The sequence below is a fragment of the Diadema antillarum genome, unplaced genomic scaffold (genome assembly GCF_040938485.1).
Source record: "Diadema antillarum isolate AM-2024a unplaced genomic scaffold, OU_Dant_1.0 seq00000407_RagTag, whole genome shotgun sequence".
In the NCBI taxonomy this organism is placed as follows: domain Eukaryota; kingdom Metazoa; phylum Echinodermata; class Echinoidea; order Diadematoida; family Diadematidae; genus Diadema; species Diadema antillarum.
Window position 1 is genome coordinate 1,200,306 of NW_027271395.1, and position 144,179 is coordinate 1,344,484.

At 38.4% G+C, this 144,179-nt stretch overlaps 4 protein-coding genes across 4 annotated transcripts in view; 3 read left to right on the forward strand and 1 right to left on the reverse strand.

The window, feature by feature from the left end:
* The first annotated feature begins 17,855 nt into the window (after nucleotides 1–17,855).
* LOC139732267 (polyamine-transporting ATPase 13A3-like) lies at nucleotides 17,856–66,408 on the forward strand. Its single transcript, XM_071643139.1, has 26 exons — nucleotides 17,856–17,912; nucleotides 24,541–24,711; nucleotides 34,246–34,298; nucleotides 36,944–37,075; nucleotides 42,475–42,555; nucleotides 43,543–43,612; nucleotides 44,740–44,874; nucleotides 46,131–46,197; nucleotides 47,125–47,256; nucleotides 47,841–48,005; nucleotides 48,867–48,977; nucleotides 49,977–50,023; nucleotides 51,148–51,336; nucleotides 51,803–51,864; nucleotides 52,589–52,733; nucleotides 56,461–56,577; nucleotides 57,086–57,239; nucleotides 57,877–57,997; nucleotides 59,063–59,187; nucleotides 60,106–60,281; nucleotides 61,299–61,409; nucleotides 62,220–62,452; nucleotides 62,911–63,231; nucleotides 64,550–64,698; nucleotides 65,262–65,350; nucleotides 66,211–66,408. Exons 1-26 carry the CDS (start codon nucleotides 17,856–17,858, stop codon nucleotides 66,406–66,408), a joined length of 3,411 nt encoding a protein of 1,136 aa, XP_071499240.1.
* Nucleotides 66,409–75,977: 9,569 nt separating this feature from the next.
* Nucleotides 75,978–85,455, reverse strand: LOC139732239 (large ribosomal subunit protein eL22). Its single transcript, XM_071643115.1, has 4 exons — nucleotides 85,427–85,455; nucleotides 82,908–83,030; nucleotides 77,223–77,344; nucleotides 75,978–76,377 (listed from the first exon to the last, which is right to left on the reverse strand). Exons 1-4 carry the CDS (start codon nucleotides 85,433–85,435, stop codon nucleotides 76,233–76,235), a joined length of 399 nt encoding a protein of 132 aa, XP_071499216.1. The 5' UTR covers nucleotides 85,436–85,455; the 3' UTR covers nucleotides 75,978–76,232.
* A 377-nt stretch (nucleotides 85,456–85,832) lies between these two features.
* LOC139732268 (uncharacterized) lies at nucleotides 85,833–113,464 on the forward strand. The gene is made up of 13 exons (XM_071643141.1): nucleotides 85,833–85,893; nucleotides 91,225–91,384; nucleotides 93,547–93,653; nucleotides 94,963–95,084; nucleotides 96,444–96,517; nucleotides 97,523–97,611; nucleotides 98,584–98,722; nucleotides 99,308–99,545; nucleotides 104,192–104,196; nucleotides 104,410–104,537; nucleotides 107,515–107,631; nucleotides 109,033–109,110; nucleotides 113,363–113,464. Exons 2-13 carry the CDS (start codon nucleotides 91,291–91,293, stop codon nucleotides 113,447–113,449), a joined length of 1,278 nt encoding a protein of 425 aa, XP_071499242.1. The 5' UTR covers nucleotides 85,833–85,893; nucleotides 91,225–91,290; the 3' UTR covers nucleotides 113,450–113,464.
* Nucleotides 113,465–125,265: 11,801 nt separating this feature from the next.
* The window catches only part of LOC139732269 (agrin-like), a 113,189-nt gene continuing 94,275 nt past the window's right edge, over nucleotides 125,266–144,179 (forward strand). The window contains exon 1 of the mRNA XM_071643142.1: nucleotides 125,266–125,725. Within this exon, the coding sequence (XP_071499243.1) occupies nucleotides 125,266–125,725 (460 nt within the window). The remainder of the gene's footprint in view (nucleotides 125,726–144,179) is intronic.

Genomic DNA, 144,179 nt, shown 5'->3' on the forward strand with positions numbered 1-144,179 from the left:
AAAAACTAGATCATGATATTCAATATAATGATGGTACGTTTGTTTGGCATAACTATAATGCCGACATTTGAGAAAGTCCCCTATTATACACCATATATACTAGAGTCCCCTTTTTCATCACAAGTCATCATTACACGCTCATACACAAGCGCACACTCACATTCAGCTCCCTTGAATCTGGCAAAGAGAGACTATTCTCATTCAATGCTCAAAACCGAAATTATGCTGTCTGAAATTTATGGACATAACGGTAGGCATTTAGAAAAAAAAAGGCAGTAAACCAAGGAGATATTCAAGGCTCGCCTATACAGCTAGTACCTCTTTTGTTAAACCATGATAAAGAGGAGGTCGAATAATTGGCAAAATAATGATAATAATTGTCTATTGCCCCCCCCCCTCCCCGTCAGAAGCTTCTTACTGCTCAGTATCATGAGACGTCAAAGCAATTAGGCCATATTATGCACGCCTGTCTGATATGGATTTTACATTAATCCGCAGCCTAGATGTCCCACACACGAATCTCTACTCCGTTCTGTAATGGATAAAACCGGAATATACGTTTAGATGAAAATACATAACTTGGTTGGCCTATACATGTCATACACACATACTATTACATAATGGCAATGCAGACACAGAACACTACTACTGTGAGTCTTGGGGAGGCTAAACTAGGACAATCTGTTAAAAAGTGGTGAAATTTCAGAGTTTATTATATCGCTGGACGGGAAGCAGGAGTAAACAGATCATGACGTCATAATAGGTATACGATGAAATCATAAACACATACACAAATACAGATGATCATGTCCACATATCACATCCGTTTTTCTATAGCATATTATTATAATGAAAGAGCACTTCTCTTATACAATGTACTTTCCTAAGAAGGCAGAGGGAGAATAGCAATATGAGAAATGAGTTGAGAAATTTGTGCTTTTCATGATAAAATTGATGAGCTGCAACTCAGAATCTTTGACAAAGGGCATGCTATGTTTGCATGTTTGGCAAGTCAGCAGCGTCGCTTCGCTTATTCCAGTAGTTCATAGGCCTATATTTATACACGCAATAATTGAAAGATTTGCACGATGACAAAACGTGGGTACATCGCAGACACTATAAACGTCGACTTCTCAATGTCACACTATTGTATAGCTCTGTGAGTGCAACGGTGCCCAACTTATAGGTGGCAATAAAGTATATAAATATAACACTTGTTTCTCCGTTGAGTGTCAGCATTGCATACTCTGAATTATCTAGTTTACTCAGATTGGAGCTGCCTGCAACACTCGATGGATTAAACTTTGTGCATCTGACAGAGAGATCTTTCACGATGGCATACCCAAAGTACATAGCTGCAGCTGACAGCCATCTGTGTGCACAATGATACTAAAGTCAGTGTTTTGATGATCACTATAATGTTCACCGTCAACATCACGGGGATCATGCACGGATCGTCGCGGAACTCCGTTTACTATATACAGCAAAGGGTGGAGCGCATGCTGCAGAATGTTCAGTTTTCTCTGGTATAATACTGCAAGTGTCACTCGAAATGATTTATTTCTAAGGTAGGACTTGAACCACATTCAAACATTTTCGGTAATTTCAAAGTCTGCAAATACACAGTGCGTTGACTGTAACGTCAGTGTGCGTGAAGAGTTTAATCACAAAATGGGTTAGGCGCCATTTAAAAAAGATCAAACAGGTCTATCATCGGATAAAGCAAATTAAAACATTTCCAATAATACCTCAATTCTTGCGGGACAAGGAATATTGTTGAAGTTGTGTTTAAAAATGTCTCACGTTTCTTCATACACTAGTTTATACTGTTTTCTATTTTTAAGCAGGTTTAATCGCAAATATCTCAAAGTGACAGGGTCAACTGGTTTTACGATGAAACTCTTCATTATCATGATTGACCATGTGGAAGACAGAATTTAGATCTTTTTACTGCGTAGAACAATGGCTGCGCGCTCTCTTTTATGAAGATTACTGGTGCAAGTCGACCATGCAGGCTCATCATGCAGAAGTACTATAATGCCGATATGATTCATATATAGTGCTATGGGGCGGGCAGACTATTCCTCGTGCAAACTGAATGCATTAAGACATAATGCATAGTGACTGTATATACTCTTTATTCACTTTATCATTTTTTTTGCGTAAATTTGAACTGACGGGTGTAATTTTTTTCAACTATCAAAAAACTATAAGGGCAACCAATTGAGGGGGCTTTTGAAACATCGAAATATACACGCCATAACGGGAAGAGCATCTAAGTCAAGAATAGATTGTGCTTCCTCTTTTTATATGCAATCTTATAGCAACTCATTTAAATATATGTTGTTTTCAGGTCAAATTCACAATAATGTAAAATCTGCAAAGGGAAGAGAAGACACACTCTTATGTATACCGTTACACTGAAGACCATTTAAGACAGTCGTATAGCTATGTGATTTTATGTAAATATTTTGAACAAAAAAAGTGCAACATGGTGACTGGTTGACGTCGGTACTATGCAAACTACATAGTAGCTTTTTGGAAGTTAATACCTAACTTATTGTTGCATACTATATAGTATCGCTTCTCCGTACAGAAGTTGGATTGATCACTTCATGGTAACGACGTGCATGCATCATTGGATTGTCGTTTGATAAAGAAAGGTGAGAAATTAATGTTTAGAAAAATCTTTGTGTGTATACATTATGCTGGGAAATTTGAGTTATTTCTTATGGACTGAAATTATTTTATCATGCGCTCGATTATTACAGCACAGTGAGCCTGTACACACTGGTTTTATTGTTTATTTCAATGCACTGAACTAAAAGAAAGGAAAAACCATCACAACATCTCGACAGAACGCAAAATTCGAGTACAGATGTTCATGGGTTGATAATAAACATATAATTATAGATAATTCCAGAGAAAGAATTAGCACTCATCGCACACATCATTCTCACTACCAGTATTTTGCCATGTAACGTTGATAAATTGGGTTGGGTATAGTATTCCTCGCAGGCAATCAGTCGGAATAGCGTGTCACTTGAATTTGATCCATTACAGAGATTGTGGCCGGTTGGGGTAGAGTTTCTCCTTTGATGAAAAAAGCTGGTATTCTTTACCCCACTACCTATATTTACACACAGGTAAGTATTGTTCTTCAAAGGACATGCATTTACATAGTTCTGGAACGAAATAGTTTAACGAAAGCTATATGGTGAGTATTCCGCCTATCTCGTACAGTTGTCGCTATTTCCGTGTGCACTGGGAACATCGATATAATAACACATGAAATGCAAATACATACATCACGCATACCAATAATATTTCTTTATGCAATGTTAATACTGTATACTATATAGTAGTGATATTTTTGTCTCTTGAATATATATATATATATATATATATATATATATATATATATATTATAATCTACATAACATACTTACATACATTATGTACATAGTGTATTTTCAAATTTACAGGATGTTTGCAGTATAAAACCAAGAGATGGGGATTCAGATTTTAAATTTTTGAGAGATAATATATATACCGCTTATGATAATTACATATAAAACTTGATGTGAAATACTACTGCATGTTACACTCGGAAAATAATTATTTGTGGTTCATTCTCCTATAAATTCATCTGGTGCCAAGGGTGCTGTTCGTTATTCCGAAGGTTCGTTATTCCGAAGGTTTGTTGATCCGAAACACACAAATTCTCTATAAAAGCTAGACTTACGGTTCGTTAATCCGAAAATGAAAAGGGTTCGTTAAGCCGAACATTTGTGGCGTTATTCCGAAGGTTCGTTATTCCGAAGGTTCAATTCGAAAATAGAATAGGGTTCGATATTCCGAAAGCTTATCCGAAAATGAAATCACAGGGTTCGTTATTTCGAAGGTTCTTTAGTCCGAAAATGATAGGGTCCGTTAACGAACCTTCGAAATAACGAGCTTTGTTTCATTTTCGGATTAATGAACCTTCGGAATAACGAACCTTATCACATTTTCGGATTAACGAACCTTCGGAATAACGAACCTTCGGAATAACGAACCTTCGGATTAAAGAACCTTCGGATTAAAGAACCTTCGGAGTAACAAACCTTCGGCATAACGAACTGTAACCGGTGCCAAAGTTTGCGTATGCTCCCAGCGTAAAATTGAAATTGAAGTTGTTGTTGTTGTTGTTGTTGTTGTTGTTGGTGTTGTTGTTGTTGCTGTTGCTGTTGTTGTTGTTGCTATTATCATGAAAGCATATCATATCGAATGATTGAAAAATTAAAAGAACTTGCGAAAAGTGTATGTATGTGAAAGTGTGTGAATAGGGCCAGGGAGGTGCACCTCCCTCATAGGGCCTAGCTATTAGTATAATCATAGAAAACAGGGTACATAAATCATGGAAATAATGATGCACAATCACAATACTACATGTTGAACAGTATGTATAGACCTATCATTGTCAAACGATTATTTTGACACAATGATAGTGGTTTTTAATTACTTCTAGTTCAAGAGGGCTATTGTATAATCACACTGGAGCAACACAATGACTGACTCCTGTATTTCCCTCCCCAGAAAGTGATCTGAATCCCTTTTCATCTATAGATCAAGGATCGAGGTGATACCTCCTTGCATAGACCATGGACCTATTCGTAGGTCCATTCACGTAGACTAACAGCAATCGTAATGTAGCATGGCACTGCGTGCGTATCTTTTGAGGAGATCGTCGCTTAAAAAATAATGTGTGAGCGTATTCCACAATTTATATTCCAACGTTGTAACCTGCTGTCGCGAGGATTATACCTTGAAATCCGACCCAAATCCTATTCATTCTCCTTTCAGTATTCTTTATCACTAACGAAGTCTACATGGGTATAAGCGCTGCTGCGAGGATCGCCTTGAAATCCGCCCCAATCCTATTCATTCTCCTTTCAGTAGGCCTATTCTTTATTATGCACCCCCGTGACCGGTGTGGCGCTATCAAGAGTATCATTACAATAGCTCGCAGAGATGAAAGAGTTGTATACACTAATCAAGGGTCCAGTTACCCGCTCTCTGTTGGTTTATATACCACCTATACCATACTGGCCAATTCTCGCCACTTATGACAGGTGATCATCATGGCCCAACAGTCTGTGGGGGCTTCCAGATCGGAATCGCACCCTTCTCGGGCCTTGATCGCTGGGGATGATGGGGATGAAATCGGAGGAACTTCCGCAAAAACACCTGACCACACGACACCTCTCAAGAACGGCAAGAATTACCAAACATTCGAGAATAAGAAGGGAAACTTACGTCATGGGTAAGTATTGTACTTAATAATTGGTCTTGGTATTGATATTGATACTGGTATTGGTATTGGTATTGGTATTGGTATTGGTATTGGTATTGGTGTTGGTATTGGTATTGGTTAATTGGTATTGGTATTGGTATTGGTATTGATATTGATACTGGTATTGGTTTTGGTAATGGTATTGGTATTGATACTGGTATTGGTTTTGGTATTGGTATTGGTATTCAGGGGCTAATCCACGAAATCCGTAAAGGTGAGGCGCAGCCTTTACAAAATTAAATGGGAGCGCACGCCCCTCCCCCATTTTTTCTTCTACTTCTTTTGTTTTAAGAAAAAATAAAGAGCGTGCGCCCCCCCCCCCCCGATCCACCACTGGTATCGGTATTTCTAGTTGTATTTGTATTGATAATATATTGGTATTGAAATTGATATGGTAATGGAATTGGAATTTGGAAATGATGTTGGTTTTGGTATTGGCATTGGTATTAGCATTATTTGGCTTAGCGTGCAGATATTTAATGGGAGCAATGTTGCAGGAGCAGGGAACCATAATGACATTGGTAATTTGTGTCAACGTTCCTAAGTTTTAGGTATATCAATGTACTACCGATTGGCATTGATATCTGCACCACCATCAATGTTGATATTGATATTGTTGTTGAATGCCAAAACGTTTTTTTTTTTAATTGTTCAGTTCTGTCTTTAAAAAAAAAAAAAACAACTTCAGAGAGTTTTAGCAAACTGTAGGTAATGGGGTTTTCTCTCCTTCATATTGTGCTACTGCCGATGGGCGCAAAGCGGTGAAATGCACTTTGTCAAGTGCTTCCATGCCACAGTCTATGCCTAGTACTTCCAGTCTATGCCTACTACAGTAATCCTCCCGTTACTTTCATTTCTCGCATTGCATGAGTATACAGTAAGGATGAATAATTTCATGAATTTGAATAATTACGCAGTTTACCCGCTGCATGCTATCCAGATAAGGATTAGAACCAACACTTGCTGTCGGGCGAGAGCTCGGTGGTCTAGTGGAGATGACACCTGTCCAGAGATCGGGAGGTCGTAGGTTCGAATCCTGCTCGAGTATGTATGCCCATGATTTTTTTATCATGGCTACTACTAAAACACTGATCAATTTAGTGCTTATTTACGTCAATGTAGGGCAATTTGTCAATCAGTAACATCTCGACGAAAGAATTTCATGAATTTGAGTTTACGAGAGGATGTTTATCTATTAGGATAGGCAAACATTATAGATGATGACTGTGTGCTTGTTTTGGTGTCAAAAGCGTCAAAAGTTTTTTGTTACTCTTATCAATTGAAATACAGCAATGATAAAACACATATATCGACACGTAGGACCTAATATCTTTGGTAAGATATGTTCTCATCTCGCAGGTGTTATGTTCTGTTGCCTATAAACATGCATGATTGAGCGTGTTCTTGATAAATACAGTGTACCGGTACATAATATGTACACAATTTGAGATTCCGACACCGCTCCGAAATACATCCACACGCAGGATCTGATGTAAATACAGTAGAACTTGTAAAGTGGTGTGTGTTCAAGTCGCGTGCAACGTGCGTATACATAGCATGAAATACACTGCATACAATGCACTGGGTGGACAGTCTGAAAAATGTAAACGCGGGGATTATGCCCCCGTATCTCCTGGGCGCGGGCATCAAGTGTATGGCGTTGACTAGCGCGACTCCCGCTCCTGCCTTACAAGATTGCTGAAGAGTTGAATTTATAATATTCCTACTATGGCGATGGGGATCCGGTTGAGCTCCGGGTGAGTTAGCATTAAAATTTGCTCACACTCCTGGTACAAGTTTATTGCTCGATCATCTACTGAAAAGTACTACCGTACTCCATGGGTTCAACCTTTTGTTTACCAAGGTATGTGTGTGGCTGCTTGTACCACGCGAGTGTGCCTAGGCTCGTGCACATGCGATATTGGGTCAAGGTACACACATGTGTAGTGTAGTAGTCGAGTCGTGTTTGTCGAAGGCATGATAGGTATGTATGAATGGAGGCGGTTGTTTTCCACGTGTTGGTGTTTGCTGGAAGTCCAAGACCACAGCCCATCTGTTTAGCTCTCATACAGTAGTTTTGTCAATATGTTTGTTGCTCAAATGAAGAAATGTTCTAGAAGATAGAGGAATCTTCATGGACTTGAATTCAATGCCAAAATTTATAAGATTTTGTTTATCAAATACAAATAGACTCAATCAACAAAGCAAGCATGATATTTGGTTGCATATTTTGCACACATAACAATTAACATACCATTTGATTTTGAGTTCATACGTAACATCTGTCTGTGTACACATGCATAGGATACTCCGTTCATGGACTGGAGATTCTGAATACGTGCAAATGAAGTTTAGCCAGGCTAAGACAGGGTTTTGTTACCAAATCCAGCGACCAACATGCACCTATCCAGGATTTCCTCACACCGGTTCACATAAGAGGGCACTATTCGAAAGTACCGAATAGTATAGCAAAGTGGGAATCGAGCTTGTTCGATTTTCTTGCAGCGTATACCGTCTCTCGTTTATGAAATAATGACAATTTTGGTCTGGATTTGCCCTTTAGCAAAAATAGGCATGCATGTACTAGAATGACATTCTGATGCAGTTTAGAAATTGTTAATAAGATTTGCTGGGATGTAGGAGGAAGAAATCCTCAATGCATGGGATGGTGAGTTGACGGTGCGGGTGATGGTGTATTCGGTGCCCGCATAGCGAATAGCGAATACCGAACAGCGAATACCGAATACCGAATACCGAATACTTCTATGTGAACGCAGCCTAAAGATAGGGACGAGTATTGTTTTGGTTCAGACCTAATGTCAGGTTCGTAACATTTTTTGGTGAGATAATGAGACACCTCTTATGAAATATGAAAGAGCATGTAATTCCAAGAAGGATTTAACATTTATTTGATGAAAATTGGTCTTGAAATGGCTGAGATATATCCAAAAAAGTGATCCTATTTAATAAATTACTTCTGACAAGCCACGAGTTTTGTTTTATTAGTATGTCTTTGTTTTACCTTGTTTTTGGATATCTCAGTCATTTCAAAACCGATTTTCATCAAATAAAGCTTTGATTCCCTTAAGAATGTTATGCTCTTTATCATTTCATACAGAATCATCGAGTGGTTTCTAAATATCTTGCAAAACGTTACAGGCTGAATCCTCACCTCAACCAGTACTATACAGTCCCTTTAACCCCGGGGCGCTCCTTTACACATTTATACTGTGGGAGCACATTTGGGCTAGTCGCAGTTACCTCGCCATGAACAACACCTGCCCTGTCACTATCAGCTCTGCTGCAGATTCTTTAGCAATGGACAAGGTTAAGTGTAAATCTCAAAAGAGAGAGTAGAATTTTACAAGCGGAGTAGACCGAAGGTATCTGTCTCTTCACGGTAGGTTCTTAAATGTTGGGACATGTATGGTCAGCCTGAACGGGGGCTGACCATATGTGACCCTGCACCTAAAAACAAACAAAAAGTCGCCAGACATGAATTTTTAGTTAAGACCATATTCTAAAAGAGCAGACTTTAAGCTTTAAAATGATGTATAACTCAAATCAAATGGACTCTCCTTACCTATCTAAATATTGGAAAGAAAGCACAAACTCGGGAAAAGTGTGAACAGAGAAAAGAGGCTCTGAAGTACAGTGTCTATTCAAGCGCTTAATCTTCACCAAACCATGCTGGCTGTGAGATGAATGGGACAAAAAACAGGAAGTAAACCACCAGAGTAACAACAATGAAGGGATTACCAGATTAAACTGAAATTAAGCATGTCTCATTAACACATTCTGTCCATAATTAATGCCAACTTTCAAAGCAGTAGCACTATCCTTTCAAAAGTTATTAGAGTTGAAAGTGAAGAGTGTGGACAAGGTTTTTCAGAAATGAAAAAGGGATTCTAAAGACACACATAATCACACTATTCTACCAAAAATGTTCGAGATAAACTGCTAAAAAAACACACTTTTCTGCCCGTTTTATGATACCAAATTTTAGCATAATGTAAAAGAAGACCCGCTCTTTCAGAAAATATGAAAAAGTCAAGTTCGGCTAGATTGACCCATTCCACTTATTTTCAGTCCTCACGCAAAATCAGTGTGTGCGACTTTATGTTCGTTTTGAGGTGCACAGTCACATATATGTCCCATCGTCAGATAAGAAGCCCACTGTGAAGAAATAGATACCATCGGTCTACAAGAGGTACCAGAGCAGTGAAATTTGAACAGAAATAGAATTGTACCTTGTGGTAAGTTGTGCGTAGGCCTATCACAGATAAAAAGTTGATAGGGAAATTATGAGATTCTGAATTTTCACTAATTTTTGTTGTACAGGTTTTGAACAGTTGATATGAGTATACAATGCAGGGGCAGTGGAACAGTTGTTTGTTTGTTTGATTGTTGTTGTTGTTTTTAAGGGTAGGGGTCTGTGGGCTAGGGAAAAGATGCCCTCATCCTCCTTAGAATTGAACAAAAGACAATGAATTGGAAATTGGAAAGTTTCCTGTGTTGTCCCAAAACAATCATTTCACTTGAATGCATTCATACGCAAAGTACATTTGTAGGCAGTGGTCATGGATATATGAGCCTCCCGTTTGGTTGCAAACATACATTATATATTTTATAGATTTATTTTAAAGACGTAAATTTTTAAAAAGAAATCATATCCTTCCTATCAAGTGGTAGTAGAGCTGGGCCCTGTTTTATGAAGAGTTATGATTGATTTCCATAGTTGATTTCTATGGTATGTCGATGGCGTCCTGTGTGGTAAGGGAATTTATAATCGATTATGTCTTTTGATAAAACAGGGCCCTGTAATATTATTTGTTTGTGAGTCTTTGTGAGACCTCACATGACTCAGAGACCTCAACCCCCTCTAAATTTTGCTGTCACATTTGCTCCTTCAAGCAAGAGATTGCCTCCTGCATTGTACTCAGTCTTACAAATTCAACTTGGATGTGATTTTTTCCCCTTTCTTTTTACTTCTGAGTGTTTCAAGTGACCATTGTAATATAAAAGGTGACTTGTACCTTGTGCTGATTTTGGATTGGGTGTGTTTATACCAGCAGTTTTCATCATACTTTTTAAATAGTGTTCTTCTCACATGTGAACAGCCAGTGATGGGGACAATGTGAGACTCCCTGCTGGCCGAGTCTGAAGCAGGCACAGGCTCAAATATAAGCAAGTACCGGTATGATGGCCAATCCTGTAGTACAGGGGAAACAGGTTTTTCATTGCAAAATCATAAGTGATCTGTATCACAAAACCAACAAAAAGTCACGAGGCATGGATTTTCTAATTATTATCTTTTCGGTGGATTCTGAAAGAGCAGACTCCAAGCTTTAAAATAATGTATTTAACTCAAGTCAAATGGACTCTCCTAACATAAACATATTTGAAAGAGAGCACACACTGTGGAAAAGTGTGAACTGAATATAGAGGCTCCGAAATACAGTATAGAGTCTATTCAAGGGCTAAGCCATGCTAGCTGGGCAATGTATGGCACAAAAAATAAGATGTACAAACTGTAAACCACAATATCAACAACAGTGAAGAGATCATCAGATTAAAGGGGCCCTGAAATCCAAATGCATTTTGATTTGTGTTGATTTATGATACCCTCAACATCATTTTTGTGGTGAAACGAATATCTAGAAACATTCCATATATTTTTGACAATTTTTTTGTCCTTCTAGTTTTCTTCAGATTACTTGGGAACGCCCACAAAAAATCCTTCCAAACCAGTATTGTTGAGATGACCTCATCTGTCAATCATTGCTAAAGTACTGAAATGTTTAACAAAAGACATTGGAATGCACCTTCCTTTCGACTCGGCATACATGTAACTTGCATGTTTCTGTGATATCAATGTGACTAACAAAAGACATGGCGAGGGAACATGCAAGTTATGCTGAGTCAAAAGGAAGGTGCGTTCCAATGTCTTTTGTTAAACATTTCAGTACTTTAGCAATGATTGACAGATGAGGTCATCTCAACAATACTGGTTTGGAAGGATTTTTTGTGGGCGTTCCCAAGTAGTCTGAAGAAAAATAGAAGAAAAAAATCATTCAAAATATATGGAATGTTTCTAGATATTCGTTTCACCACAAAAATGATGTTGAGGGTATCATAAATCAACACAAATCAACATGCATTTGGATTTCAGGGCCCCTTTAAGCTAAAATTTAGAAAGCTGTATCAACACATTCTATCCATGTCTTACACCAACTTTTAAAGCAGTAGCATCATCCATTCAAAAGTTATTGTAGTTGAAAGTGAAGAGTGTGTCAAGAAATTTAAAAAATGCAAAGGGGCCTCTAAGACATCCAATCACACTATTCTTTTTAAAAAAAAGCTTTCTAGAAAGAAAAAAAATGCTGAAATACAATTTCCCATTGTTTCTATGATCCCCAACTTGAGAATAAAGTAGATTATAAAATGGGTTCAAGAATGTAGCCAATAGGAAGCGCTGAAATGAGTCACGTGGGCGTTGTTTACTTTAGTACCATTGCACTGCCGTGCGCACTCAATCAGTTGTTACAAGTGCGTCGCGCGCTACTATACGCGCTGTCAATCCTGTAAACAACTTCTAATTCGGGCTGCCGGCCGGCCTTTCTTGTGTGCATAACATACACTGTATGTGGCGTACGTATACAGTACTCTTATACGTACAGTACTTATATGTGCGGGATTTCCGAGTGCGACGTGCTTGACTCTCTCGAGCGAGTGCTACATGTAGCTGACTGGTATTGACCCACAAAGGTACGTGAAAAATGCTGTTAGTTTTCGACCCATTTTATAAAACAAACGATGCACAGAATTATTTCGTGGCGTTAGTGGAGATACAGCTCACTCTCGGGTATTTACAATGTAGTGCAACATGCACTCGGCTTCGCCTCGTGCATGTTTCACAATTGTAAATACCCTCAAATACGCTACATCTCCACTAACGCACTCTATCCTGTGCATCATTTGTATAATAGCTCTATCAGAAAATATGTAAAACTCAAGATTGACCCATTTCACCTTTTTTGAGTCCTCGCATAAAATCAAGTCGCGTGACTTTGTTGGTTTTCTGATGCATGGTCACACAAAGACACACAAATCAAAAGGATTATCATTTGTGTACATACATGTACTAGTATCAGTTTTAGGGTCCTACATACTGCTACTTCTGCTATTACAAGCCCATGACTGAGACATCATGGATTGAGTGCACACATTGCCTGGCCATATATCTCTCTCCATCATTAGTGTTTGCACGTCAGCTATTCATGCCCAATGTCTCGTGCAATGCAGGCAATAAGTTAAGAGGTCTTATTACTCAATACATGGACAGGGTGGTCTTAAGGAAATTGCCAGCACATCAGATATGATTTGTTTCTTGGCATGGGCAGTACATCTGTGTGGGGAGTTTCTTCTTCAGTCTGCATAGGTTGCAACACATCACTTTCTCATAAAAGAAGTCTTTATTATACACTTAAATTTAATTTCCTCTTCTTCTTTTTTCTGATTGGACATAATGTAATTTTACAGTGGAGTATCTTGTTTGTTTGTACAGTTTTGAAGAAAAAAAATGATACCCTGTCAAGGTTTTAAGGTGTTAAAGATTAAGTTCATTTGTGTAGACTTATGTTTACACTCACATATTGTAAGATAATTATATATGTCTGGCTACTTTTAACATTGCAACTTTTCTAGGGTGTGCCCATTATGCGTTCATGTCAATTTTTTATTGAGCTGCTGTTTTTCCTTTTATTTTAGACATTTCAAGCAACTTTCTCTTTCCTTCTCTGCCTGTAAAATCATTGAACAATCAGTCCACATATCTTAGAACATGTAGTCCTGTTTGTTAATGCTGTATTTTGTATTAAAACCGATGAGACTTTACTCTAAAAACAATATTTAAAGGTACTGTTTACCTTTGGGAGCAGTGATTTAACAAATTTTCGAGATTTCACATTTGATGCGTTGATGTGTAGGTTAGGTGTATCACAAAACCTCCTACAATATAACAAATTTGCAACAAAGCCTAAAATGTAAGGAGATATATCACTATTTTTCTCAATAAACCATAATCGTAGACAATTTAGTCTCGAAACATTTTTATTCTTTATAAACATTGTTCACATTTTGTATATTCAACTAAGAAAACTTAACATTAATTATATTGATGTGATTCATATTTTTACATGGGTTATTTCTATCCCTAACTCACATTTTAGAACTATATTGAAGCACTGAAGCTGTGTTTTGTTTCATTTGCAAATGATAAATTGTGCCTTTAAGAGTTGCACAAGTTTACGATTAGATTATTCTTCATTGAGAGGCATGGATCAAATACCTTGGTAAAGGAATTGGAAACAACCAGACAGCAGTGGCAGAGAGCCATCATGATGGTACGCACAATGGCGAGGGCTCCCTCTACAGGCACACTGGGCAACATTCATACCCAAGCTGCCTGTGGCAAGACAGGTGCAAGAGGATTGTTTGTGTTGGGGCAAAATGTTGAATGAAGTCTAGGTTATAAACTTTGGCTAGTCAAGCTGCAATACCCTTTTTTTTTCTTTTTTTTTTGTACAGAAACTGGAAAAAGTGCTTTCCTCATAAAGCTATAATGTATATTCATCAAACTTTTTGTTGACATAAATAAATTGTGTTCATGAAAAATCAAACAGAGCTGAAGTGTATGCCACACCCGTACTTCTCTTTGAGAATCATGGTAATGAACTGTCCAGATGGGATGAGTGCTGGTCTATCACAATGACAGGCCAGAGAAGTTTATTTCAGTTTGTCTTACTCTGCAAGCCGCTCTTGAGATAGACAGTGATGTCAATGGTTATAAAACAAAAACCTATTAGACCACATTAAAACAAAAAATGCATGATTATGTACTTAATTACAATGAAACAGTTGCCAAAAAAGAAAAAATAACCAATTGACTTGTAGTTAGAAGTGTGAAACTCATATTGACGGCATAAGATATGATCAGTGCTGCACTGTAGGATGCGAATCAATGAAAATCCACCAGTCTCTGACTGATGTGATGTGTTACTTTCTACAATAGCAATTGAACAATAATAAAATAGAATAAAAAATAAACCACAAGGAAGACAAGAGAACAGCCTCTTCACACAGTGAATCACGCCCTTCTTGTCTGTGTGATGTTTGGACATGGCACTAGATAGAAAGTTTGTTGAGGAAACATATGCCATGGATGGAAAGGAGAACATTACAGTATACAAGATTCAAAGGGAGGATGAAGGGTAGATGAAAACATCAAGACATGGAGACAGACAAACAAACAGACAGAATTTAAATGTCACTTGACTATACGTGATGTGGGGGAAACTGGACTGTAGTAATCAGACAGTGCCAGATGAAGGAAAAGTGAAACGCAAATATGTAAATTGTTGTCAGGGTTGATTGGGGGGGGGGGGGGGGGGGGGGGAGCAGAGACATTAATACTAGATTTGTGTAGATTGTGTCCAAGGGTTGCCAGTATCTACCTCCTGTATGTCCCACTGTGTAAGCCAGCCCCGCCCCCTTATACCATATTCGGCTAATTCAGCAGAGTACTGAGTCAAAGTAGCTTGGTAGTGTAGGTTTCCAGTCTTACAGTAATATCCATGTATAATGATTGGTAGAGCATCCAACAAAGTGTTAATGATTTTTGTAGTCTTTAAGTCAGAGTAGACTTCTTTTTTTTGTGGTATTCCATTACATTACAAGTAACTTCCATCCAAATGTACTATAGAACAGGAAAAAAAATATGGTATACCGTATACCATATTTTTTTTCCTGTTCTATAGTACATTTGGATGGAAGTTACTTGTAATGTAATGGAAAAGACATGTCAACTCTACTTGCAATAAAACATCAACTGTGGAAGAGCACTCAGAAAAAATAAAACAAGGTCAGACTTAAATCAACTCTACTTGCAAGACTGAACTCAAGAAGGGAGCTACATAACATTCGTCCATTTAAATGTAAAACTTATACGCTGGACAGTAGGAATTCCTTTTCTCTAAAGAGCAGGGCAACAATAGATTTCTTCCTGGGAAAGGCATGAGGATTGTGTTATACTGTTGTGTCTGCCAGTTGTCTCGCCCCCCTCCCCACCTCTCTGTTGACCCCCCCTTTTTTTTTCCCCCGGAGACCTCATCCTGTTCTTGTTCCAAGAGTACACCCCTCAAAATCTGAAAAGAGGGAATGGTAAAGGACCTTGGACATTGTTATCCAGAGTTTACCGTCCCTTTTGTGTGTTGGGGGGGGGGGGGGGGGAGGGCAGAGCTCCTCTCTTGCAGGTCAGTTTCTGGCAGTACTGTGTTATCGATTAAACAGGACACGACCTTGCCTCTTCCAGAGAATCGCAGATTTCATCAGAGTGCTACCATGTCCTGATTACAAACTGTGGTAATCAAGAGGTACAGTCTGACACTTTAGCTGCTGGCTTCAAGTTGTCGAGAGCGAGCCCCGTTTCTCTCTGAGCTCTTGCTACCCTCGAATTGTGCGTCTGATTGATTTGGCACTTCCGTAGTTCATTCTTATCGTCGAGTGAGTGAGACACAAGAGGGAAAACATTCAGTACTGCAGGAACCGAGCGCCAGTGAAGAGACGTGGATGTTTCTCCTCTTTCGCGTCATCTCTAGGCTCGTTGTCTGGAGAGTTGATTAGACGGAAACTTCTGTGATAGGACATCAATGTAAGTTGGTTATTATGGCCGTGTCAGCGATTGGGAAATCTACGTGTAATCCATCTTAGAACTGCTGGTTTGTCTGTGACTTCTGTTGGAAGACCATTTCAAGGAATATTGAAAAGAATATATATATTTGACTTCAATGTATAGTTATATATATTTAGTTAGGGGACTTGCACCCCAACTTATATATTCCTGGCACCACTTGATCATGATTATAATCAGCTAAAGCTGTGTGCATGGTCTATAAACTTTTAGTATTAGGAAATAAATAACCAGTGTCAGTATCGGTGCTTAAAGCTTTGTATGGTCCAGACTGAATGATCTGGAAAATATTTTACTGTGAATTTCTCGTCTTTGGAGATGGTACCAGTCACATTTGTAAGTCTCATGTGTGCAGATTTATCCAAAGACAATTTCCAAATGCTAATTGTGAAATAGATACAAGAGCAGCAAATGCAATTTAACATGATCATTTGATATCTATACTCTATAGTGTACCATATTAAAAGCCTTTTTCTTTTTGAGTTTCTTGAGTTGTTTTCTTTAATGCTCAAGACATATTCAGTGTCAGGATTTATACATCAATGCAATATCCAGTTCTACTTTAAAGGACAAGTCCACCTTCATATACATAAGGATTGAGAGAATGCAGTAATATTACTAGAACACATCAGTGAAAGTTTGAGGAAATTGGACAATCCATTCAAAAGTTATGAATATTTTAAGTGTCTGCGCAGTCACTGCTGGAAGAGAAGACTACTACAGTGTATGATGTCGCATGCGTACAACTATATAAGGAAAATAAAAAGAGAATTTCACAAAACGTTACTTTTTGAATAAAGAGCACATTTCTTCGACTTGCTACTGACGTATGTTAAGGGTAATATTATTCCCCCTGCCTTCTGAAAGAGAGAAGTCAAGTGTTCTTTTGTTATGCGAGAAAAATGGAAATATGTTGAATTTTCTTTATTCTTTCTTTATATCGTTGTACTCATGTGACATCACAAGCTATAGTAGTCTTTTCATTCAGCCGTGACTGAGCAGAAACTTACAAAATTCATAACTTTTGAACGGATCGTCCAATTTTGCTCAAACTCTCACTGATATGTTCTCCTGACATTGCTGTATTCACTCAACCCACATGTCTATGAAAGTGAACTTGTCCTTTAAAGCATTATTTTCAGATTCAGATTCAGATTTCAGATACAAGATCAGCTTTTGTAGTGAGAGAACTTGAAAACAGAAGCACATTTGAGACCTTGTGTTTGTTGGACTATAACTGTACTTTTTTACATTGTTCTTTATTCTGAAAGTGTTATGCTCTTACAGCAGTTATGACAACCAGACTCTACCTCTGCACATCAGATATTAATTTGTTTGATAATATGAGTAGAGCTGTTAAAATACTATGTGATTGAAAATTTTGATATATTTTGTATCACTTCAAAATGAAGGGGTAGGGAGTTATTCACAAGTGCATAGGTAGGGAGCTCGAGACAGATGAAACAAACAAACAAACAAACAAACAAACAGATTCATGTCACAAATGCCATTTAAGAGCATTGTGTGACACACATCCATCCTTCTGTTCTCATAGGAGATATCAGAGTGTACTTAAGCACTGGTTGACTATTTCTTCAAATTGATGAAGAACTTGGATTTGTCCCTTTTAACCGAGCAAAGCATGTACACCACATACTGCAGTGTGCTCTGTCAGAGTAGAAAGGAAATCTTTAGTGTAAATTCAGCAGTAATGAAAATTCTTTCCATCTTTTGTTTCATGTGTGTGCATGTAGCCTGTACAAGAGGGCTATGTCAGGCTGTGGCTCAGACAAGGTGAAGATCGCTGAGGAGCGCAATGAAACACTGGTGAGTATGTCCTTATAAAATCTGCTTCCAGACTGAAGAATTTATGGGTGTATATCTACTGGTATATATTTTGTCATCGTATGTTGTATGTTTGCCATAGGGCCTATATATTTTGTGAGCATACAGTTGTATTTTTAATCACAAATTTTGACGTGTTCAACCAATGATATCGAGTGGTAATATCTTATACATGTATCAAGAGCCACAGGGATAGAATGAGAAATAAGTATTGAAATTAAGAAATTGGAAAAAAAAAATGAAAGTAAAAAAATGTATTGAAATGAGGATAAGTAGTATGCCCTTTGTGAAGCATAATATTTCCCACTATGGAGACTAACACATGTACCTGCACCTGTACATTGCATATAATGTGTAATGGTACAATAGGCAATATTTTGACATGTTGATAATTGCAGAAACATCAGCTGACTCACAAAATTTGCAAAAAGCAATCATTCAGGAATTATGTTGCGGTATACACACAGTATTTGAAACATGTTTCTTATCATGTAATAGAGTTTTAGATATTATGGGACTCTTCAGATGCTGAAACGAGTTTAACCGCTGAGTGCAAACCACAAATGACATTCCATACAATTCTCATGACGTATGTGCGAATGTCGTGTTATCATTGCTGAAGTACAGTGCTCATGTTACGTACACGGAGAACACGCGACGTATAAATGCAAACAACGCATTTTTTTAAAGTAATCATGGGAGAAAATATACCCAGGGAGAGGTGGGAGCTGTCTTAAATAGGAAACTTTGTTTTTCTTTCCTGTATTTCTCCTTTCTTTTTCTCTCTTTTCTCTATTGTGTGCATGCCTTGAGTTTTTCTTAGGACCTATCTCCACTATTAAAGCATTATTATCATTTTTTTTTTTTGCAGTTTCTCCAACACATAATCTCGAGTTTCAAATGTAATTTGGGCATACTTTAGATTCATTTTAAGTGTATTCTTCGTTTTTTTTGTACATCAAATATTTCTTTCTCTTTGCTAGTCTTTAATTTCTTTTTAACTATATAGTTGTTGATAATTGTTTGATGTTTAAATGTATGCTACGATTTTGATTTGTAGAAAACGTAGGTCATACATCCCCAAACATGCGCTAAACGTTCGTGAGAATGTCTCAAAAGGTACGCGAACAGTTTGCGGTTACTTCATAAAATGATCTGAAAAACTTCGCAGATTTCGCGAAACATTCTCCAAAGTTTTGGGATCTGTTTGGGGTTTCACGAACATTTTGCGAACATCGCGCGTGTCTTGCGATGGTCTTGCACATATGTCGAGGCTTTAAAGACACTTTTGAGAACAAATCACGAGCAAATCATGACCAAGTGTGCGGAAAAGGTTCGCAAAAACTTTTGAAATTTTTTGAAATTCTCGCTGAAGTAAAAACGACATTTGCAAACAATTGACGACGTTTCCGAACTCTCACGTTCGTTTGGCGATCTTTTGCAGACTAAAATACGAATGTTGGATTTTGCCATTCTCGTCCTTCGCAAATTGTTCGCGTGCTCCGTGAAATCACACCTTTATGAAAAAGGGAGCTTTGATGTACGCCATTTGTACAATGTATGCTATAAAGGGTAATATTATCCCCCTTGCATCCTGAAATGGTAAGTCAAGGGCACTTTCATTGTACTAGAAAAATGAATATATTTTTGATTTTTATGTGTTTTCATTTTATTTTTTCTGTACTGTGATATCACCGACTGTGGCAATCTTCCTATACGACAATGATATCACAATGATTGAACGAAAATTTCTATAAAACCCTTTACTTTTTTAACAAATGTTCTGGATGCTCGTCAAATTTGAGCGATGGGTCCTAAACTGATATTTGTGCATTTATTGAATCCCCATATTTGGAGTAAATCCTCTTTAATAAGACCTGGTATCATTGGGATTAATGGGTGGCCCGATTTATTTGCTTCCCATTGAGGTACATTCAAAAACCATGAATAGCACTCATGGTCAGGCTACAAATGTATGTGTGCCATCAAAGGGTACGCTCATCGCGAACGGTTGACTCAGGGAGGTGTTTCCCACCTGGTGCATGCCCCCCTTTATTTTTTGTAAAAACAAAAGAAATAAAAAGACAAAAATGAAATGAAACCCATAAGTGGCACCAGAAATATTTTTGCACCCCCCCCCCCCTCTTTACAGAATTCCTGGATCCGCCCCTGGTATCCCCACACTACAGGGTCTTTATAGGACTTTCTCTGTTTTACGGGGCCATAAAGACCTGGGGGGTGTTTCACAAAGCCGTTCTTAAAGTTGAAAAGGACTTAAGAACGACTGGTGATCAGTTCTTGTGAACTGTGGGGGGGGGGGGGGGGCAACTGGTGCATGCCCCCCTTTATTTTTTGTAAAAACAAAAGAAATAAAAAGACAAAAATGAAATGAAACCCATAAGTGGCACCAGAAATATTTTTGCACCCCCCCCCCCCCCCCCCCTCTTTACAGAATTCCTGGATCCGCCCCTGGTATCCCCACACTACAGGGTCTTTATAGGACTTTCTCTGTTTTAGGGGGCCATAAAGACCTGGGGGTGTTTCACAAAGCTGTTCTTAAAGTTGAAAATGACTTAAGAACGACTGGTGATCAGTTCTTGTGCTGAATTACTGCGATTCTGACATAGAGCTGCATTGATACAGCTGTATGGATTCTGATAAGTATAGCACATAAGAACTGATCACCAGTTGGTCTTAAGTCCTTCTCAACTTTAAGAACGGCTTTGTGAAACACCCCCCTAGTGTAGTGTTGTCTGTCAACCCACAAGTTGACTTTCTTTCTGTTGTAGTTTTTAAATCTCACATCTTGATGTTACAAGAACCAACCAACTTGTAAGCCAAGATCAATACAAATGTAGGAAGATAACAAAACATACACATCTGTTGGTGTCATCAAATTCTGAGATCAGTGACAATTTGTATGAAATGTTTACATAGATAATAAAAACTGTTGGTACCTCAAAAGTTTCCCTGAATTTCCTTGTCTTGGTTTGTGTTTCACGTTAAGGTACGTTGTCTGTGAGAATTACTCGCCCCAAAGTGCTCTCATGTCTTAGTAATCATGCAATAATGGTTTCGTACCAGAGCACAGCGTCGATAAATATTGTACGAAACCACTGACTGCGACCAGCAGCGTGCAGCCCATTGTACGCATAGCTAACTGCGACCAGCAGCCCCATACGCATAGCGTAATGGGGCTTCGCATTGTAGCATTCAGGATCATGACAGAATTAGTATCGCGGGTAAATGTCAACTTAAAATCCAAAAATTTCGTCGATTTGAAGACTTACCAATTAAGTTGAAGTATTGAAAACAGGCTTCGAATAACGTTTGGTTCTGCCAATAGTCCCTTTCTTTTCGAATTGATGACTGAATGTGACTCGATCGAGAGGACCTTGGGAGAGCTACATACACTGACTACTACGGCCAGCGCATGCGCACACAAACATCTTATCCGTTGATGGATTTGCAGGGTTCGAAATTGGCGATGGTCCGCTGGCCATTGGCCACCCAAAATCACGTCGGACTAGCTAAAAATCGAAAAATTCTGAAGTTACTAGTCCGTCTGGCTAGCCAAAATATTGCTTCAGTGTCAAAATTGATTCTAAGTAGTCCGCCTGGCTGGTTAAAAAAAAAGTTAAGTGCGACCCCTGATTTGAAATTTGTGGGCATGTGATGTGTTCGCATGCACTGGCTGTAGTATTCAGTGTACAGGTAGCTCTCCCAAGGTCCTCTCGGCCGAGTCTTATTCAGTCATCAATTCGAACAGAAAGGGACTATAGGAAGAACCAAACGTTGCCCGAAGCCTGTTTTCAATACTTCACCTTAATTGGTAAGTCTTCAAATTGAAGAATTTTTGGGATTTTAAGTTGACATTTATCCTGCGATACTAAATCTGTCATGATCCTGAATGCTACAATGCGAAGCCCGATTACGCTATGCGTATGGGACTGCTGGTTGCTATGCGTATGGGGCTGCTGGTCGCAGTTAATTGCATGATTACTAAGACATGAGAGCACTTTGGGGCGAGTAAGTCTCACAGTGTTAGTTATATGAAAGGTACTTTAACCTGAAACACAAACTAAGACAAGGAAATTCAAGGAAACTTTTGAGGTACCAAAACTTTTTATTATCTTTAACCCATTCGGGACAAGTCCCAAGTACATACTTGGGCATGTGTGTATGGGAAATGCGTGTTGTAGCAAAATCAGTCCGTCCTCAACGGGGTAATGCTTTTTGCATTAGTTTGCTGTCAGGAAGCAGGCATCTCACATGAAAACTGTGATCAAATGTGAATTAGATCAATTGCCAAACTGTCCACAGTGTTCATGAAGGCCATCTTTTTTATGTGTCCATGGAGTGGATTGCTTTTACACAAGTCGTGACTACCCTGGTATATTGTGAGGCAAATAATCATTTCTGTGACCTGAAGAGCAATGGCAATGAACAAATGCGATACCTCCTGATGTTTTTGAAATTCTAGATCCCAACTGAAAAAGAACACCAGTAGTATTTGAACAACACCATGTGGTATTGAAAGTGGACAATATATGTGGTTTTTCTTGGCAGAGTTATTTGTGCAGGTCCTTTTGAGCAGTGAGAATCCACATTATATGTAGTTCATGATGGTACAATCAATACATGTACTATGTATGACTGTGTCCTACGGTTTACTGCCCAAGTACAGATTCTTCTACCATTTCTTTTGAAGTCTTTGTCGCAGTACTGGTTTTGTTTTGTCAATGTTCATCAAAAGTGTGATACAAATACCAAAGTGCTACTTGATCTCTACTTCTACAAGATGATCTGTACCTAAAAGAAGAGCAGGGCTTAAAGGGACTGTACAGTACTGGCTGACGTGGGGATTCATGTTTTGAACATTCCTAAGTGAGATAATGAGAAACCTCGTATGAAATATGAAAGAGCATGTAATTTTAAGTAGGATTCAACATTTATTTAGAAGATGAAAATTGGCTTTCAAATGGCTGAGATATCCAAAAAAGTGATAATAATAAAAGGCTACAGGCCACGCCTTTTATTAGGATCTCTTTGTTTCACCTTGTTTTTACTCAGCCATTTCAAAACCGATTTTCATCAAATAAACTTTTGATACCCCTTAGAATTGCATGCTCTTTGACATCTCATAGAGTGGTTTCTGAATATCTCGCAAAATGTTTAAAGCTAAATCCTCACCTCCACCAGAACTGTACACACCCTTTAACTGTTCCTTTTCCCTTTGTAAAGTGATTTATGACAAAGTTGCAAAGATGAAGAAGAGATACATTGTAATATCAGTACTTTTGTCATGTGAAATGCTTCCTCAAGTAGAGTCGTTGAAACTTGTTTATTAGGCAAGTGATTTCACGATTCGCACTTCAGTGAAACTCAGGTATCATCTTCAATATGTGCCTCCAGAGCCATAGGATCCGAGTTCAGTTCCAGAGGTTAACTGAGCAATGTTGTGTGTCACCGTCCCCTCTAATAAGAGGCAAAACACTCTGTCCCTCAGATCGGACATAAAATGGAGGTCCCTAGTGTGAGAGAGCAGGGAGGTGGGAAGAAATGCATAATATAAAAGGTCCTGAGCACTTCATTCATTCATTGCAAAGAGCAGGGTGCATGACCCTGTGAAGTGGTCCTGCCTCACATCCAAAGTGTGGACTCGATGGAATACCAGTTAATGCGGCTGAATAGGGGCTATCCTTTGATTGATTGATAATGGTTTATTATTACTTAGTGATAGGAGAGTTTGATATTGTATCAGAAATCTATGCACAACCTTTTCTCTTGCGAGCCACAAAGCTTATGAAATCTGCTTCAGACTGTGCTTGAACAAAAGATTCACTATTTAAAAAGCTGCTATTAAAACATGAGCAGAAATTTGCAAATTATTCAGATCACATCAAAGAATGGTTGATATAATTTTAGATACATTGTGGAACTTGTTCGTTCACTTACACTCCATAGTAGCTCAAACAGAATTCAGTCAATTTTGACAATATGATTAGAATTTCATGCTTCATATAGTCTGCTTTCATCATGTTTGCCACAAAAAAAAAAATTTGTCAACTGTTCAATTGAAAAACAAAGCAAGAAAGTGTTTTGAAAATAATGTTAATGTTCATTGCTAATGTGCCATCTTCTTCTTTTTCTAGGATAATGGTCACTACTTTTTTCTTTTCCTTTTTTTTTTTTGGGGGGGGGGGGGGCGGAAGGCAGTTACAGATGTAGTAGGTTATGACAGTACAATGTCAGAATTGACTATCGTCGCCAGTTTCTGTTTGTCACAATTCTTTCTCCTTGTCGAATTTTCCTTTGATAATATTGTTCTATGTATTTAATCTCATTTGATAGTTTATGAGACTTATGTGGACTATCCATAAGCACTGTTGAAATACATGTAATCCTGATCTCATTTTTTGCATCCCCATGTATTAATGTCTGTCTCTCACCATTTTTTATTATCCCTCTCCCCATCTCTTTCTTTCTCTTATTCTTTCTCATACACAAACATGTACCGATTCAATGCTGCTGACCTTTCCTCTCTATGCCCCCCCTCCTTCTTCTCCCCCCCCCCCCTTTCCCTGATTGACCCTTTCTAAAACTCCAGTACTGCTCCGGTTACAAGCGCAGTCTGCCCAGGACGGTGCTGGTGTACATCCTGGGCTTCTTGACCGCTGGCTTCTTCCTGCTGGTCATCTACTACTGGCGGCCGGACTGGGGCCTCAAGCTGACCCACTACCGAAGTCCATTCAGCGAGGCCGATGCTGTTCTCCTCCAGGTGAGGAAGAAAAAAATTGTTGGTTTTGTTTTCACACTTGAGGCGTCGATCCTCTTTTTGTGTCACATTTTCTCCAGAGCTGACATTGTCAGTGACAGTAACATGAACAAAAGTTGCACAGAATCGATGTCATACCAGTCACAACCTGAAGTGCTCCAGAAATTTGTTTGCTTTGTTCAGGTTCGTGCAGGTGCAACATATGTAGGAATACATATTCAGTTGCCTTCTAATGCTGCTGCACATTTTTCATGTGAATTTATTTTCATGGCCATGATGTCCGTATCATGATTTGTTTTTGAAACATATTATGCAAGTTTTTCTCATCAGCTAATTGCTGCATCTGATGCTCAATCGTAACATGTACAATTGTAGTTAGGATGTTAAGCATCACCCAACAAGCCTGTGGAAAAAGCATTGACTGCTGTAGAGTATAATGCAGTCAGTAGGTAGTCTGCCCAAACCGGCAAGTTACCTGAATACCAATATGTGAAAACAGTGACAGTGACCTTGCTATATGTCTGATTGTATTATTGGACATGGTGGTGCTTATAACATGATGTCTTTTTTAGACAACTTTTTAAACAGGCACACTATGCAGTCAGGTTTCTACAAAATGTTGGGCTCTGCCCCTATAAAATGCCATTTCCCCCCTTGAACCCATTACCTGCCAGAATGTGGTATCCCCTTCAGAAAGTCTATTATGCAACATACGGTATAGTGGTTATTTCAGCAATCTTGTAGCTAACAGGTTAAACGAATATTTATATACTGAATATATGTGAATATACAAGAAAGTATATTAATTGAGAGGATGATGGTGTGTAAATTTAACAGTCCCAGTGCTGTAGAACCAAAAATGCTCATGAAAATTCTTGTCTGCACTATGTGCATTGAATGCCAGTGACTTCGCAAAAATGTCATGCCACGAAAAAGGCGGTTGGTTGGCTCCGATTAGCGAAAATTTGAAATCTCATGTCATGAAAATATCTTGCTTTACAGCATGCCTTATTGCACTGACTGGAATATCTGTGAAGATGTGAATATTTGATTTAAAAAAAGAATGCACCCAAACATTCCAAATGCTACAGCAAGTGATATCTGTGTCATTGAACCAAAGCGGTATCATTGTATACGTGTTCTGGATATTGGCTAAAACACTTGATGACTCATTACCACAGCTGTGTTATCTGGCTGGTTCTCACTTTCACTTATCTGTTACCTTGGCATCAATGCTAAACTTTTTCCACAACTTTCTCTGTTATTGAAGTAGATCTGTCCTTTGTTTGAATTGACGTGAGCATGGGCAAGCTGTCATTGCAATTTTATTGCAATCCTGCAGATAAGTAGACTATACCAGGTATCGTAAGAATGAAGGGAATTTGATACAGTTCGAGGACACAAACTCATTTACTGCGAGAGTAACAGCAAAAAACATCCGTTTTACTTTTCCCTTGCATCCTGTAGTATTGTACCAGTAGCATTCAAGAGTCATCTTTTTCTTTTTTCTTTTTTTTTTTGTTTTGGACATAACAGTTTTTTATGTGTGTATTTATCTGCTTTATCTCCATAAATCAGTGATTGATAATAGTTGATAGCCAGGTACAGAAAGATGCATGTTTGGAATAGCTGTTGAACAATTTAGAAATCCCCTAATAATGGCATGTTTGATACCAAAATATGGTCACCTTTGAGTGTCAATTTGTTTGCAAAGAGGGAATTCTGTGTAGTCAACCGTGATTTTATGTGATATAATTTTTGTAGGGATACGATAAGCAGTGAACTGCGCTTGATTTCTCTTGCATATAATGTGCTTGTGCATCACCAAACCTAGTATGTGTACAGGTTAATTTTTCAGCTGGCTGATAATGTGTGTTTGAGGCTAACAAGGTCTATAAAGTCTTCTTTACTCAGTCCTTATTATTTGTAGATTTGCATGCCAGCTTGGAAGCATAAAATTATCTAAGTCAGTTTAGACGTTTTTGGATGCTTTTGCAAGAGCCGCATTAGTAGAGATTACTTTTGCTTTCTTTTTCCACCCTTGTGATGCAAGCATGCAAATTTTATCTGACAACCAGTAAAAAACAATTGCAAATAACTTTTTAGATAATTCAGCAATTTTCCATTGTAGCATTGAAACTTTGAAGTTATCAGGAACAGAATGTCCTCAATAAGAATGCCAAGTTTCAGAATGATCTGGTAACCTTTTCCTGGAGATTGTTGTCGAGAGTTTTACATCCTTTTATCGCAAACAGAGTATGGGCTGAGTCCAAGCACTTTAAGAGACCTTCAACTTTGTAGCTAGTTTTTTTCTCTCTCTTTACCTCCGCCAAGGGAGGAGGTTATGTTTTCATTACCGTTGGTTTGTTTGTTTGTTAATAGTTACGGGGTACACTGTAGTTTGTTTGTTTGTCCGTGTGCAAAATAACTCAAAAAGTTGTGCATGGATTTGGATGAAACTTGCAGGAAAGGTTGAGAATGACACAAGGAACAGATATTGAAATTTTGGTAGTGGTCCAGAAATTTTTATGGATTTTATGAAGGATTTTCGATATTTTGGCAGGAAGGGTCAATGAACTTGGAAGTTCAAGCTGCGCATTTTTGAGGTTTTCATACGCGCTCTGAAGTGCGTGCTCTAGTTTCTGCTAGGGTGAGGCGATTGGGAAATCGGGCGATTTTTCAGCATGTATAACTATGGGTGGAAATCACTGATCTCTATGGAAGAGCCCAAAGAGCTTTTCCCCAGTGGTGGAGAGGAGAAAAATCTCTTTGGGAAGAGCAAGATCATTGGTGGAAAGTAGCTGCTGGGCGGAGGTCTGCGCTCTCAGAGTGTTTTTCTAGTTTTTTAGATGTTTTCGCAATTTCACTTTCCTGGAGACTGGATTTTGTTTCACCTGTTGCAATGGGTTAATAGGAATGTCCAATTTTGGCATGTCATTATCTCAAGTTGGAAAGGCTAGAGACTCTTTTCATTTAGATTTGACCCAGACTGAGAAACCTGTTGTGACTTTTGTTGTTAGTTTTGTGATGCAAGGTCACAATTATCATTGGTCAGTCAATGACAGAAAATGGCAACCATTTCCTGTGACAGATGAGATTGTAAACATTTTGATTTCTTTTACCGAAATAACCTTGAAGTACAGATCCAACTTTTTGTATGTTACAATCCATAGTAAGATGGAATTTAACAAGGTCCATTGAATATATATCCCCCCCCCCAAAAAAGGAAAAACAAAACAGACATCATAAACTTGCCTTTTTCACAATTTCAACCAAAATTTAAGGCTAGGTGTTGATATAATAAATGCATATATTAGAAAATTACATGAACCTCCTTGTATTTGTTCTCTCATACAGTAATACTCTGAGAAATCATTAAAGAGATTTCAGGTCAATGGGTGCGTTCGAGCGCTCTAAAGCGAACCAAAGCGAACTGAACTAAAGCGTACCGTACCGTACTGTGCCAGTTTGGGAGCGTTCGAAAGCTCTGTGGAGAAAGCGTACCTCTCGAGTTATTTTTAGAAAAGGTCACGCTTGTTTGTAGCGAGAAGGTCATTCACCTTGCGCTTGACCTACTTACAGCTGCCCCGAACAAAGAGAATGATGTTTTTGCATTGTGACGTATGCACATGATACGCGCATGCTTTACAACGAACTTATGGTACGCTTTGGTACGCTTTTGGAGCACATCGGGAAGTGATCCACAGTACGGTACGGTACACTTTAGGAGCGTTCGAACGCTCCTCTAGCGCGGTACGGTACGGTACAGTTCACTTTAGGAGAGCGCTCGAACGCGCCCAATAATGCTGCTTGGAGTTTTATATGTTACATGTAGGTCTTCTATTTTTCCATTTACACCCCCCCCCCCCTTGCCACTGCACTTTGGTGATCATGTTATGATTGTTAAAAAATGTTTAAAGCAATGCCAGGTGCAATTGTAGATTACAGATTTGTAGGACCAGTAGTGTAAGAACACATCACATGTCTTTTCAGTTGTTACACAAGAGATTATAAAATCTGATTTCTATACCCCCCCCCCCCCCAAGTTTGTTATGGTTATGATGTTAACTTTATACATTTATAATGTTTACAGGTACTGGGAGTATTGTTCCTCCAGCTATAAAGTTTTAGGAGGAATTGTTTAATCAGCTTGTTTACCAGAGCTGGCCGTTCGTTGCACTTCAACTTCAGTTTGCCTTTCTCGAATATTGCCTCACTAGTACATGAAAGTGATGAAACACAGTATTCTACCCCAACAGACTTCTTATTCAATGTACTCTTCAGCCCAGCAAGAGAACATGATCAGAGTGATTTGAAAGACCCATTTTACTGCCTGCTATACTATACATGGTTTGGATCTTTGTGTCATATAGTTCAAGGAGTTGTCATGTTTCATTTGTTTGCAGGATGTTGATTATCTCATCAGTAGACAAGTAGCAGTTACCGTACAGTGGCAAGAATGTAAACAGATAGACTCTGGATCGGAGGGAAAACATTTCCAGAGACTTAAAACTGTATCAGGTGTATTCTGACATTTGGACCTTGACCACTCTATTTGATTGGATTTTTTTTTTTTTTTTTTTTGTATCAATTGTACAAGACCCTATTTACTTGCAGAAAACCATACATGGAAGAATGGTTACATTGAAGTGGCATGGACCATACGGGTGTACCTGCACCAACAGCAAACACCGCATTGGTGCTAGTCCGGAAACCCTTTGCACGCACCTCCTTTTGTTTAGCCTATTTTACTTGTTCCCACATGTAGCTTTCATACCCATGTCTTCCAAATCCTAGAATTCGGCTGGTTGAAGTTTTTCATAATCGTAACTCTGCCAATTGGTGCTGTATGCCAATAACACAGAATAATTTTTGCATTGAAGTGTTTTTTTTTTCTTTGTTTAAGGGTGCATTTCCCCATCTTATGTTTATGATATGACAGACCCAAGACTAAGACAAATATTTGGCATTGTCTTTTAGCACTTCTATTTCTCCGACTGAGTGTCTATTTCCCTACCTCTTTTGCAACATGATGGGCCTTTATAAAGTTGAAAGTTTCATCTCCATACAGGTTCTTCTGTTGATACCAAAGTTTGAATTGGGGAAATTTGTACAGATTGGTGCCTAGTTCTTGTGTTTGTTTTGTTTTGTTTTGTTTTTGCTCTCGTGAGTTCTTCCAGGGGTCACGCTTAACTGTTTTTTAAAACTAGCCAGGTGGACTTTTGATATCTAAATCTGTGGTAATGACTTAGTTAAAGGGGGTGGACAGGGTTATGCACTTCTCGAGATCGAAGATAGTAGTAGGCCTAGTAGTGCCAGAGCGCTATGTATACCGTGTCGTTTCCCTTGGAAATCACAATAAGAGGGCTGTGTGGGTAGCTCTTAAAAGTGAATGCACATTAGTTTAGAAATAGATCGATGTGACTTAAGTAGATAAGGTGGGAGTGTGATAGCAAAAACAGATTTCTGTCACTACAGGAAGTTGTGAGTACGTGTGCTTGAATTAAAGGGACTTTTCAGACCAGTTTACACTACAGTTTGCGATGTTTCAAATGATCCCAGCTTTGAAACTGTTAAAGTAAACGGTTGTAAAGCTACATGTAGTACTACACTTGAAATGTAATCCAACTTGCTTTGCATGTTAACAAGCTCCCCTATTATGTTTAGCATGTTATTTCAATGCAATGCAAAGAAACCATTCATGTGCTGTCCAGGTCATTTTGCATTACGACTTTGTATCTATCTGTCTCATTATGTTGTCTTTCACATTTTACCCTTATGTCCTCATGGACAGAATTTTACCTCAAAATGGCCTATCATGGGGAAACTACATGTATATTATGTTTGCCAAGGCTGGTTTGACTCGGAATATATTTGGACATCCCCATTTAACACTTCAGAAAATGCTCACACAACAGGCTCTTGCAAGAGGCCCAATTCGGAGAAGACTATCAAGTGATTCCAAACTTCTTTGATAGCCAACCTCCTAGTCTAGACATAGGATTCATGCCACAATACAATGTGGTGCACATCTTTGCTGAAGGGCAATTCTTTTCTATTCTTTTCTATTCTCTTCAATTCCATTTGATTCGATTCCATTCCATTCCATTCCATTCCATTCCGTTCTATTGTATTGTATTCTGTAGTTTTCAAATGTTACGCGGTAGGCAGCTAGTAAAGATTAATTCAACGATAATACAGAGTCTCCCCACGACACAATCACTTCAAATCAGATTTTTATACACCACCAGTCTGATTTATGCTCCCTAGCAAACAAATATCCTTTTACATATCATATAAAGGATATTAGCGTGGCTGCCTGTACTGCTGTGGCAAAAATACAAAAAATATCTAATAGGTACTGGTAGGCCTGTTCTCATTGGGAAATATTGTGGCATGAAACACTGATGTTTACACTGTAACAAAATATTGTGAAGTTTAGATGGCGCCAGATAAAGATTGTGAGATTTTTCTCTTTCTTTTGCCACTATAGTGCGCACATGGCTATTGACAAAGCAATCTGCCTGCTGTCAAATAGAAGTCCCATTCACACATACCCAAAATTGACAGTTTTCAAATTTATGTTTGAATGCAGGGCCTTGAAATTACATCAGTTTTTGTTGTTTCTAAAGTGCCCATTCCCCAGGTTGCAATTCTTGAAACACTTTCCACATTTTCACTCGTCACTGGAATCAAACCAGTGCCTGCAATGCATAATCATACCATACCGCTCCAGTGAGAGCGAGTCCAGCAGTTTCTGCCACTACAAGATACGCACGTGCTGGATCCAATCCCAACGACTCTCGACTTCCTATCTAGCACGCACACACCTGGGCAGAGAGAAGCCAGATGGAAAGAGTTCAAGGAAGCGAGTTCTCTAGCTCTCTGGCAGGCCTTCAAACTTTTGACTGCTTGAGCTCACAAACCTCGTTTATAGCTTAAGAGTTAGCATAGTAATTATTACCATTGATGATAGCTATCATTGTTGATAAAAAGTGAAATTGCCTGTCATGGTGCTTGTTGTCATTGTTCAGTCACATAAAGGTAGTTTTCATCAACAAGCACTACACAATTATGAAATTCAGACATGTTGTGGCTCTCTTGTACCCCATTAAGAGTCCCCCTGTCTAGGAGGACCTCTGGAGGACCTCCAGAGGAAATGCCAGATGAAAGAGTTCCCAGGTTGTCTTGTGCAGTGTCGACATAGGTTTCTATAGAAACCAGTGGGCGGGCGTTTCTTCTTTAGAGAGGCGGCAGTTTCTTATGTGCACAGATGTACACTCCGCCACAAACAGTGCAGGTCACCCGAAGTGTGTGCCATATTCTCCCCAGAGACTGTTTGGAGTCCTCTCATCTAGCACTAGTCTAGCGCAACCTCCGTAGGGTGATCTAGACTCGTGCTAGGCTATCTGGCACAATCCGTACCTCAGACTTCAATGCAAAACTCACCCCAGACTCGTGCTTTGTGCTTTGTGCCACGTGCCACGACCATTTAGAGTCCCCATCTTCAGCGGTATAAACACGGTACAACCACTGTAGGTTGTGCCGTGTTTTCTGGGACTCTGACCTTAGTACCGGTACGGTATTAGCAAGCACTTGCATGAAATTTGGGAGTTACAAAGAGGCATTGTAGCTGTAGTAAGTGATGAGTACTAACTTCATTCTTCATGCACCAAGAACACATATTGTATTCAGTACAATATGTAATTACAGAGCTAAAACATGATGTACCTCAGTCCAACAAGAAGGCCATGGAACAAGATTATAGAAGGGGATTAGATATTCACTGTCAAGTCCCTTCATCTGTGCTGATCAGTGAAGGATCAGCTTGTGTGCGAATTGGAGGAGAAAGCACAGTAAAGGGCCTTCCAGTCATCTCATTGGAAGAGATGTTGCCACGACATGACTGCTGCAACTCATGTGACTCAATAGACTAAAAATGGCTTGTGCTCTCACCAAGAAGCCAATTCCAGGGCAGCTTTTGAGATACTCTCCAAACAAGGTGACAACTAATTTGCCATGAAGTCACTGAAATGTTGAGGCGACATCTCTGAAACATCTTCAGCAGGTCACCAATTTGACTGTGCAAGATAGTGGAGATGTTTCAGAGACATCACAGACATACTTAGTCTCCATGATCTGGCCTTGACTAAGGGAACATCGCAGAGACATCTCCAAGAAGAGCTGAAGACTGGATAAAGTCTTCAAAAAATTGAATATGATACATTTCTCCTGCAACTCCCAATTGACCAGGTTAGTCTCCAGGAGACATTGCGCGACCAGCAAGACTTGAGTCGCCACCAGTTGGCCACCTAGTCTCCAAGCCAGTGAGATACTAGCCTTTTGTCAAGGCCCTCTCGCTGTATTGGCGAGCGAAGCAAGCCCAGCCGAGCACGACAGCGCGAGGCCTCGCGCAACCCCACTCAGCTGGGCTGTCTTCACCATACAGCGAGAGGGCCTTGACAAAAGGCTAATGAGAAGCCTGCTTATAACCTGTTGTGGACAGTTTGATTTTGCTACAACACGCATTTACCATAGACCCTTGCCTGAGTTCATTCAGGACTCACCCTCAACGGGTTTATAGTTTTAGACCCTTGGCACCAACCAGTAGGCAGGGACTGTGTTAGAGCTGTATACCCCACATGGCATCTCAGTACTACATGTTGAATATATGCCACTGCTGTGGTACACACTGTTTTCTGAGTGGCTGTAAAGTGATTAATGTGCACATAGTTTGCCATGTTAGCTAAGTGTACAAGAAAAAAAAAAGGCACACCTTGGTCTACGATAAAAGAAATGAAGTACCGTACTAAGAGCTTTTTGTTAATACACTGAAAAATGTCTCATGCTCTGTATATTTGCTTTCAATTGTACCTCCCACATATTGCTCTTTAGAATTAGTACTGTATGTCAGTCAGAACATCAATTTCTTAATATCATGCAGTTTTGTGCTTGCATTTTTCGCAATAACTTGCTTCCCGTCAATAAAGATTGTACTTGTATGATGATATAATCTAGCATGTTGATGTTGTGATTGTGATGTAAACAATGATAACGTTTAATTGCATGTATCTGCCAGAAGTAAAATGTCCTGTACATAACGTTGGGTTGGGCTCTTTGTATTAGCTCACTAAAAATGAAATCACTGTCAGTGATATTGGCTAAGGAGCATATATGAAGTCATTTACATTTTTTTTTTTTTTTGGTCTCCTATTTGATTTCCCTTATTTGTCTGGAGATGGCATCTGATAAAGTACCCTGATGACAATTGCAACCTCAAGTTTTGTAACCTGCTGATGTGTACATGTGAATCCCCCAATTATTGGCCTGTTCAGGCATCTGCTGCTGGTGTGTGTCTGAAAAAAGAAATATTGCATCTATTCATTCAATCGTTGTACAATATTGTTGCCATGCTTGAATATAGCCAAACATACATCTTCACAGTATCCACATTGAAAACACAGAAACATAAGTATCATAAAAGGGGCATATTACATTGATGTAAGTGCAGAAAATGTCTTTTTTCCCCCCTTACAGGATGCATTCTCAAGATACCATGTGTCACGCATCTTCAGGGAAAAAGTTGGCGAGTAAGTACCCTATAGATATTTCTTGGTATTATCTATGCTCAGACATGAGTATTAAGATGAAAAGTTTTAATTTGGGTGGGGACAGTTCTCATAATTTGACATACATGTAATAACCTCTTCCCAGAGAGTAAACTGGTTATGAAAGGTAGATGGCATACTTATGATTGACTTGGACACCTGACAATTTTGCAGCAAAATCTGTGTAATTAACTTGAAGTTTGAGCATGTTACAAGCTGTCCATGTGAGCTAGCAGAAATTGTTTGTGCTCGGAGCACAAATCATGAGCAGATAGGGCACATATTTTGTATAAATTATGTTATTATTCCCCCTGTTTCTGAAAGAGGGAAGTTAGGTGTTCTTTTTATTATGCGAAAAAAGTGAAAATATATTGAATTTCCTTTAAATATTTTCTTTATATCATTGTACACATGTGATGTCACAAGCTGTGTAGTCCAATATCATCCAGCAGTGACTGGGCAGAAACTTCAAAAATTCATCATTTCATAATTCATAACTATTGAACGAATTGTCAGTGATTTTCTTCAAACTCTCACTGATGTGATCTTTGCTGCATTCACTCAATCCACATGTCTATGAAAGTGGACTTGTCCTTACAATAAAAGAAAAAAGAATACTCCATGATGACTATTCACCTTTTCATGTCCCTGATAGGATCAGCTTGATGAGCTTGGGTTGATGTTATGAAGCTCTTCAAAATTTATTGGATTACGGATTACAGCTTTCAAATGTTTGCGGAGTGTGATAAAAACAGGCTATCAGAGTTCAGGAACTTTGAATATTGGATACGTGTACGTGTGTATCAAATAACATAGAAATGGGGACATTTTTTTATTTGCCACCCTCTGCTGTAAAAAAATAAAAAAATAAAGAATAAAATTCCCTCCTTCTTTCTCCTCTTCACCCTTTTACAATCTTTTTCTTTTTTCCTTATCTTTTTCTTGGGGGTGCTGTGGCATAGTGGATAAGACCCCTGGCGACTTTTAATCCAAGTAAAGGATTTGAGTTCAATTCCTGCCTTGTGCTTACATCCTTGGACAAGATTTTTTTTTATCTGGCTTACTGTTAAAGTGGATGTTTTCATGTGAGAAATTTACACGCTTTGCTGAGTATTAAGATGATTATCAGGTGTTTATTATTTCTGCAACATCAAGACTTAATAGTTAGTGGTACATGTACTGTATATGTAGCAAGCAAAGTATGCTTTTTTTTTTCCTACTGGCATTTGATTACGTGAAATGCAGCGAAATGTCCTCTTTTACAATACATGAAGACAGAACCCGGCAGCTTTGCTCTGGCACATAACCCAGATTCCCTCAAAGGGTATATGTGTTGTCAAGAAGTTATAGATGACTGTATGAGATACTATTTGCACTTCATGTACAAATGTCATGAATTTGTTGTAAACCAGACAGTTGCCTTTCAGATTGATTTGATATCTGTACAGAAGACTGAGTAACGAGTGTTTCTAGCTGAGAAGCACATGTCAATAAAGCCTAGCAGTTTATGGACCTACATATGTACCTGTACTGATTGTATATAATCAAAAGATACAAACCTTTGTGTGATCAGGGATGATTTAATGAGCTGAAATGCGTGTAATTAACTTGTCCATAAAGTTTGCTTCTCTGACAAGCTAAACAGACTTGCTGATGTTTCTAATTGAAAGAAATCAAAGTTCAAGGGCCTCATAAATGTTGTTCATAGGATAATATAAATGGGAATAATACGTACTGTACAATACGTGTTGCGACACCCATTTAAATAAAGTGTGTTGGATCTCACTCTTGCCACCTTTTATTATACATGTACATGTAGCTCACAGCCTCCATCCAAGCTACCACTGCCCCCCCCCCCCCCCATCTCCTCTCCCTCCAGAAACTGAGATTTAACACTATTTGTGGCATAAATATGGATTTAATAACTGTTGCCAGATCTTGGCAAATATGCATGGTAATACTAATAGTGAATTATGTTTTGTCCCAGTTAATACCTATTTTTCAACATGGAAGGATAGCAGAAGAAACTGAGGAGTTCAATCTTCGAATTCTTGCACTTCAAATGTCAGGAACAATTCTAGTTAGGCTAAAGACATAGTATTTAATCTGAAAGGTTTTATTAGAAGGGAACAGCTCTTTATAGGTAGTGTACCTGTAATTCAAAATTTTAACTGGTTACCAGTGGGGCAGGAATGAAGTGATATTTTCATGTAGACCAGATACAGGTCCTGATTTATGACGACTTATTACTTATTATGTAGTTGACTTCTAGATAATGGCAGCCTGTGTTGTAAGGAAATTTATAATCGAGGATATCTTTTGATAAAACAGGCCAGTACAGTAGGGTAACTTCTTGACTTCTTAATATCTTGCCTTGTCTATTGTGCTATACATTGTACATATTGTATTAAAAACATGTGCAGTCCCTTTGAAGTTATATAGTTTCCTTAAGACAATATTTTCTCCAGCTTTGCACACCTCAGGAAAATACAATCTCCTGGGGGAAATGTTAAGTGTAGTGGGGATATCAGGTGTTACATATTACACTTCTAAAAAGGCAATATAATGTGAACTACAGTATGGACTGAACATTGATATTATTGCCCTGCCTCCCTTCCTTGTTCCAGAGTCATTAGTAAGGAGGTACTCCTTGAAGTGATGAACCGTGATGTCATCATGGGGGACAGCTTCCTCTACTTTCGCTTCCAGAAGGTCAAGTACATCTGGGACCCCAAGGAGGAAACTTTCTTCAAGCTCAGGTGAGGGCACCCTTCAGGCCTGGTTTGTTTGGAAATCATCAACTTGTGACTTTAACTTGGGGTAAATTGTACGTTAAGATTTACAATGCACTCCCGTTATAACGAACACAGTTATAACAAATTCCAGTTACAACGATGTAAAAATTCAGACCGCAATGTTATCCATTCTGTGTATTTTTATTGTTTATTTGTTTGGTCATAACAAAATTTTGATAAAATGAAAGAAAACTGCCAGTCCCGAGGACTTCGTTATAACTTGAGTCCACTGTGTATAACATCTAAAAAGAATGTAGCTTTCCAAATGGCTGATTGCCCATCACCTGACATGCAGTTAAAAGTACCATCGCATGCTGTCTCTGTCAGCCGTGCAATTTTGTTGCGAGCAAAAATGGATAACACATGGCTGACGACACCAATTTCCATTGACTCCTATGTTAAAGTCACGTTTGACTCGAAGTTTTTGTGCCATTGCATGGCTCTGATGTCACAATGAACAACATTTGCCGCGTGCACTCAACAATTACAAATATGCGCTTTAATACAAGCGTGTATTTTGTCACTCAGTTTTGTAAATAACTTCGGTTTCGCGTACGTACGAATACACGACTGACTGTGACTGTGCTACTCAGTCGCCTTTCAATGAAAATGGTTGGCATTTCTGTGCTAAAGTCAAGGATCTGTGTGGACCACATCTGTTGACATCCAAGGTGTCGTATGAAACAAATACAATAGTAGTGTATGGTCTTTACTCGTGCAATGGACCAAGATTTCGCACTAGGTGAAAGACGAGGCACACTATTAACCCTAACCAGGCCGGGCTTTTTTGGGTGTTCTGTGGCCGGGGAGGGGTTGATTCAACCCCCCCCGAGATCTCGGCCGTCGATCGCGCAGTTACCATGAAATTTGGCACGTGCATTACCTGTGGCGTAATCTTCCAAGCTATACAAAAAGAAATGGAAATTTTCGTCATAATAATTAATTATGCTAATATATGCATAAAATCATACATTTTGCTCTAAATCAGAAATTAAAGCTCCTAGAATCCTAATTTTTGGTGAAGACATTCTTTGTAGCATTCCTAACAATGTACTTGAAAAAAAAATTTGGTATCAAAATCAATTTCTTATGTATTTTATTGTTTAATGAATTTCTTATGTATTTCTTTGTTTTTTCGACCTTTTGTTTTATCATTTTTTTTCCGCAAAATTTATGACAGAACCGATATCAAACACAATTATGCTAAAATTAAATAGTTTCACCCTATAAAAGTTGAAATAATCATATCTTTATGAATAAGAAGAGAAAACTCCATTTGCATAGACTTTATACACAAAATCATGATTTTGAGCCATTTTCGGTCTGACAGGCATGTATAAAACGTTATGCAGCATCATAACGGTATGCACGATTTTCGTGAAAATGGTGTCAAAAGATGCGCGAGACTTGAAAGTAAAAAGTCAGCGAGAGGCGCGGTCAAAAAATTTCGCGCGGCGGAGTAGTGGCGAAAAATGTCGAGGGGGGGTTGATTCAAACCCCCCCCCCCCGGCCATTTTAGGGTTGAATAACTCGGTTTCATCTTGTTGAATAGAGCACCTCATGCAAAACTTTGTACCATTGTACTCGTGACCATTTACTATTTGTATATTATATCCCTCACAAATTACTTTTTGTCCTCTGATTGGTCAAGAGCACGGAAAACGACAAAACATATTTCTACTATACAAATCCTTTTCCCATTCGCATCTTACTATTCTCCCTAGAGAAATAGTACAAAAACTATAGCATGCTGCCATGGAGATACTTGCTACATGTAAGCTCACGCGCACCACTCTTGTCACAAGCATGTAACCTGCATGAGACATCACGTCACAGTACAGTTTTCCACCAAATGCGTGACGTCTACGCTTCGAGAGATAAAGGGCATTGTGCAGTCAATGCATACACTTTCACGTTGTAATTTTGTGCCTGAAAAAAAAAAAGATGACTCTAGATCAGTAAGCCACTCACTTTACTTTGCTTAAGTCTTAAAATTCATTGGGAAGGATATAAAGCAAATATACCAGGCCATTGTTTGAGGTTCTGGTTACACCATGTGCCTTCGTAGACTTCAGTAGCACTATTTTCTGAGGGGCGTTGTCCCGAAGAAAATAGTACTACAGGGGGGTGTTTCATCAACGCTTGTCAGCGCCGACAACTGTCACCCCTGACCAATTTCAGCAAAATCCTTGGTTTTGATTGGCTGAGATGCTCTGGTCACTGACTGTTGCTATGGTGATTCAAGTTGTCGGCGCCGACAAACGTTGATGAAACACCCCCCTGAAGTCACCCCATGCACATAGTTTCAACCAGAACCTCTCAGGCCTGGTATATTTGTATAATATTTGCTGGTGTGTCTGCTTCCAGTGACTGTCTTTGAGTTCAAATGCTGTCATGATAAATAGGTAGGTAATGTGTGAGATAAGATGGTGATGAGCAAATAGTGGGTAGATCATGCCAGTTATGCTTGATTGGTGATCTATTGTTCAAGTGATGCCATCTGTAGCGGTATTCACGCACAGGAGTTATCGGTTTTTGCATCGCAGTGCAAAAAATAATTCTATTTTTCCCGTGTTCATACAAGATTTTTTTAAAAATCACTCTGCTGTAAATGAATCACTTTGAACCCCCAGTCTGCGCATACCTAAACGATAAGCAGCGTGTGACAACATTCATGTACCCAATTGTGTAGACCTAATGGCCCGAATTCATGAAGGTGGTACAATTGAAACCATTGTTTAAACCATGGACAATTTGTATGAAGCCGCAAGTGTCGCATGGCCTATTTCGTTACAAAATCAGTCATTTTGGTGATGAAATAATCATTCTGTAACGAAATAGGCCATGCGACACTTGGCACTCCATACAAATTGTCTGTGGTTTAAACCATGGTTTAAATTATACCACCTTTGTGAATTCGGGCCACAGTGGTGAATTGCATTAAGGGGATCTAAAAAAGGTACGGTTACTTATTGTTCTGTTCATAAGGGTCATGTACGGCAAATTAATCGAAAGAGTTTAAAAGAAAGCAAGCGTTACCAGAAAGCAAGCTTGATCGATTTACTGCTTGTATGTGTATGTGTACTGCAAGAGTTCAAATTTTTTGTGTGTCCACACACAAGAATTGGATGCTTTCACATCACGCCTGATTGATTTCAGATGTGTGTGAATGGAACTTGTGGGTCATTGGGGTCGCCCATCTGTACTAGACAAGAGGTTACAAACATTAATGGAAATGGTGGCTGTGATTATGGCTTGAAATGTGCCCCCCTCCTCCCCCCCCCCCCACCCTCGAGCTTATTGTTTGTCTGCCATAAGACAGATGTATGACTGTTCCCCGAGCTTTAGATGATATTGATGCTCTGAAAATTCAGACTGATTAGTCATTTATAAGCCCACACAGTACCCTCATTCTCTTACTGAGCAAACTAAGCTTTACAGTTCTCTGAACTTGTGATTTCCAAGTGTTCAACACTATTTTCAAGGGTAAAGTCTATTTGCCCAAGCATTGATTGATTTGCCATTGCTTGTACAGGAAAACTCAACAACCACATCCTTCAGTAGTAATTTATATAAGTTGCGTATGAATTTCGAAGTTTATGTAACTCTATGTGTCTGTAATATATTGTTAAAACAATTATATGCCCTGCACTATACCAGATCCTAGTATTATAATGTTAAAATTCTGGATTTTAAAGGGGCATTCCACACGATTTTCATAATTTCACATCATGTAGTACATAAATCGACAGCTCCATGTACAGATTTGTGGAATTTATTGTCGTCCTTGCGCAGAGAAACCAATACTCTAAAAGATCTATAAAACAAATTACACTGAACAGTGTTGATGACATAGAAGCCTCACGTATTTCAGAAATGTAGCAGTGTAATTCCATTACAATACAGCTTGCTAAGTTCACCTGTGTAGAATCTGTATGCATGCCTTCTTCTTTTGTTCTGCTTCCTTGAGCCCCGAGTCATGCATTCTTATGGTGAGGCTGCCATGTCATCATCCTTGTTCATTGCAATTTGTTATAAATTTTGAAAACACTATTATTCCTTATCCTAATCACTATAAATTCTGAAACTCTGTACTAAGTATAACTAATTTATTGTTGTTCAAATGTAAAAATCTGAAAATCATCCAGAGGTCTCCTTTAAGGTGGATGGAATACACTTTTATGTGAGGTGCAGCCTTGAAGAAAATTTCTGTCACTCAAGAATCTGTAATTTCACCTGTAGCTCGAATCTGTGCATTATTTGTTTTATATCACATTTTTCTCCAGGAATTGTCAACATCTTACAACATCATATGGTAGCAATGTTGTGTTTGGTTACATAATGCTATGTATGCCAATGGCTGAATAGAATTTAATGAATGAGGAATAGAAAGTTTGTTAGTGTCATTTCGTGGTGAGCACTGATGATATCAATTTAAATCGCACTTATTATCATTATTATCATAATTAACATTATCATCATTAAATCATTATCACTATCATTACCATCAAGTACCAAGCAGTGTACTCTCAGATGCATAGACATTCACACATACAAGTATCACTGGGCACACACACACACACACACACACACACACACACACTCACTTTACTATGTGGCTGATATACCTTTACTTCAACCTGAACTTGCTGTATGCTGTAAACGAGGAATGTTCATGTGGATTTTAATTTCACAAATTTTGCGAGAGGCAAGATTCCCTAAATTAAAATGCATGCAAAAGTTCTTGGCTACACTGTATGCATTGAATGCCAGTGACGATTTGCAAAATTTTCATGCTGCAAAAAAGGCCGTAGGCTCCAATTCACAAAAATTTCATGTCATGAATACTGTATATCATGTTTTATAGTAATCTGTGTACGATGCACAAATAACGAATGATTAAGAGTGCAAGAGTTCAAGACTTTTGCGGCAGGTGAAGGAGGAGATACTCTTATCTGATGCAAAAGGCAAGTACTGGGTAGATTAGAACATCCCATCTATCATCAAATAAATAATATTCTGCCTTTTCACACATCAAAACCATTCAATATTTGTTTTATGCAACACCTGATGCCAAGTCCGGAATGTAACAAAACTGCAAAACGTGCAAGTTATGGGAATGCAGTTAACATTGTACATAATGTATTGTACATGTCCACAGTTAGTAATGTTACCATCATGTGCTATCCAAATCCATTCAACACTTTTTCTTTATTTATTTATTAATCTTTTTAATGAAAGCACAATGGTGCAGTAGAGCCCTAATAATATTGAATGTCCTATGATGAGCTACAAGATTGTATTTACCAGTAGGTATTATTATTATGATGATTTCTATTCATTGCTGATGTGTTTTAACACAGGGGACTGGATAGGTATACCACAGCTGATGACTTGTACAGGCGAGCTCATCTGGGCCTGGACTCGAAGGAGAGGTCTGAAAGGTAGGTCCTGGAACCAACAGTGGTCACACTCTCACTATATAGGAAACTGTAGGAATGAGGTCTCTACCATGTATGTTTATCCAAGATCAAGATTATCCAGTTTGTTGTGTCAGGACTTTCAGTTTTAGTTGTTCCTCTTCTTCATTTCACAAGAAACTATTTGGGTCTAGGGCAATTACCCTCTGGGCAATTACCCCAGACCCTCCCCTGGCCTTAATCCTAATCCTGAACCTAATATTAACCCTAACTCAAACTCCTAACCTTAAACCTACCCTAACCCTAATCTTCACTCTAACCTTACCAGTAACCAGTATTTAGCCGAGGGGGGTGGGTAATTGCCCTCTGGGGGTAATTTACGAACTAATCATCTTGAGGATTTGTATCGTATTCTTTCCTAGATTGATAATAACCGAGTAGGATACATGTACATGTATGTTAGATGTTTGAGTGACTACATTTACGTGTACATGTATGTTGCCCTTTGTAATATTATTTGGTATGAAATAATCAGACATTTATATTCATTTGTAAGTTCTGCATCAGTTGTTTCCACCAATCTCATCTATGACTTTGAATCGCTGTAGTTGTGTGTGTGCTTTGTATTGTTGTTGTTGTTGTTGTTGTTGTTGTGGTCTTTTTTTTTGGGGGGGGGGAGTTGTTTGTATGTTGTTTGTTTGTTTGTTTGTTTTTAATCCAAAGCATCACATGAACCTGTTATCTTTAGATTTTACAATTTCCTGTACAGTTTGTGGCTTGCTCCTTCCATTCCAACGAGCAGCAAACAGTGGGTTAAAGCCCTCCAGGTTGAAGCATGAGGGGTAGCAATTTGTTTTTCCCACACCCAGGCTCATTACAACTTCCCATTAGTATTAGCCCAGGGCTGCTACAACCACCCCCACATTATTCACTGTGGCAAATCTCTTGCATGATTGATAGAGAAATGTGCAATATGCAACAAACCTTGTCAACTGTTTTTTCTCTTTCCAGGCAATCAGTGTATGGTATCAACAAAATCAAGATTAATGTGAAATCCATCCCACTGCTACTCATTCAAGAGGTAATATATATTGTCTTCTAGTTTAAATTACAGCTCTGCTCCCTCAAAGTTTTATAGTTTCATCCAGCGTGTCCATCCCACGGGGCGAGAGTTGCAAAATTATCGCCCATGGTCTCAAGTACAAAATATGACAGTTTGTGGACAGACAATCTTTTCATCTCTATTTAGCAGGGCATGGTATTTCTTGCTTGCCTCTCTGCCTGGCACAGATCTTACAATTTATTTTATATAGATATTTTTTTAGTCCATCACAAATTCTAAGCCCTTCAGAAGTGGAGGAGACATCGTGTTTCACAAAAAAAAAGAAGTGGGAGCAAAATTATTCAGCTGTTACCATTTAGCATTGCTATGCTATACATGTTTTATATGACTCATTATTTTTCATGGACAATGTACTTTATTTTGATTCACTATTAATGATGAGGATGGTCTGCTGCAACACCTAATGGGAACATGCAATCTTTGATATCTTGTTTCATGTTGTTTTGTATGTTGGATCAAATTCTCAAAGCTAACATATCAAATTGTCCCTCTTTGTTAAAGGGACTGTACAGTACTTGTTGAGGTGAGGATTCAGGCTAATGGTATTCCTAAATGAGATATTGAGAAACCTCTTATGAAATATGAAAGAGCATGTAATTTCAAGAAGGATACAAGGTTTATTTGATGAAAATTGGTTTTCAAATGGCTGAGATATCAAAAAAAAAGTGATAATAATAAAAGGCTACAGGCCACGCCTTTTATTTAGATCTCTTTGTTTCACCTTGTTTTTGGATATCTCAGCCATTTCAGAACTGATTTTCATCAAATAAACTTTTGATACCCCTTAGAACTGCATGCTCTTTGACATCTCATGAGTGGTTTCTGAATATCTTGCAAAACATTAAAAGCAAAATCCTCACCTCAACCAGAACTGTACAGCCCCTTTAAATCTTGAAGCCAGGGTAAGAACATCATAATCATCATCAATAAAATTGTACACAATCAAATCTTACAATTAAATGAAAGTACATCGTCTACAGTACAGAGCACTACCGGGTTTCTGTGAATCTATGCTTTGACTTCAAGCTTTGGTACATGAATGCATGCTGAGTCAAGAATGGCTTCTACTTTTTTAATTCGGGCAGGTGCTGAACCCCTTCTACATCTTCCAAATCTTCAGCGTGACGGTGTGGATAGTGGACGAGTACCTCTACTACTCCTTCTGCATCATCGCCCTCTCCGTCCTTTCCATCTCCGTCTCGCTCTACACCACCAGGACGGTGAGTCTAACATATTAATTACTGTATACTTGATTAAGCTGTTATTTTTGCATACAGATATTTTCGCAAATGAGGAGGTCATAGACATTTTCACAAGATATTGTTTCTGCGAATTGTCACTAGCATAGATGCGCTATCGCCCAAGCCCATCAAGACATTTTCGCATGTTGTTAAATTCGCGATCCAACTGTGATTCGTGAAATTTGCGATAATTAAACCCTCGCAAGCATAACAGCTTATACAGTATCGGTGACATATGCAGTATTTTGATTGCATCACAGTGCAACTGGCACTTGATTTACGCTGTGATGTGGATGCGTCTCAGTTGTGCATGTTGCCATGTCACACTGTTCAGGATTGTGTTGTGCCAGAGTAGGTTGTTACCGGTGATACCGAAATGATTTAAAGATGATAAACTGAGTTTCGGTAGGTGAAAGGAATGAATCTAATCTGTGGCCTGTTAGGAGCAAAATTTTGATAGTGTGAGTGCATGTTGACAATCATTTATCTGTGTTTAGAGTTGTTCATTTGTTTAGACTCTAACAAAAGAGAGCATCTATCAAAACTCCTATTGCGTGAGTCCGCAGTGGGTAGCCTGCACAGTAAGTGTTGTGACCCCTCAACACAGAACCTCTTGTTCAACATGCATTTTGATGATGCAGACAAATTCTGTTTCTTTTCATTGTTTTGATGATAGATCCAATTTCAATCAAACCAGCCCATAATGGCCACCTGTCAATAGTCTTCACTCTCCCAGTTTTTCTCTCAAGCTTCCGCCAGAGATGAATGTATCTGTGTTCATTGGTATTACAGATGCTGGAGGCACGATCTGAATTGTATGTGAAAGTTGAATTACTACTAGATATGTATATGGCAATTATTTATATACCAAGGTAATTTTCCACTGAGTCATTGGTTGTATGTCTGTAGTGCATAGATACTTAACTATTTTTCATCAGTTCAAATCATAGTCATTTGGGTTGCATTCCCCTCTCTCCTTCCTGTACCTTTCTCCATTTGCTTTCTTTCTTGTCAGATCCCTGATATTATTTTTATCTATTTATCTGTTTCACAAGACAAGAATGTCTTTTTCTCTTTCTACTTTCTCTTTCACTCTGCTTGTGTGAAATATTTTGTGTTTTTCATTCTGTGGAATATCAGTCTTTGTGATTTACAAGATTGATATATCATTGGTATTTTCTGATACTAATGATACCTACTTCTTGACATCTTTCATTCTCCTTGTATGTTTGCAGCAAGCAACCACCTTGCGAGCCATGGTCCGGTCCAACACCACCGTTCAAGTTCTTCGTCCAAATGGAGGTGACCTCATTTGTTGTTTACCCCTTTGTCATTTCTGAATTACTTTGTAGATTGTCTGATTAGAGTTTATACTATTATTCTCCTCACAAACCTTTCCTGCGACTTAACATTGCAAGATTTCTTTCTTAAATTTGTGGAATTATAGCAATGATTTTACTCATATTGAGACTATACCTTGGTGTGTGTGTGTTTATATATGGGTTATGTGATAGGAATTACAGGTCATGACAGTCAAATCATATTGTTTTATTTTGGTTTACTTTATCTTTTGTTTTTCCTTGGGAGATGTTAAAAAATATATAATATACATCCACATCCATGCATTTGTGTGTTGTCAAGCAAGGTTTACTGTGTAAGTATTGATTTAGTTTGAGAGGGAAACGAGAGTATGTTACAGCCCATCTAAATTTGCAGAAGTCTCTTAATGATTAAAAAGAGATGGATTTTTTTTTGTTGGTCCTCTCTCCCTCTATCTTTCTATCAATCTTTGTCTATCATTTATCCATTCATCTGTCTATCTATCTGTCTGTCTGCCTGTCTATCCCTCTATTTGTCTATTCATCTATCTATCTATCCATCTATATATCTATCTCCTTATCCATCTGTTTCTCTATCTCCTTATCCATCTGTTTCTCTATCCATCTCTATCTCTATTTGTCTCTGTCCATCTATCTGTCTTTCTGTATCTCCATCTCTCTATCTATCTATCTATCTATCTTTTTATCTATCTATTTATCTATTTATCTATCTATCTATCTATCTATCTATTTATCTATCTATTTATCTATCTATCTATCTATCTATCTATCTATCTATCTATTTATCTATCTATTCATCTATCTATTTAACTATCTATCTATCTATCTATCTATCCATCTATCTATCTATCTATCTATCTATCTATATATCTCTGTTTTTGGAGAGCAGAAGTGGAGACGGTGTGGGAGGACCAGCTGGTACCAGGAGATGTCCTCATTATTCCCTCCAGTGGCTGCACGATGACGTGTGATGCCGTCTTGGTGGCGGGGAACTGCATCGTCAATGAGAGCTCCCTCACAGGTAGGATTAGATCATGTGACTTGAGTCTGCCTTGTCACTGTCTTTTGACTACTGTAAATATTAGCATTTCGTAAATTTCCGTGCATTTCATGGCACTTGACACAAGTGCGAAATAACAAACATGCATTTTTTTTTTTTTTTGGCTTGTTGTATATAATACTTCTTATTTTAGATTTTGATTGTGATGAAATGAAAACATACAGAATTCATCTTAGCCAATCTTATCTTAGCGCGAAAAATGCCTCACACAAAAATTTACACTCTTACAGTATGACTCTCGTAGCACATTTCGTCTTAGTCGTTGCCTGATGAGAATTGGCCCCGAGCCTTTTTGATAGGCAATCAGTAGATCATGATATGTGTTGGAGTATAAAGGTATTAAATGTGACTATATCTGCAAACCATCAACAGCTAGTTGAAGGAAAGAAACAGGGTATGGAAGATGATTTTATAACATGTACATGATACTTACAGGTTCATTCCCTTCATATGGAATGGCACATAACTTTGAATGAAAGTTGGTCCCACAAAATATTTGAGGGGCTAAAAGATTTGACTCTTGTGACTTCATTAACCTCTGCCAGGGGAGAGTGTCCCCATCACGAAGACACCACTGCCCAACCCTGAGAGTGGGGAGCTGACGTACTCCATGGACGAACACAAGCGACACACTCTGTTTTGCGGCACTCATGTCATCCAGACCAGGTTCTATGCAGAAGAGAAGGTCAAGGCAGTGGTTGTTCTTACAGGTGAGATACCTGGGTAGTTGAATTTGTATGAATGGTATAGATAGTCTGGGTGCCAAAGTCACATTTTGGGCCTAACCTTGTCTTACCGTCCTCACAATATTTTTTTTTTAATGGTTTTACCCTATTTCTAGGGTGTTGAATCCAAATCTGGATGATGCAGCTCTTCAAGATGATTTTTTTTAATTACATTAATAAAGAATAGAAATAAAGATTACTGAAAAAAAAAAAAACATCCTTGAATATTTTGAGATATTCAAGATGGCCACCAAAATGGCCACCACAATCTGAAGTTTCTGTATATTTCCTTGTAAATAGTGAAAAATAGACACACAAATGAAGTTTGACTGTATTTTGAGGGTGCTGAATCTGAATCCGGATGGTGCGACTTTTGCTTTCTTGAGGATTTTGAGATATTCAAGATAGCCACCAAAAATTTGAATTCCTGAATATTTCCATTTAGCAGGTGAAGAGTTAAAAAGATTTGATGATTTTAATCAGTTTTGAGGGTGTTGAATCAGAATATGGATATCGCAACTCTTGAATCCCTGAGAGTTTTGAGATATCCAAAATTAACATATTAAATGTATCTTTGAACATAATCAAAACAGCAATTGAAAATGAAAAATGAAGCTTGAATACTGTGTTAGCTGTCAAGCTAGAAATGTTGTGTGTTATATTCTGTATGTGATTGACAGTATAGTCCTATTGACTTTATGGATGTGGTTGGGATAGAGGTCAGTTCCATCTGAAATTAAAGTCTGTGTCTACAAATGCGATTTAGGTAATGTAGGAGATGACTGACTCCACTCTGATGTATCTTCTCCCCCCCCCCCCCCTCCCCCCTTTTCTGTCTTGCTACAGGTTTCTCCACCGCCAAAGGAAACATGGTTCGCTCCATCCTGTACCCCATGCCCACTGAAATCAAGCTCTTCAGAGATTCACTCCTCTTTGTCGCCATTCTGGCTGGCTTTGGTGAGTCTTCTCTCTCCTCCTTCTTTCCCCCTTGAAGGGCATTTTCAGTCCAGAACTACTTTTCCTTGATTGATGAAATTAAAATCTGGTGTTTCCTTTCAGCAGAGACACATATTCACAAACTTTTGTGCATCCACAAGAATATTCTTGGATAAAATTTTATGTCACCTGGCAACTTGTCAATGTGTAGAATTCCATTTCCACACAGGGTCACTGGAGTGACAATACGATGAGTTGGCTCAGTCGGTAGCGCGTCTGCCTCACGATCACGCGGCCCGGGTTCGAACCCGAGTCTGGACTGAGCAATGTTGTGTGTTAGCATACCGTCCCCTCTAGCAAGAGGCAAAACACTCTGTCCCTCAGATAGGACATAAAATGGAGGTCCCTAGTGTGAGAGAGTATTAAACAACTCATGCACGTAAAAGATCCCGCTTCATTCATTCATCGCAAAGAGCAGGGTGTCTAACCCGGTGAAGTGGTCCCACCCCACATCCAACTGGACCCCATGGAAGACCAGCTTAACGTAGCTGAATATGGGCTATCCAGCCGTCTCCTCAGATGGAAATAAAAAAACAAAACAAAAAAACAAAACTAGACGAGGAGCTTATTAGTGAGTGGAATGCATTGGGATGCATTGTAAACCAGCCCGTCAGATTGATCTTGATAAATCACTGGTCTGATCGTGTTCATTGACCCTTATTCCGCTGGGCTTGTTTTGTTTTGTTTTGTCAAAAAGAGAAGACTTGAATTACAATCCAGGTAAGTCACTGGTCAAAAGAGGTCATTATTATTTCATCTGCACATGAGTATTTATGAAGTCCAGGCTATTACAAATATTTTTTCTCTCTTGTCAATAGGCATAGAAAGGTCGAGCAAGCACAAAGAGCATTTCATGTCCAGTCTTTTGTCTCTTTGTTTATTTTTATTTCAAGCTTTGTCCAGAAACGCTTCACTTTGTGTAATCTAAATCTCTCTTGTTTTTTATTCCCCTTCCCCCAGCTTTTATTGGTTTTGCCTACACTGTGGTGGTGCTAGCAGTAGATGAGGTATGTATGAGAACTTGCAGTATGAAGAAAAACTTCAAACATCTGACTTATGTTAGGAGGTTAATTGCTTGCTTGCTGTAGACTAGGTTGGTTGGTGGGCTTGAATGTTCTTTAGAATACCTGGTAGTGTCAGATACCTCGAGCAGTAAAAGGGTTCAATTATGAACTAAATCCGGTAGTTTGATCAGTGAATATTTGAGAAGGCCAGGAGAAATACAGAACAATTTTACCGACAGTAATAAGTGCAGAATATCAGGAAGTCTGCATGGTGGCTTGAAGTGTGAATTTAGTGTATCAGACACATGGAAGTTTTATGACTGAAAACAATAGACTTGCTCTCAAATAAAGATACATACTTGTCATGACATGAAATTTCAAACAGGGCAAAGTCTTTTTCAGAGAGTCTGCTATTGAAAGTTATGTGCCAACCTGAAGGAAATGAGGGGTCAAGTGAATTTAACTGTTGTATAGATTTGTTACGTATTATTCGTTACCAAAGAGTCAAGTTTTTGGTTATTGTTGCCAACTGTTCTGTATATTAAAAAACAGATACATGAAGCACATGTGATCATAGTACAGATGTATAATGTGTAATAAAAACTATTGAAATTGTACAAAATAACCATACTGTGTGGTACCTTAATACGTGTATATAATGTTTGGTGATGTTGCTGAAAATTGATGGATTTGTAAAGCAATTCCATACACAGAATCAAATCAAATCAAATCATGTCAAATCTGGAACTTTTGACACAGTGTTTATTGCATGGGGCCATATCACAGCAAATTAATATCATTGTTCTTCTATTGCTGCAATTTCATGTATGATGAAGGCGAGAGGCATTTCACTTAGGACTTTTGATATATACCACCTCTTCATGAAACTACCATGCTGTCAGATGATAATTGCCTTTTCACTCATGCCAGCAAGTATGGGTCTGAAAAATAAAATAGTGAACCAGAAGGGCCATTTCGATAACATAAACTAAATTGGTGAATTACTCAACCACATAAATTATATGACTATACCGGAGAATCACTCTATCACATAGGTGTCCATTAAATGATTTTTTTTGTTGCTCCTTTCGACTACCACCTTTACCTTCCCCCCATGAAATCCACAGACTGCTGTGAAGGAGATCGTTCTAAAATCTCTGGACATCATCACGATTGCCGTCCCCCCTGCCCTGCCCGCTGCCCTGACTATTGGCATGGTGTACGCCCAGCTCCGGCTCAAGAGGAGGGGCATTTTCTGCATCAGCCCCCAACGCATCAACCTGTGTGGAGCCCTGGACATACTCTGCTTTGACAAGGTCAGTTGCAAACTAGACAAGGCAGAAAGGCTTTAAATTCTTCATATATTGCTATTGATATTATGATTTTGAAATTGGTCTTGGTATTGGTATTGGTATTGTTATTGGTATTGGTATTGATATTGGTATTGGTATTGGTATTGATTTTGGTATTGATTTTGGTATTGGTAGTGGTATTGATGTTGATTTTGGTATTGATATTGGTATAGATGTTGATTTTGTTATTGGTATTGGTATTGGTATTGGTATTGGTATTGGTATTGGTATTGGTATTGGTATTGGTATTGGTATTGGTATTGATGTCGAGGGTGCCGTGCAGATGAAAGTTCTTGGGATTTTAATTTCCTTTTGATGTTCTAGATATTACTTTGATAGTTGGCACTAGTCCTTGGTTTATGTGCACGTGTCTTCCTCATGAACCCAGACCTTAACTTGACTCTCTGTATTCTCTTCACCCCTTTGGTAGACTGGGACTCTCACCGAGGATGGATTGGACCTGCTAGGCGTGCAGGAGACCTCAGAAGGAGGGTACGTTTAGTTTTGCCATGACTTTCCCTAGATTCACAATTTGTTCATTGATCGTATTGTCCTTGGGGTGACAAGACCTTGTCTCTCAATAAACTTTTGTCATTTTTGCAATATTTTCATTAAGATAATATCAATAGTGATGTTTAATAGTGTAGAAACATTGTTTTGGATTTCATTGATAATGATACCAGTATTTTTAATATTCAAAATTGAGTAAGGATTATTGTTTTTCTTGTCTCCCCAGGGAAGATATGTAGTTTCTATTTCTGCTATGAGTGTTGAACAACAACAACAACAACAAAAAATGCCAAGAGGGATTATTGATACATCAGATGACTTATTTGAAATGCACATCTACATCACAAAGATGAGAAACAGTAAGAGCGCATTTACACTGAGCGCAGTAACGGCAACGGCCATGCTTTTTGCTATGGTGCGGCAAAAGGAATCATGTCTGGTTCTACTATTTTTTTTAAAAAAATTAGTAATATGAAGATTAATTTTGTAACAGAATTATTAGTGGGGATGTGATATTGTAACAAAACCAAACATGGTTCCTTTTGGCACACCTTAGCAAAGAACCAGACCATTGCTGTTAACATACTTGGTGTATTAAAGCGGGCCTTAACTCCTACATACATAATTTTGTTTTGATTTCTTTTTCCAGGTGACCTTTGCAATTAGGTATCAATGATTGTTTTTATCTTGTTCTTTCTATTTTCAGTTTTGGCCCCATGATAGCTGACCCCACGTCAATCCCCGTCGGTCCATTTGTGTCCACCATGGCCACCTGCCACTCACTGACCTTCATCAATGGAGAGCTGGCCGGGGACCCCTTGGACATCAAGATGTTTGAAGCCACAGGATGGGTGAGTTATCTCCCCTCTTCTTCCTTTGCGAATTTGACTGTTTTCTCCTCGTTTTCAGTAGGAAAGTTGGGATAATGGTACAGTGTGTTTAAGTCAAATTGACAGGAAGTTTGTCTGTAAAAGTGGAGGGGGGGGGGGGGTTTCGCATAATTTTTCACGCTCGGTTGGGTGAGATGAATTTCATGTGTTCTTTTTATTTCCACGGAATCAAGACATTTATGAGTGGAACATCGACGTGCAAAAATATTTACGTGTTTTTATTTTCGCACTGGTTTCTGGTTGTGCAAAATGTGTGAAAATTTCCACTTTTACAGTTAGTATTCTAACAATAATCTAAAGAATCAAGAAATGTAATACTCTTCATCCTACACATTGCTGTATAGAACATTTGGGCGCGTGTCGCAAAATTTGTGAAGTAACTGTCTCTGTAAAGAAGGTTATTGAAGAATGAAAAGACTAAACTGTATTGTAGGTAAACAAAGAATCATTCAATTGAGAATCTAGATATATTTTAGTCTGTCATCATATATCTCTCTGTATGGTCTCGTCGATGTTGACACAGTGAAGGGAAGATGTACAATGGTAGAACATGAGGAAGTGGAAAAAGATACAACTGTATCAAACTTGTTAATAGGAAGGAGATAAAATGTGTTGCACAAGATAAGTAGGCTCTGCGTGATTAATAGTTCCTTGACTCCTCAGTGCTTCCTCTTGGAGCAAGAAGAGGGCTTTACTGTGACACCCAGTGCTGCTTACAAATCTACAGTAAAAGTGGACATTTTTTGTGGTGTTGAAATTTTCGTGCAACCCGCGCAACCAGAAGCTAGTGCGAAAACAAAAGCATGCAAATATTTTTGCTTGACATGTGTTCCAGTAGTTGATGTCTTGATTCTGCGGAATTAAAGACAAGTGAAACTCTTACCTGACCGAGCGCAAAGAAATTAGTTGTGCAAAAATATCCACTTTTACAGTACACGTAACTCTCCCTGTTAAAGAAGGCAATGAATTTCTTGATAATTTGCATTAGTGTGAACAAATTTGGATTTTTTTTTTTGTTCATAGATGTGTGTCACCTACAAGCTCTATTTGTATTGATCCCCAAAATATGGTGGATAGTGATGCCAGCTACAGAACCATTTACAGACCTACATGTATCATGACCTTTGACCTTTCAAGAGGGAGAACAAGTAAAACAGAATGTATATTAGTTGCTACAGGCAGAAGAGCAGCTGGAGGAGGTTTAGATGCATTAAAGGTTATGCTACACTCTGCAAATTATTCAGGGGCACCATCCTAAAAAGTCCCTCTAGACACAAAGGTACATTGTGATTAGATTGTGTGGTTAAAGTCCTTTTCACATATGTATCAGCTCACATTCACTATTGGATGTTTGTTGGCATACACGATCTGTCATGCAGTTATGCAGACTAAATTTGCATAGGATGATCATTGAGCAATATGTAAGCTACCATTGTAAATGCAAGCAAGAGAGTTGAGTCTCCTAAACCTGTTCCATGGAGTCAAGTCAGTTTATGTGACTAGATACAAATCTATAGAATGTATATTTCTTCTTGGGCTATAGTAGTATTTAGGTAGTATCAAAAGAGGACATTTTTAGAGACACATGTTTGTGGGTTTTGCATTCTTTGTCCCAAAGACGATGCATGAACATGGTGATACCGAAGATGGTATGGTATGTAGAATCTGATTTCATACTCTACATTAATGTCGCAGCAAGCTTCCATACATTCATGTATAAACACTCCACACAAATCACTGACTAGCCACATACCCTTGACAGATTACAAAAAGCATTGTCGTAATTCATCAGTGATAAGCGTCATCATATCCATTGTCATTTTCATTGATACGTGATCTCAACTTCAAGGGCAATTGTTTTGTTCTCAGGATCACAACATGTTTATCTTACGAATATTACAGTATCAAAAACAATGCTCATTTCAGACTGACTGTGCAGTGTATAATCCAACTCTGCTGATTCAATGCAATCTTTATTATCAAACATTTATGTGCATGAAACTTAATCATGGAAATTTCTTTTATTGTCAAGTTCTAATCATGTGTACACATATGGATTTAGGTTCATTCCTCCAGTGCTATTAACATTAATATTGTCAATTTCAGGCTGTTTTTGTCAAATTTCACATACCAGACAGAAGTTCATGAAATTGTCATACTTACATGTATTTTTGTTCATATGATCACCAAAACTACCATTAATTGATTAGCCATGGTTCACAGCTGCTGTATAGAGAATTTTCAGTTGACATAAACAAGGCATTTGTTGTCCAAAATTCTTCCAAAGACCTACAGTGTACTTTGTAATATTTATGCTATGGGGGACTCGCACCTAACTTATTTAATCAATGTTCAGTGATTTTTTTAAATTTTTTTTTTAGAGTAATTGCTGTCATTTTAGACGGTTGTCTCAAGAATTATGCAAGTTCAGTCAAACATGCATAGCAGATTGTATTGCAATACTGGTCACAAAAAGTGACTTGAAAGCAGCTTTTGTAAGGTATTGTTGTTCGTAGGTGGATTTTGATGTGTAATCCGTTTTAGCTGTAATGAAAATTTTCTGTTGGTCTACTTTTCACTCTACAGATGTATGTAATAAAAGTCAAATTGAGTCCGCGGTGAAGATCTATACAACGACATGATATCCTGTAACAAGTAACAGTTTTGGCCTCTTGTGTGATGATATCGTGCTCTTGCAATCATGACACTACTCAGCCACATTTGCTGGTCAGGTGACCACCCTGTCAATCACATGACAACATGATCTTATCACACATCACATCACATCCCTTTGCTCATATGCCACATAATCTTTTGCTGATTCAGTAATATATAATTTAATGAGAGTAATATTCAATGTTGTCACCCCTAGTGGTAAAGACATATATTATATCAAACCAAATGTCTTCTCAGTGTTTTGTACCACGATATGCTAGGAGGAGTTTATTGATTTTGTAACAAAACTGCCTCTTTGTTTGTTGGTATACTTGAATTTATTGCTATGTATGCTTGAATGTAGCAGCTTGGCTAGACTGCTGCTGAGAGCATGCTGCGAGTGCAGTGTAGGTTCAGGGTTTCATTACAGTGAATGTGTAATGATATGATGTCGGACACTTTAAAAGCTGTGATGTGATTGATCAGGGATGTATATTGAAGAGGTGATTATTATTATTTGCATCGTCATTACTAATATTGATATTAAAGTATTATCAAAGTTATTTGTCATCAATTATTCAGTCATCCATGAAAGGAAAAGATAAATGTGCCAATGACACATGTGTGTGTGTGTGTGTGTGTGTGTGTACGTGCGTGCATATACAACATGTACATTGTGCTGTAAAACCAGAAACTTTTGTGAATTGGCGCTGACGGCCTTTTTCGTGACACAAAACTTATGTGATTGCTACTGGAATTCAATGCATTGAGTAGACAAAAAACTTTTGTGTGCATTTTACTTTTACCTGTCGAGGATGAGTCCCGAGTATACTCTGGCGATGGTCTATGGGAAATGCGTGTTGTAGCAAAATCAAACCGTCCTCAACGGGTTAAGTGAATCTTGAATCCTTATGAAATTCACGAAAGTTTCATGCACAAGAAAATTTGTGGTTGTGCAGTAGTTTGCTTCATGTAAAACACAGAGTAACATCCCATTGCCTGGTTCTACTGATTGTTGACTGACTCTCTGCAGATCCTAGAGGACTCCAACCCGGCAGAAACCAGTAACTATGACGCCATGGTTCCCACGGTGGTTCGCAGCCCAGGCAAGCATGCAGATCTCAAGGCTGAGGGTGACACAGGCGAAGAGGTACAGCAACTTTCATTTAATATCGGTATTCGCTTGTTACTGCTTAAAAAACAACAACAACATTTTTGTGCACTCGGCTGGATAAGAGAAATTTTGTGTGTATTTTAATTCCACGGAATTGAGATATAAAGTAGTATTCAATACAATGAGCAAGAAATTTGTTTGCTTTTGATTTGTGAATGAATTTCTTTTCAAAAGAAATGCATGAAAATTTCCTCTTCTACGGTATTATTTTGATATGAAATGATATGCATTATGTGCAAACATAACACCTTCAACTCCCCAATTTAGGCCAAATGGCTCACTGAAAATTCTTTTACTGCTCAGAATACAAATTTTGCACCAATATTTATGTTAAAGTTTTATATGATGTTACAATGTTAAGCACATCTCCCAAAAAGAGAGGAAAAAAAATGAAAATCTAAATATACTGGTAGTTGATCATGAATTGAAGTGCACTAAAATTGCTAAGACGTGGTTTGAGCTGTCTGTTTCCATGGCAACACAGGATGCGGGCGAAATTGGCATCATCAAGCAGTTCCCGTTCTCCTCCAGCCTCCAGCGCATGAGTGTGATAGCCAGGGCCATGAACGCCAAGCACATGACTGTCCACTGCAAAGGGGCACCGGAGAAGATCGCCTCACTCTGCCTACCAGACACAAGTATGAATGGGTGGGACTGAGACAAGCTTGTCCCCATTTTAAGGGAATATTCTGAGCTACAGATGCTGTTGATGCATGAATCATGCTATGTATTTCTTGCAGCCATTTTCACATAATGAGCTCTATTTCAGTGAGCTCTCCTTATTTATAATTTTGCACATACAAATATTTTGTACATACCTGGTATCTTGTATGCCAAAGATATTGCACATTATCATTTTCTGTGCTATACGTACACTATGTAGTTCAGTGGAGAGCAGAATTTGAAAATGATTCCAAATTGTTTTCAATAGCCGTTCATTTTAACCATAATCACTTCAAAGGAACCTGGCGCATCCTGGCTTATGGACAGGCTATCAATATCAGTATTAGTAACTTTTAAAAACAAAAGAGGTATAATTTGGTATACATCTTTGGTAAGTTAAACATTTCTTGTGTTGGTTGTTTTTGCGCAGTATTCAGTTAATGCTAGATTGCACACAAAGGAATAGTTAACATAGTTACATTAAAAAAAAAAGATGAATGAGAAGTTGTGAAATAAACAGTCAAGATATCATGAAGAATTCCCAGCAGGCATTACCTGAATGTATGGGACATGAATTAATCATGGTGTGGTTAATAATCATTATGCCTGCAGTTCCAAACAACTTTGAAGACACCCTGAGATCCTACACTGCCGATGGCTTTAGGGTGCTGGCGTTGGCATGGAAACCCATGGACCCCAGTCTCCAGTGGCACAAGGCACAGAAAATACAAAGGTAGGAATGTGACTGGCCCATTGGCTGGCTTTACTCTTAACACTTTGAAGGCTAGTGCAGAGTATACTCAGCCAGATGTCCATAGGAAATGTATGTTCAAGCAAAATCATCTCATCTTCAATGGGTTAATGTGATGTCCTTTGAACTGGAGGTGATGTTTTATGTTCACTACAAAGATGACACGGTATAGTAGCTACCAGCCCATGCTTTCGCTTCACATAGCTATAATGCCTTAGTTCCACTGCTGCCGAGGGCAAGTTGAACTTGTTTGATGAGCAAAATGAATTGGTACTTTATAGGTTTTTCTGCTCACTGTGATAGAACAGAGAATCTGGAAGACTCAGGGGACAGAAGGAAGAATTAGCATACCAGTCATGGGTGTAAAGCTGAAGGGGTCAAAGAGAAGTAGAGTGTACTTGAAAAGTGGATATTTTCGCTCGAGGAATTTTTTGTGTTCGGTTGGGCAAGACAAATTTCACATGTTTTTAATTCTGCGAAATCAAGACATTCATTAGTGGAGCATGTGATGTGCAAAGATATTTGCATATTTTTATTTTTGCACTGGTCTTTGGTCGCATGAAATGGGCAGAAGGTTCCACACCGCAAAAATTTCCACTTTTACAGTGGCTTACATGGCAGCTGTGCCAGAGCATTGCAAGCTCAGCGAAAATGAGACTGAAATGTGCTGGTGACTGGCGTATTGGGTAAAGAGGTTGCAGAGAATTAGAATGAGGATAGCTGAGACATTCCCACTTTGCTTCAGTGGTCAAAGAGAAATGAGGATCTTTGTAGAGCATGTCAGGAATCCCTTAACTCCAATTTCTGTCCATCGTGTTCACACATGAATATGCAGTTCCAGGAGCATTTTTTGTTTTGGAACATACTGTACACCTACTTGACCCCCATAGCACTCTGCAATATGTGACCACTCACCGTTCTGACATAGCTTTAATGTATGGTCTGCTCTGGGGTGACAGCATGAAGTATCAAGCTTGTCATATTGAACATGTGACCTGAATGCCATGATTTGATTGGTCCATTTGGGTTCCTATACCATATTTTCAGGGACTCTGTGGAGAAGGACCTGCAGTTCCTAGGCCTCCTCATCCTCCAGAACAAACTCAAGCCGGAGACGATCCCTGCCATCAGGGAACTCCACGATGCTAACCTCAGAACTGTCATGATTACAGGTATTTAGAATGAGAAAATGTTTTTTGTTGTTTTTTCCTCATCTTTTTGTACCTGGCATTAATGAATCTTAGCTTGAAATACAATGTTTAAAGTAGGGCTTGACACTAACTTTTTATGCCTCTGCCAACGAAGTGGCCGGAGGCATTATGTTTCGGGTCGTCGGTCCGTCCGTCCGTACGTACATACGTCTGTACGTCCCGTTTTGTTTTTGTCGATATCTCAAGAACCGCGTGGTGGTTTTACATCAAACTTGGTATGAGGGTATATCCTGGGGGGATAATACTTTGTTTGGATTTTGGGGTCACAGGGTCAAAGGTCAAAGGTCACAGATTATTTTGTGAAAAAAAAGGTTGAAAATTCATGTTTTTCTCCATATCTCGCAAATGGTTCACGGTATCTTCATGGAACTTAGTATATATGCTTGTTCCAATGGGCAGTGATTATCTAGGGAAGTTGGGGGTCATGGTTCAAAGGTCAGGGAGTCAAAGGTCAAGGTCAATTCCTCAAAATATCACTACTTTCCTTATATTTATGCAATGCCTGAAGGTTTTTTTTTTTAAACTTGATGTATGCATGTATTACCCAATATATATTCTGTGGGAAGTTTCTTGCCAAAAGGTCAAAGGTCAAGTGTAAGTGCTAAATTGCACAAGGGGAGGGAGGGATTACTGAACACTTGAAAAAGCCTTGCATGTTTTGATGGAGTGCATTGGCATGTAAAGGCTTAGAAAAGATGTGACATTAAGTTGTATTTGGGTAATACATGTACTTCCACCATATTGACCAGTAACATTAACATTTGTGTATTTATTTCAAACTTTGAAAATAAAAGATAATCTACATGTATATATTTGCCAAAGAAAAGAATGTAGCTTTGATCACTCTCTCTTTCTCTCATTTTCTGTCATGGAATGCAGGAGACAATATTTTGACAGCGGTCAACGTTGCCAGGAAGTGTGGCATAATCCGGCCAGGGGGGCGTGCCATGCTGGTGGAGGCCACCACGCCCCTCAACGGCGACAAGCTGGACGTCCAGTACAGTGTGATGGAATATCATGACACTAAGGAAGAGCTACGCACAAAAGGAGATGTGGTGAGGAGGAAAAAGAAGAAGACAAGCATCTTCCCTTTTCTTATGTATTTTTAAATATGTGCTGTGAAACATGATGTTTTTGCAGCATGAAATTTTTGCGAGTTGCCTCTAACATTCAATGCATATAGTGTAGACAAGAACTTTCGCGTGCATTACAATTTTGCAAATTTTGGCTTTGGCGAAATTAAAATGCACATGAACATTCCTCGTTTACGGTATGCTTTTAGCATAACATAACTAAAGCTCAACCAAGTCTTACAAAGTATAATCTTTTCTTTTTTACCTCAATTGTTACTTTAATCTTCTCACACACAGCAGCATGCATTTACATTCTAAGAAGCTGAAAATTAGGTAATTTTTAATACAGAATGAGAATATATCTACATGATTACATACTTAAAGGGATGGTACAGTATTGGTGGAGATGAGAATTGGGCTTTTAACTTTTTGCGAGATACCAAGAAAACACTTATGATATAGTACAGAGCATACTATGTTCAGAGGAATTCAAAGTTTATTTGATGAAAATCGGGTTTGGAATGACTGAAACATCCAAAAACAAAGTAAAACAAAGCGATCGTAATTAAAGTATGGGTCCCACACTTTATTAGAATCGCTCTTTTTTGGATATCTCAGCCATTTCAAAACCAATTTTCATCAAATAAACGTTGAATTCCTCGTGGAATTACATGCTCTTTCATATTTCATAAGAGGTTGCTCATTATCTCACCAAAAAATGTTAGAAACCTGAAATTAGGTCTCAACCAGAACTGTACGATCCCTTTAACACACCATTTCATTGTCACACTATGTAAATGGGTAAAGAAAAACTGGCTGTGTATTGGTCAAGAGTGCATTTGTTTCTGCCTTTCTGTTGCATTTGGATGAACTTCACTTATTAAAACTTTGTGAATCACCTAACTTCCTTTATTTGTTTGTAAAATCAATTGGAAAATGAAAATGTGTGCTGATTGTTTGTCTCATCTTGATGTGTCTCATCCTGTAAACATGTCACAGGGTGTTGGAGAGATCATAGTCGACATGGAAAACAGGAATGGGACGGCGTACGCCATGGATGGCAAGACGTTTGGCGTTATCAGAGAGTATGATCCAGAACTCATGAACAAGGTAGGCCGAATCTAAGACTTTCTATCCACTTCACATTTATAAACAGAGTGTTGTACTATACATGCCAAATATTTCACAAGGTTTTTATTTTTGTGGGTTTGGTGCTATTAGCGAATTGAAAAACACACAAAAATGTTAACTCTCATCCCGACATGAATGTGTCATTCATTCCTGTACTCCACAATCACGAATTTAAACACTTGCAAAATTGTCGGGAAGTTTTGACTTGCGAAAAATTAGACTTGCTATTAAATGTATGGCGTATACGGTACTGTAAAAGTGGATATTTTTGCGTGACTAATTTTTTGCGCCCGGCCGGGCAGGGAGAGTTTCGTGTTTTTAATTCTGCGGAATCAAGGCATCAGCTACTGGAACATACGGCAGGCGAAAATATTTGCATGCTTTTATTTTCACGCTAGTTTCTCGTTGCGCGAAATGCGTGAAAATTTCAACAACGTGAATATTTCCATTTTTACCGTAGTCTACTCAAATTTCAACAACCCCCACTCACCCCCCCTCCCCACCAAAAAAAAATATTTTAAAAATGCATGAGTCTGTCAGAAGGCTAGACTGGCAGATCGTGAAATATATTCATGGCAGTTATAGGTCAACACGTTTCTTGTTACAGATTTATCCTGACAGTATACTATATATTCACTGCAGGATTACAACAATATATGTTCAGTTATGGACTCGCAGTGAGCACTCATAGCAAGTTAATATCCACCTGAATCTCATATTCATGACAAGTATATGTCAGCAAAGGTCTTCTGATGTACACATATCCTCTTCTCTCCTCCCAACCACCAGTTGTCTGTCCATGCCAGCGTGTTTGCCCGCATGTCTCCCGACCAGAAGATGCAGCTGATCGAGATCTTCCAGAAGTTGGAATACCATGTCGGGATGTGTGGGGATGGAGCCAACGACTGCGGTGCTCTCAAGCTGGCCCACGCGGGCGTGGCCCTGTCGGAGGCCGAGGCATCGGTGGCGGCACCCTTCACGTCCAAGATCCACGACATCTCCTGCATACCGACTGTCATGAAGTGAGTCTACTGTAATACTGTCTGTCTGCTCAGTCAACTGGTCTATCTATACATCTTTCCGTTTTATATCTGTTGCGTTATATCTATTGCATTTGTACATCACATCAATAAGTGCTTTATTTACTGACTTACTGCAAAATAGCTCTACTTGGGAGTGTAGGATAGCTTTGCTTTACCTGTAGCAAGATTGTATTACAAGACGCATTCTTTGGCCCTGTGCCCAATCCTCAACTCTGAAGACCAGCGGGTCTGCTTTGTCTCACATCTGTGCTTTCACTCAATATATGGCTAGCAGAAGATAACTTCTCCCATCTCATCCCCATGCATAAGCTCCCAAATCACAGCCATGTTGAAATCCATCAGGAAATAATGAGTATATCTCAAGTGATGTTTCAATGTATATGCCGAAGATGCACTCTCTCTCACACACTACTCACTTACTACCTTTTGCCACTCAGGGAGGGCCGCGCCTCTCTCACCACCTCCTTTGGCATGTTCAAGTTCATGGCGCTGTACAGCATGATCCAGTTCACCTCAGCCATGATCCTCCTCTGGGACTCTGGTTACCTTGGCGACCTGCAGTTCCTCTACATCGACATCATCCTCAGCACGGTGGTGGTGCTGCTCATGGGGCGCAACGAGGCGTACCCCATCCTGGCCAGTGTGCCTCCCCCGCCCCAGCTGATGGAGGTGACCATCATCTTCTCCATGGTTGCCAACGTCTTTGTCCAGTGCGTCCTGCAGGGGGGCATCTACGCCCTGACCCAGCAGCAGGTCTGGTGAGTGCACTGTCAGAGAAGATGTCATTCCGAGTACTGTATACTGTATACGCCGAATATTTCGCGAGATTTTTATTTTCGCGAATTTCGGGAGTCAGGTGCTATTCGCGAAATTAAAGACACGCAAAAATATTGACTCTGATCCTGATGTGAATATGACGTATGCGTGTACACTTCTCCATTCAGTACAGGACTCCACGATCGCAAATTTATCACTCGCGAAATCATCGAGAATTCCCGATTCGCAAAAATTTAGACTCCCAAAATATATGGCGTATACAGTAAGTTGCTATTTTGGTGTACAGATATTTTTGCAAATGAGGAGGTCACGGACATTTTTGCGAGATGTTGTTTTCGCGATTTAGCACTGAGGCTATTGTAAATGCATTATTAGCCTAGTGTATGGCGACATTTTTGCGTGTTGTTAAATTCACAGTCCAACAGTAATTTGCAAAATTCGAGGAAATTAAACCCACGCGGAAATAACAGCTTTCACAGTAACATTTGAAGAAAGTAATTCATTTAAGAAGTCATAATTTCTTCTGAACATTTGGGTTATATCAACAACTTGCAAAAAAGGTCAAGAGACTGCGATTTGCAAAAATGTGTGTACACAAAAATATCAGTGTATACAGAACTGGAAATGCATAGTCCGTTGATGCGATCATTTTTGCACATTTTGCCTGCCATGGGGCAGAAAAGATTGCCCAGGTAGAAGCCAACCCAGGGTGGTCCATGAGGGGTTTGAGCATGTTGCTGCAACATGCTCAAATTCTTGTGCAACGTCCTCAAAAGCCGGCAACATGCTAGACAACATTCTCACCATAAAATGTAACAAACGCAAACAGAAGAAAACTGACCAGAAATGAATATGATTTATTAGTGGGAAAATGAGCAAAGAAAATTGGATTCCATCGGAATTCAAATCCCGATGGAATCCCATTTTCTTTGCTCATTCTCCCACATAAAATATAATCAAACATGTAAAAAACATGTGCAAAACTCTGAGACACATCAGACTACTTTTAAACTTTGTGTGGAAAGCATGAGACAAAACATCAGACAGTCACAAAATATTGCACATACTCATGATGTGCAATCCGCACACTTACAATTTCTGCAATATTCTCACATTCAGAGCTTGCAATATGCTCAAATTTCAAGTCGTGGACCAGCTTGGAAGCTATTCTCCATGTTTACAAAATTTGATTCAGCAAGCGGTGCTTTGTACAGTAATCACAAAATGATTTCTTGATGTAATGTGTGTGTTACACTCTGTGCTGCTGCATTTCAAGATATGTATTCTCTGCCTTGACAGGTACCACCCACCCGAACGGGACGAGGATGGCATTACGGTCACCAGCTACGAAGGCACGGCAGTCTTCGTCCTTTCTTGCTTCCTCTATCTCAACTCGGCCGTCGCCTTCTCTCCGGGAAAGCCCTACCGCCAAGAGCTCTACACCAACTGTAAGTTGGGACTTTTTTGATCTAAATTTCATGGCCTTCGCTTTGTCCAGGGCAGTGCAAAGTCTTACTTTGAGACAAAGATATTTGATTCTTTTAACAAGCAAGACAGGGTCTTTCTGCCCGTTCAAGTATGATTAAGATAGGGAAGAAGAAGATATCAGTGAACTTTTGGTGGCACTATGCAGCATAGATGTCGAAAGAACAATCAAGCATGGTGTTCTTGTTGCTTTTCATCGTTGAAGAGTTGAGATGCCAACTGTTAGTTTTGTGCATTATTTTGTACTTTTTTAACCAAGACTATTGCAGATTTCATGGAATATACTATTGTCCCAAAGTTGTATTACTGCACATGTCTAATGCAGGAAAGGTAAAAATACTGTTTTTCCACCAAAATATGCCTTTGTAACCCTCGGAATACTGCAGTACTGTTTAAAAGGTCAACATCTCTTGAAGAGGAAAAGCATTCAGTGACAGACACAATCGATAGAGACAGGACGTGTGGATTCCTGAACAGCAGACCATGTCCTTATTGCATTGCTCTATGTATTCTCTTCATCTTGCAGGGCTGTTCTTGCTGTCTCTGATCATCATGTACACCATGACAGTGCTCATCCTCTTCCACCCACCGCAGTGGCTGCGAGATCTCATGGAGGTAAGGAGACGTGTCACAATTTATTGCAAATATGCTCGTGGTGCAATCTTCACTTAACCCTTTAGCAACTGAAGATTCCGTACATAATGGTATATTGTTCCCTAGAAGGTACAGCAATGTCACTCTCATTTTGACAATTTTCAAAATTGTGCAAAATAGCTCACAGCGTGTTTATTTACATTGTATGTCTATAATAAGTTATGTTTATTTAGCCTATTAAGACTTTACCAAGAGAATGGCGTGTCACAGAATAAAGTCTGACATACTTTCGGTGGCCTTAGACCTCTTTCAAATAGCATAATTATATATTGTATATGAAGCAAAAAAAAATGGTAAAGCATAAAACTATCCAAAGTAACCAACAATCCAGAATACACTCAAATTCGCCTTGTGTCTTTTTGATTGTGCCAAAGTTACTATTGGGTGGATTATTCTTACTTCTGTCCAAAGTAACACACATTAGTTGTATACTGATGACATGCCACTTGTCAGCTGGTGCATAGGCAGGAGCTATCTCACACTCAAGAATTATGATTAGTTAGGAGTTCCACTCATGGTTGTTTCCAATGATGTGCATTTTCATTCCCCCCCCCCCCCCCATCTTAGTTTTAATTGTAAGCTGAAATGGAATTGAATTTTGTCGTTTACATCATACCCTGGGTCAAAACCTGCTGTACATGTATTGTGGGGTATGTTCAGTGACTGTCCTTAATAGGGCCTACCATGATGATAAAGAAATGTGCTTTGTTCAACAACAAAAAAAAAAAGGAGAAAGAAAAACAAGATGTATTATTTCTTTGCAAAATTGTGTACAGGTGATTTAGGTAAATGATGATGGTGCCATTCTGTGTATCTTGCAGATTGAAGATATTCCAGACTATGCCTACAAGGGGATCATTCTTTCTTTCGCCATGGCCCACATTGCCATGGCTTTCATCATCGAGCTCGTGCTGGTGCCGTGGAAGGGTCTCATGCGCATTGTGTCGTGTCGGCGCTGCCGGAAGACCTCCCTCACCTCCTTCCAGCAGCTCCAGATGGACGACATGCGGTCGTTATGACAACGGCCAAGGAGTTTGCAAAAAGTTTTCGGGAGGGCGTTCCCGTCGGTGCTTCTCCCGCACCGGAAGGTGTACCCACCTCTCTGTGACATCAAATTTGCATTTCATCCACCTTTTTTGCATGGAACAATGTATAAATGTAGATATATTTCTCTTTTTTTACTCGATGCTATGAGATGATATTTCTCCACTATTTTTGTTTTTCATTACCAAGCAATGGCATTAGATTGTGTGGACCATTTACCTGTGGTATCCAGGTCCCTGTTGTAAAAAAAAGAAAGAAAAAAAAAAGACGCAACAAATATCAGTCAGAAAATCAAGCCTAAGTCGGGTACCAGACAATCAGGGGGGCATTTCATGAAGGAACTTGTCGGATAAAATATCTGACAAGTCAATTATATCTGACAAGTTTTGAGAAATTCTTTAGTCTGATTGGCTGATTTCTCAGAACTTGTCGGATATAATTGACTTGTCGGACATTTTATCCGACAAGTTCCTTCATGAAATGCCCCCCAGAATTGAGTATTCAGAGACCTATGTTTGATTCTGCTGACTTATCATTGATTGCATCTTTTTCTGCAACAGAGCCCTGGTTTGTTACTTGGCCAATGGAGAAGATATATTTTCTTTTCAGCATGATCATGTCGTTGCCATCATCTCTAGCATATTAACTGATGTTGTACAGATATTGCATAAATCTATGATTGTATGTAATTGACAGGGTTCATCTGTCAGGTATGTATAATAGAGAAGGGCTGTGTGGTGCCATTAACTCTCTCAGCCTTGCTGACTAAATTATTATATGTAATGTCAATGGGATCCCAAGCTGGTGATCCTGAGGGGGTTAAAGGTAAAATATAGTTTCCACGTGCCTGCCAAAACTATCATGTTTTTGCTCTAAGATAGACGCATACGCATAAAATAATGCTGTGATAACATGGTTTTTAATTAGGTAACAATGAAAAACATGAAGTGTATGCCAAAAAAGGTACATGAAAGGTATCATGGTTGCTATGTAATGTTTTATACTAGTAATTGATTTCAAATCGGGCCATAAAAGTATCCATCGATCTTCCGCGCAAGAGTGAATCGCATACAGTTGTTGGGAATTACTAACTGCTACTGCACAAATGATCATCATGTGATATTTTACATATTCACTTCTAAATGGGGAGAGCATTAGATCATTCATTCAGGGATGAAACTTGTGTTCTACGGTCAAAACTGTTTTTTACTACACTTCTGATCTCGAGATAACTCCTAAACAACTCATTATCCTGGCAAATTGCATCTGCAGGACAAGTTACTCGGTAGACCCTTTTGAAATATTGGAAGCAAATTCCAAATGGTGGAAGATGAATTTCTTAGCTCTTCGTAGAATTACGTTTTACCTTTAAAGTGGGTTTGCAGGTGCCTATCTGGGAGTGTCTTGCTAGTAGGTGGTGTGAACTGACAGACTGAATACGGCCCCCTCAAGCTTCCATTCTGAAATCTGGTTTTTGCCTTTAATCCTTCATTTTAATGTACAGTCAGGCATGTGTATAACAGGCACTCCAGAGGGAAAACGTAAAAGGTGGCCTTAGTTCACAGGTGGCCATTGTGGACAGGTTGATGACAATTTGAGCCAATTTGATTTTGATCAATTAATGTTTGTAATACATATCAGCCATCTGAAATAGGAGTGTCGTGAAATGTTACCAGCTACCTGATCTTCGAAGTATTCCAAGCGGGAAAAAAAATTGTATTAATTTCATTACCTCAAAATTTACAATGGGTTGGCCTCCCAAGGGATTAATGAAAAGACAAAAGAATGAGATGTGTCATATATTTGATTTCATTTTATACTTCTAGATAACCATTTGGGCTGGTCCTAACAAAGCAAGCTGTAACAAAGGTTGTTATAAGTGAAAGCAAAGACGAAAGAAAATATCTAGCTGAAAAAATTAATGAGAATTAGTGTGCTAACAGACAGTGCTTAACTTGCAATCTGTTGACACCGTACGCAGTGAAATTTTTGCTAGGTAGACAAATTAGTTGCTGCCATGTGCAAGAACTTCAACACGCGATTTCTCCATGGGGAGGTTTGAAGCTGCCACATAATAAAGAGATGAAATACCTGTAAACAGAAATGAATTGAATTCATTGCTCGGCTGCATCCCATAGTGACAGATCAGGATGGTTTGAGTGAGCTCATCCGTGTAACATCAGCACATATTTGTAGCAACTGAAATGGTGATGAAACGATACTGCCATTGGACATAACTAGCCACACTGGTTCAATCAGTAGTTACTTGTGTGTCAAGCAGTATTCTATGCAAGTTGTATGACGTTATCCTCTAAATATGAAGATTTCTGCCATGACATGCCATTGGAAAGAATGCACAAACAAATTGTTGGAAGTGTTGATGAGCATCTTTAAAAATTTGATTGTCATTGATTAATGAATGTAGAAGGAAGCAAGCAAACACTGTATTAGATATATTGACTTACAACCTTCTGCCTCTCAAGTTGTCAAAATCATGGTTGCACTTTAATCTAGTTTTAAACAGCAAATATCTTGAATCTCTCACAATGTTAATTGCAATAATTTTGTTTTTTAATGATTTGGCTGCCATGCTGCTAAACGTGGCAAAAAATCAACTCAGCTGTAGATTACCCTTCATTTCATGGGAAATTGGATTCACGATTTGCCAATATGTTCAGTGTATTCATGAATTGCACAACTAGTGAGGAGTTTTGTTTTGTTTTGTTTTGTATTGTATGAAGAAGGTATTTCAAATCAACATTGTTACATTTCTTCTGAGGCTGTAAAGGGAAAGAGTGTCAAAATTCTTCCCACTCTTTTCTTTTTTCTTCATTCTGTCTGTGTGTGATGGTCTCTACAAAAATTCACACCTTGTTTTCTCTTCTTGTCTTGGTCCCATAGATGAGACTGTGCTATTAATAACATTGAAGTTTGTGTGTGTATTGAGAATTGTTAACAAAAAGTATCTGCTATATCCAGAAACATAGTTAACAAAGTAAGCTTGTACTCTGTAGAAAAAAAAATTAACAATTTGCACAGTAAGAGCATTATACAAGTATGATGTAGTTTTGATAGAGTAATTGGCCTGCATGCATGCCATGGCACATAATGTTTCAAAGGGGCACTTCTGCGGTGTTGATAATTCCTTTACCGTAACCTTACTGTGTGGCCTTATTTCAATCTGCACATTCACACGGAGATCACGGCATGTCATTAATATTTCTTTTTTTTGGGGGGAGGGGGGGGGGAGGTACCCACCCTTTACCCCATCCCTACAATTAAAAAAAAACACCAAAAACAATGCCTTAGCATAGGGAGTGGTATGATATATCCAGCTAAGATATGATAACTATCAAAGATCATAGATTTTTTTTTTAATGGATCAGTGTTGACTTAGTGCAATGAAGGCAAATGCTACTATTTTGCTGAATTTTAGAAACATTTTTCCTTTTTCTTTTTTGAAACAGTGATGGAAGAGAGAGAGGAGGGTGTGTACTCTTTCATTATAGACCTTAAAATTATGATATGGAAAGGAAAAATCATTGCATATGAAATAGTTTTGTTTTATTTTTCTTTCCTTCTTTTGGTGCCACTAAATTTCTCAGGGATATGAGGTGCTGCTGTTTGCAGCAAGTTTTCGAAGATTGAATATTTTGTTTTCTAAAAAGTTATGGAATTTTTGTAAATTTATCTGGTAAAAATGGTCTTTCTCCAAGGATTTCAAATGTATATTTATAATTTTTTTTTTAGTGGCAGATTCTTGTGGATTCAGAGCTGAAATCATGTTCTTGCAAAGAAATTTTCATTAGTGTTTAAAGCACTTTGCCTCAATGTGGTAGGCAGTGGCAATTATCTTTTTTAAATCTTCAATTAAATTCTTTACTTTTCCCAATTTGACATTGTTGCAATTGAATGAATTGACGGTGCATGAAAGGGTGAACATCTTTTCGTAAACAAGCCATTAATATTATGAAATTTGAGGCATTCTTCATAAGGAGCATTAAAACTGGATGTTTTTGACTTTCATTTGTATACATTTTCAGCATTGTTGTCTTTATGTAACCAGATTTTCATGTCCTTTAACCACAGTTGACCAGTACCTGTATACACAAACAGACCAGGTATATTGGTCATGCGAGAAAGATGGTAATCTGAATACAAAGTACCATATATGTGGAATTTCCCTGGAAAGAAAAAAATGTATGTAGGCATTACAATACATTGTACTCTCTTGAATTGGCGCTCATTATACCAACTCTATTTGAAGAAAGTATTTTTCCTTGCCCCAAATTCAAAGGTACTTCGTATTTCTATTGTTTATCTGACCCTGATATAACAAACTTTTGATATACATATAAAAAAGTGATAACACAAGTTCTCTGTACATGTATTCTGAATACAATGCCATGAGTGGACCATGATGTTCTTTGGACCATCAGCTGTCCTCAAACAGAACATATTTTCTGTTTTTTCAGCAAGTCCGAATCAGTGTTGAGGCACATTTAAAGACACATAGACCCAGTGGTTGCAGGGGCGCTGTTGGATGATACTGCCAATCACCGTTAGCATGATACAAGGATTGCTGAAGTTGAGATGTCATCAAGAGTAAAGCGCGTGGGTGTTGCTCGGTAACATTGCCTTTGTCGTCTTCTCTGCGCATCACACAGTCTGTGGTGATGCCAGGGTGTGTGTTTTGTAGTATGACGTCACAGAAGAAGTTTGCTAAAGCTGTCATCATCAGCCAAATCATGAGCCGAACTGTGATCGGACCACTGACTACAGTGGATCAGACTTCTTCGGACTCGTGGAAATGGGTCAAAGCGTAAGCGCTGAAGAATAGTTGATAGCATAGGTCTCTGTAAGAAACATGTGCTTTGCGCCCGCGTGCGTATTCGACTAAACCACCGGGTCTATGTGCCTGTAATACATATGAAGGTAAGGTCACAACCAAGAAGTACAGGAGTACAAATGTGTGGAGCATGTGTCACCACAGTCAAAATAGTGCCTGGGGAGTGGAGGCATAGAACTAAGCAAGCTGCTAGACGCTACTGTATACGCCAAATATTTTGTGAGGTTTTTTATTTTCTTGACTTTCATGAGTTGGGTAAATTCACAAAATCAAAGACATGCGAAAGTCACGACTCTCATCCCGATATGAATGCGACACACACGAATACATTTCTCCGTTCAGTATACTCCACAATAGCGAATTTAACCACTCACAAAATCATTGGGAAGTCCCGATTCGCGAAAATTTAGACTCGCTAAATATATGGCGTAAACAGTACATTTTCACTCGCCCGAGAAAGGTCCACAAATCATGTACCCATGACATCTGGGACTTTTAGTTGCAGCAGTAGATACATGTAATTTTTGTAATGTTATTTTTTAAATGTTTTTTTATTGTGTTGACAAAAAGCAGGAACTCGCACAGTGTCCCCTTTCTGTCCACTAACAAGTGATGCAGGGTATATTACATGTACAAAATATTACATGTACCATTTGTGCTTCTAATAAATCAGACACAGTTAATATTCATGTGCATTAGAAGTTGATAGTGTCATTATTCGTGTGTGTGTGGTCTGTCTGTCTGTGTGTGTATGTGTGTGTGTGTGTGTGTGTTTGTATTGATAAGGTCATTGTACAGTTGTGCTTGGAAAAGATGCAATTTAGATAACATGGGTTCCATCATGATAGGACCTTGAGAGGTCCGGGAACTTCAGTTATCCCCGTTTTCATAAATCAGCGATTTTAGTCTCACCCTTTTACTTAAAAAGTGACAGATGTGGTAATGTCATTTACCTTGTAAGTCTCCAATTGAACCATACATGAATCTTTGCAAATTTCCTTTTGTGATTTTAAATCAGTAGATATAAAATGTATCCTTTGCAATAACAAATAACAAAGGCAACTACATGTTTGTCTGTAAGGGGAAAGAGATTGCTTTTCTAGAATTCATCCAAAACTGTGGCAAAAGTGGGAAGGAATTGCACAAAAAAAACTTTGAAAATAACATTGTACAACATAATTGCATATTGCCATAAATTAGTCATCAAGACAGCAGTATGGCTACACCCAGCAACCAACTACACGTATCTTTGCTGGTGCCATGGCAACTGCATGTAAAACTGAATTCTGGTGAAAAGGGCCTCTTCCTAGGGACATGGTTTTTTCATGTCTGTATGTGTGTGTGTAAGTGATTTTCAGGTATACGAGATAGGAATTTGTCCCGTGTTCGGAAGAATGAGGCGAACCCACACAAGTCGAGGAAGGTGTGCCAGGGAGAATGACACAAACACTGGTGAGGCCCGCAAGTACAGGCATGTAACATGTGCCTCATGTGCGTTTGCGTTGTTCTTCCAGGCACACCTTCCTTGGAATCGCACGCGTTCGCATCATTCTTCCAGGCACTTGACGAATTGTACAATATGTAGTATTGAGCTCAGGGCATAGCTGCAGAGACTCCAACCCCAAGCACCTTCTGATCTGGAGATTCTCCCGCTCGAAACCCCTAGCAAACGGGAGACTCCAAGTTGATGTGTGCGAAGCGCGAAGTTCCTAGGGTTCTAGATGTTCTCTGGTGCTATCTAAGGCTTATTTTTTCAACATACGATAGCAATAAGTAAGAAATCCTTTCCACCGGGAGACACAGAACCAGGGAGGGAGAAATCAAATCTCAAGCGGGAGAACGGGAGATTTTGCAAAAATAGGCTTTCGGCGGGAGATCTCCCGTCGAAAATGGGAGAGTTGGAGTCTCTGTAGCTGTAGAGTATATGGTGATTGGCTGTCAGTCTTGGCACTAGCAGACATGAAGATGCCTCTGTCACATCCTGCAAGTATGTACTGTAAAACTAGAAATATTTGCCTGCAATTTAATTTTGCAAATTTCATGAGCAAAAATTTGTGAAATGAAAATGCATGAAAGTTCTTGTCTACATTCCATGCATAATTAAATACCGGTGGCAATTCACAAAAAATTTGATGCCGCAAAATGGCCATCTGCTCCAATTTTCGAAAATTTCATGCCGTGAAAGAGGCGTTGGCTCCAATTTGCAAAAAGATTTCATGCCACTAACACTTCTTGCTCTCCAGTGCCCTTGTAGGATGCAAAAAAGCTTTGACCTTTCAAGATGTAAATTTATATAAATATAGTCTTTTGAAAAATCACATCAACAGTCATACAAAATCGTATTATCAGTGGTCACAAGAGTTCAGCCTTGTCTACTAGTTTTAGAATTCTGACCAATGGATTACCTCAGAGCATAGTGTCAGACTGGCTGCTGTTTTGTTAATTTGTATTGCCACGGAAGTCCCATGAACAGTTAAATACCAAAAAACGTCAATATTACATACATACACAGTAACACACACACACACACACACACATTCTCAAGGCCTCCCAAAATTTACTTGGTCCGCCATATTCTTGTATGTAGTATTGGCCGAGGTGAGGCTTTAGCTTGAAACTTTTTGCACGATCAAGAGGAATTCAAATCTTTGATGAAAATTGGTCTTGAAATGGTACAGATATCTCAAAACAAAGTAAAACAAAGCGATCCTCATAAAAGTTGGGTCCCACCTTTACTAGGATCGTCTTTGTGGGGATATTTCATCCATTTCAAAATCAGTTTTCATCAAATAAACTTTTGATTTTTTTTTTCAGAAGTATACGCTTTATCATATTTCATAAAGGTTTCTCATTATCTAAAAAAAATCATTACAAAATGTTGGAAACCAGGGGCCCGTTTCATAAAACTTGTCATTAGTGACAACTGCCACATTTCAATGACAAATTTGCTTTCAGCCAATCAGATGCAAGGATTTCAGCAGCTTATCACATCTATGACAACTTGTCAGTGATGACAAGTTTTATGAAACGGGCCCCTGAAGCCCTATCTCATCTCGAACTGTACCATCCTTTAACTCTAACTAGGCCGGGCTATTTAGGTAGATGATAGAGCTGGAGGGGCCTCCCAGGCCCCCCACCCCCCCCCCCCCCCCCCTCCAGATCTCGGCCGTCGACCGCGCGATCGCGACGAAAATTGGCACAAACATTGCCTATGACGTAATCTAAAGTACTAGTACCATGAAGTTGATTTTTTTTTTTAAATCATCATTTATGCTAATTTATGCATGATGCATGAAATCAGACAATTTGGTATAAATCACTAAATAAAGCTCAAAACAGGCACTTTTTTTGTAAATATTCTTTTGAGTGTCCGTAGCAAATGTAAGAGAAAAAATTGTGCCGTCAGAAAAAAATTTCGTAAGTACATGTATTTTATTGTTTTTTAAATTTCTTATTTCTTTGTTTTTTTTACTTTGTTTTTCATTGTTTTTTCGATGAAATTTGTCCGCGACATTGTTCCAATCCAGAAAATATGTTATTGATTTTAATCAATAAAACCCCAAATAATCATGCTTTTATGAAATTTGCCCAAAATCAGTTTGCATTGAAATTGTACACAAATTCACGTTTTTTAGCAATTTTTGGTCCGACATGCAAGTGCATATTTATGTGCAACTTCGGAACCGTGCGCCTGGGCATCGCAAATTTGGTGTCAAAAGATGCGGGAGACTCAAAAGAAAAAAGTCATGAAACGTCGCGGCGACAGCTTTTCACGACAGCGATACATCGCGCGGAACGTCGGGGGGGGGGGGGGGGGGGGGGGGGCCTCCAAAGCCCCCCTATAATTCCTACCAATCATATCTTCCAAAAGATAAAACAAACAAGGATCCATTCACATACAATGCCATTATGCCTTGTATCTATTTTTTGTTGTTGTTGTCTAAATGAAGATATACAATTGTATGTATTCCTTATGTATGCATGTTGTGTCCACATGTGTTTTCTATGAAGTTACTGTTGCAGGCAAGTAAAATGGTGTAAAATCAAACACACACACACACACACACGCACACACACACACACACATTTCACTATGAATTCAGAAAGATTTTTCAGAATGAACTGCACTTATCACTATGATTCAGATCTTCACAATGACTTTTGACAAGACACTTGTTTGATGCTTCACACATGCTTTTTCTATGAAACTTCCCAACAACCCAAATCTCATTGCAACTGATTGACAAATTGCCCTACATAAACATAAATAAGCATTGAATTGATCAGTGTTTTAGTAGTAGCCATGATAAAAAATCATGGGCATACATACTTGAGCAGGATTCGAACCTACGACCTCCTCATCACCGGACAGGCGTCATCTCCACTAGACCACCGAGCTTTCGCCAGACAGTAAGTGTTGGTTCTAATCCTTATAGCATGCAGCGGGTACTGCCTAATTATTCAAATTCATGAAATTTGATGTCGATTTATTTACATCGATATAGGGCAATTTGTCAATCAATTGCAATGAAAACATCTCAGCGGAATATGGATAAAAATAGAAATATAAGGAATGAGTCCTGCAAAATCATCAGGTATCTCGGAAGTATGATCTATTGATAGAGATGAATTGAGAATCTTGAAGGCATACTACAAACTGTACAATAAACAGCACAAACAACATGACCAACAGAGTTTTGTGCAAATTGATGTCATTTATTCACACTTGTGTGGTTCATCGCCGAAGCAGCCATTGAATGACATGTCATCAGGTATATAGCCATTGTCAAAACATAACTCTGTCACCCTGTCCCTGAGATCAGTGCTGTGTTGTTCTGTTTACAGCAAATGGAGTCGGTGACCACAAGACATCTCAGGAGTATCAGATCGTCGACACTCTTTACGTTTGACCATTGCCTCTGTGATGGACCAAGGCGAACGGAATCGCGTCTAAGAGTCGTCTTCCTCTTCCTCGTCATCCTGGTTGATCTGGAAGTAGCGCAACTCGTAGGACTCCTTGTTGGCGGCCACGACGCGCAGCCAGTCACGCAGGTTGTTCTTCTTCAGGTACTTCTTGGTCAGGTACTTCAGGTACCTGTGTGTGACGATAAAAAGTTTAAACCGTGACTGCAGACATCATGGTCTGTGACCTGGAATGTGCTTGGAAATTCTCTGGCATTGTGCACATTCGTCATCGCATATCATACAATGAACATCATCATCGCTTACTTTATCTGCGAACAGCAAAATACAGTCAACTTCGCGTAAGTCCATCTCTCACAAGTCAAAATGTTGGCGAAGTCAAAGAAAAATTCAACCTCCTATGGAAATAAACATGTGTTAGATCTGTTGTGTACTTGCAATAGGTCAATATTTACAAGACTGTGTCCAAGGATTTTCTCCGACCCCTTGGAATTCAACTCGGAAGAAGTTGACTGTAAGTGACACAACTTTGCATGATGCCATCAGTTATATACATTTCTCCCTCTTTTCTCTGCAATTTTGTTGCTACTTCATTCTAATATAGCTTGCCTGTCAAGATTCCCCTTTTGATGCAGTATGAATTTCCTGCAAATACTACTGAAGTTAAGATGGGCTTCAAAAATAGAGCCCTCTTTTGCAAGCTCTCCCATTTATATCAACTTCTATCTGGAGATGCCATGTGGTATGAAAACAGCACAAGACCAATTTAACCTACCAATTAGATCTCGGGAAGGGGGGGGGGGGGGGGGGGTTATGAAGCCCTTCTTGATTTTCAGCACTATTGATGAAATGTCAGCTTCGTCATGACAAGGCTCATATTTGCTTACCACAGAAGTCATATACTTATACTTCAGTCTAACATCCACTCCTACAAAAAGTGTAAAAAAAGAAAGACAATTCAACTGCAATAGTAGTTTAGGCAAAACATGAGCAACAAAAGATAGGCCAAGTACTAACCTCTTTGAGAAGGCAATCTCTGATTGGACAGTGACTTTGCTCTTCTTGCGCTCGATGGTCAGGTTGTTGCCAAAGTTCTTGGTCTTGCCGTTGACCTTGATGCGTTCCTGCAGGAACTGTTCCTGTTTTGTGAGGGGGCCACAAAAGCCAGGGTCCAGTCCAAGATGGGCAGAAGAACAAAGGCAGAGTTGGAGGGAGCTCATTTTAGGGAAGGTGTCCCTAGTGTTTGAGCATGGCTTTGTTTAGGGAAGGAGTCCCTATGTTGGGTCAGGGAATGGAGCCCTGAACCAGTGATGGATTCCAATTAGTTCTCAGGGAATGAAAATCTGCACATTCAGCTCCAACTCATGCACAGAGTAACATTTCTCATCAAACTCAACTCGAGCAAAATGACTGCAGACATCAAACCCAATCTAATATCTAAAGCTAGTGGCAACAGGGCATCACATTATCTTTGAATTTCATCAATTTGCAAGAATTCAGTTTTAGCTCTTTTATCACTCACGAACATAAAGCGCTGGCTCCTAGAAAAATGATTATCTCTCAAAAAGGTCCTATACAAATTGACAAAGATGTATATGGCCATTTTTACAATCATTGGTGTAAAACACGGTTTTGGCACTAATTGGTGTATAACTTTCTTATACACTGACAGATATGCATTATTTTTTCTCATAAACTTACCACCCACAGTGTCTACCTTGGGTACCTTAATGAACTTTCCTCTCTTTTTCTTTCAGATGTGGTATGCACTTACATGCTTGAAATCCAACACTTTTGGTGGATGCACTCTGACATGGTTTTTTTGTCAGACCTAGCATATTAAATTGTTTATTCCTTTTCATTATTTTTGTTGTTGTGGTGATAGACAGGTATCCAACATTAAGAACTATTATGTTTACCAGGTTCTGCTTTGTCTTCTTTAAAGACTGAAATTGTCCAAACTTTATGTTTCGGAGGTGACATTTTCCGTTAACAATTAACCCCTCTTTTGAGTTAGCTCTTGCTCACAATTATAAAATTCAACTTTGCTAATTTCCATCAAAACAGAATAGTTATCAATCTGACTTAACTTCGATCCAAAGATTATTTGATTCAAATAGCTTATCATTTCTTGGTGAGTGTTTATAAATTTATGCAACTTTTCCGTTAACTTTTCTGTTACCTCCGAGACAACAGATTTATGTATTTGATTTTTTTATTCTTGACATCAGTTATACATTACATTTACAAAAATGTAACATATCCCCTCACATTATCTCTGAAGGAAGGTAGTAGAAATATAGCCTGTTATTTTCATTTCGGAGCAATTTACAATTTTCCGTTAACACTTGTCACCTCCGAAACATTCGTCACCTCCGAAACAACAAGCGTAACATATTTGATAATTTCTCGAAGACAAAGCAATTTTGTTTGATTCTGTCCAATTGACAGGAATCTCTTTTGGATGAAAATAGTAATATGGCAACAGGAAGTGAGAATTTTCTAGAGATTAATAAAAGATCTAATAAAAACTAAGAATTACTGTTTCGGAGGTGACAAAACACTGTTAACAAGAGTTTTTGCTCATTTCTATTGAAGAGAAACCATATCATGTACACCAATAGTTTCATTTATTTTAGTAACATAAGTCTCAAAGTGGAAAAATCAACTAACACACTCTCACTCTTATTTTTATTACTATACTGTACGTTTTAGGGCTAATTTACATTTTTTCACTTTTTTAACAAAGAGAATGCACAAAATACACCCATCTGTTGTATATATAATATTGTAATCAAGATCAATTCTCCTGCTTTAGTTAAGTAAACATATAGATGCTTTCATCTTAGAAGCTTGATTTCCAATTTAAGCAATTTAGTTTTGAAGATTTACCAATCACAGCTTTCCATGTAGGTTGCTTTTTCTTGTGTTTCGGAGGTGACATTGTTTGTTAACACCATATTGTTATGTGATAGTGAAAGGCAAGACTTCAGTTCCTTTTCACTATCTATTTACATTTTCAGATACATTTAATATCTACAAAATCATCACAATGGAAGTGACTTTTGTATACCTAGCTCACCAGAATTCCCTTGATACCAAAGTGATACATTTGTACATGTGGCAGTTCATGCATGCCCTAGTCCACAATCTTAAAAAAATCATAAAATAATCAAACTCCTCAAAAAGGCGACATGCCTATAGCTGGTGCACAACTTGTTCTTGAATTCTTAGTTGTTGTTTTTCCATGTACAACGTGGTAATCATAAACAAAATTATGTGATTTTTTTAAATAAAATATGACAATAATTATCACATTTTCCAAGTTGAACCAACTGTTTATGACATTGTATTTTTTAAGATTATTTAAGTTATCTGACAACTAAAGTGAACAGAGGAACAAGTCCCCAGGACTGGAAAGGGAAAGATCCAAAAACAAGATTTGCAGTTCTATCTCCATATAATTTTGATGACGTGTTAACCTTCTTTTGTTATTATGTTTTATCTTAGAATTTGGCTTTAAGTACTGGAATTTCAAGGGGAAAAATGGTTTCTTAAAGGACAAGTCCACCTTCATATACATGTGGATTGAGTGAATGCAACAACATTAGTAGAACACATCATTGAAAGTTTGGGGAATGGGACAATCCATTCAAAAGTTATGGGGTTTTTTAAGTATCTATGCAATCACTGCTGGATGAGACGACTATGACAGTGTATGATGTCACGTGCATACAGCGATATAAAGAAAATATAAGTGAATATCACAAAACTTTACCTTTTGAAAAAAGTGCACATTTCTTCAACTTGCTACTGATGTATGTTAGGGCAATATTATTCACCCTGCCTTCCAAAAGAGAGAAGTCAAGTGTTCTTTTGTTATGCAAGAAAAGTGAAAATATGTTGAATTTTCTTGATACTTTCTCTATATCCTTGTACACGTGTGACATCACAAGCTATAGAAGTCTTCTCATTCAGCTTTGACTGAGCAGAAACTTCAAAAATTCATAACTCTGGGACGGATTGCCTTATTTTCCTCAAACTCTCACTGATGTGTTTTACTAATATTGCTGTATTTACTCAACCCTCGTGTCTATTGAAGTGAACTTGTCCTTTTTCGGTCCCTTATAGGGTTATTTGAGACCAGTTTGTGTCCGGGACCTTCTGTGAAGTTGATGGGTAAAATTACTGAACAAAAAAAAAATTTCCCCATAAGTTCACACAAAAGCATTATGCTGCTCTCTTCAGATTGGAAACACAAACTGTTGTCTTAACCAAACTGTAAAAACTTGCTAAAGATTGGTATGAATTACAATCTAAAACAAAATATGAGCTGGTATCCACTATCATGAAAGAGAATATAACTAAACAAAATAACAAGTAAGAACTGAAAGAAAGAGCTTATATTTGAAAATTAAAGCCATGAGGAAAGACATGAATGTACACAATATATTAGTTAACGCCTGAGAAGTTGGGTTGTCTCTGTGTTGTGTCACCTCCAAAACAATAAAATGATTCTTTCTTATCTTATACTTTTTACTCTCAAAAGTGACTAATATATATGATTTGCTGGTAATTTTCAAGCAATTCAGAAGGATACATAAAATATATTTTAGTAATGTCAACAGTTTAAATGAATCTGGTATATAGAAAATTTATCCCAGATGAACCAAACACCTTTCACCAGTATTATAACATTTGTATGGTGGCTATCAAGAATGAAGAATTCATGAACATCCTTGAATTAATCTATTTATAATACTATGTGCAAACAAAAACATAATACAAGTCAAATAAGAATTTTTTGCTTTTGGCATTCATAACCTATGTCCCCACCAAAAAATTACAATGGTACCCTCTGCAACGATAACTTTAAAGATAGTGAATCAATCTAAAATACAATTTGAGGGATTAAAACTATAACTCATTGCCCACACCTTACAGAAAACCCCATTCAATTTGCTTCAGAGGTCAAAGAGAAATGAGGATTTTTGTAGAGCATGTCAGGAATCCCTTCCCTCCAAGTTCTGTATATTGTGTTTACACATTAATATGCAGTTCCAAGAGCATCCAAGTGCTAAACTTGGAGGAATCAGACTCCTGACATCCTTTATAACAATCCACATTTCTTTGAGACCACTTAACCAAATTGACTGGGGCTTTCTGCAAAATAAAGCTTTAGAAGATGTTATAATTTAAGACCCCAAAGTAGATTTTAGCTGATTTAATCATATTGGGTGCTATCAATGCAAAAGTCTAATTGTGATTTTTTTTTTTTTGAGGGGGGGGGGGGGGGGGGGGACATACTTTATGAATACTTGAACACAATGTTAACATTGAGTGTCACCTCCGAAACAAAGTTATTCTTCCCTGGTGTTGTGGAATAAAATGTACTGAGAGCAAAGAAACATTACTAAAATGATCTTACACCCTCATTTCAATTTAAGGTAGAAAATGGAATGCCATGTTTCTTCAGGTTACAATATCTAGCTTATGTCCGTCATATTCTTACTGTAAATGAATATTTCAACACAATGTTAACATTGAATGTCACCTCCGAAACGAAGTGATTCTTCCCTGGTGTTGTGGAATAAAATGTTCTGAGAGCAAAGAAACATTACTAAAATGATCTCACACCCTCATCTCAATTTAAGGTAGAAAATGGAATGCCATGTTTCTTCAGATTACAATATTTAGCTTACAACCTTCGTCCAAATGGAAGGCAAACTACCGGTACCCATGCTAATAAATGAAGTGTAAAAAAACACTTGTTCTGTGTGGTTTATCTGCTTGAAACAGGAGTTAATTTCTTGTTCTCAAGTTATAGTTATTAAAAACATTGATAAAAAGAAGAAGTTTTGTGTTATTGTCACTTATTCTAAAAAAAACTGAGTGTTAATATTAATGTCACCTCCGAAACATTCTATTATGTTAACTGTCACCTCCGAAACATCCATGTGTGAAAAATCCAAGATTTAAAGAAATGATTGGAATTTCATTTAACCTACATAGGAAGGTAGCCCTTCTTAAAGACTTGTTATAGTATAGAGTTTGACCTGGCTTGCCCTCCAATAAATAGTTAAAATCTTAAAAATTGCATGTCAATTGGTATTTTCACCAAAAATTTATAAATCTCATGTATTTTTTTTTAATTCACTTTATATTCAACCCCCAAATAGTTTTGATTCACAAACTATATATTGTTGTTAACCATAGAAAACTTTGCATGGTGAAGTTTGACTACAGAGTTTTGTCATTATGGTGCAATTCATGAAAATAAAATTTTGCTTAAATTTACTTCAGGTGTCAGGGTTTTCCTTAAATTACACCAATAACTCTTCAGCTTTAAGGTCTGAAATGTTATTTTTTCAAAAATTTGAATACTTTCCAACAGGAATCAAACAGAATAATGAAAAAATATTTTGTTTGAAATTTTGACCCTCCGAGTACAAAAGTTACACCACTGATCGTAAAAAAGGCCATATACAACCCAGGTTTAACACTAAAATCTCAAGCTTCGTTCCAACACTGATTCTTTTAAGTGTTGCGATATTTGTGGTTTTACAAAACTAGTAAAATAGAGAGCACATTTTTTATTATATCATAGATTGTATTTGGGGAAGACAAATAAGTCCACAACTATATGTTAGCAAAGACACAACTACACCATAGAATCCTGAATTCGATTCATGAAATACTTACGAAGTTTGAAGCGTCCATGATACCATCTTCAACAGGCATGGCACAGTCAATGGTGAACTTCAGTGTCTGCTTCTTCTTCTTGCCCTTGGCCCCGGAGGGGCGGCCACCCTTCTGAGCCGTTTTCTACAAGAGGCAAAAAACGAAATTAAGCATGAGCTGGGAATAAATGGGAAACAGAGGGAAGCAATCATGTTCTGACTTCACATTGATTGGTTTTACCATTTTCACTGAAGATACTTCTCTAAAGCTGAGAATACAAGCTGTGAAATTGAGGTAAAGAGATTTTCATTAAAAAATGAAAATACTGATTCTCGGGTCGGGTTCTGCCACAGAATTCTGTCACACATAAGCATCTTAGTTGCACATTTGGGCGATTTTTCCTCAATCAAGCCCACATGCACTCAAAACGCAAGCTAGATCAAGTTTCAGAGCTTGCTAATATATGCAGTCAGTGCATTCATATTTACAATGAAATATGGTATTTCACACAGGATTTATATCATCACAAAAACACTGTAAAATAACAGAATTCGGTCATTTAAGTTTTTTTTTTTAAAGTATAAGTTTAACTAAAATTATACATACAAAATCATATCAACAACAATGTTTGTTAAATATATCAAACTGCTTTTATCTCAATTTTGATTTCATTGAATACATCATTCAGAAAATCCAAAAATATATCGCTATGATAACCAACCAGAATTTGGCCAATGCGATTAGAATTCAGTAAGGCGATATGTGCCTGGTTCAATGTCAATGCCCTTACAAGGCTGCTGAAAAATGCACTGCGCTAAATCTTGTCGGCACACGGTTGCATCACCGACATTGTGGTGCACATTGGTGACTAAATTCTGGCAAGTCAGCACTTGCATTCAGCCCCTGTAGACTTCTACATTTAGTTACTGCATTGACACATGTAAGAATTTGCTTTTCTTCTGTGTTTTTGTAGATATCATCACTCTGTGATTGTGATAGGCAAAAAATCTTGGAAGAGAACAACATTTCTTCATCTTCAATGCTTTTTCGGCGACCCTGATTCAATAGTTAGACTTAATTCTTGCACACTTTGGAAAAGTTGCACTGATTCTGCACCTTTTTTACAGCAAAATTTGGGATTTTTGATGGATTTTTGGAGGTGAATTAAGGATTTTCCTGTGAAGGACAGTGCCAGTATGTGAAATGTGATTGGCATGGGTTGTGACGATAGAATTTGCTGGCTTGTGGCAAGTGACAAGTGACCATATTCTGGTACAGTGGTAGGTGACTGAAAACTGGTAGGCTTAGGGCCCTACCCTACAACATTTGACTAACGTCAATTGTAAACCATATGGTCGCCTCTTGTGTGTAATTCCTATGCACTTCTGGGTGGGCGAACTAATATCGGCACTGAATTAGTTCGCCACCCATAGCCTGCCACATATTATTAGCGTGTGTGTTATACACACACTTCAATGAAGGAGGCATTGTCAGTCACCGTGTTTGAAAACCTCCCTCAGTCTGCAACCTGATATCCATTCTAAATCAAAAACATCCTCGCCTTAAAAATGGTTTGAACACCTCTTACATATGGTAAAACATATTTTGATTACAATTTTTTGAGTTTTTACGGAGGAAAAAGGTGAATTACGAATGTATTTTGAGAGTGATGAAAATCCGTCGCCCAAGGTCATCTCCGATCGCGGTGCGCGTTACATGCGATGAGAATGTCTGGCGACCTTACCGCTATGGCGACCATACGCTAATTGACGTTAGGGGCCTACAATAATTCAATCGAAAAAAAAAAATTACTAGTATGTGCAAAATTAGGACATCTGTCAGATGCGAGACTGATGAAAAGTGGGAAAAGGGGGGGGGGGAGGACCTCTTGCTGAGGTCGAGGGTCTGGGTGGGGGCCTCATGGGACAACAGTCCTTGACGAGTGGGGCAAGCTTGCAACCCCCACCCTGCATGCGCATTTCCCATACTGAAAGTGAAACTTACAATTACGACTAAAAAGTTGTAGAGCGCATGCGCGCAAAATTACACGATTGTTTGAACTACAGTACACTTCTACTCAATTTACGTTTGTTTTTTTTTTTTAATACATAACTAAGGATATCTTCTCTACACGATCAAGAATCCTCCAATTCCAACTTCTACAACCACCATGCACCACTGCACCATGCACCAACCAACCACCCAATTCCTTTGATCATCCATGCACGCACGCACGTGTGCGTGGCAAGCCTGCACGCATGTCATGTCCACCGCCGCGCTCTCTCACCACATCACGTCATTTAGATTCTACACTGAATATGAATGCCGTACATTGTACGTGGTTGCAAATTCTGCTCGACTTCATTTGACGACACAAATTTATTGCGATATTCTTCATACTTAAATGCAATATTCATACTTCCTTTTGTTGAAATACAATACAGGACATATATCATCTTAACCACAACCAATTTCTACACAAATACGGGTAGCAGTTTTCGTTTAAAAAATCATTCATATTTTGCAGACTTTCCACTCACTCCAGGCATGTTCTCTATCTTCGGTCGAAAAGACCATGCAAGTGAAATGAACAATTTAAGACGGTAGCTTAACATCTTGTTAAAATATATCATAATTATGCGAATTTTCGATTAGCATTTAAAATTTTTTTTAGTCTTTATGATTTTTAAAATTCCAATTTTTGTGTCAATGTATTTTTATATAAATAAATAAAATCCAAAATTTCAAGATGATTCTACTGGCAAAGAGATTACTAATGGAAAGAGATACTAGACCTCTAGTACATAGGAAAATGCACTGCACTACGCACCTGTAGTACGTGTATGGATTGGTCCTGTACACTGTCCTGTGCTTTCTATCTAGTAAATCTACATTATACATACAACAACACGCACGGCACTCGAGATCTGCATTCTGGATGTTGTTTTGATGTTGTATAATTGTAGGCCTACACAAAATCCATTTAGGAGCTGTATGTGTGAAATTGGTAAGTTGATCATTAATTTCACATTTTCACGCACGTTTACATCTCCGAAAATTTTTACAATTCTTTAAAACTAAAAGCTTAGTTTTCTTGGGCAATTTATTTGGCGTTTATATTCTCAGTTTGTAATAAGCAAAATCAGCTCAGCTGCCTCAGTGACAGTGATTTATTGTCAAGCCAAGGCAAGGCCAAGGCCAGCAGAAGGGCAAGGCTTAACCTTTCACTTTGAGTCAGCGGCAATGCATGCTAACGTGTTACTGCAAGTCTGCAGCAAAAAAGATTTAACAGCATGGTTTGTTTTGATCCTACTATTACAGAGCAACCAAGTCTCACGCATTCTGCGTGAGACTCAAGAATTTAGGGGCCATCTCACGATCTCATTCTCACGCATGACACCCATTTTTCTCACGCATAGGGCAAATTGCCGAAGTCTGCAACTTGGGCCTAATGAGCATAGCTCAAAAAAAGATTAAAGTGATAGTTGCAATTGAAGGTACAGTCAAACTCGGATACCTCGAATTCGTCGGGACTGAAGAAAATGGTTCGAGGTACGCGAATTTCGAGGTACGCGTACGTCGAATTTTCTTCGACTTATCCGAAGTTTATCGTTGTTCAACATGGTATCTGTTGTAGTGCCTATTGATTGTTTGCATGCTTATCGATTGGAATTGAATCGACTTTTATATGAATGAATTGAATGATAATCGGAATTGAAATTAAAATTTCAGAAATAAAGATTTTGGTGGCCCGATCGCGCCACCGCCAAAAAATTCGGATGTTTGCCTTTACTAACTTTTGAAAATGAATAGCGGTAACAATCGGCTACGTAAGATGCTAAAAAATGTCAGATGTTTGCTTTTAATTTTAAAAATGAATAACGGTAATATTCGACTCTGTATGATACTAAAATAAATGTCGGATGTTTGCTAATACTTTTGGAAATGAATAACGATAAGACTCAGCTCCGTATGGTGCTAAAACTAATGTCAGATATTTTATTTTGCGTTCGAAAATGAACAAGGATAACATTCGGCTCCGGAAGACGCTGGAATAAATGTCTAATATTTGCTTTGACGTTCGGAAATGAAAAACTAATATTCAACTCCGTACGATGGTTTGATAAATGTCGGGTGTTTCCTTATACTTTCGAAAGGAAATAGCAATAACATTCGGCTCTGGAAGATGCTAAAATAACTTTCTGATGTTTGCTTTTAAATTTTGAAATGAATAAAAGTAACATTCAACTGCGTTCAATGGTAAAATTAATGTTTGATGTTTGCTTTGACGTTCGTAAATGAGTAACAATAATATTGAACTTCTAACGATGATAAAATAAATGCTGGATGTTTGTTTTTACATTTGAAAGTAAATTGCAATAACATTTAGCTCCGGAAGATGCTAAAATAAATGTCGAATGTTTGCTTTGATGTTCTGAAATGAATAACTATACAGTGTAATATCAAACTCCGTACGATGATGAAATAAATGCCGTATGTTTGCTTTTACGTTAGGAAGTAAATGGTAATAACATTCAGCTCCGGAAGTTATTAAAATACATGTCGAATGATTGCTTTTACGTTTGGCATGTTTGGAAGTGAATGGCGGTAACATTCTGCCCCATACGATGTTAAAAAATATTGGATATTTGCTATTACATTTCGAAATGAATAACGGTAATTCAGCTATGTTTGATGGTAAAATAAATGTCTGATGTTTGCCTTGACGTTCAAAAAATGAAAAACAGTAACATTCGGCTCCGTACAATGATAAAATAATTGTCAGATGATTCATTTCACTATCGGAAGTGGACAGCAGTACCTTCGGCTCCGGATGCGATAATGAAATAAATGTCGGATGTTTGAAATGAATAACCGTAATATTCTGCTCCGGACGATGCAAAATAAATAACAGATTGTTGCTTTTACATTTGGAAATGATTAACGGTATTAATCCACTCAGTTAGATGCTAAAACAAATAGCGGATGTTTGCTTTCACATTTGGAAATGGATAAGGATATAAAAATGAATTCAGCTCCGCCAAGATGCTAAAATGAATGTCGGTTGTTTGCTTTTACATTTAAAAATGATTAACGGTTATATTCGGCTCCGTAAGGTGCTAACATACTAATATATGTTGGATGATTGCTTTTACAATAAGGACTGAATAACGGTAACTTTCGGATGCTGACAAATGTCAGCAAATGTTCCCACTTTCTCATTTCAAACGTAAGTTTTAACCTCCTAGTATAAGCATCAACTTTTATAATAATCTCTACGCCTATGCAAAATTTGCTAAATCTAAAAGCACAGAATAAGATGATTGAGTTTTTTTTTTCATTTCTTTAAGACATGGGCATCTGCATCTCTTCAATAATGCTTAATATTAATGTTTCTAGGTTTAGTAGGACCAATTTAGTTTTTCTAATGTTTTTCCCGTTTTGGGTTTTTTTTTGCGTCAGCAGATTTTACTTTTGACCACCAAAAAATAAAAATCAATGACATTGGTGACCCGATAAAGTCAGTGTGGAGCCCTGTCTATTCCATTCTTTATTATGCTCGGCCTATACTTCCAGATCATTATACGACACTACGTCATGTATTTTCATAATCGCATTGCTGGAAAGAAAAATCCAGTGCTTGCGTTCTCGGGGAAGAATAAATGAAACAAACTTCGTGAAAGGCCGAAAAAAGGTTAGAATATAGGCACTACGCAGGAGATTGATGTTAGAACAGTGGACCGTGATTAATGCCAAAGATATAACTGTCAACACCTAAGCAGGTGCGCCACGACGGTTAAGAAATCTATGCGCACTGTATTACTACTCGTTATCGCGATCAAAAATCAGAACACAGTGGTTAAAGAAAAGAGCGTAGTTGTACATTGTAAGTACTCCATTAATTGGCACGGGTGCTATGTGCATATCGTGTACGTGTGTAGTAGGTAGGTGTTGGGGGTTTTTCTTGTCAGCTGTGTAGACCTACCGGGTATTTCTTTGGGCGCGCGATTGTTAAGAATATTTACAGTTGAGTGTGAAAAGATTTGTGACATGTCTCCGCTGTCCACGCGCGCTTAATCGGAGATTCTGAGTGACGTTGCAATTCGATTCGAGCCACATGCTGGGAAAAACAATAAGTTAATTAAGATCGGGACAGTAGATTTCATTTCGAGGTAACCGAACTTCGAGTTATTTTCTTGGAGCTACACGAATTTTAATACACGTAAACTCCATAGGAACAATCGGGACTTTCATTTTGCACCCGAGGTAAGTGATATTCGGTTTATCCGACGTCGAGGTATCCGAGGTTGACTGTATATTTCCCTTTTGTCTTTCAAAATAACTAAAAAATAATCACTGAAGTGTGCACCTGTTTGCACCATTATTTAACCTGTTAAAAGCTAAAAATTGAAAAAGCTCCCTACCGTGGGAGGCCACAGGGGGAAAAAACCCTCCCACACCCTCGCTCGCGCGCACATTCGCGCGCCGAGATGCAGAGTCATGAAAATCTCACTCATAAAATTTTTTTGAACTTGGCATCCCTGCTATTATAGACTGAAACTAGATACCTACTGCATGCTCACTAACTAAACTATATGGTAGCTCTAAATAAAACTACATATCGACCACCCTCTCTGAAACCGACCGCGTAGTTTTGGCGCACAGAACGCTTAATGCACTGGCCACTGCACTGCGCGCAGAGCACATAAAAAATGAAATGTATTGGCTTTGTCCGTTGATGAGGATGTGTGGGAAAACGCGAAAATTCACTGTTCCTTAATGGTTTTAATCAAGGACAAAATTTCGAATGAATATTTTAACCAAATCGCAATGTCGGGCCTAATGTCAATGCATTTTCTAAAAAGTTTCGTACAACACGTTGTTCAATACAACTCGGTTTGTGTGCATTGTGAATGCAAGAGCAGCGGTCGATCTTAATAAGGAGCGGCACTGCGGGGATCTGAAACGAGGCCACGCAAGTTCGACGGCGATATTTTTGCACTGAAACTTCGTATTGAAAAGGGAACAACATCATTTGATAGTGCTGGATTTTCTCAATAACATAGGTCAAGTTTTTACATGAATTTCAGTGTTAAATATTCTTATCAAGCAAATAAAGATTAGGCGGTCGATGTGTATCAGTACGTGTAGTAGGTCCAACCTTAATACCTACTGCATGCTCATTAACTTCGACCAGCCCCAACGCGTAGCGTAATGGGGCTGCGCACTGTAGCATTCAGGATCATGACAGGGGTAGTATCACAGATAAATATCGACTTAAAATCGAAAAAATGCTTCAATTCGAAGGCTTACAGGTGAACGTGAAGTGTTGACAACAGGTAACATGCAACACTTGGTTCTGCCCTTTCTGTTCGAATTGATGACTTAATGTGACTCGGTCGAGAGGGAGAGCTACACTGAACTGACGGCCAGCGCTTGTGCACAAATTTCAAATCCATTGACCGGATAAGATGTCGTTCTCCCAGGTTTCTCTCGACTGAGTCACAGTAAATCATCAATTCGAACAGAAAGTGACCATTGGCAGAATCAAACGTTGCACGTTGCCTGTTAACAACACTTCAACTTCACCTGAAAGTCTTCAAATTGAAGAAATTTTTCGATTTTAAGTTGATATTCATCCACGATACTACATGTACCCCTGTCATGATCCTGAATGCTACAGTGCACAGCCCCATTATGCTACACGTTGGGGCTGGTCGCGTTGGGGCTGGTCGCAATTACATTGTACATGCTCACTTACATCCGATGTATACAAGTATTTTGGCAGTGCACACTCAATCAGCTGTTACAATTTACAAGCATTAGCAAGCTATTAGTCATTTTACTGAGTTGTAAACAACTTCTAGATTTCTAGCCTACTTCATGTAGAAGTGTATAGACTGTTATTGAGAGAGCATCATTGGATATTTTGGCTTTTGAGCAAGTTCTACATGTAGCTAAGCAGTAATGCTTTACTGTTGATCTTCAAGGTTTTGCAAAGTGTGTATGAGTAGGCCTACTGTTAAAAAAAATTATAGACCACTGAGCACTGTAAGATGTTAGAATTGGATCTCTCATGTCTTTGAAGATGTGTGTATTTTTTTTTTTAAATCCTGTGTAAACACTTACATAGAAGGGGGTTTGCTCCTCGGAAACTTTCCAAAATTGCAATTTATACCAAATGATTAGTAAATTACAAATGTGAGGGCAATGGCAATAAAACAATACCTTACTCTCATGTATTTCATCATAAAAACCACAGTAAACCTGTAACTGCTCCACCCCCTGTCTGTAATAATTTAAAGTCTGTTCTATGTTTCTTTTTGACCATCTTCAGGTAGCCTTTAAGCAAGGTGTGTGAACAAAAGTGGATGTCCTGGCCACCCCAGCTAGCAAAGCCACCATGCCTGCCCTCTTGGAAAGGCCCAAACTCACGAAAGCTATGGCTTTAGCCTTGAGGGTGCACATTGTTAAGGAGAGGGAGAGGAAGAGACAAGGTTTGTGGCATTCCTTTCACTCCCTGTCATTTTTTCGATTTTCCTAAAATTTGTGACATTTGCACTTTCCCAATGCATTCAGGCAATTCAATTCAGATCTACACGTTCTTTGTCATGCATAAAAACACAATTGTTGCACTGGACAAGAATAATTTCAGCAACAATTTTTTTTCCATAATTTGTATTTGATTAAAGGGTTGTAGCTAGAAATAAGGTCCTTATTTTGCCAATATGATCTGTGACTTCCTGGCTCATTTACTGCAGCATATTAAAATGATTGTCAATACAGGGGCTCATCTCATTTGTTGAGGGATTGCAATGTATAATATGCTCAACATTATTATTGAAACTAAATTGAAACTTTTTTTATTGTTTGAAAAATTACCCTGATACATTATTATTCATTTGTGCATTTTCAATTGCAAATAAAGGCAAATATACACAATGCACTTTTGTACTGTATTGCTGAAAAGCATGATATGAATGATGATCAGCTAAATCGTATATAGGCCTCTATCTCTTTTTTTCATTAGAGTTAAGGATACTGTCAAATTCACAGTTGAGATGTCAATGTGCACACATCTCTGGTCCTGATGAGATTTTGTACACTATTAGGCGGAAAAAAGGATTTGTTAACTGTGGAATAGCCTAATTTAAAAGAAAAAAAAAGAAGAAAAAAGAAAATCTGTGGGTCGAAATAGGTACAGCAGGTGCTACTATTGATAATTATTTCCATTGATGTGACGTGATATCATTTTTAGCTCACCTGAGCCGAAGGCTCAAGTGAGCTATTGCGATCGCTCTTCGTCCGGCGTGTGTCGTCTGTCGTGCGTCGTCCGGCGTGCGTCGTCCGTCGTGCGTTGTGCGTCGTGCGTAAACTTTTTACATTTTCATCTTCTTCTTGAGAACCCCGTGACCGATTTTCACCAAACTTGGCAGGTAGCATCCCTAGGGGGATAGGATCTCAATTTGTTCAAGTGGGCACCATACCCCACCTGGGGGGCCCCCAGAGGGGCCCCAAACCCCCCAAAATTAAGGAATCTTAAAAAATCTTCTTCTCTAGAACCAGAAGTGATAGAGCTAAGGTGATACTATGAATTAGTACATTGATGACTGTAGTTTCAAGTTTGTTCATGGCAGAATCAGGGGTGCCCCCCTTGGGGCCCAGGGGAGGAGGGTGGGGAGGGGTCCTAATGGGGCCCAAATTGTACATTTTCATCTTTTTCTTGAAAATGCCATTATGAATTTTCACCAAAGTTGGCAGGTAGCATCCCTAGGGGGAAAGAATCTCATTCCCATCAAATGGGCACCATGCCCCACCTGGGGGGCCCCAGGGGGCCTAAATTTGGACCTAAATTGTAAATTTTTATCTTTTTCTTGAAAACCCTATCACAAATTTTCACCAAACTTGCCAGGTAGCATCCCTAGGGGGATAGAATCTCAATGCCATCAAATGGGCACCATGCCCCACCTGGGGGCCCAGGGATCCCCCCCCCCCCCCCCCCCCACCCCTCCTGTAAGGAATCTTTACAGATTTTCTCTGGAACCAGAAGTTATTGAGCTAAGTTGATACAATGAGTCAGTATATTGATAACTGTTGTTTCAAGTTTGTTCATGGGAAAATAAGGGGTGCCCTACCCCCCCCCCCCAACCCACCCCCTTTGGACCCAAGGAAGCGGGATAGGATGGGGGGGGGGGGTCCAAATGCAGGCCTAAATTTTCATCTTCTTGCTGAAAACAACATAATGGATTTTCACCAAAACTTGGCAAGTAGCATTCCCATGGGGATAAGATTTCAAAGTGTTTGAATGGGCACCATGCTTTCCTTGGGGGCCCCAGGGGGTTCAAACCTCCTAAATTTATGAATATTCAATAATATTTTTCTCTAGTTCTAATCAAAAGTGATAGGGCTTTAAGTCTTTTTTTCCCCAAGCTGCATAATCCAACATTCTATAAAGTACAGCGTACTTGGTAGGTATTTTTTTACCAGTGTGATGGAATATGTAAATGGACACCATGCCCCCACTCTCAAAGCTACCCCCACCATAAGTTTCCAATGTTCTCAGGTAAGAGTCTGCAAGAATGCATAGAAGGTGAACTTGCGATACTCGGGTGAGTGCGTGACCCCCGGGTCTCTTGTTCTATTTGATTTTGCCTTGTAGAAGAGGAAGAAGCGGACAAGGCTATTGAGAGGAAGAGACAGGAGCAGGAGAGGTTAAGAAAGAAGCATGAGGCCGAGACACTTTCACTGGAGGAAACAAAGGAACAGGTGAGCACTTGCTGGCTTTTCCTTTCTCTGATGAGACAACTTTTAGTACAAACAAATAAAATAAAACAAATGTTGTGAATGTTACTTCAAGTGGCACCATGAGGAGAAAGTTGTTACAGGCTCTGTTAAACAGTGTTTCTGATCAATAACAATGCTGAGCTGCATGGTCTCTGCATGCTACCAATATCTCTGGTACTGTGTAAAGATGGGTTCCACTTATGACATGTGCTCCTGTGACAATTGTCCCCATGATATATCTGCACACTAAGCCAAACATAAAACAGTCTACCCAATATATAAGCCTAACCCCTAGTCCTAATCCTCACATCAAACTAAATCTAAAACCCTATCACAATCTCAACCCTAACCCTAACCCTTAGTCTTTGAAGAAAATCAAACCAGAGGAATTGTCCTTTAGCAAATGTGTCACCATTAAAATGAGCTGTACTGAAAATTCAAATTTGAAAATTACCATTTAATGCTTTTTACATAAGCAGAACAAAACACATGAAATTGAAAAGTAAACACACTAAGTGACCAACTGTGCCCCATAGATACACAATTTCCCCCATATTACTATGATAAACCATTTCCAAAATTCTCTACTCTCATGGTATTTAGTTATTCACAGATATCTGCTTGTAATTGTGAAAGAGGTTTTTGTGCACTTGGGTGTTTGTTTGTTTGTTTGTTTGTTTGTTTGTTTGGTTGGTTGGTTGGTTGGTTGGTTGGTTGTTGGTTTTTTTTTCATCCATGTGAACATTGTTGTACAGCTCAGTCAGCTAAGATAGAAAATAGTTTAAAATGTGAGCAACCACACCCACTATTTCAAACAATTTCCTTTTGGTCTCTGTATGGAATAGCACAGGATTTTTTGATGAAATAAAAAAAGAACATTTTTTCAAAGGGGTAAATACAACTGATGTTCATAGAGAAGTCATTTGAATAGAAACCCAATTCTTTCCACTCGCAACTATGTGCTATCCTAACAGCATAGATTGTAGTTTACTTGCTATTACAATCAACTTTCCTTTTAGAGAGTTTCATGGCATGCTTTAATGTCATATTGTAGAAATGCTGAAAATATTTGAATGCATCATATTTGCATTAGTTACAAATGGCACATGCACATGGAGTTAATTAAATGGGCTTGAACATATTTTCCTGTGATTTCATATGGAGATGAAAAACAAGAGTTAGGGAGAGCCTGGTGTACTCACTTAAATAGTTTTGTAGTAATGTAGTAATGAAGTTTAGACACCATGGCTTTTAGCTAATGTTATCTGAATGTATGTGATTGTTTGTGTAGATCAAAAATATGGAGGAAAAGCTGAAGTCCTTACAGCAGGAGAAGCATGAACTCTTCCTCCAACTCAAGAAGGTTCTCAATGAGGACGAGGTCAGACGTAGACAGGAGGAAAGCAAGAAGAAGTAAGTTTTCCTTTCCCACCCAAGGACACGCAATGAAGCAAATTTTCCTGTAGCCAGCCAGAGATTCTTGTAGATAGATTGTCTCTTTATTGTGTCACCAAGGATGTGACAGTGGATAAGGGTCATGTTTTTGATTTACAAAGACATTCGCAACTATTGCAATTTGCAATGAGTGTACTTTGAAAGGTATTGAGTAAATTCATGGCAGATCAATAGTTTGTACCCAGCTCCTGTCAGAGTAATTGTGATCATTGGAAATTTGATTTTTGTTTAACTTTATTTCATTTGTAACTACTTAAATCTCTTCATGAAATGAAGGCCGTTGGACTTCATGGATCTCTAGACTGGAAATATTGAGTGTGAGCATCTGAGAAGATGTTTATCCCAAAAAGTCCCTATTGATTCCGGTGTTTGAAGAAAACAAAACAGAACAAAAAATGGGCACTTGTTGGTGTTGGGATAATAATGATGGCAGAGCCATTTGTGAGAGCAGTGGCTATCTCAAAGAGACTTCACTATATGAAAATGAGGCCAGATTTTTGCCTCAGACTTTTGCTATATACATACACAATAGGCTGAACAGCTTAGTATGGGCACATATTAAAACATGTACCTTGCCGATTAGAATAGTAGGAGTCGTAGAAACGACTTTCTTTATTGGAGATATTCCAAATTTCGAGAGTGATGGAGGTTCAGGAGTTATTTGTTTGTTTGTAGTTTGCTTTTTCTTTTCAACCAAAATATCAGCTAAAGCTTCTGAGCCTGTAGATGTCACATGCTGTATCATTGCTCCAGTAGCCTTGTTACATTGTTCTTTCAATTCCTTTGTACAAAAGGAATAAGATTTCACACAATGATGGTGTTTTGATACATGGTTTATCAATGACGCATCCAGAGAGAGTTTTAAATTTCATATGCCATCCATCAAAACTGTTTTCCTCAATATAAAAGGTTTTTGAAGTGGCAGGCAGAGCACTGATGTTCTCCCATCATGTGCATAAATCCATCCATTAGACTTTTTGTAAGAAAAGTGTTTGAAGTTTTGCTGAGGTTTTTATATCAAGTAATCTTTTATTTGGTTGTGTTTTTGGTTCATGATCATCAATATATGAACAGCAGTTAGTTTTAACTTTGTGCAGGGAGGTGGAGGTTCCACCTCCCTGCTTTATGCATGTCTCAGGGCTGCACACTAACCCCTTTGTTCTACTGGTCCAACCTGTCTGTCGGACCAGTAAGTACCCAGTTTTTCCATTTTTTTACTTGTCCGACAGTGATTTTTACTGGTCAGGGACCGTCGGACCAGTGCCAGTGTTCAATGTTGTATATGTATGTCCTCTTTATTTTGATTTCCTCATCTAGTGAAATTCTTGCTGCAAGAAGCCAGCCCTACTATCCTGCCTTGCCGTTGTCTGGACCTCACATGTTAGTCCAAAGTAAGTACCAGGCAAATCAAGCCTCATTACAGAGCTTGTCACTTTATAGGCCAGCGTAATGGACAGCCGGTGATTATGTCATTACGAAGCTCTGTCACATTTTGGAAATTTTTCCGCAACCCAAACAAACAGTGTGTCCACCCAAAATCTTGAGTAGCATTCCTGTTTGCGAAGTCAGCCATTACTCCTGTCACATGCACTCACTTCTTTGACATTTTAGAAAGAATTGCAACACTTTTTGCGAGTACAGTCATATGAGTAGTAGGCATGCTCATGGATATTGGAGTAGAGCACCTTTTTCCTTCACAGTAAAACATACCACAATTCTTAGGCCTAATGGAGAAAAGAAAGAGGACGAGGAGGAGGAAGAAGATGAAGATGGAGTATTTCATGAGAGATCATAGGAACAGGCTCCCTCCTCCACTGGAAATAGTTGTAATGATCTTTTGATTCATGTTCAAAGTTTGTCATGCATTGTTTAAACAACCACTATCAGAAGCAGCTCATCGTTATAACTGCCCATTAAAAATAAGTAAAGATGTGTTTGTTGCAGAGTGTATACTTTGTTTGTATAAAACTGACTTGAACTTTTCATAATCCCATGTTCAAATATCAGATATTTCCTGAAGTTGTCAGTGATGAATACATACCAAATTGGATCATGTTTTTACTGGCAGTGGGATATTTCAAAGATCAAGTGCAGGCATGATACATTTCCTATGCCTGAATAAAATGTTGGCTTAAAGAAAGTGTAGGTTTCTATCATCTCTCTGAGCATTGTTAAAGGTCCTGTTTACCTTTGGGAGCAGCGATTTAAAATTTTTTCAAGATATCACATTTGATGCATATACTTCAGTTGTATCACAAAACACTAATGCTGGGTTTTTATTTCATCAGCAAATGGTAAATTATGACTTTAAAGTGGAGGAGATAACAGTATAATTTTTTTTGATGTAATTTATGATTACAAATACAACCAATGTTTCTGCATGTGTCTTCTTATAGGTGGTAGTCTAGCCAGACCTACACTGCTTGGAGATGGAGCCAAGGGTCACTACTACAGAACACAAACGCCACCATCACAAACAGTCCAGGTGAGATGCTCACTCCCCCACCCCACCCCCACCCCCCCCCCCCCCTTTCTCCTTCTGTGTCTTTGGGAAAAGACCTGGGCCCCATTTCACGAAAAGTTGAGAATCAAGCTTCCTGATTGGCTGTTGCTTTGGGAAGTTGCCATTCCAGCAAGAGTTGCCATCCTATCAACTTTAATGAAATGGGGCCCCGATGATGATGCTGCTGTCAGTGATGATGATGACTGTACTGATAGCTGTGATGATAAAACCCATCATAGAGACAAAAAATGGGAGATAGTATGACTGCAGTAAAAGCTACAGTGATTCTGATTAGAGTGGAAAAGCTGACAATTTCAATGACTAATACAAGGAAGTATCTGGTGACGCTGTTGGTATCATTACATAAACTTGTAAAATGTATATTTATGCCAACAGATTCAGGTGATTGTTGCATGATACCAGTTATGTATAAACATTGTTAGTTAACTCAGTGGGGTTGGGGGTGCTCAACCATTAACTTTACCCTCAGTTTTGTATGATTTATAGACGTTGACAAGGTACAATTCCAGCTCTATTTTACTGTAATACTGTCTAATTTTTCCCAAATTTGGACTTCCTGACAATTTTGCAAGTGGTAGGATTCGCGATCGTGAAGTAGTGTTAATTGTCATGCACCTTGTTCATGTACTGTGTATTGCATACCAGCACACGAATACGTTAACCCGTTGAGGACGAGTCCCGAGTATAGTCGGGCAGGTGTCTATGGGAAATGCGTGTTGTAGCAAAATCAGTCCATCCTCAACGGGGTAATGTCCCTTTCACGTCAGTATCAGATCTCAAGAGCTTACATTTTCGCATGTTCTTCCAAATCAATTTTTGCAAATAGAACCTGACTCGCAAAATTGCAAAATATAAACCCCACGAAATATGTGGCATATACCATATTCATAACTGTGCTGTACTGACAGAGTTAATTTTGTTTGACCCCCACAGGGTGTGAAGCGGTCCCGCAGCCCCTCTCCTCCTGTGGTGGACCTGTACCCCAAGCATCACATCCAGGGCAGCCACTACACCCAGGGGGCCTTTGCCCAGAACCAGGTCACACACACCCACAGTCCCTACAGGCAGCAGGGTAAATGCACCATCCACTCTCTGCATATCTTGAAGAGCACCCCCTATAGTTCATCTTCTTGTAATGAAACAGCACTGTGCAGTTAAATGGCTCGCTGACATACCTTCAATTTGTACACAAAGTAGTGAAAAAAAAATTGTCTGTTTGTACTTCAAAGAACAAACAAGAAAGTTGATGCACAAGTCATTTGTGCAATATGCCTCATTTGTATGTCACAAACATGTCTTTGTTTCTGTACACTTATTGATACTTAACTGATATGATTATGTTTGAGATAGCTGCTTTTATTTGTTGTTTTTTTTTCCTTTGTACTTTTAATTTGTTCTTTGATGTAGTATGGTGACTAAAAGTGAAACTCCTTGCCATGTTAATTAATAGAGTAGATTGTAATCATTTGGGGTTAATCAAGCAAACACTTAAAGTTTTAAGAGATTAAACAATAAAGCGAATTTGTCTTCAGCGCTTGATGAGAATCTGTACATTCATGTTCCCATCGTTATGATCAACATGTTGAAGAATTTCACTATAGTTCATCGCTATTTCATTGATAATGATTGGACAATCTATGGTGATACCCCACTGCAGGCCATATAGCTTACACCACAGCTCAGGCACCATCCTCAGCCTTCATCAACCAATCAGCAGCCGGCTACCCGCCCACCCAGCAGCCTGTCCACGCCAACTACGCCTCCAGCAGCCAGTCGAACCCCAACAAATACCAGGCGCGGGAGTCCGCATTCAGTTCCTATGGCAACCACTTTGCTGCCACGCCCAAGGAAATGAATGAACAGTTGTATCAGAGACAACAACAACAACAGAGTGAGTTGCCATTTCTGTGTTTCCAATAGTCTTTATTATCACTCTTGTTGTGATGATAATGATTATCATTTCATTCTTATTTTACTATTATGTTTATTACCTCCGCCAAGGAAGGAGGTTGTGTTTTTCATCGGCATTTGTTTGTTTGTTTGTTTGTCTGTTTGTCTGTGTCAGAAATAACTCCAAAAGTTCTTCATGGATTTGATTGAAACTTGCAGGAAAAGTCGATAATGAGACAAGGAACAGATTGTCAAATTTTGCCCCATTTTTCTCTCTCTTTTTTCTTTCTATAAAACAACAACAACAACAACAAATTTTGGTAGTGATCTGGGAACTTCTATGGATTTTTGAAGGATTTTTGATCTTTTGGCAGATAGGGTGAATGAACTTGGGAGTTCAAGCAGCCCATATTTGAGGTTTGCATATATGCGCTTTAAAGTGCGTGCTCTGCTGGGGCAAGGCACTGCGTAGCTGAAAGCTGATGACATTGAAAAAAGGCTTCTATATTGGGAAATTGGGCAATTTTCAGCATGCGTGTATAATGGGTGGAAATGAGCTGCTTGGCAGAGGTCTGCTCTCTACAAGTGCTTTTCTAGTTATCAGTATTATCATCATGATCACCATCATCACCATTATTATCATCACTATTGTTGTTTTATCATCATTAAATGTGATAATGAATCCTTGAACAGGTTAATATACATGATGTCATTTTTTTACTGCTTTTCCCCCACTTTGCAACAAGAGGAAGGCACACTACGGGAACATTTATACCATTTATGTGCCCTTGCACTTTTAGCTTTATACTTGCCAAGCTTTTCCATCAGCATTCAGTAATCCATCCCAAACTTGACCTAGTTATCATGAAGCAAGCCCACTCAGGTGTAATAATGTGCCTCAGCCCAACAGGATGGCCATGGTGACACAATATAGTGATTAGGGGATTAGGGAGATTAGGTAATCTCTATTAATTGACACGCAGTTCCCAGGCATCTGTGCCAATCAGCAGACCAAGCACATCAAGGATTAAAAAGTATTGTACTGTTTTGTTCATATTTGCTGATTCTCATTCACCCCATCGCAATTGTGTGCTGAATACTGATGATGATGATGATGATGATGATGATGATGATGATGATGATGATGATGATGATGATGATGATGATGATGATGGTGATGGTGATGATGGTAATGATGGTGATGGTGATGATGATGGTGATGGTGATGGTGATGGTGATGGTGATGGTGATGGTGATGATGATGATAACGAAATCAATGATAGTGATTGTAATTATTGGGGTATTTGATAGAAGTTATTGTAGTAATGACAAATAATCATGATGATAATGACAACAGTGATAAAGATAAACAATGGCCAAAAATGGCATAATCTCATATGCATTTCTAATCACTTAGACTAATGATGTATCAATTTTTGTGATTCTGTAAGAGAACTGGTGGAGTTTAGAAATTTTGCTAATTCATAACAAGAGTTTACGGAGAGTCTGTTCAAATACAACAATAGTACCGTCAAGTTCAGGATGGAATGTAGAGACATTGGAGTCAATGCGGTATCTTCCAGTGTTTTCATGCCGGCTAGACGACAACCGCAATAAAACGTTGGCTCAGGCAGAGGGCAGACTTCCCACTGTCACCTATCACAGTGCTTCTGAGATCTGACATGTCCTCATAGATTCAATTCATGGTACATCTTGTCCCCGATTGGAGTGGGTTTATATTTGGCATCAATGTCACCTTTGAACTCTGTTTAGCACTCTTGCATCGGTCAAATTGGTAATCAAAAGTAGTTTTTATCTGAATGTGGTTGTGAAGCTACAGCTTAGTACGATAATGCGTCTCTCATGCAAAGTGTAATGAACCGTCAGTTTGTGTTGGTCAGTTTTACTGGCCTAGATACTTGCATTTATACAACCCATATCCCGCCACGTTTGACCCTTGGTCAAAATACCAATGCAATGCACCCAAAGTGCATTCTGTTGTATTGTATGGACATGAACTTTATGGCCTTCAGCTGGTAGTGAGTAAGAGTTGATACGTGTGGTTTGAGGTTGGTACGCACTCGCTTTGTTTGTATACTGAACCATCATGCTACAACTGTATGTCAGATGGGGGTACTCTATTAGGATTTCACTTCTAGGGGGATTTTCCCGAATAGACTTGACATGAAATGACAAGTTCACCCAAAAATATGTGGATTGAGTGAATGCAGCAATATTAGTAGAACACATCAGTGTAAGTATGAGAAAATTTGGACGATCCTTTCAAAATTTATGAGTCTTGGAGTTTTGGCGCTGCCATTGCTGGATGTGACGACTACCCTTACTAGTCCATGGGCCAAGACCCGAAAAATGGGTTGTTGGTACCATATGAGGTGGCACAACCTTTTTGGTGTCAGTTTGTTTGTCGGGCATAGATATGATTATCAAGCTATGATAGCATTTCCAAATGAGTAGCTTAGTCATAATATATGAATTTTTAACCAATTTGGCCTCGTTTTTATATCCCTATACTTCTGAATCGAAACTAAACTGCTATACAAAGAAGAGCACTGCCTTCTGTATGTCCACAGGTGTTCTGTTGTAAACGCGGTGCGCTTAGTCTTTATTCAAGGCAGCGAAGGGAATATCCAAAGGGTTATGATGTCCACAGCTGTCACGCGGTGCACTTAGTCTTTATCTAGACCAATGTACCGTTATCATATCAAAAGTTCCTCATAAAAGGGATTACTGTTTTTATACTACCCTATCAACAAATACATCAGTTTTAAACAAAAATCACTCTGTTCATTTACAATATCATTCATTATAATGTATCGTAGTGTGCCGGTACATTGTTTTTGTATTATCTTATATTGTTGGAGGGAAATAAAGCGACATTGGCGTGGTATCAGCGTTTCACCGAAGCGTTTTCGCCGGAAAATGATAAATAATTGAAAGATACGGTAGTTATTGTTGTTATTTTTAGATAAAAGGATATACACTGTATCATACGCTTTGGATATTCCCTTCGCCGTCTAGAATAAAGACTAAGCGCTGTGGACATCATAACCTTTGGATATTCCCTTCGCTGCCTTGAATAAAGACTAAGCGCACCGCGTTTACAACAGAACACCTGTGAACATACCATAGAGCTGCATTTTACAGCTCTATGGAACATACAGAAGACAGCGCACTTCTTTGCATAGCGGTTAGTTTCGATTCAGAAGTATAGGGATATAACAACGAGACCAAATTGGTTAAAAATTCATTTACTATGACTAAGCTACTCATTTGGAAATGCTATCATGGCTTGATAAGCATATCTATGCCCGACAAACAAAATGACACCAAACAGGTTTTGCCACCTCGGATGGTACCAATATCTGGCCTGGCCCATGGACTATACAACATTATGTGTTGTCAAGTGTGAACAACGTTATAAAGAAAATAGAAAGAAAATTCAACATATTTTCAGTTTTCTACATATTGAAAGAGCAACTTGACTTTATACTTCTTTCAGAAAGCAAGGGAATAGCGTTAGTGTTACCCTTGATATATGTCAATAACAGGTCAAAGGAATGTGTAAACATGAAAATAAAATTTTATGATTTTTTTTTTTTAATATTTTCCTTTCGTTTTGCATTCATGACATCATGAACTGTAATGGGCTTCTCATCCAGTGATGGCTGCGACAAAACTTTAAAAATGTGTGACTTTTCAATGGATTGTCCAATTTTCATCAAACTTTAACTGATGTGTTCTGCTAATATTGCTGCATTCATTCAATCCACATGTACATTTGGTGTGTCATCAGATCTTATCAACTGAACTATATCATATTCACACTTTACACCCTCCAAATCGTGCAGATTTTGCAAATCTAAACACTGTTGGAAAAAACAAATACGATTTAAGAATCAAGACTATCCGATGTAAAAGTTTGAACAGAACCACAAAATGCCAAATATGAAAACTGATAGAATTCTTCTCAATAATACACCGAGATCATGTGCCATATCTTCTGTGTAGAAACTTTCTATGTAGGAACACAGATGAAACTAATATAATTAAAGTCACAGCCTGTCCAAAATGTGGCTGTCTATCTGCTTACCACTTATATCAGCATCAAGCAAATAAACCTAACAGTGTGGTTATTCGATGTAGGGTGTGGTTATAAAAGTGAATGCACTTTTTTTTTTGGGGGGGGGGGGGTGGGGTTAACTTTCAGGGTAGGTAATAAATTATGCTCCCATTTCCTGCTATTCTAAAGAAGGAAGACAAAAAGATTGTTTCAAAGGCAGCTCATTGGCAGTGTCTACACAAACCATGGCAGATGGCACACCAGCATTTTGTCAAACCAAAAGTTTTTTGAAATTTACAAATATTATTTAGCCACCTGATGTAAGTGTAAATGCAAAACATTCCCTTCAGAAACACAAGTTGACTACTATTCCACCTGTGCTCTTCACTTAGATGGCATGCATTCACTTTTTCTGTTTTGATCTCTTGTTGTTGTGATTTTTTTTTTTTTTTTTGGGGGGGGGGTGCTTAGGGCCATGGATTTCTTTGCCATTTGTAGGATCTATACTGAGCTAAGCTGCCCTGGCCATTTGCTAAAGGGTAAATATTGCGTTTTTGTGCATTTGCCCAGCAAGGGTCAGTGTCTAAAAGTAAAATGTCAGATCTCATCCTGTAATAAAAGTGTCACAATTTGAAGTTCTGTATACACTGGGTTCAGAAGCCTACGTATTTTGCACAAGCCTGTATATTCAAGCCAAGTCATCTTATGATATGCCCAGGTGCTTACAGTTTCTATTTTATGACAGTAGCAGTACCATTATAAAGTATTATGTCTTTTCTGTTTTGTAGGATATATACAAGGAGCTGCACCCTCCAGCCTGCACTCAACCCCCCACCATGCAGTGGAACAGTCCAGGAAGCCGGGTAGCGAAGGTGATGAGCAAGGCTACTACCAGGCTAAACTCCAGGGCCAGCAGGTAGGTCAAAGTCATTACCACGGGAGGGATGGGAAGCCAGGGATTTTGATGTTTAGATGCACTTGAGTACTGGTGGTTTCTGTGTTGTAAACAATTAAATCACTCTTTGCTTCCATTTTTCCCCCATTGTCCTATATTCCTGGTTTACCTCAATCACATTTACTTTTTCTGAAGCGTGCTTAGTGTTTTCTCCTGATTTTTTTTCCATACCAGCCAAACACACACATATACAAATAATAATTCACTAATCTTAGCTTTAAAAGTCATTGTATTCTGCGGCCCTGTTATATGTATATCATGTACATCATCACACATTTTCTTTTCCCCTTTAATACATAAATGGATATCCTGTCTAGAAAAAGTTATTGCTTTATATGTTCGTAGCTTCACAGGATTTCAAGCAAAGATATCAATATGAAACAAGAGTATGTGAGAGAGTGTTATGACATGATTTTTCTATACACTTCGTGTACGAACCACAGGAAGGTGCTGCCAAAGCTGAGCGGTTGACGAGGGAAGCAAAAAAAAGGGGAAAAAAATCCTCAAAAAACAGTACCAGATTCAAGTGGATGTGTGGGGGAGGGTTGTGGGAAATTTTTCGGCAGAATTTTGTCTATTTATTGACTGCATTGTGACTTGGTACGTGGGATCAGCCGTAAACAGGAAAGCAGGAAACCAATAAAGATAACACCAACAAAAGTGTGGTCAGACTGAAGAGGAAGTAACTTTTCTGTCTTTTTTAAGGGTTTTTTTTTGTTTGTATTCATTGGAAGCTTGATTTGTTAATTGTGTTTGGTCGTTGTGTAACTTGGTGTCTTCATTAGGAGATGCCTGGATTGTGTCGTATGAGAAAAAAAACCAGAAAAAAGAAAAGGTGCCATCATTGATCGAAGTGAATGAAACTAAATTGATTATCTCTGCAACTTTCATTAGTTGCTGCAGAGCTGTCCTTCTTTGGAAACGTATGGGGGGGAAGCAAAATACAATGAATGCAGAACATCTTGCATGTATCAGGTCTTCACAGACACCCCGCACTTTGGCAGACAAACTTTCAAAGCTATTTTTTGATTGTCTACATAGGAAATGACATCACTGTCATTTTTGTTGTCTTTTTATGGGTATGATGTGTGAAATGCAGTTTCTGCCATTGTTTGTTAAGCTGCTCTATGCATTGATATGCAGTCACTGCTGTGTAAAATCAAAACAATCATCACCTTTTTTGTGTGCCACATTATTCTGAGACAGCTTTCCAAAGCCATGCCATTTTATATGAAGCACTTATGCTTGAAATGCAGTCCAACAAAGTTGTGGAGAAAATTGCAACTATTTCTGTTATGCAAATAGTAATTAGTATGACTGAGCCAAGGCTAATTAAAAAAAAAAAGAAAAAGAAAAATCCTAGTCATGATGACACATACTTTCATGCATAGGTTAAGGAGACATGACTTTTTTATAACACAGTCAAAAAAGAAAAAAAAAATCATAATTTACCCTAAAAATGGAACACCACTGTTCAGTCACCACCCACTGCAAGCTGTATTGTGATGGAGTGGTTTGCCCATGTCAGGTTCAATGTACTGTGGCATACATGTATTTCGATTTATCAACCAGTTTGTGGGCGGTTGCACATTACTTGCAAAGTTGGCCAGCAAAGTCCGGCATGCAAACATGGCACACAAGGAGTTAAAGGACAAGTCCACCTTCATATACATGTGAATTGAGTGAATGCAGCAATATTAGTAGAACACATCAGTGAAAGCTTGGGGAAAATCGGACAATCCGTTCAAAAGTTATGAATTTTTAAAGTATCTGCATAGTCACTGCTGGATGAGAAGACTACTACAGTGTATGATGTCATATGCGTACAACCATATAAAGAAAATAAAAAGAGAATTTCACAAAACTTTACTTTTTGAATAAAGTGCACATTTCTTCGACTTGTTACTGACATATGTTAAGGGTAATATTATTCCTCCTGCCTTCTGAAAGAGAGAAGTCATGTGTTCTTTTGTTATTCGAGAAAAGTGAAAATATGTTGAATTTTCTTTTTTCTTTCTTTATATCGTTGTACTCATGTGACATCACAAGCTATAGTAGTCTTCTCATCCAGCCTTGAGTGAGCAGAAACTTCAAAAATTCATAACTTTTGAACGGATTGTCCGATTTTCCTCAAACTCTCAATGATGTGTTCTACTAATATTGCTGAATTCACTCAACCCACATGTCTATGAAGATGAACTTGTCCTTTAAAGACTCGTTAGTGTGGGGAAAGAATGGTGGCCTGATTGAAGAGATCGTCACTCGCTGCCCATCGAGGTACATGTACATTTGAAAGCTACAAATAGCACATGCCTGCTAGAATAGAATTGCCTGTTGGCGAATGTGTGCATCGAAACGTACACTCATCAGTAATGTTGTACTCAAGTCAAGATTCTTCATCTGTGTGTCTACTTACATAGAGATCCTTAGCAAAGCTATGTAAAACAATTCTTTACAGGGATTTTCAAATGATATCCAAGTCGCGCCAGCCTTCCCAAGGCATGGTTTCCCCACACAACTGAGTATTTACGATAACATACAAAAGTTTCAGTGCAATTTTATATCATGATAATTTTTTCATCCATAGATAGAATGATTCTTTTTTCTATTCAGATGAAAATTTCACTGTTCTGTCATACTTTAAGACTATTCATGAAAGTCTGCTTTTTGCATGAAGAAGAATTTCCTACTGAAAAAATGTATGTTTAAGAAAATTAATCATTCAGTGTATTTTAGTCTCACTTCAATCATAATACCATTATATTGTCATAATTACGTTAATTGTATATCATACCATTGTCTTGTTTTGGGGTATGTTATGTGCCAATGGTACATATGCATAAGATGGACAGTTTGATTTGATGTCGTGAGTTCTCAATGAAGTGCTATGATGATATTAAGACTGATCCGTGAGACCATGCTGTGCCCCCTAATGCAGCACCTGCGGCAGCTGAACTCCGCCCACTCCCAGGCCCTTCACCACCAGACGGCCCACCAGCCTCTGCTCACCCAAAGCCAGGTGCAGCCTCACCTTCAGCAACAAGCCCAGGCCAAGGTAGGATGGACAACATACTAAACGTAATGACACTCCATGCTCCAATTCAAATATTGAAAAGTGGAGTAAAATCAGACTAGCAGAATGATGATATTAAAATCAATGATCCTTGTATGGAGTTGTTTTTATTGCAGTTTATTGACAATTTGCCCTTCAACAACATGAATACACTCCAATTCTCGGTATCACCAATATCTAGGTGCCAATGGCAGAGCAGCATTTTAGATGCATTATGCGATGGGCATAGCTCAGGGGACAAACTCCCCCCAGTTTTGGCTGCATGTGCACTCAGGTCATGTTATGTCTTTATCCAGGGGTATTTTTGTTGCAGAATTCTTCGCTTTCAATCATGTCACCAGCACATTGAAGCCTTCAGTAGTGAACGATGACTCTAGGTGACTGCAAATCAGTAAAATTTAGAATCTTTCAACTCTTTTAAAGCTGTATCATAACCAAGAAAAAAAAACGAGTAACAACGGAAAAGCAGACAAATAACTCCATTGGTTCATATGGGAACTGTGACATGCACGAGACAACCAGAAGTGAGCAATCACATCGAGGAATCCCACAGTGCATCTGTGACAGGGCTCTTGAACGTGCGCAGAAGTTTTCAGCGCATTGGCGATACCAAGAATTATTCACTGTTTGTTTTTGGGTTGTTGTTTTTGGGGTAACTGCCATGATAAAAATCATGGGATTCGAATCCATGACCTCTTGATTGCTAAGCAGGCGTCCTGTCCACTAGACCACTGAGCTTCCGCCTCTTAGCAAATGATGGTTCTGATCCTATATAGCAGCAGTAGGTACTGCATATATTATTCAAATCAATGACTCTTGTGCAGATTTTTTTTTGTTTTTTCTTATTGCAACTTATTGACAAATTGGTTTTTATCATCCTAAATACTATTGCACACCGATTATTATGACAGTGCCTGCTGCCACTTTTCATTAAAAGCGGCTGGCAAGTGCAGGAAAGTGGTCTTTAACCCGTTGAGGACGAGTCCCGAGTATACTCGGGCAGGTGTCTATGGGAAATTCGTGTTGTAGCAAAATCAGTCCATCCTCAACAGGTTAAAACATGCACTGGACACAAGGTTTCCAGCAATAGTCTGCAAGCCTGTGTCAAAAGAAGCCTTCACTGCCCGCTGCCATCTGTTCCTCGTTTGATTTTCTGTTTCCTAAAATCCCATTGACCAGAATCAGTTCTTGACAAGCTGTAATATCATCAGATATACCATCTGACTCCACCCTTTCTGTTTTCCATATTTCCCCTAAGTTTTTGAGACCACTGATTTGCTGGCTTATACTATATTTCAAACAGAAATATTATGATGCATGTTTAAAGGTGTTTGGATGGTCATTGATGTCTATGTCATGGTTGTGTTTCGCTTTCACAAACAGCCAAGCATGGCATCCTCCTATGGCAGAAGGAAGCCGGAATCCCCCTTATATCAGAAGAAACCAGCCCAGCAGCACGGGGTGAGTTTACTTGACTATTTGAGGCCCATCATCATCACACTACCATGAAAATGTTGCCAACATTTTGGCGGAGAAGTGTGCAAAGTAAAGCAAAACAAAACAAAACAAACTAAACCAAATAGAAAAAAAAAAAGATGTTCAAAGATTTACATTTCAATATTTCAACTACCTATTCTCCAAGTTTTAGAGTCTAAGGGTGGTTTAAATTAGAAAAGTTACATCCTTTTGAAGCATGCTGCAATAGTGTCTTAAATTGACCTATTGTGTTTGCACACCTCGTTCCCACACACCGCATCTAAGCCTCACTGCACACCCATTCTTAGAAATGTTTCTGTCTCGTAGTTGGTTGTCTCACTATTTCTGTGGTAGGCTTCTGGAAATAAGATGGGGCCAATTGTAGGTTGGAAAGCTTTGGGTCTGGACTGTTCATATGCATTCAAAACTGGAAAGTCAATGCTAGGTTACTTTTTCGGAGATTTTGTGGTGACAGGTTATGCACACTTGAGGCAATAGATTGGCTAGGAAATTGTTGAGGTTACTAGACATTTAAGTATGGATGTTGTGATTCAAGTGAGTAGTGTTATCACATATGCACCTCTTCCACAACAGTTGTTGATATTTTGTGAGGGGAACATCATTGAACATTCATTATGTATGTGAACTCTTGAGAAAATTTGTTTAGAATATTTGAAAGTGGTTTGCATAACATTTCTAGCTGTGATATCAAAGGCCTCTTGTCTGTGTCCTGTGTGCTCTATTTGTCAACACATGGTCAGATTTGGAGAGTAGGTATATTATATATATATATGTATATTTTTTTTGGGGGGGGGGGGGAGGGTAGTATTTTTGCCACTGGTTGGTAGTACATTCTTACATCTTTTTATAGATTCATTAACTCATCTGTGTAGTTCACTTTGTAGTTGGGATATTTGGTGTGGCAAAGGTTACATTCCAACTGTCTGTTTCTATGTGCTTCTTTGTTTCGGGATTGCCTTTTGTTTTGTTTTGTTTTGTTTTTACTTTTTCCTGTCTTCCTTGTTTCTCTTCCTGTCTATTGTTATAAAAACCCATTCTTCCGTCTCTCTTTTTGTATCTTTCTATGTTTCTCTATCTCTCATCCTCATCTCTCTTGTTATCTGTCCATCCGTCTATCTGCATTTCTGGCTATTTATCTGTTCCCCAACCACGGCCCTCCCATTTTGCTGCATCATTATCTGTCTAACCGTCTTCCTGTGTCTAATCAGCCGTTGTGTTCGTCCTATCTCTGATATCGATTTAAACGGTCAGCCGTGGGGGGTTACAAAATTGTAGCATTGATTGAGTAATGCTCAGAGAGATCCCTGGTCTCAGGAAAACACCCATACTGCCAAGGCGAGCACTGGGCTTTTTATAGTCGAAGGACATTTAGTCTGGCGTTAACCGCAAGTAGAATTCGCCGGAGCAGCCTGTCAAATGTTAGTCACCTTTACTCTCTATGACAGATGTGACAAGTTTGCAGTCGATACAGACAAATACTTGTATGTAGTCCGTGATATCCATTGTGTCATTCTTACAAAGACATATTTGTCTTGTTTATAATGAAAGATCAAACGAAAGGAAGTCATTTAAATTTACCTGCAAGAACAGGTTCTGCAATGTCTCTTAAGTATGTGGTTCTATTTCAGTAGAAATGGTTCCTTCCACACTGTGGATGACCCCTATAGTTCCAGTGTCTATTTTCCACCTGTCAACCTTTGCTGTTAAACCTTCCATTGTTAGTGAGTTAAAAAAATAATGTACAGCTCTGACGATTACTATTGATGGTTAAACCAACAACTGACTCACCATAGAAAAGTAACCATTTGCCATCACACCTGCAACCTTTACCCACCCTCCCCCCCCCAAAGAAATCCAAATTTACAGTCAATACTAAAACAATTTGGCTGACCATCTATTACTGTTGTATTGAGGTTAGCCACTATACTTGACTATGTGCTATTTATGCATTGTAAGGAGAAAACTTCTGCATCGCTTGCATTTATCAATCTTAACCCTAACTACACATGTAGGCCGGGCTATTTAGGGAGATCATAGAGCCGGGGGGGCCTCCCAGGCCCCCCCTCCAGATCTCGGCCGTCGACAGCGCGATCGCGACGAAAATAGGCACACACATTGCCTATGACATAATCTACGGTACCACAAAGTTATATTTTTTAAAAAATATCATTTATGCTAAATTATGCTAATTTATGCATTATAATGATGCATGAAATCAGACAATTTGGTATAAATCACTAAATAAAGCTCAAAATGGGCACATTTTTTGTGTAAATATTCTTTTTAGTGTCCTGAGCAAATATAAGTGAAAAAAATTGCGGCATCAGAAAAAATTTCTTAAGTATTCTATTGTTGTTTGAATTTCTTATGTATTTATTTGTTTTTTCGACTTTGTTTTTCATTGTCTCCTGATGAAACTTGTCCGCGACATTGTTCCGAACAAGAAAATATGCTATTAATTAGTTTTAATCAATAAAACCCCCAAATAATCATGCTTTTATGAAATTTGCCTGTAAGCACAGTTTGCATTAAAATTGTACACAAATTCACGTTTTTGAGCAATTTTTGGTCTGACATGCACGTGCATATTTATGCGCAACTTCGGAACTGCCCGCCCGGGCATCACAAATTTGGTGTCAAAAGATGCGGGAGACTCAAAAGAAAAAAGTCATGAAACATCGCATGAAACATAGCTTTTCGCGTTAGCGATACATCGCGCGGAACGTCGAGGGGGGGGCCTTGGAGCCCCCCCCCCCCCCCCCCCCCCCCCCCCCCGGCCCAGTTAGGGTTAACAGACATTGGGTGTGAAAACAGATACATTAGTATGTGACAGTGAGGAGGCCACAAAAAAAAAAAAAAAAAGAAAGCAGGAAGGAAAGAATAGACTTGTGTTAGAGATGATAGAGTATTGCAAACTGAATTAAAAGTTTGAAGGTTGAGTTGCTCATAGACCCTGGCCGTGGAATGCGCATTTCATCTATCCAACAGACATGCATGGGAACCAAAGTTCCACTTTAAAGCAGGAAACCGAGCAGTGTGGCATTCACACGCAGAGGATGCATTCTTAACCAGTCAGGAGTCTGACTTTGGAGAGATGAGACTTCTAACTTCCCTTTCATTCGATAATAACATAATGAGTACGGCTGATTTTTTTTGGGTGTCAAGTGTTTGTGACCTTGCGTGGTTAACTCTATTTCCTACTCAGTTTCTAGTGCACAAATTCTTTCATGCTGCTTGTAACTGCTAGTATGGAGACTTGGCAGGTACATAGCAAAAGCATTGCAATATTGCAAAGCGGTACTGCCGATCAAGTTTGAAATGTTCGAGACTTTGAATGTTCGTTGGACAATGTCAATTCAATTCTCCTACAAGAAAAACTTGAATGATGTGCACAAGCTTGTATGATCTACTGTTTTGAATCTTTTCTTCAATAGATACAATATTTGCCATAAATCCCCCATTGTTTCCTAAGCAAGACTTCACTTGATTATGAGAAATGTAACTAATGAAATACTTTATCTCATTTGGTATTGTAAAAATATGGAGGGCCCTTATGGGGAAAAACATGCGATGGGAAGATGGTGGTATAATGGAAAAGACTCACTCGACTCTTAAAAGAGAGAGTGTGAATTCAAATCCTACATGGTGCAAACATCCTTGCCCAAGATGTTTTTAAATCCACAATGTTTCCCTCTTAGACCCTTGTATGATAATAAGGTTTCTTGGAAATGCTGATGTGGTAATAAAGTCAGGGTCTTCTGGCAGAGCGGTTCTAACACTAAAGAGACTACCCTGGGTCATGAGACCACACTATTATTATTTTACTCTTTTTGTTATAAGTAGTGGTAGTAATAGTAGAAGAAGTAGTAGTAGTAGTAGTAGTAGTAGTAGTAGTAATAGTAGTAATGGTAGTAGTAGTGGCAATGGTCATGGTAGTGGTAGTATCATCATTGTTTATATTATTGTCATTATTACATTTATCACTTAACTTAGATCTGGCAAAGCAGTGCTGACACTGAAAGAGCTACACCAGTTTTGTAATATTTTATTGCTTTTGTTTTTCTTGTTTTATTCCACCTATCCTTAGTACCATCATCGTCATCATCACTCTTTATAACAGTCATTATTATTTTTCAGAACAGCTTTTACATAAGTTTTGGTGCTACTTATCGCTTTCTCTTCATTTTCCCTTTCCCACGCCTCCTGTGGCTGTCAGTCGAACTACTCACCAGGCCAAGGGAGGGGACGGGCTGGCTACACCCCTACTCAGGGACAGCACCCGAGTTCGAGCAGGTACTTTTAGGGGGACACCGATGGGGCACATCCTGGAGCCCATCGCTCCTTGAGGGACCTCATCTGGCCATGAAAGCCCCCCGTTCTAGCTGCATGGGCTATCCCGGGGGGTCTATACCTGATTCCCGAATCCCAGGGATGAATTGTGTGTTATGTACACGTGTGTAAAAGCCAAGCCAAATCACACTACTGGTATTTTCTATGACCGTTGTTACGTCAAAACTATGCACCACACCGTCACCACAAAACCACAAAGTTTTGTTTTTGTAATAATTTGGCTATACAGTTGTATGTGTCACTGATTGTTGGTATTTAGATCAGTGTTGAGAAGGCGGAGATAGCCTGGTATGTTTAATATCTGCATGTAGTGTGAAATGTTCGATTGTAAGTGTAGCCATCGATCACCTATCATATGTGAAGGAAAAACCAATCTTACCAAAAAATATCATGTTTTGAGTCTAGTGTGAAATTGGATAAGCCAACGGCAGTAGTTTTATATGAACCTTTAAGAATTTTTGAATCATGGTTACTTTTATCTAGGCAGGATTTTGTTTTTTTTTCTGTCTGAGTATGAGACATATAATGTTTGTGCATGCTTGTTAATATAATAATGTATGCTGCAACTAAGCGGCAAGTTACGAAGCCAGATCTATGCTTACATCAATCAAAAAATTACAGATGAGTCCATTTCATGCCTACTTTAATATTTCATATGCAAAAAAAAAGAAGATAATAATAATAAAGATTGTTTTAGTCCATTGTTGATAAAGTGCAGAGGTTTGTGGAGCCACAAAATAAGTGAGAGCAAAGTTATTCCATTTAACAACACAGATTTAAACAATGTGAAATTTAACAGCCCAAAACTTTTGTTCAAGCACTGTGTTCAGCATCTTTTAGATTCCATGTCTGAGAAAATATGATATGCACGTTTCGAGATGAAATGTGTGAATCAGATTATTCAACAAAAGTGACACAGTTGGACTTCGAGGTGTGTTTGTAATGTGCCCAAAAAAATAATGGCACATTGTTGGAGAAAGGATTTGCAGGAGGTTTCTGGGCAAGTACATAAGCACTACCTTCAGAAATTGGGAGAAATAGTGTGTAGTTGAAGTTGTTTGACCTATGTGTAAAAATTAATGACATTTCCCTCAAATTTAAAGTTGTGTGCCTGCATCGTGTATAGGGAAACCGTGTTGTAACAAGCTTACTTACAAGTACTGCTTTTAATGAGTTGAATGTGGTGCTCGCATTCATCCACACATGTAATTATATATGGCAAGCCAACTAGCTTGAAAGGAGGTTGACTGTAACTGAAATCATGGCTTCAGGGAGGTCGATTCCAGTGATTGATAATGATAATCTGAGGTGATATTTCTCGATCTGATTCAATCGTTCATGTGCAGAATTGCTTATGAACTGCACACTAATAATGTAATCTTTTCAACCTGAACCAGATTTAATTTTCAGAATGTCTAGTGCATGCTCCCAAGGCATTTACTATATGCCATATGTATAATGTGCAGTACGGTGTTCACTCAGTGGTTAGCTACTGCACTGCACGCTAAAAATTGCCAAGAATAAAACTTTTTAAAAAATGGACTTAGATATGTTTACCTGGAACTGTAAATCTGAACATCTTCATACATATCTACAGCTGTTCAGGGGGTCATAAGTATCACACCTACAAATGGATTGTAATCATTTGTACATTCCGTACTGCATGTTTATATAATAAACCATTGCAAGTATCGTAGATTCGGCAAAATAAATTTGACAGAATTCATTGTCACAGGGGGGGTTAAAATATGAAGGATATTCTTCATTAGTTTTCTGAAATATCTAACTCTGCTTTAAGAAGGTGATTTGTATATGACCAAAGTGTTCAGTAATCGATGTGCTTAAGCTGCTTTGTAAAAGTCACCATCATATTGTGGGACAGTGTATTTTATTGTGTGTGTGCGTATGTGTGTTTTAACTCGGACACTGAATGTGATTTTTTTTTTTAAGTGGTCATCTAGCAGAAATGTGAACCCTTGGAAAATAGGTTCAATTTCAGCAGGTCACCATGTATAAGTGGATGCAGTCTTGCAAAGTTCAAATGTCCTTTTTGCAACCCTGAAAATTAGATTCCTTTCATGAGCTGGTATATTGTAGAGGTAGGTAATTCAGACCTCTCCTCAGAATAATAAAAGTAGAAACTTTTTGATGGCGGGGAAAACAATGTAATGTAGATTTCCAGTGAATTTATTCAAACCCTGAAAGTATTCCATCAGTCATTCCGGGTTCAAAGGGGTAGAGTATTTTCATATTGACAAAGGGTAAGATTATCTGTCTGGTTTTCTTCTTCATTTGTGGTGTATTACTGTCAGATTTCATGCACGATGTTGGGAGACATTATTCTTCAACCACGCAAGTGATGTTTGTAATAGGGATGTAGGACCTTAACTTGTGAATTGATACAAGTTTTGCATTTGCTTTTTCATTTTAACTACATCCCGTGAAAGACTGGTTTTCGTCTGTATTATCAGCGACATGTGTCCTCTTGGGCTTACCCGGTACACTGTGTAGTTCAATTTTAAAAACTGTAGGAATACTGTTCTGTACATTTTCACAATGTGATATTTGTTGCTGATTTTTGTTTTTGTTTTGTTTTGTTTTGTTTTGTTCTTTTACTGTGTGGACAGTTATGCACATATAGCAATGGAATCTTTGTATCATGTGAGGTTACATTCTTGTAAATTTGTGAAATAAAGCAGTGGTTAAAAACAAACAAACAAACAAACAAATTACATCAGCTTGCTCACTTGTACCTAATTGTGTTGGAATGTGTCCTGCATTCTTACTGCAAGTTTTAATACACGCGTACTTCACATTTACACTGATACTCTTTGGTAAATATTAAGGCATTGTGGTAATTTTGGTGTTCTATTACTGTATACTATTACTGTATACACTGTCCAGGTTAAAATAAAGTAAAACAAAAAAGTAGTAATAGTGTGAGAATGTGAGATGCACGAAGATGCATAAAAGAAAAGTGAGTTCGCAATCTATCTGTTTAGTACTTGTGTTCAGAGATACAAGTAACAGAAGAATGTTAAAAGATAAATATAATACACATGTTAGACTCAAAGGAACAAAGTTCATGTGCATAAGCCCAGTATTTTATGACCAAATATAAAAGCTATGCTATTGGGGATATTGATGTTGAGTGAAGTTGGGGAAATTAATTGGCACCGAATATCTTTTACAAGGGTCAATGAACTAATATGCAAACGTTCACTGGTTAAAATGTTTGCACACACCAAGCTTTGAATGAATGTAGCTGAAATCACCTCTCCAAAAGAGGGCATTTTTTCCACAAACTCACAGCAACCCATTTAACTGGCTTTATGATCACTTGTGTAAGCTTGTGATGAACACATACAATATGCCATCAGTTGCTGCATAAATATCTATTTGTCCCTTTAAAGTGACTGTACAGTACTGGTTGAGGGGATTCAGGTTTATAACATTCCTAAGTGAGATAATGAGAAACCTCTTATGAAATATGAAAGAGCATGTAATTTTAAGAAGGATTTGTGTGTTTGAGTGCTGATTGGCACAGAAAACTTCATACCATTGTACACACTTTCCAAAATACCAAGCACAGAAAAGGTTTTAAAAAAAAGATTAGAGCTCATTTGTAAAGTGTCAAACACAAAATACAGAACACATATGTGCAGTGTATCAGTGACAAGTTAAGCAACATTATTTGTCAAATTATTAGAAATATGTGTACAGGACCATATTTAAACCTTAGTAATCTTGCATGAGATCTTTCTGACAAAAGTGAGTATAACAAACTGATTAGACCCCTAGCATACGATTTGATTTAGGCAATGAGAGCTATCAAGATATTGAATACAGTACACAACTTTTGTACAACTTTTGACTGGCTTCCTTATAACCACTACCACCTTCATCATCACTATATCTATGAAATTATTCTTATTACTCGGCGCTCCCGTTACAATGAACATAGTTATAACAAAATTTTGCTACACCGAAATAACAATCCAGGTAGTAATACTATCATGATTAAAGTCTTATGTTGCAAAATGCCCTTGTGTTGTAGCAAAATTTCGACATAGGAAAAAAAAGACTGGTCCCAAAGACTCCATTGTAAAGGTGTATTCTTATTCATAATAATAATAATAATAATAATAATAATAATAATAATAATAATAATAATAATAATAATAATAATATTATTATTATTATTATTATTATTATTATTATTATTATTATTATTATCATTCATTATTAGTCTTATCATCATCATAATAATAATACAGTGAACTCGGATGCAACAAATTTTGTTACAACCAAATAATAGTTCAGGTCCTCAAATTATCATTCATTCATTTCATTTCATTTCATTTTATTTCATTTCCAACAATACAGAACATTTACATACACAAAATAACACATTATTAAATTATCAATATTAAAGTCATTAAAGTCATTATCATTATAAAAGTCTATGGTGTGAAATTACCTTGAATTATAACAAAAGTTCTATATAACAAAAGAAACCTGCCAATCTCGGGGACTTTGTTGTAAAGGGAGTCGCCTGTACGTGTTTTATTATTCATTTCTTTATTGTTATTGTTATCATTACTATGGTAATAGTAGTAGTAGTAATAATGATAATGATGATGATGATTATTATTATTACTGTTATTATTATTATTACTTTTATTATTATTATCATTATAATTATTATTATTATTATCATCATCATCATTGTTGTTATTATCATCATCATCATCATCATCATCAACAACATCATTATCGTTAATTGTGGCATTATTTTCAATTCATTCTTAGACTTCACACATTTGATTTTCTCATCCCATGAGGAGATATACGAATAGGAACCAGAAACAAAAGTACAATTAAAACAAAAACACACAAAGCAAAAACAAAACCACCGACCTCACTCCATGCACTCTGCCAAAGAACACCACACGTCCCTAAATAGCTGTAGTTCCTTTCAGTTTCATTGCATCTGCCGTCAAGGTGTGTAAATAGGGAGCTTTAGATTTTAGACGCGCGGACGTTCAAAGGAAAAAAACAAGTTCTGAGCGTGCGCAGTAGGGCGCGTCAAGTTGATGCGCCCTTCTGCGCACGCTCAGACCATGTTTTTTTCCCTTTTAACGTCCGCGCGTCTAAAATCTAAAGCTCCCTAATACCAAGATGCCGCGCATGATGGCGGGGACAGTGAGGAGAGTGGAGCAGATCTAGAGATACCACTTGGTAGGAGAAGAATTGAATAAGAAATCAACTCCAAAATTGGATTAATTTAATGAAGAGGGGGGAAATCCCAGCAGAACAGAGCAAAAATGATCAAAATCTGATAGGAAATAAGGAAGTTCTGACATTCTGAAATGTCTTTTTTTTTCGGAAAACACTTCTTGACCAATCGTTATAGATATTCAAATCGGCAAGTTCAGGATGTCATGCTCTCACAATTTCTTATTCATTTCATATCCAGAAATGGCAAAAAATCTCACATTTCAGCTGCATGAATATAAAACTTGCCTTAAAACCACCCAAATTAAAAAAAAAAGTTACCTCTGATATACTTTGGTTTTGGAATATACTTTTATCTACATCTAACAGTTTCCCCGAATTCCACATACATATAGGCCTTTATACATTCAAAATATTGTGAGGGCATGACATCATCAACTCGCTCATCTAAATATTCATATGGATTGGTCAAGAAATGTTTTCCGAAAAAAAAAGTGACATTTCAAAATGTCATATCTTCCTTATTTCTTATACGATTTTTTTTGTCATTTTGGAAAGTTCTGTAGGGATTTTCTCTTTATTTTGGAGTTGATTTATTTTTATTTATTATTATTTATTTATTTATTTTTTTTTTTTTGGGGGGGTCGATTTTCTCTTTCAGTGGTATCACGAGAAAGGTAATGTACAAAGAATAAGAGTTGATTCTCCGGAGGTGATCATTATTTGCTTTGGTCGCATATCGTGATGTGGTGCAATAAGAAATTACAGAAATAATATGAAATGGAAGCCTGCCTGACATAAACCCTATCTTCGAAATTCCACGTCAGACTTGCAAGTGTCATGACACAAACTTTATATACAGATATGGGCTATACTTCAAAACATTTCCCGTCATTATCAAATCAAAGCGCTCAGCAGACAGTCGACAAATGAAAATTAGATTATCGAACTATTTCGAGATCTTTGTCACGCATTGACCTAATTCAACACGTGAATGAACTTTTCTATTTTGTTTTATCATGATGATTTCAGGTGACATTTATTTCTAAAGCTGACGCCTACCGCCGAAGCATTCATTGCCTATATTCTTCATGATCATACAGAGTAAAGGGTAAGATTGCTTCAGGAATGATAACTCATCGCCAAACAGAATTTATGTCTACTCTGTCAAAAAACAAACAAACACATACTAGCTGTTTCAAAAAACATTTCCCACTTTTGATCATTAATAGCTCAAAAACTATTCATTTGATAAAACTGTCATTTACATAAATAATAGCTGAATAGTGTACAATTTGGTTGAAGGTAATTTGAATGTGAAAGCATAAATCAGTTTCATTAAATCTAAGATTGATTTTGAAGTAAGGTTTCAGATTTTGGTCAAATTTTAACCCTCTGTACAAAAATTGAACCTTGCACAGGAACCAATGATGTGTATGTGAGTGTGTGCTGACAATGGCCCTGAACAATGGACATGCCTGAACCACCTGTTTACTAGGCGTCAATCTCGTGCTCCCAGGCACATGAATGCTTAATCAATAATTCATGTGGATTGCCCTGGGCACTGCTAGTCTGGATTCATGCACGGTAAAGGGTAAACTGCATGCACATGGAAAAAGGAAGCACACATTTCCATGTGCTTGCAAACACCACATTCCATTCCAGCTGGCAATCATTTTCAGTTTTTGCTTGACATATCACTAAATTTGGGATATAAATAAGCATCGAAAGTTCCTCAATCTAATACAACTGTCTACTGATTAAATAGTCTGACAAATTTTCGCTTTCTGATAAAAAGAAATCATTTTTGGTTTTTTAAGAGTTCAGCAGTATCATTGGGGCGATATGTTTCACAGTAGATTTATTTAAGGCTCCATTTACACAAGTGTATACTCTAATTGATTTTCTTTGCTTCCTGTCACCATGTTTACGATAGAACAGAAGGTATTCATTGTAATTTCGTTTTTCAGAAGTAGGGAGAGCACTGTCGAGACCCAACGACAGTATCGGCGGGCGTTTGACTTTACACAGATACTGCCAGAGACTGAATAAAGACTAGTTGTGATAGTGGAATTTCTCATGAATAAATAATGAAGCATTCAAACCCTAACCATTGTCTAGGACCATTGTCAGGGTGTTAACCACACACTCCCATACACACCCATTGACCCCTGTGCAAAGTGAAATTTTGTACAGAGGGTTGAAAATAGAGCAAAATCTGGAACCTAACTGTGAAATTAATCATGGATTTCATGAAACTGATTTATGTTTTCATATTCAAACCACCTCCAACCAAATTGTACACTATTCAGCAATTACTCATACTAATGACAGTGTTATTTGATATATATTTTATGAATTATTAAGAATCAAAAGTGGGAAATGTTTTTTGAAACACCTAGTATATATACATCACATTAGTGATCATAATTCCACTGAACCCGCCATGCAGACCGTTAGAATCCCCTCTTATTCTACAAAGAAAAGATAGCCAACATTTCCGACGGAAAGAAAAAGATCATTACAATACCTTGACTGTCCTAGTATTTTCTCGATGTCAAGAACGTGATGAATGCTCCTAAAAAAGCATTCATACCTTCGAAAATCGATATAATCTACACCAATTTTTCATTCCAATTCGATGGTGCTCAAAATCTCACTGTTTGGGCCTAGGACTGGGGGAGGGCGGAGAATCTCAACAAAACAAATCATGAGTTCATAGATCATTCAACTCGGACAATTGATGTCGTTGAATCAACATCCACTTAACATGTTATTCTGTGGCTAAAAAGTTGTGACAAAATATGCTTTGATAGTAGCAGGCGATTGATCATCACCGTATTTTATAAGGAAAAGAAAACAAGACAGCGTTTATAACATGATTTTCCCCATTAAATTTCTTCTGACTTCTGGGAACAGTTATAATCCCAAGGCAATGTCTGTTTTGATTATTTTCTTGTTTGTTAATTTGCTTACTTTTCAGTCTTCTTTAGGGGAGGGAAGGATCACTAAAGATCCCTATCAATCCAACCAAAGGCTTGGTTCTTTGAGGTCGAAAGAACTTCCCCGTTTGGAAATGTTTAAAACATGACGCCCTTTTCCGTATGAGTATACTATAAGTAAGTAATCACTCCGTTAAAATGGGTCCCCCTTCATTTCGTATGTCCTTCCCTTCTACAAGAGAGGGAGGGTGATACAGAGGCGGATCTAGGAATTTCGTTAAGGGGACGCCTTTACAAAATTAAAGGAGGCGCATGGAGGAGGTGTGATATCACTATTGATAATGATTGACATTTTATGGTTTATCACTTTATATGCCGGTGACATCGGTATAGGGCCTATAATACGTCTCGCTTTTTGCTCAAACCATTCAGATGGGCTCGTCTCCGCCTTGTTGTGTGACTGCATGGTAGTGACGAACAGTCAACATTAATCGCTGTTGCCCGACAGGGCAGTATTTAAGTTCTGGAAGTATTGCCCGTTCTAACTGCATTTTACTCTGAATGGTATACACTACAGTCCGTCTGCGTTTTCCGCACGATAAATGAGTGTAACATGACTCAATGCAATGGAATATCGACTTACGTCTACTTCAGCAGCATTTCATCTGTCGATCCCCCCAAATGGACCGATATCACGCAAATATCGAGATGGAAAGACTAACTTAATGCACAAATACTTGACATGATTTATTTTTGTTCATTCTATTTTTTTTTTTGGTCGAAGCCACCTTATGTTCAAAGTCACTTGAATTTAGACAGGAAAATATAAACATAATGGTTACAGTCTATAGTTCCACTGAGATATAGGATTGAAAATAAGAGCAACGAAATAACTTGAGTTTCGTATGTTTTCTCAAGCAACTCTCGCATGGGTTTTTGTTTTGAAAAATGAGATGATGTTTTTATTAGTTATCAAATCAAAGAAAGTGATTTTACCCTCCCTCTCATCACTTAGGTTATTATATACAACTTTAAAACATGATGATGTCACTTATGTAATCTCTTTTGCTTTGAAGACGTAGGAAATTCATTTCATTATACTTATGTATTGTCATTGTTTTAGTTTCAGTTTCAGTAAGTTTTATTTCTCCACTTGTACATAATAGAAAATAAGTATAACAATATATCAAACATATTTTTCACAAGTCATGAAAATATAAACAAGATTTAACATTACAAGTATGTTATCGTATGAATGTCATTATACAGATCTTTAAGTGTACAGGCGGGGAGACTGTTATCAATAAGCAAATTGCTTGACTTGGACAACGGCCTCTGAACATTATATGCTTTAACATTTTTTTTTTAACTAAAGGAACGGAACACACACACGTAGAACAAAACTAATAACGTAAATCTTAAAGTATTTTAATTGTCATTTGACCAAAAAGGCCAACACAAGGTGGAATGTATAAAGACGACTCCCTCCCCCTCCCCCCCCCCCCCCCGAATAAGAATTGTCGGGTCATCATTAGGCTTGTACCACACTCGCATCATCTAATTTGGATAATTATTATATAGCTGTAACTATTTTTATTGCTATTTTAAAAGGTGTTGAATTTGAGACTTCCTTAATGTCCTTTTTTTGCTATGTCTGATTCGAATGAAACTTCTGCCTTTCTGTTAATTTGATTTTATATAGCATTACTGAATTAAGACAGCTTGAAAAGTTATAGTACAATGTCACGTTAGAAAACAAACAACAAACAAACAAACAAACAAACAACAGACCTGGATGAGTGAAACACTACGTTTTGACAGTGTTATGATTAATTTAAGATTGTGTTTGCCTTTCTTTTGATGTCAAAATGATGTGACTAAAATTCATGCGGCCTATAGAATTAAACATCTGAGGCTTCCCGATGTTACCGAAATAAATTAAATTGTAAAATTTATCAATTTTTCAGTGCATTGTGTTGAGCATGGAGCTGTGATATATAGGCTTTGTATTTTGGCGAAACACAAATTCCCAAATAAGTATCCAACTGAACCAACATCGATTATGCTGAACTAAAATAAAAAATGCATGTATTTCGTATACCCTTCGTGACCCGAGATAATTTAAAAACTCATAGTATGCATGGTAGAAATATATTCTGTAGTTTATCCTGTACCCCGTTACCACGAATATCCTGTCCGGATGTAGCTTGCGTGCTAATTTGTATTTTTCTTTCTACGAAATCATAAACAAACAACATTTGGTTTATGGTTTATACAAGAAACTTCCAAGGACAAACCAACAGTATATTGTTGAGTTTATGGCACGACGCGTTGTATCCAATCATGTTTGTGTGTGTGTGTGTGTGTGTGTGTGTGTGTGTGTTTCAAACATTTTTTTTTTTTTGCTTACAAAACAATGATTTCCCGTTGTAGGTTGTCAAATCATTGGAATACATACTGTATAACGAGTTACAGTTGTAAGGTTATTTTTTGTTTGTTTTCAATAACAGAATGATTTGAGTGGCGCGGTACAATATATTAAAAATCCTGTCCTCTGTTTGACAGATAACCTGAGTATGTCGTTTCATTTCATTTCATTTATCGTTCTGCAAATCAAAAAATCACTTTAATAAACATAAACGTTATTAGACAGTGCAATGATTACAGACTGAATGGATGAATCAACAGCTACATAAATGACAGTTCCATAAGTAAAATCATTTTGACCAAAAAAAAAAAAAAAAAAAAAAAAGCATTCGCCTGGATATATTTGCAGGTAGGTACGTGCGTGTGCAGGTAATATGAATGATAACTATTATTGAATTTACAATATGAAATGAAAACATGAATAGATAATAATGATAACAGAATGAATATCATAAAAGAAATATAGAACGAGAGAGGGGAAAAAGATATAGAGAGATAGAAATACTCAGTACACAAAGAAAATGAAACCAACTGCTTTTTCGGTTTGATGTGCTCTTTGAGCAGATCATTTCTCTGATTCATTAATTTTACTCGATGAAGTGAATACTTCAAGAAAAGAAAAAAAAAAGGCAAGTCAATCATTTCAAGTGTTGGCGTCGACTTTCTCAGTCAAGCATTTTTCCCGTATTCGCTTCACTGAAACTTTGGTAACTCCTAACGAACTGGTGTTCTTGTCGAGTTGATCTTGCTGAAACACCGCCGCCTGCGGGCCAAACACGCGACGATACCTGCGGATGCATAAAAAAGCGGAAGTTTTGTATTGTTGGAGCTGATCGCTGAACGCGTCAACAGATAAGCGAGACTGCGCCGATAGTGGAGGTGGTTTCAAGGACCAGTTTACCGGCGGTATTGGTATTCGTTCATTCAGTGAGTGATCCCTATTACTTGGTGTAATCTCTGCGTTGCCTGTGAGGCGACAGCATCCGCTCGTGCTGCGGGGAAACTTTGGAGACGGCTTTATCGCTCCTCCGGCTCAGCATTTGAGAGGATTCAAGATTCTAGTGGAATACATCCTGCAAGGATTGATTTTGTCTTGGATCCAACTTAGTTTTGACTGTCTCAGCTCTGTGGAAAATTAATAAATTCCTCTCATTCCATGACGATGTCTCGTTCTTGCGGGGCCGCTCTGCTGGCGGCGATAGCATGCGTGATGGTGGCGGCACAGCTCCGGGGCGCCGCCGCGGTGCAGATTAACAACGGTGTTAGAACCTGTCAGGAGCATCCAGTGGAAATTCGCGAAGAAATGGCCAACGTTGTGATCTCTGGCTTCATCCAGGGCATCATGAGAAAACCCAGGACTATCATGTACGACTGCAACGTCGAGGTCTTTCGCGTGTTCAAGGGTCGGAACGAGCTTCACTCTCACGTCGAGCCTCCAATGAACGGAAACTCGCTCATGATCGGCGGCTTCGGCGATCCCACCATCTGCGACAACGCCGTGACTCGGGGCGAGACGCGCATCTTCATGCTGAACAAAAACAACGACGGCCACCTTATGCTGAATTCTAGTGTCATCCGCATTACTCTCAACAACCTTGTAGAAGCAGAAGCAGCAGTATTGGGTATGTTTCCTTTCTTTCATTCTCCCTTTATTTTCATTTTAAATTTTTGCCAAAGCGTACCCCTGACCCATAGATCCATCAAGGAAGCCAGTGTCATACTGTATCTACTGTAGAACCTCTAAGAGAGAGAGAAGAGAGAGAGAGAGAGAGAGAAAGAAGAAAGATATAGCGGGAAAATTAGATGGAAAGAAAGGAACGAGAAAAACATGAGAAGGTGAATGATGAGGACAAGAAGAAGTTTGTTAACTTTGTCATATATGTTACCTCAGTTTCTCTTTGACAGAAAAATCCGTCTGTCCGGAGGAGTCTGTTATTTTTTTTTTTGACGTTATCTCTCTCCTCCGTATAGGAGGGGATAGGGATTCTGTTAAGCCAGACGCAGTCTCCGCTGAACATATCCCCGACGACCAGATACAGACTAATCTTTCAGTCAAGTTTCTGTCTGCTTTATGTACTGGTATTTGGGGCAGACCAACAACGAAGAGTCGGACATCCCTGTTGTAAAATTGCTGTATTGGTTACACCAGCAATGATTTAAAAGTCACAAAAAGTACATGTGAGATACATATACCTGGATCTCCTCCAAGTTTTTGAGAAGTGGTTTGCTGACTATCTTTCTTTTGATGTCAAACTAGGACTCGATGACATGAAATAGGGCGCCTATAGTGTTGCTGTGCCAACATCATTATGACTGTTTGGGGAACAATAAGCAGATGAAATTCCAGCTTTGCATTGTATTGTGACATGCTTGTAAAAAGCGAATTATGTACTATGTGACTCTTGTTTTCGAATTCTATAACTTAGGTTCAGCTAAACATATTTGAAGAGTTTATTATGTCCTTTTTTTGGGAAAGAAAACTGTGTTAAAATAGTAGATTTTAAAGTGCTGTTGACTGAGGCAACCTACCATATCGTCAGGTGAGAATGGTAAGGGCATTGCATTGTAAGTTGCCACTGAAAAGCCATAGTGTTCGAGGCATCTTAACGCCCTTATCATTCTCAGCCGACAATATTGTTTCTAAAAAGAAACGTGGCGACTGGGATTTGGGTAGAACTCTTCAGACTGCTGATAGGATTTTACACTCTGTTGGCTTGCCAGCTTACTAGCTAGCTTTACTGTACTCGGCACATTGAAAGAGAGTATTACTAAGAGACCAGTGAATTTTTACTGTGATCACAACCAAATCAAAGAGTTTTAGGGGATGCATTTTGTCCCAATGTTTTGAGTTTGATAACTGGCTTTGATACGCTGGCTGCGTTGCATTGCCGGCATGGATCCAGCAAATGAGCTCAGCGAAGCATGTGCTCGGAAACCTTGCACAGTACTGCTTATGTACCAGGCATTTTTTTTTTTTCAATGCAGGGTCTTCTACAGGCCAAGAAAATGACCCATTGTCGTCAGCCTTGCACCCAGGCTTTTGGACAGAGCATGGTTGAGTGAGTTGAGCCCAGAGAAGCTTTGTGCGAAAAAAGGCAGCTTCATGCTATATCTATGGTGGACACTCCACTGAATGAGAAAATAAAAACAGAAGGCAGCTAAAGGAGGAAAACAAAACGCTTTGTTGCGACAAGAGAAGCCTCCAAAAAGAATCTCAGGCTTTTGTGGGAGTTAACTTTTCACCCACATGCCTGGATGCAATTTTCACTAAACTCATCCGCATTATGTATTCTATATAAATAGTACATCTGTCGCTTGATATAGCCCATGGTCCTGCTAAGAGCAGTATGTAGTGTAATACCCTCCATCAAACTTTAATGTCTCGTCTGGCTGCAACAAAGAAGAAAAAGTAGAAGGTCTTTTTTTGGCGTCATCTTGTTGGTAATCTCTAGGGCTCGTCTGTGGTAGAGTTCCAAGTTGCGAGACAAGCGAAAAGCTGAACATTACCAACAAATAGGAGGCTTGAGGTCCCATCATGTGAACCAGAGTTCAAGCCTCGAGAGGATTACATTTAATTTGCTCTCATGTGGAGCATTCCCATCCCCCATTCCTTTCTTTCTCCTTGTCAAAATGTAATGTGTCCACCCACACATGACCTCTGTGCTCCACATTCCGACAAGGGTGAAGTTTTAGGAAGCTATTCCTGGTAAGGCTGTGTGATATGTATTCGCCCCAATTATGCACTTCACACGGAAACCATCACCACACAAAATTTCACACATTGTTACTCTGAAAGGATTCTGTGGAAATGGCAAGATTTGTTTACATTGAAGTTTAGATCCAATGTCAAAGAAAATATGCATTCCTCTGAAAGAATCAGAAGTCAGGTATACAAAGACAAAAATAGACAGGCAGACAGAAGAACAGCTACGGGTAGATAGTAATGATGATGGTTGTAAAAACAGAGTTCAAGAAGTACAAGAAAAAGAGAACATGATTATCAATTCAATTTTTCCTATGAAGGTTCCATGCATACTGTCTCCTGTCTGAAAAGAAAAATCCATGAAACATGTGGTCCACAGATTTTGTTCTGTTATGGATTTGAATACAAACATCTCAAGATTTACAATCGGCTTATTATTGGAGCCTTCTTCCAAGACGACACCTCATGCTGACACTCTGGAGTGTATGTTTTCAATTATTAGATTATCAAATTATACTTTTCAATTATTCAGTTATGAATATTAACTGCCATAAAGACCAAACAAACAGAGACAACAACTTGTGGTGCAAGACAAGACTTGTAGCAGTATTGCTCAATTTAGAGCTAAGGAGAATTATCCACATAAATCAGGCCTCAATTATCCTGTGTCTAGCCACAACTATTTTCCACGGTAGATGTTTTGACTGTGCTAACAAAAACTATATAAATCGCTGTGAAAGCCTTGTGACATAAAAGTAACATGATGATGATCATCACAATGAAAGAGAGTATTGTAAAATAAGCATTGTCTTTAATACCTGAACCATCTGCTGTTTAAAAAACAAACAAACGAACAAACGAACAAACGAACAAACGATCAAACGAACAAACAAACAAACAAATTACAAACAAATAAACAATCAAAAGCAAAAAGAAATCAAAATCAGAGAAACATTGGTAACAGATTTCCTCAATCTGAACAAATGAACCTGGTTTTGGTTCTTCATGGTGCCTTCCAGGAAGTTATGAAGTGCCCTTGGGGGGGGGGGGGGGGGGGGGGTCTCACCCACCAGCCCCCCCCCCCCCCCAAAAAAAAAAAAAAAAAAAAAAAAGAAGAAGAAGAAAAGGACCAGTTGTCCTCGGAAGGGGGCAGGCCATGTGTACACACATAAAATATCGGGGCACATATGTATGCCATACTGAGGGACACCCTCCAAGTCTTTGGGGAGGGAGAAGCGGAAGTTGTTGTAGCCCATTCTATGGTGGGAGAAAAATTTATGCCAGTTTATCCCAACCAGACTTGTGTCAGACATTGAAGGTTAGATGTTGTGCAGTTTGAAATCATGATCCCCTAGCAAAAGTGCAAATATTTTATGGAATCTTGTACAAGTTGTACCTTGTTGCCTACTTTAAGTCCTCCTTTCATAATTCTGGCATAGGTTTTTTTTTTTCCTAACGATATAATGGTATTTCAAGATTCGTGGTCTGCCATCTTCATGGTGCTTGATCTGATAAGTTCTACAGTCACCTCCACTTAGTTGAGACAGCCCAGGAGGTAGATCTTCATCCAGATTCAAAATGTGGTTGTCCCAGTTAAACATTACTACACGAGAAAGGAGTCATCTGAGCATAGTCTGCACTAAGTTCGATACATAGGCCTGCAGATCACACACTGTGTGCATACAACACATGTATCATCGATAGCATACCACTAAAAACTGTAGCTGTATAAATGCTGTCATCAAAGACAAGTTTTTGTGCCAGTATTAATGACAGAATTTGTTCAAATATATCTAAAGAAGACTAAAAACAAAATGGGGGAAAAAACAGCATTGTATTTCACATCAACCTTGTCAACCATCTCTGGGCTCAGCATGCCCGGGCGATACATGATTTGTGCTGTTCCGGGGAAAGTTTTAATGCACATTCCACAATGTATACAATTCCCTGAAAGGGTTGTCATCCAGTATGGATGGCTGAAAGTGAGGCCTGAAATATTTTAGAGGATGTTTCTATCTTCCGAGGCAGTGTGCAAACTCAGTCCTGGCTGATTTAAAAGCTAAAATGGGGCAAGAATGTCTCCGGATAGTCCATCCTCCGACTTGTTTGATAAACAGTCTGAGAGACTTTTAGTCTGACCCTGTTACATTCTAGGGGAATTTCAAGGGCATTTCCTGCCACTATGTGATTTTGTGATTTTTTTTTAAAACTTTCTTTCATCTTCTGGAAACCTCTTAGCAGGGTTTTAATAGTTTGATAGAAATACAGAGAGTGGGGAGAGACAGGAGAGGGGAAGAGAAGAGAAGGAGAGAAAACAGAATAGACAGGGTAGGGGAGATATTGAGGAGAAAGAAAACTTAGCCTTCTTTACAGGCCCTTATGCTGTTGTTCGCGTCGTCATGAGCTACTTAAGCCGGCCGAAGTTGATCCTGTCGGCGCGATGGCCTGTTGAGCTTTGCGAAAGCTTAACCTGCACACAACACCTACTGAATAATTCAGTAAGTCACTTTGACCAGTGCAAACTGTTCAATTCCCTCATCAGTCGCCAGTGTGAAACGTCTTTTGGGTGATAGAACTCTGAAGATTTGTTTGCAAAGTTATCACTGCTCTTGCTATTAGGAATAAATTATTTTCTCCTCCCTTCGTCTTCCTATGTTTACATTTTTCCTTTCTAAGTCTTTAGCAGAATTTCAAGAGGGTATGTTTGACAGCATAATTACTGGAAGATTGACAATTAGGCCTATGTACTGCTAGTGCTTAATTGTTTTCTTCCTCTCTGGTCTCTGTGTGGAATCTGTTCATTTTCTGGTGATTCTTATGAAACTGCATCCAAAAAAAAAAAATGACTTGACTCATCCGTGCAGTGGGCAGATTTTGATTTTTAAGAGTATGATTTTTGTTGTTGTTCTCCCCTTCATGCATGCAAATCTACACCCTCTCAATACAAGTTTGTCAACAAGATTGATGAAAGTTCATTTTTTTTTTTTTGCAAAAAGGTCTGATCCAGGAGTATCCGAGCAGAGGTTTTCTGGGGTGTTTTTGTATTTGTTTACTCTTCCAAATGAGTGTAGGAGGCAGAGTCTCCGTTCATTTAATTTGTCACTATATACGGCGCTTATGGTGTGTTACACCGTATTCAAAAGATTGATCATGAAAAGGACAGCTCAAACTATGCAGCATCATTGAAAAGTGTCTGCAATGGCTCAGTAAACAGTGGTATTTTTTTTTGTACACCTCCTTTGCAATATTTGCAGTTTGAGTAAGTGTTGCAAACTAGCGGCTCTACAGGGTTTCATAACCTTGCCCATTTCTTTTCGGGAGAGAATGCAAATAAAACAGACAGCTCAGTGTTCAACACAGACGTGTCCAGATGACATCAAAATTGTGTCATGCGTATTACGTAGCTGATCATTGCCATGTGGATAGTTCACAATTTGTCCTGAAAAGCTGTACTTGGATAAAGAAGTTTGAAATGCAGATCACACTATTGCCTTACTCACTTTCTTGGTGAAGTCATGAATGATCTACATTGTAGTGAAGAGATCAGCAGTAATATAAGGTGGGAATGTTGCAATGTTGGTTTCTACAGGTGTCCAGCATGTTAAATGGTTTGGAACATTTGATGAAAGCAAGGAAAACAAGCATTTACAGTTGTAGTTTCCCAGGCATGATTACGGCATATTGGTAGATTCTGCAATATCCAAGATATACAATTATGTTATACTTTATTTTTGCCCCAGTGATCGATGAAAAATTGCAAGTGAGAAACACCACCACTTTCCTAAGATGCCTTTAATCTTGTTCACATTGTTAAACACCACCACTTTCCTAAGATGCCTTTAATCTTGTTCACATGCACCCAAAATTAAAGGTTTTTGAAAATCTATAAATAGCAACATGATGCAAAAACTAATAATTCTTGGATGTAGAAAAAAAAGTATTAACTTTTACTTCGTAAAACTTGTGATAATTTGCTGTATATGACATGTGTGAACAGGACATGAAAAAAGCACTTTTTTTTACAACCCAATTTTGCAACTCACCATACTTGGGTCCCTTTGTAACTACAATGTTGTCTTGGTTACTGTTTGGATTAAAAAAACAAGAAGAAGCCCCAGTAGGTAGGCCTGTTAGATTTAAACCATACCTTGAGATATCCATTTACAGCTTGTTTTGCTAAAACTTGTATTCGGCTTCAGCAGTACAATAGCAGACAATCAGTATCGCAAACAGCTTGATGACACCATCGCCAATTAAGACTCATTATCTTTAGATTTAAGGGGTCATGACTATAAAAAGGCTGGATTACATAACACTGGATAATCAGTGGGGGGGGGGGGGGCTGTATAAAGTCAAGTGCATTTTCACACTGATTACTGGAGGCAAAAGCTGATGTAAGCAACTAATTGAATCCCCATGATATCTAGAGGAAGTTGGAATTAGTGATGGGGCGTGAAGTACGTGCAATGAGGTGACAAAGCTTTTGCGCTGATTGTGATAGTTTTGACCCACTGACCTCACTGCGGAAAACTCCATCCTTTGATTGCATTGTGTGGGAAAATGTTAAGAAAATATACTGTGCAATTGGAGTATGGAAGATGATTCAAATAAATATTGAATGACAAGATTTACAAAATGTTATTCTTATAAAAATAAAATGAATGTTACATCTCAGAAAGACCTCTTTTGTGCTGTGTTTTCTCAAGACCCTTTTCAACTGAACAAATTGGCATTACAAGCAACAATATGATTATCATGGAGTCAATGCACTTTAGTGCAATACAATGCAGTGATATTTTTGAATTTATGTACTCCTAAACTGGTATCAATTTGTATGATGCTCAAAGGATTTTTTTCTCACATCTATCCATTGTGAACAATATGGTTTTAAAGGCAATGTCGGCAGCACAACTAATTGGAAGTTTTCTTAAAGTCTCAAAGAAGTTGTCAAAAGCAAGGCTAAGCCGTGGAATTTGGCATTTTCGTCCAGTAATTACCCTCACTTTGAACCAGACTTAATGTCAGTATAGCCTGGTTTTCTCCAGCTATTTATCCCAACAATGAAAAGGTGAAAAGCCGCCTCCTAAAATACAAGCACCGAGGCAGCTTCGGGGGATGTGCAGTTTTATGTACCACGCGTGCATTCATTCGCCAGTTAGAAGTTCAGGAAGTTCACCTTATTAATTTCAAATGGGCCCCAGGGTCTGCCCTAATAAAGGGTGTTTTGGGAGGAATGCACATAAATGAACATGTGGGGATGAGTGAGTTGAAGGAATGCCTGGCAGAGATGCGGAAATTTGTTTCCCCTAACCACAAACGCCGTTACATTTGTGCCCTTTCTCATGTGACATGTGTATAATTGTACAAGGGACATATTTCCCCCAGATGTGAGTCTGCAGCACTCTGTTTGACTTCTCATTTGTTCATTGACTATAACGTACAGCAAGTACTGACTGCAATTTCCGATGTCTCCTTCTAGTGTATCTTATTCTGACCCAGAGAAGTTGAACATTAATGATTAATTTTTTCAGTCCCTTTGAAATTCTGGAATTTCTCCTACGACTCGTACCATTGTATCTCTGTCCTTTTATAATTCATATTCTTGAAGTCCTGTTACCTGTAAATTGTTTTCTTACAAAATAAGACTTAAGTTACACTGTAGGCCTAATTGGCAAAGTTTGGAATCTTAATGATCTTTACTTCTAAGTCATTTAACTTTATGATTCAGACAGATATTCATAACCATATTGTGAGATGTATATAATGTCTTGTTTATGTTTGACCCTACTCCATGTGCAAACATTTGAAGGGTTTGTTTGCAAAAACCGATAAGTCCATTTTTGAAGATTTTGAAGTATGATTTCTGTCATAAAGTACAAAATAAGACCTTATATTGGTCACTACATATAAAGGTATATTTTGGAAGTTATGGTCAAAACAAGCAAAAATTTTCTTATTATTCTCTTTATTTTTCTTGACCTTTAATCGCAAATATCTCCATTTGGCAAATATGGACGTATCGGTTTTTGCAAACAAACTCTTCATTTGATCATAGTGAAAAGCAATGCCATATGAAAGTATACATGGAAAAAAAGAGAGCATAGTTTAATTATTAAACTGAAATAGATCAAAGCATAAATCAAAATGAGACCCAAATGCAGTGCATAATAATTGATTCATTTTATGTAAGTTTCGAAGGATGTCGAACTGCATGTCTATGAACAGTAACAGGCCTGCAGTAATAAAGTTACAAATGTAGGCTTAATTTATACAGAAAGTTTGATTGATGAGTTTTCAATAATGAGAATATCACTAATGCCTACGTCCACAGCATAGATCTCTTTTCGCGATCAGCGGTTGCTGATATGGCACGCTTTCATGTTTGAACACTTCATCAATGATGAAGTGGTATTTTTAAGTGTGTGTGTGTGTGTTTGTGTGTCTGTATGTCTGTGTCATGGACCTACCTACCTGTATAGCCATCAAGGCAGCAGCATGCTTTCAGTAGCCTCTATGGGATATTTAAAGGACAAGTTCACCTTCATGGACATGTGGGTTGAGTGAATGCAGCATTATTAGTAGAACACATCAGTGAGAGTTTGAGCAAAATCGGACAATCTGTTAAAAAGTTATGAATTTTTGAAGTTTCTGCTCAGTCACGGCTGGATGAAAAGACTACTATAGCTTGTGATATCACATGAGTACAACGATATAAAGAAAGAATAAAGAAAATTCAACATATTTCCATTTTTTCTCGCATAACAAGAGAACACTCGACTTCTCTCTTTCAGAAGGCAGGGGGAATAATATTACCCTTAACATATATGTCAGCAGCAAGTCAAAGAAATGTGCACTTTATTCGAAAAGTAAAGTTTTGTGAAATTCTCTTTTTATTTTCCTTGGGGTTGTACGCATTTGACATCATACACTGTAGTAGTCTTCTCTTCCAGCAGTGACTGCGCAGATACTTAAAATATTCGTAACTTTTGAACGGATTGTCCAATTTTCCTCAAACTTTCACTGATGTGTTCTACTAATATTGCTGCATTCTCTAAATCTTTATGTATATGAAGGTGGACTTGTCCTTTAAGGACTGATTACGCAGGCTTAAAGGCCCTTGTGTGGACATTCCAGTTGACCGAAGTAGGGCTTATTTGTTATCATTGACATGACTTTGGCAGTCCAGGTTATAATGGGTCAAATATTCAGTTGTCTATGAAAAGGTCTTTTTACTACCATGCAAAGGTCCTAGAAAATTGTTTTCTATACAGTTCTGTTTTCATTTTCATGTTAATCTTTTCTCACAAGTGATGTCATAATTTGATTATGATTACAACTGTACATCAATGATATGAGTGATAATGATAATGATAATCAAATGATGATATTCAACATTGATATCATTGTTATCATAAATCATTATTGTTATCATTGTCATTATCATATCACTATTATGATTATTTTGTCATTGTCATTGTTATCATACCAGAACAGAAGTAGAACTGGGGAATGTCTTAAATATGCCAGAAATATTGAGCAAAGTTTGGTGGGTTTTATGTCCACTTGGATAAAGTTGTATTGCCTTGCAACCATGCTTGCTACAATGTATTTCAACTTGCTTGCCCTGTCAAGTTACCAATGCACAAGTTTGCTGATACCAGTATACCAGTGTTCATATGATAGGCCCTACTTGTTTTTGTTTATACTCCTCCTTATGTAATACTAAAGGAAGTTTTTGCAGGAAGAAAATGGCATGAACTGTTATTGCAAGTCATGATGTGTTGTTCATGTCAAAATCTTGTTTTGATAGTCAGCATGTCTGCTTTAAAGTCTGTGTTTCTCTTTTCCTTGTTGTGAAGTGGTAAATGACTTTGGCAGTAACAGTTTGCACTAGTGATACTGGCAGATAATCTCATTGCTAATAATATGAGTATACCCAATGGCAAAAACAGAGGTTTGAAATGTCTTCAATATTCAAAGAGATTTGTATATATATATTCACCATGATGTGATAATGAAAAGAGATCATCTGAGGGGGCAGACTATGAAAGGTGGACATAGTCCGACATGTGGACACAGTGGCTTTTAGAGTGAGTGACCCCACAGACTGGACAAGACCTATTGTCTAGGTTTGCGGGGCAGTAGAGATGGGAGATAGGTTGGGGGGGGGGGGATGGGAGGGTTGGAGATGGAGGCGTCTGACTCATGAGTAATGAATGTCGTCCAAAAATAAAAATTGGAGCTTCAGGGATGGAAGCGAGGGTGGGTGGAGGAGGATCAAAGATGGGAGAAAGAGAGGTAAGTAGACTGAGGATAATTACCTCCCATTGTGTGCAGTGTCCGACTGCAGGGGTGTTGGTAGAGCAAGCTGGTCGACAAATAGGTACAGCAGAGGAAGGAAAGAATTTACACATAGGCCTATATTCAGAGTAGGATTAACTGTTAAGCCTCACATCCACCAGGCTGTGATTGTGCAACGTGTGGACACTAGCTGCCCTGATTGCCGTGATGTGATTAGGCTTGGATTTAATAAAGGAAAAAAAACAAGAGAGAGATCATGAGAGGGCTGAGAGTTAATTACGTAGTGTGAAGAGATGTGACCACTAGCCTCTGGCTTGGCTCATCTTGAGCGTGTTGTTCCATCCCATCCCTCCTCCACATGCAAGACATGTGACTATGCGGTTGGCTGATGATGGAGAATAAATGCCAAGGTCTCCGATTCAAACCTTTTCGGTATTTCATTCTCGGAGTGCCAGAACTGCAACATTGTAGTGCCTCTTTGTTCAGTGTAGGTTAAAGTGGAGTTTATAGAGGGCCTATCAGGGGACCGTTTCATGAAACTTTTTGTCAGTGATTTACACTGACAACTGTTGAAAGCTACTGAAATCCTTGCGTCTGATTGGCTGATAGCAAATTTGTCGGTGAAAACCTCCGACGAACTCGTTGATGAAACGCCCCCCTGATCACACTGTCACATGATGCTACTCTCTCTGTAGTCCAGTTACCATGGAAACAGTTATAGAATACAATATCATATCAAAAGTTGAAAACTAAATGAACATTAATCATGATGCATGTAATCTGCAGTTTTATGATGTTCACGTCCCACTGGTTTTCTGCTGATATTCGTTGATATGAGTGGACTATGTATTAGGGCTATATAGGCCATGATATGTGCTGCAGCAGCATTTAGATTATGAGTAGGACTGATAATCTTCATTATGTAAATGCCATGTTTCTTTAATACACAATGAATGTATTTCTCTGCCTATGCAATTGTAAATGATGGAAACAAATAATGGGGAAGCATTTATTCTCTAATATACTTGCAATGGATGTCAGTAATATCTGATGTCAGCATGTTCCCTTGTTACGGGGGAAATACCCTTTTTCTCGTGGTACATGTTCGCTTTGGTTTGGATATGGATTGCATAACAAACAGGTAAAGCATTAATTATCAATTTCGTTCAATGAAAGCCTCCTTGTGTAAGACATTGCATCTGGAATCATCTTGACGACATCCAATTCCATCACTCTGTAGTGCTGGTAGTGACTGTAGAGCACCTTTAAACCTGCCTCGGATGATTAGATGTATAACCATGGGTGGTTTGGATGTCATATAGCAAGGCGGGAATTCCATTAGCCCTGTGTGCAGGCCTGCTCGCCACTTCTCTTAAAGATGCGATAGCATGAGGATACTGTGGAGTGGGGAAGGCTCAGAGAATACATTGTTTGAGAATCCCTATAACAAATTGATCTGTATGATGTAAGTACACATGCAGCCAAAAAGAGTCGACCATTGGCGATGAGTGTATGGTATGTTGTGAGGTACATACACATCTTCACTGATGGGTGCTGCTTGTGGTTTTTGAACAGGGGTGGAGCCAGGAATTCTGTAAAGGGGAGGCGCCTTTACAAAATTAAAGGGGGGCTCATGTGCCCTCCATTTTTTTCTTTTTATTTCTCTCGTTTAAAAAAAAAATAAAGAGGGGGCTCGCGCTTGGTGCACCCCCCTCTGGATCCGCCACTGTTGAATGTACTCGTGTATCCATATGGGCAGCATGTGAAGATCATCCAGTAGAGCCTCCCATGTCCCCCCATGTTACTGGGCCTTTAACTACTCCCTCTTCTTGGGAGAGGAGTGCCCTCGCTTGCTCGCTAGCTCGCTACCGGTAAGTAAGATGCATCACCCAGCTCACACCGATGGGCAGCGGGAGAGCATCGTCAAGGAGGTGTGGGACTCGTGACGTGTTGGGGAGGGGATGGGGATGCGGGGATGGGGGTACACAGGGATAGGGATGTGTGAGATGTCAATAGGAGGAATCGAGCAGACCTTTCTTGAGGCCAGACACCGCCCGGCCAGCCGGGGATGTCACCCCTGAGAGGCTGTGATGGGGAGACACTTCTCAGAGGGCGACAAATCAAGACTGATCAGATGCTAGTCTCTTTCCAAGTCGTAGTGTGTATTTTTTTTTTCTGAGGACTAAGAAAAGAGCAGAAGGAAAAAGATGTGCAACTGTTGAAAGAATATGATACATGTGAAGAGTTTGTTTGCAAAAACCGTTAAGTCCATTTTTGAAGATTTCAAAGTACGGTCTCTGTCATAAAGTACAAAATAATACCTTTTAAATGATATATTGGTCACTAGGCCTACATATCAAGGTACATTTTTGAAGTTATGGTCAAAAGAAGCAAAAATTTTCTCGTTATTCTCTTTATTTTTCTTGACCTTTAATCGCAAATATCTCCATTTGGCAAATATGGACTTATCAGTTTTTGCGAACAAACTCTTCATGTCATCAGGTCAGGTAATTTTTTTTCGGTTGCTGCCCCAAAGATGTTTGACATTAAAGATCTAGGAACAAAAAGAACAGTTGAAAAAAAACCCCAACTAATTATTATTCTTTCTGGGGTGATTTTTGGCATTTTGTCATAGATTGCCATGCTGTGGTCAGTCATTTGGGCCATACATTAGCTCCCCTGTAGTTTGAAGAATGAAAGATATTAGAACTTGGAGCCCTGATACATTTCTTTTATATCATGATATATATATTTCTGTATTCAGGGCAAGAAGTGAAAACGAATTAGGATGAGGATCAAACCTGAGTGTCATGGAAACAAGATCTACACTGTCCATGGTAAGATGAATGATTAGGCCCCACCCTCATCCGAAGTTTCGTGAATTTCTCTTTGGGTCTCGGAGAGACATTGAGAGTTTCCCTGATGAAGTTCCTTGCAGGGGAACTAGCTTGATGATGAGGGAAGATTGAAAAAGTCTGAAAGGAGACTAGGCCGATGTGAATCTCCCGTTAATTTTGTGTCTGCCCCAGCAGTGGTAGCCACGGCGATGGCAGGGAGACACCATGTTTGGTTCTCCCCTGTTGCTGTCTGGTTCCCTGGAGTGAAAATGACACATCTACTTGGCTACATCTAAGGATACAGATGTACCTTACTGGAAAACAAGAGGTCAACTGGGAAGACACTGAAGACAAATAATATATAAAACTGCCTGAAGAGTAGAAATATATATGAGGAGAGTAACAGATTGGCAGATGGGTAGATAGATAGTTACATTTCTAAATATAGATGAATAGATGAAAAATTAGATAGAAAGATGTTGACAGTAGAAGATATAGGGGGAAAAAATTATGTTACGAATAAAGGAGTGTAGTAAGATGTCAAGATTTGAAATACATTTAGATGACAAAAATAGTGCATGCATGACTCTTGACAAAAACAAAACAAAACAAAGTAATTGATGGTTTTATCTTATGAAATGACTAGGCCTACCCACTAACATTGTATTTGTTTTTCACCCATCATTAAATTCAGAATTATTTTCCAAGATTATGTGACTTATATTGGTTGTCTTTTAACAAAAATATATGATAGGGCAGAAATTTGTGTTGATATATAATAATAACATTAAGAATAATAATTGTAATATTGATAATAATAGTAATGATGATAATAATAATAATAATAATGATAGTAAAGGACATTTATATTGCACAGCTACTATAATAATATACGCTACTGTGCATTACAAAGTAATAAAATAGTCATCACATCCTACATAATTCATATCAGAAACTATTATAACTTGACTTGAATGGATATACCAAGCATAATGTGCTCTCATGTCTTTAAGTAATCATCTTTATAGTTTAAGTTCTCCTGAGAGAACTTTAACAAGGAGAGAATTGATTTTGAATTCCAAACAAATACCAGAAATATTATGTCTAATTCTATTTAATGACACATTATGACATTGCAGAGCAGAAGTTTTGCTTCTCTGCTCCATGTACATATGATAGGGGGAAAAGTTGCTTTGTGTTCAGCAGGAGAGCGGACATACAATAAGTCTGGTAGAAGGCTTCTGGTATCATTGAGCGCTTGGTAGTAATCCAACTGGATGGTGGACACGCCCCCCTGCCACTTCGAGACTGGGCTCTTGTTCATCAAGCACTATTTGGAAATCACCCATAGAATCAACATCCTGTTATTCCTAGCAAATTGCAGGGTGAAATGAATGGCTGCTGCGAACATTGTTGAGCGAGGAGAGAAAAAAAGTTTGTTAGGTAGAATGGATCGGGTCTTTTTTTCTGAGAGATAAGATAGCATCGTATACATGTAGTTGAATTGCATTTCCCATTGTTGAACTCCATGAAACTTAATGTAAATGCCTTTGATTGTCCCGATACATTTCTCATGATATTGTACATTTAATGAAGAATAAACAAAATGGATAATGGGTGAGAGCAGGCAAGTTTATGTTTCCCAGAGATTATAAATTGGAGCGGAAGGAAAAATTTGTGCAACTGTTGTAAGAATATAATCCATGTCATCAGGTCAGGTGTAATTCTTGGTATGAAATTGATGCCACCTTTTATGGATATTGTACAGTTATATTTTGTTTGTTCACTTTAAAGAAGGATAATAAGTAGACCTAAATTGTAGTTGTTTGGGTCTGACGGGGGTTGTACATTTTAGGTCACTATTCATGAGCATAATATGTTCACACTCATGAGTAATTCCCCTGAGGATTTGTATTGCCTGCCCCAGGTAGGCCTACTTGGAATTCAGTTCACTTGCACCACCCATTGCTATGTTGGGCAAGGCATGGGAAGCTCTCTGGTAATCAGGAATAACCTTTACTGTGAAGGCATCCACAAAGTTTGAATGAATGTGTCAGTAATTCTGTCTGATGGGGTATATGGTGTGGGCAGCAGTATGGCAAGTGTCTGGTTGCCAAATGCTACGTTCACACACAAAAGTTTTTCGTTTTTTGCATTCTGATGCAAAAGTTAATTTCTTTCGCCATCTTTCACACATACTGCATGGGACAAAATTATTACGAGTTTAAAAAAAAAAAGGAAAAAAAACACAGCAACTGGAACTTGACTCCAAGCATCTGAGTGTGCAGACCTACTGTGGCGAGTTGCATTATGGGATTAAAAAAGTTGATAGAATCTTGGTGTGCCATTCACAAACACCGCGAAGGGCAAATTGTTGCAATAGTTAAAGAAAAAAAATCAAGTCAGACTGATCTTGTGTCGTATCGGGATGTGGTTCGTGATAGTTCATTATTTTTTGTGTGTCCACACACATGAATCAACAGTTTTTGCATAGAGTTGCCCCCCCCCCCCCCAAAAAAAAAAAAAAAAAAAAAAATCAAATTTTCCAAAAATGTGAATTTTGGGTGTGTGTGAATGCAGCTAGAGAGAGAAAAAAGATGATGAGGGCAAGTAGGAGCATGAAGAAAGAAAGAGAAATAGAGAGAGGAAAAAAAACAGGGAAATTTTAGGAGGGTAAGGAAGGAAGCTCCTGTACTGGAGGAGGAGAAGGAGAAGAAGGCACTGTCTTCCAGCCAGCTGAATGTTGACGTTAGTTCCTAAATGTTTGACATTCTTGGCCCAGATTAAGTAAATGTTTATTGATGTGAGGAGCCAAAATATGAAGGATTATTGCTTGGATGTGGAGAGCCTTGCATTCCTCCCCTTTTCTCTCTCTCAAGTTGAATCTTGTCTCTCAACTCCTGACCTTCACGATCTATCTCTTCTTTTTTTCTCCTTTTTTTTTCTCTTTGGGTGAAAGCATTATTTGTCCCCAGAAGGTTAAAGGGGGGGGGGGGGGGGGGGTGGAGGGGCATCAATTTTTTGAAGTAATATTTTTTTTTTTACTCAACTTGGTACCATCTGAAACTATTCCCTCACAGTTTGTTTCAGTTACAAGACTGAAATTTGCATATATAACCCAACCCTTTAAAGTTGGCCTTTAAGTGACTTTGGTTACAGCCACATCGTCACCAATAGGTAGGTAGAGGTGGCAGTGTTGTTGCCCATGGAATTACAGTGTAAATCTTCACAAGACTTTGCTTTTTGTTGGAAACAATAGGAATTTGGTGTATTCTTGTTTTAAAAAATATATATTTTGCTCTTATCGTATAGCACCGATGATTTTAAAGGAAAAGAGATTGCAGGTGCTAGGCAATCAACAACAAAAAAAAAGAGAGAAATTGTTAAATTCAATGAGGTTTTTGCATGCTTGTGATTGGTATAAAGGTTACCACATACTCTCAGCGTAACCAGAGGTATGCAAACCTGTTTATTTTTCTTTACAAGTTTTTCCACCCTAAATTCATTTGTTGCTTTTTATTCCTCAAATGTTTTACCTATGCCATACTGTGTCATGAAAGAAATTGGTAACAATCAGCATGGAAGTTAAGGGCATGATCTAGAAAGTTTCAAATGTTTAGTCTTTCAAATTGACTTGAATTCTAATTTTTAGCAAGAAAATATTAAACAAAGAAAAACAAAGTTCATGACTCAAAAGGCAAATTTGGGTGGGCACTACTCAAAAAAGCTGACTGGGTTTCACATGCTCTATTCTTTGTAGCACTTTTATGAATTCGTTGAAACCAGGATGCCAGTTTTCAGGAAAAAGCCTGATTTCAGACCCTGGTAGTAAAGTTCATGCCCTTTTCGTGTACAAAATAGCTTCACATATCAGATGTATTTCAGGCCCTTTTTTTTCATTCTAGCTGGCATCCTTGTTTAAATACACTTTCATGCAGAGGAAAGTCACATGTAAAGAGTTTCTGTTCTTTATGGGACTAAATGTTCAGGTCTTTTCCATCTTTTTTTTTCTCCTCTCATTTTCAAGAGTTTGTATCAAGTTGTAGGTCAGGCAGTGTCATTTTCTGGGTCATCATTTCCAATTCTTCCTCAGTGAAAGAAACTGCCACAAGGCCACGGCTGAGTTTCTGTATTTACAAACAAAACACGTTTTGTTGATCCTGAGCAAAATGTACAAATGCTCCAACAGTATCAGTTGGGTTCACTCTGAAGTCACTCGTTTGATTTTTGCCTTCGACTTTCAGACGAGACGGGAGGGACGCATATTGCTGCCTTATTTTTTTTTTCCCTCTTTACATGGAATGCTCGGTTACCTCATGCACCCATAAGCTGTTATGTTTGGTGTTGGTTTGGCCATAGGCCTAGGTAATAGAGTCATGCAGCAAAAAGTTACCAAGATGTCAAGAGCAGAGTCAGTTTATGAAAGTTTCTTCCAGTACAACCCAACAAAACACTATCATGGTACTTTGTATATTACGCCTATATGACATAGATCTATATTCAAACTGTAGCAACAGGTGTTACCGCTCATTTGTTGTTTGTTTTTTGAATGAGCTTCCAGCTCTATGTCGTTGTCATGGCAACGTGACTTTTGTTTTTCATATTTCACATTTCATATTTCTCCAGTTTTGATAGTTTTGAAAGTAAACCAATAGATTCCCCCCCCCACCCCCACCGTTATGCTTGATGGCTGCAGATTGTTTACCAGCTGGTAAAATTCTGACTTATTTCTCCGACCCCATGAACTAACATTTTGCACTCCTCACATGCACTTGTTCTCTGCCAAACCATCATACCCCAGTCATGGCCACACCCCATAGGTTAGCATTAGCCTTCAATGCTAACCCCCTCTGGATACCCATAAATCTTTTCTCTTTCCCTGGAGATTTTTTGTCTTGTTTGTATGCCAGTATATTATCATGTTTGTCCTTCATACCTCCTACAGTTTAGAAGAGAAGGTAGCACTCCCTCGATCCTCCCCCCCCCAAATAAAAAATGATAAAAATGAAAGTTATGTAGTTGTTTTTCCTCGCAGGTTTCAAGTTTCAAAATTCAAGTTATGCAGATATTTTTCCTGGCAGCAAAAGTGCGCCAGTCACTAGATAAAGGGATTACTATATAATTATTACAGTCATTTTTTTTTCTCGAAGTCTTACCTTTATATTGCAGCTCATCCCACTGACCTTGCTAAGAAGGTCAGCTAATGTGATTGCTATGTAGCGTACTTTACCTTGA

Coding starts and splice junctions, on each gene's coding strand:
- LOC139732267 (XM_071643139.1), top strand. CDS start 17,856: ATGTCAGGCTGTGGCTCAGACAAGGTGAAGATCGCTGAGGAGCGCAAT. Junction 34,299..36,943: donor TTCAGGGAAAAAGTTGGCGA/GTAAGTACCCTA, acceptor TCCTTGTTCCAG/AGTCATTAGTAAGGAGGTAC. Junction 63,232..64,549: donor CTGACCCAGCAGCAGGTCTG/GTGAGTGCACTG, acceptor CTGCCTTGACAG/GTACCACCCACCCGAACGGG.
- LOC139732239 (XM_071643115.1), bottom strand. Junction 77,345..82,907: donor TCATGGACGCTTCAAACTTC/GTAAGTATTTCA, acceptor CTCACAAAACAG/GAACAGTTCCTGCAGGAACG. Junction 76,378..77,222: donor GAGATTGCCTTCTCAAAGAG/GTTAGTACTTGG, acceptor CGTCACACACAG/GTACCTGAAGTACCTGACCA.
- LOC139732268 (XM_071643141.1), top strand. CDS start 91,291: ATGCCTGCCCTCTTGGAAAGGCCCAAACTCACGAAAGCTATGGCTTTA. Junction 91,385..93,546: donor GAGGGAGAGGAAGAGACAAG/GTTTGTGGCATT, acceptor TTTGCCTTGTAG/AAGAGGAAGAAGCGGACAAG. Junction 95,085..96,443: donor CAGGAGGAAAGCAAGAAGAA/GTAAGTTTTCCT, acceptor TTCCTCATCTAG/TGAAATTCTTGCTGCAAGAA.